At 35.6% G+C, this 112,550-nt stretch overlaps 2 protein-coding genes across 4 annotated transcripts; one reads left to right on the top strand and one right to left on the bottom strand.

Annotated features, from left to right (window-relative positions):
- Positions 1-9,414: 9,414 nt before the first annotated feature.
- Positions 9,415-77,236, top strand: Wasl (WASP like actin nucleation promoting factor). Of its 3 annotated transcripts, XM_021237542.2 has the most exons (12): positions 9,536-9,960; positions 47,591-47,656; positions 49,295-49,429; positions 51,759-51,845; positions 52,076-52,172; positions 56,043-56,066; positions 59,880-60,048; positions 60,746-60,788; positions 61,875-62,028; positions 66,879-67,399; positions 70,407-70,515; positions 74,708-77,236. In XM_021237542.2, exons 1-12 carry the CDS (start codon positions 9,847-9,849, stop codon positions 74,767-74,769), a joined length of 1,581 nt encoding a protein of 526 aa, XP_021093201.1. In that variant the 5' UTR covers positions 9,536-9,846; the 3' UTR covers positions 74,770-77,236. The 3 variants fall into 3 exon arrangements, with proteins under 3 accessions (XP_004856478.1, XP_021093201.1, XP_021093202.1); XM_004856421.4 differs by lacking the exon at positions 47,591-47,656 and having other exon boundaries at positions 9,415-9,960; XM_021237543.2 differs by lacking the exons at positions 9,536-9,960; positions 47,591-47,656 and adding an exon at positions 17,653-17,821.
- Positions 77,237-92,625: 15,389 nt separating this feature from the next.
- On the bottom strand, positions 92,626-100,410 carry Lmod2 (leiomodin 2). Its single transcript, XM_004856423.3, has 3 exons — positions 99,982-100,410; positions 93,615-94,940; positions 92,626-93,097 (listed from the first exon to the last, which is right to left on the bottom strand). Exons 1-3 carry the CDS (start codon positions 100,252-100,254, stop codon positions 93,071-93,073), a joined length of 1,626 nt encoding a protein of 541 aa, XP_004856480.1. The 5' UTR covers positions 100,255-100,410; the 3' UTR covers positions 92,626-93,070.
- Between the last annotated feature and the right edge of the window lie 12,140 nt (positions 100,411-112,550).

Consider the following 112,550-nt stretch of genomic DNA (forward strand, 5'->3'; position numbering starts at 1 on the left):
CTCTATGTATCAGGCTAAAGCAAGAATGCCCTTGAGACCATATCATTTGCATGTGAATTTTACCTTCCCTATGAGCTTCTCTCATTCCTTTGTTTCCTGAAGAATATTTACTTAATAAATTATGTGTGCCTGAATTCCTGCATCAGATTCTGCTTCTAAAGAATCTGATCTAATACAAATACTGATTATGATTCTTTTACCAATACTAGTGAAGGACAAATAAATTCTAAAGAAAGATACGAAACAGTAAGTTATACTTGTTAATCTAGTATTAAGATTTTGGGATATAATCTTATATAGTATTCAAATTTGTAATTACTGATGAGATAGAATCTTCAGAATTGAGCAAAAAGTGAGAAAGTGAATTTAAAACTTGTTTGGTCTCGATAGCATCTTTAGATTATATGTGTTTATATGTGCTGAGTATATATGAATATAGCTGAGTAGTTTAACACTCTTGAAAATCTTTTATGTGGGCGATCCTTGAGTTTTAGCTCTAGTCAGCACTAACAGCTATTATTTCCTGAGCAACCATTATGCTCAGTTGAAGTAGGTGTTGTTTCATATATTATTGCAACTTTACTTTCAATAACAATCTCAGGAGATAGTTTTTGTTTTTTTTTTTTTGGTACTGGAGATCGAACTTGGGACCTTGTGCTCACAAGGCAGGCGCCAGAACCACAGAGCTAAATCCCCAGCCCCAGGAGATAGTTATTATCTCCATGATACAGATGAGAAAATACAGGTACAGTGAAGTTACATAATTTGACCATTATGGAACTAGTCTTTAAACTAGGTCATCTGACTATAATGTCTGTATTATTTTGTTTATATTTTGCTGCCTTTTAAAGGAAGTTTTAGACACATTTACTCAACAGCTGTTGCTATGTAACAAACCAAATATATCCACATATCCTTGTACACTTTTTTTTGCCTTTTCCATTTCTAAGCACAGGTGAATGAGGAGTCTAAACTATATAATTGCTAAGATCCCTTTCAGCTCTAATGATTTGTTTCTAAATAAAGCTAGACTCTGGAAAAAAGAATAAGGAAATTATTCTAATGTGACTACTGATGCTGGCTAAATTATTTGAGTGCTCAAATGTTTTTCCATATCTATTAAAAAACAAAGCAAAGCAAAAGAAACTAATAATGTTAACTTTTGGCCATGAAGAATTGAGTCATGAAGGATTTAATAATTATCAAGTATTACACAATCTAGTTTTGGATATAAATGACACATCATGGGTAATTCCATGAAACCACAGTAATCAAACCCATTTCTTTCTGCTCTGAAGTAAAGTAGGATTTTTTTGTCGTTGTTGTTGTCAGGGATCAAACTCTGGTCCTTGCACTTGCGAGGCAGGCAGCAGAACCACTGAGCTAAATCCCTGGCCCAAAATAGGATTTTTATGTTTAGTGAATAATAATTTTACTCCCTTCTATTTGAAGAGACAGACTTATAAGGCCAACATATTATTTTCATATTGCCAAAAATCTAATAGTGTAAAAATATGATTCTTTTATGCATCACTTTTTACCCATTACTTTTTATCATGCGCGATGTTTTTTTAATCCAAATAATAGGATTTATTGGATAATTTTGAGCTGAAAACCTTAACAATCATTAATTCATTCCTTTCATTTCACAGATGGGTAAATAGAAAGCATATATAAGTTAAGTCACTTTACTAAGATTATATGGCTACTACGAGAACTCAGACTAGAATAGCTACTTTCTCCTCACCATGTCAACCCTTTTGCCTTTGTGAACAATAAAGACGTTCCACCTGAAGATTGTACCTTACATCTTAAACTTACAAGAATAAAATTATAGTGGTTCATAACCAGTTCCCTTCCCCCAAATGGAATGTGATTCAGATACAGTCAATGTAATGCTATACTTGGGGAGGGAGAGGAAGGTAAGGTTGTTAGCGGTGGTAAATTTAATCCCCTTGATGTCTTTGTGGAGGTTAGCCCATCAGAATCATTGGTATGGGATGGGGAAGAGTTATTGAAACAGATCAACAATGAGTCTCACCCCTAGAGTTTCTGATTCAGGCAAGAGTAGGGCCTGAGAGTTCACATTTCTAACATGTTCCTAGGTGATGCTAACGCCATGTAGGGCCTATCTCACCCACTGCCTGGCATGCCACTCATTTCCTACCCTGGTTCTTGTTTTCACTCGTTTCTAATACTCCTGCTAATTGAACTTGCTTCCAGGTACTTCCAGAGTTGCTTTGCAACCCCAAGTCAAGCCTCAATTTACTGTTCTGGCAATCACATCATGCTAAAAACTATTATTCCCAGAAATCCCTAACGACATGCCTGTATTTCTTTGATCAGACTGGGTCCCTAGACACCTAAACTTACTCAGAAAAAAAAAATGACTTTGTCCTCTAGATTTTGCTGGGCCATCTTCAGGCAAAGATCAGTCGTTCCTTTCTCTTTTGCTGTCAGTCACAACCCTTGCCCCTGTGCCTGGTTTGTGGGCAGATCTTGTTTATTTTCTCTTCAATGTTCTTAGACTACCACATGCTTAGTACCGTGTAGAAGAGTTTGGACAAGGGTACAGGTTTTCTTGAAGTAATTTTAGAGCCTATGTAACTAATTTTATATGTTTTTAAAATCATATACATTCATTTTAATCAGAAGTGATAATTTTATCTACACATATACATTCAATATTGTATAGGTTCACTGTAAAGAAGTTATAAAGATGAATGAAGCATGAAGAACTCTTGGAGACCCTTCAGGCTAATGAGACAAACACTTAAAAAGTAATTTTAATTTGCAAATACAAAAATCTGTATATCATTGGTTTTGACAACACGTTATGACACATTAAAAAGACTTCAATTTTCTTTAATGGATCAGCTAAACAGCTACTAATAGATAAATAATATTCAAGTGTATGAACTCATGGTAAAAGAATTACTGACCTTCCAAGGACAAGTACATAGTTAACGTGGGAGGAGAAACCATTGCTAGTTCTTCTAAAAGATTTTGTGCGAAAACGAAAGATGAAATAAGACTGCTTATTTCCTAGAGACAAAGTGCTAAAATTTTATTATATATGCAACATGCATGTAATGCAGTGCACAATATGTCATCATTTTGATAAAACTGGATAGCAAGTGTTGTTTTATATTGTATATTTTTGCTTTGTCCTTAAAAAGGCCTGCTCCTTAGTTAGCCAATGTCCTGAAGTTCCAACTGTTAGCAACTCAATTAATGAACTGCTCGGTACCTCTTGAATATCTGTCCTATGTTCAGAAAACTTCTGATTTATGAAACTACAGGTCTCTAAAGCTGAGCCTGATATCTCAGGCTCTTACAACAAGGGCATAGATCTTTAGCATTTCCTTAATCAGACATAGCTAGGGGCAACTGTGATTTGAAAGAACATAAAATGAAAATGCAGATGGCCCAGGGAATCCATTCTGGCAAAGTGGTAGCAGGAACATCTGGCTTTTGGAAGCTGAAGAGAGAGATTTGAATTTCTTGTTCCCAACTTTAGGGCTAGATTTAGTGTTTATGCCAACAAACAGCAACCGTTTAAAGTTCACAGGAGTAACTCAACAGGGAAACTTTGATATAGTTTCTAGCTGGATAGAGAATGAATAAAGAAGTCTGATATTTGATTGACAGACATTCCAGAAAGAGAACAGAAAAAAAATAGAGGGGGGGGGGAGAAAAGTAAAGAAAATAACATAAGGAAAATTTTCAGTACTAAAGGATATGAGTTTTTAGATGAAAAGCCCTATGGAATAAACTGCACAATGAATACAAAAGCAGCCCACTATAGTACATCATCAAATTTCAGAATTCCACGAACAGACAGCAGATCTTAAAATCTTTCAAAGATAATAAAAAGTCATATACAAAATATTTTAGTCAACCCTCTATTAGTATAACAAAATGCCTGAGATAATCAATAAAGTTTTATTTTGGCTCATAGTTTCAGATGTTCCAGTCCCTGGTTACATGGCTCTGTTGTTTTGGGTCTGTATGGCCCAGTATATCATGGTAGAAGCACAAAGCAGAGGAAGCCTATTCACTGTCTGATGACAGAGAAGCAAAGAGAGAGGAGGAAGAGTGGGTCTGATCCTAGCTAATAACCCCTTCAAGGGCATACCCTTCAATGACCTAACTTCCTTCCTTAGGCCTTACTTTCTACAGGCCCTACCATTTCATAATAGTGCCACAGGCTGGGGGCCACACTTTCAACACATGGGCCTTGGGGGACATTCCAGATCCAAACTATAGAACAAAGGATCTGATATCAGATGTCATCGATGATGTTTAAAATCAGAAATCAATGGAATAACACCTTAAAGTTCTGAAGGAAACTGAATATTTAACCTGAAATTCCATACCCTGTTAAACTATCAGTCGAGAGTGAGGCTAGAAGGGACTTTAAAATTGTTATCTTTTATGCACTTTTGCTTAGAAAGCTACTAAACAATGCACATTACCAAAACAGAGTACACCAAGATAGGTAACACAGGATTCAAGAAACAGAGTCTGACACAGAAAGGAAGTGAAGTGAAATCTCGGGATAGAACTAAAGAAAATTCCAATCAACAGCCATGTAGCTGCAGTCCAGATTAATATAGGATAATAGAGGGACTTTATAGTTGTCTACAGTTGTTAAAAAATGTAAGAGAAATTTAGAAAGAAAATTTGGGGAAATTATTGAAAAGAACAAAAATGAACAATTTTTTTAAGAATGTAAAATGACTATAGTGAAATGCTTGAATCATACAATAACACATTCTGTGTGATAGTTATTTAAACACAAATTGTGCTACAGCTACATTGAGGGAAGAGAAATGGGGATATGGTAGATTAAGTGACATAAACCCTTACCATTTATATTCAAAAGTTAATACATAATGGTTTAAATTGTTCAATCAATAAGCAGCAACTTGGCATAGTATTTAAAAATATAACTATAAATATCAGAAAACAACAGCTCAAAGTAGATGTCTGAGATCAAATGGGGATAGGGAAGGGAGTTCAGAGCTTCTGTTTTATTTGCTATAACTATTTTAGTACTATGCACATTTTAAAATTAGGTGCAGTTATGGCTCTATAAAAATACAAATTGGCTTTAAGAACATTGTATGACAGAAGATACCATGATCTTTACCAAGACATTATCAGCGGAATAAAAGGGACATGCAGCATTTTCAAATTACCCCAAGTATCTAAATTGTCTACTCAACTAAGGGTTAACCTTGAGCACTTTATAATAAAGAAGCCAATGTTTCTTTCTCATGAGGAATAATTAAACTAAAAGCCATTTAATATCCATTAACGTTAAAGAGTAGCAGCTAGAACACCAGTAAGCAGCATCTGGGGTTCTATGACATCCTTAGTTCTTCAAATCACTTCTTGAATAGATGTATGTATTAGGTATGTGGAGATTAGGCCATGTAGTTCTAATTATCACTGGTAATTCGCTAGCATAAATAAGAATTCATTTTTCCACTAAGAGCAATAAGAAATCCAAATGAGTTGTAATTAAGCTGTCCTTTTAAATCCCCCAAAATGCTTGTAATTTAAAATTTAAAAGAGAATGCAAGACCAAAAAAAAAGTTTGAGCTAAGTTTTCAAGATTTTACTTGATGAAAAATAAAACATTCAACATTTAACTTGAGAGAACATGTAAGGGACAAATTCTCTCAAGCACTGCTATATGAAACATTTACATAAAAATGTGCAAAAGGGGGCCGGGGATTTAGCTCAGTGGTTTCGCCACCTGCTGCGCAAGCGCAAGGACCCAAGTTCGATCCCCGGTACCAAAAAAAAATGTGCAAAAGTATTTTATAATGTGAACACTTGAAGCACATGACACTTGGAGATTGCGTAAGAGAAGTGATATTCATTGCCCCTGTAGTATTCAGATTTGCTGTTGTTTTGACACTGTAATTTAGTTCTGCTCCAGCCAAACAGTATGTCAGTATAGCAATTATGGATACAATGGCTGCTGAAGGCCATAGATCCCTGTGTGCTGCTATTTCCACATCCTCCACAGTAAAGGGTGTCACTGAATTCTAAATTATTAACATTAGTAGGGGAAAAAGAAGGCACATAATGACATCTGTGAAGAACAAAAATGGATAGGAGAGGGCCAGGACAAGAGAAATCTACAAAATATAATGATCACAGCAGGGGTCTGTATCTGAAAATGTGCCCTCTTCTCCATAAATAAAAGACCCTAATGTTTTCTACCAAAATGAGAGCTTCACCTTAAAGGACTGTAGCAAAGAAAAACAGAAAATAAAAGTACAATAACAGTTAAGGCAAGAAAAATAAAAGATGTTAAAATCCTAGAACTGCATTTTTGTTATATTTACATACATTCTAGTATAAAATATGTATTTTACATATATATATATATATATATATATATGAAAATAAAATCCCTAGTCATTTTAACCTAGTTTACTCAGTTCAAGAAACTTAACTGAAGAGAAATAGAATGCTTATTTCCTGGATCAAATCCAATCTCTCAAATTGGGAAAAAGAATTTGAGATAAGAAAGTAACTTGCCAAAGAAAACAGAGTGAAAGATGTTTTGTGTTCTGCTCAAGAGAGAATAAGGTAGAAAGCACTTGCTAAAACTCTGAAACTAATGCAGTCAGTACTTCATGATCTCAAGATTGTGGGAAAAAAAGCATTCATTATGCATGGTAAGGAGGAAACCCCAAATATTGCTTATTCATATGCTCAAAGGAGTAATGAAATATTTCTAGTGAAATGTTCATGTTCACATTTTCCACATTTTAAGAATATTAAGGAGTTGGAAAAAGTCCCGAGAAAAGCAAACAGGGTAGAAAATAATATAAATGGCAATTTTGTAGACAAGGTACTATACTTAAACATTTGCAGGAAAAAATTAAAAATTAGTTTGAGCTTGCAGAAAAATATCTATGATGGTCGTAATTTTCAATCTTTAAGTCTAAAGAAAACAGAAAAAGGTCAAATCAAAAACCGCACTTGGGTTAAGGCTTAAAATTTCTTGAAAGAAAAAAAGCAATTCAAACACTGACCTAGGCTAACAAAGATTTTGAAGTAACTGTAACATAATACTTCTCAGCATGGAATAGATTCTTCATTGCATACCTACTCTTCTTTCATCTATCATTCTATAAGCCCTCTTCCATACATCTCGTCTTTATTAAGTTTTGTGGTTTACAAGTTCTAATACCCGGCGGGCATTTCTAATCAAAACAAAACAAAACAAAAACCAAAAGCAACCCAAACCTGCTATCTTTGAGGTTGCTTTTTTGATTTTCTTGTCATCGGGGATTGAATCTAGGCCCTTCTTTATGCTAAACTATGTACCAGTTCCTTAAGTGAAGGTTCCTTAGGATATGTACTACTGAGTTTCTGCTCCAGAGCTACATCTCTATTCCCCCAGTATCTATTAAGTGCAAGTTAACAGAATTCCATCTATAGATTTATAGTCTTAAACAAGTTTTTTGGCATACTGGAATGGATATATATATATGTATATATATCTTCTTTGGCATAATATAAAGCTTACTCAGAGATTCTGCTAACATAGAGATTATGTCTTCAATTCACCAACATGTATTTGGAGAATTATGTAGTTAAAAATTTTGAAGGTTAGTTTTTAAAGAATCTGGCTTAGCTGAAGAAAAAATAATATATATTTATAATATATATTATATATAAATATACATATATATTTTTAATTCAAGAAGTTGAATTAACTTCTTTAATTCAAGTTTTGATACTTCAGCTAAGGAAAAGTAGAGGAAACCAAAGACAAAGATGGTAAAAGACATCTAAAACTTCAGTAGCCAAAACTTATCAGGTGGTTAGCATGGCTATTTTCTTTTACAATGTTAAAGTAGGTATAATTATCCCAATTTATGCTACACTTTTATGAAATAGAATTTTCATTTTACAGGTGAGGAAACTGAGATAGAGATGTAATTTGTCCAAAGTCCATTGAGGTTATGAGGCATAAGGAACCTCAACTTAGAACTTCTATGTGCAGCCTATGCTTTTGGTACTATAGTTGATAGATTTAAAGGCTCTAATTACTATTACTTCACAAGAATTTGTAATGTTTTCTATTGTAAGTGTGCTTTCAATTTATAAGAGCTGCATTTTTAATAAAAGACAAACTCATTTATCAGCTAGGTTTAACTCTGTGACATAGAGGTAACCCTACGTTTATATTTTCACTATTGCCATTAAAAACCTAATTATGTGATAGTCTGTCACTTGTTTAATTTTGAAATTTCCATGTTATGTGAGAATTCCCTAAGTTATACACCCTCATTTTCCTCTGTAGATTTATTCAGCCTCAGCCAATTTCATTAAGTGCAATTTTAAGTTTTCAAAATATTTTATAATGGCTTATCTATCTGTTTAGTAATCAGAGATTTCTCCTGGGTGTCATCAGAGATGTGAACATCAAATCATTTTAGTAAAGTTTGTCATAGACATCTTAAATTTAACATCGAAGTTTTTGTTTACTGAAACAATTATTAATAAACACGATGGCAACGTCATTTACTTAATGAGGACAAAAGTTATACATATTTCATAACTCATTGAAGTCCATGTCATTATTTCCATATTCCTTAATTTCCTTTTAGAAATAGTATTAAATATACTAAACAAAGGAGATTATTTTAGTTAACTTAAAATTCTAAAACACGTAAACTACAAAAAAAAAATTGAGATTTACTTCTAAGGATTAAAGTGGATAAGGTTTTTGTGTCACTTCCCCAAATTAGCACACTTAAGAAAACAAGGCCTAGAGGTTGAGATAAAGACGAGGTAGGGACAGGAGATATTTTCCAATTCACTAAACAATAAAAGAAGTGACTTAAAAAAAATGGGTTTAAATGTCGCAAATACATTTATCCCGCATGACACGCAGGGCAGGCGGACAGGCGTAGGCGTCTTTTCTTTCTCCTAACTGCGTTTGTTTTGTGATATCCATCACGATCTCTTTCGTAATCCAGGGAGAGGCCTGTTTTATGGGCAAAGTTTGAGAAACCGCGGGCACCTGCGGCTCTGACAGACCGCGAGACGCCGTGGGGAGCGCGCGTAGCGCCGCCGTTTTCTCTCCAGATCGCAGATCTCGATGACCGGCGGCAGGAGGGTCCCACTTCTCCCCTGAGAAATAGTACGCGGAGGGGAACGGGGTCCCCACAGACGCCCCGCGAAGCGTGCACCCGCAGGAGGCGGACGGAGCTGTACGTCCATCCTTTCCTCAGGCAGCAGGCGCCGGGCCCGCGTCTGACCGGGGAGCTGAGAGCCGGAGGACAAAGCCAGCACCTTCCACCGCAACAATACCCGCGCGGCGCCGCAACAACCCGAGCGGCCCGGCCGGCGCCCAGGCCGGAAGGGGCGGGGCCTGGGCCGGCGCGGCGAGGCCTCCGCGAGTGGAGGGGTCCCTCCCGGGCCCCAGCCGCGGTCGCGCGTTTCCGGCGCGCTCCCCCGCGTCCCAGGTCCTGTGGTCTCGTCCGCCCCCGCTGCCATGTTGGATCCTGCGGCCGCCGCCGCCGCCGCCGCCGGAGGATTGGAGGAGGAGTTGGGAGTTTAGCGCAATCGCCAGAGAGAGAGGAAAAGGACCATCCGGTCCTAGCCTCGCCGGGCGGGAGCTGGGAGCTTCCTCGTCGGAGCTCGGTCAGCTCCTTCTCCCCGTGTCCTTCTCCCCGCGTCGGAGGAGCTGCGCGATGCTGCGTGTCTGACTCCCTCCTCCCGGCCCTGTCACCGAGAGGGAACGAGCGCTAGCCCACCCGCCCGAGGAGGAGACGGCCCTGGACTCCTAGCCCCGCCGGCGAAGCCATGAGCTCCGGCCAGCAGCCGCCGCCTCCGCGGAGGGTCACCAATGTGGGGTCCCTGCTTCTCACCCCGCAGGAGAACGAGTCTCTCTTCACCTTCCTGGGCAAGAAATGTGTGGTCAGTGGCCGAGACCCCCATCGCCACCCCGCTGTTTCCTCGCGGGCCTGGGCTTGGGGCCGGGGAGTGGGAGTGAGTAAGCTGGCGGGCGCTGCGAGGCGAGGCGAGGGTCCCGCTCTGGCCAGGCCTCCCGCGAGCCCGGCTCGCCCTGACCTGGCCTGCCCGCCGCGGCGCCCTCGCCTTGCTCCTCGGGTGCGAGCCTGGCCAGCCGGCCGCCGCCTCCCCCAGCTGCTGTAGAACAAGGGAGTGTCACCTCCACAGGCCTGCCCTGGAGCCCAGCCTGGCGGGGCCCTGGTCCGCGCCCTTGCTGCTGCTCAAACTTTACTCTCAGACCACAAGGGGATTCTGTTTGCAAGAACCACCTAATCTCAAACAGGACCCTTGTACCGGCCCTCGCTTCGCCACCTACTGTCGGAGGGCACCTTCCATAACAATGCCAGAGGACTGAGTGGGTAGTTCGGGGAAGGAAGCTGTTCGGGTTTTTAATCTCCCCTTCAGGATTCCAGGAGGGAATGAAGTCCAGCCTAGGTTTGTGGGCACTCTTCCTATCTGAGCGAGTGCCGGGTATGCTAGTGCTCCCCGTTGCAGAGAAACAAGGTTCATTTCTCCAGCAATCACTCCTAGGCCTGGTTTCTGATTTGTTTTGTTTTGTTTCTTTTGGCATTGATGGGAGGAGGTTCCTCTCTCCCCGCAGCCTTGCGCAGGGAAACCGCGATCTCAAGTAGTCCATAGTGTTTAAGACCAAGAATCATTCGTAGCTTGTTTCTGTGCGCCCAGTTCCAACCCAAGTTGGACAGTTGGGAGCGAGCTGTTCTGTGGGAAGGGGAATGTGTCTTGTTGACGGAAGCATTCATTACATTGGTTGCTAGCATTTCTGGGGGTGGGGAGGTTCTGCTCCTTGGTGTAGGCCTGTCGAGCTCTTACTGAGCTGACAGGGTTGAACTGTGGTTTGTTAAAATGCTCACCGGTTCTCTCTCTCCTCACTTTGCTAGCATCTGCAGAGTGTGTGTCACTGGAACCCAGGGAAGTTTCAGCATAGCAGTGCCATTTTTTAACCTACCTTAGTACAGATGTCAAATGTGGCTACACTTGCTTGTTTAAGAAATTGAGATTAGCCAATCTCTGGAAAGTTACCAGATTAATTGTTAACTTTATAGGAGCCTACTCTTTGTATCTTGTGCCATCCATTGTGAGGCTGAATCATTCCATTCGATTTCTTTTTTTTTTTTTTTAATGTAAGAATTTAGACTTTAAGGAACACTGAGTTTACTGATTAAGAATGAAATGAGAATTTTGGGATACAACCTCAAGGTGACCAAGTCCCTCCCTGCTGTATCCCAGTATTTAAAACAAATGAGAAAACAGAACCAGTGAGCTGAAGGCTCGCAGAAATTTAGTAATGTAGCTGAACTAGAAAGCCAGAACTCCTGATGCCTAGTCCATTTGTACTTTCCTCTACATCATATTGTTTCAAAAGGGTTTTTAAAATTTATTTTTAAACGTGGTGGTAAGGGAATAACCACTTTTCTTTTCACTAAAATCTAATATAATTAAAATATAAGATACTTAAAGCGCTAATTGTTTTGCATATTTTCAATTTAATATCTCCATTCTCTTAGACTTATTACCTGAAAATGGGAAAATGTCAGTTTACTACATTTTTTACTACAGTATTTTTTTCTTTACTACATTTTAGGGTTTTTTTTAACTACAGTTTTTACTTTGCTACATTTGCTATGTAATCTGTATCAGAAAGGAAGTAGTTGTACTATATGTTTTACATACTATACACATTAACTTGAGGCAAGATGAACATTACTTTTATACACAAATACACTAATTGCTCTGTGCTTACTAATAGTGTTTCCTGATAGCTTCAAAAAATGACAGATGCTGGAGATTTGTGATAGGGTAATGTTGCTCCATGGTTATCATAAGTGGATTACTGTCAGTATTCAGTGCTCAATTTATGTTATCTACTATTAATCAACTTTACCTTTTGAATTTAAAAAAACCGCTCAGTTACTGTTGCCTGGTCTTGTGGGCTAAAATTGTTGTGAAGTTTAACCGTAAAATTTGAAGTCTCGGGGCTGAGGATTTAGCTCAGTGGTTCCACTGCCTGCCTCACAAGCGCAAGGTCCCGACTTCGATCCCGGTACCAAAAATAAATAAATAAATAAATTTGAAGTCCCCAGTATGACAGTGGGTTAGTATAAGAAGTTTTTTTGAAATAATCTTTTTCTCCCCTTTTTGACTATGCACATTATTTTGGTAGTGTTAAAAACTACCAGTATACACTGACTCATAAATCCAGCAATAAAGTTACAGGTCAGAGAAAATGTGTTAGGCAAGAAGTACAGTCAGAGCTCTCTAAGAATCCAAGAAATGAAACAAGTTACAGTACCAACTCTCAAGGAGCTACCTTCCTCTTCCGTTCAACAAACATATTGAATAACTAAAGTAGAGGTCAAAATCAGGGTTGATACCTGGCCAGGCGAGTATGGTATGTCTAAAAAGGGAAACAAACGTATAAACTGATGAATAAATCAATACTTCAGAGTGATATGTAAGAGGATATATGTCACCATAGAAAACACAATAGCTTTATAGTCAGCAGATGTGGGCTCAAACTCAGGGTCACTTTGGATAAATGTCTTAACCTTCCTGTCAAAGAATTGGTTTTCTGATATGTAAAATAATGATACCGTGTAATGGAGTGGTTTTCTCATCTGCAAAGTAATGGTACTGTGGTTAGAATGATTGTATGTAAATATATGAAAACTTTTTCATGGTTTAGAGGATTGTGAGAGGAGGTGAATAAAAGGCTTTTAGAAGGGGCAGTTTTTCTAAGATTAATGGGTACTCATTAGCTTGATGGGAGGTATGAAACAGCGTAGTAATTGTTATGGAGCAAGGAGTTTCTCGTTGGGTTCTCAGATTTAGGTATGGATTGGAATCACTGTGGAGGTTATTAGAGAATATATATGACTAGTTTCAGTTCTTAGATAATGTTCAGATTCACTGGGTTCAAGAGAGAGTTTGGCATTTCTGTTTTTAGCTAGCTTTACCAAATACTCTTATGTATATCACGGTTTGAGAACTGAAAGTCCACTGTTTTCTTACAGGCTAATCTTAGAAATGACACTTTGGAAGCATTAGATGTTATATTGGAAAACAAACATTGAAAGTAATAGGTTTTCCTTGAATCTTTGGACTGTATTTTGTGAGTTAAGGTTGAATTAAAACAAGTTAACAAGATATCAGTGCATTTTATAGCTGTAAAGGGAATATAAAATTGAGGAAGTGGGGCAGGGATTTAGCTCAGTGGTTCCAGTGCCTGCCTTGCAAGCTCAAGGCCCCGAGTTTGATCCCTGGTACCAAAAATAAATAAATAAATAAATAATAAAATTGAGGAAGTATTACAGTACTAGTGGGGAGCCACAGATCGATTTCACTTTCAGATGTCTGGGGGGAAAGGTAGAGCTAGTACAGACGGTGGATTGAAGTTTGAGAATGGAGATAGAGATGAGATAGCTATTTATAGAAATCCACATGAAATAAGAAGTCCTGAGTTAAAACACTTAATAGTAAAATTCAAGAACAATTAAAAAGATTTCCAGCAGAACTTAATCTCTCCTAGATATAAAAGGTGAGAAAAGGGATTGCAATAGAGCCAGGCATTATAAATACTAGCAGAACAAGTATGGCGAAGCATACATATCTTATTAGCTGTAAATATGCCCAGATGTTAATGATATTGTATTGGTGATTGGATTTATGGAAGAACTCAATCTTCAGTAAGTCTGTTGTTTTGCTACAGCTTTTAAAGCTTTATAGAAATTGAGGTTTCATTTAAAGTTCTGTAATATATAAACATATTATGAACTTTTACATGAATAGTTCCCATGCCATTCATTATCTGATAGTATTTACTTATATTAGGAGGACAATTTTAAAAGGCTTTTAAACAATATTCATAAGTCTTGTTTTGTAGTTAATTTTGTTGAATTTCATTTAGTGTGGTATTTACTTTCTGTAAAGAGTATATGCAGTCTTTCTTGCCAAGTGAAGTTTAACATATACAGTCCCGAATAAGTAAGAAATTAAGGACTAGGGTAAAGAAAACCTTCAGTTAGCCCTCAGCACCCATCACTGGTCTGAATAGATAGGATTTGATAATGGTGATCATTACCTTTCTCTGCCATACTCACCTGATTTGTTTTTTCAAGGTTTAGTACTCAACAAGCCATTTTTATTAATCAGCTTTAACTTTTATTTCCTTTAATTCCTGGGCACTTGTTTTAACTTGCCTATATATATATATATATAATTTTTCCTGTCACTCTGTATACCATTTATGGCAAACACGTTAGACCTTTGAACAGTACAAACAGCCCACTACGGCATGAGTGCTGTAGGTTCGCCACCACTTCAGTATATACAATTCTGGGAGAAGGACTTTATGCCTCTGTAGTTCTCGGTAACTTTTATAACATCAGCCACAGATAGTGAATACTTGTTGATTGAATAATTGTAATTGTTCACATGTTTATTTCTTAGCCTATTTGTTGCTTTTAATAGTCATCATTTTTTTTTTTTTGGTACTGGGCATCAATCTTGGGACCTTGTGCTTGCAAAGCAGGCGCTGGAACCACTGAGTTAAATCCCCAGCCCCCATCATTTTTAATAGCTTCATCAAGCTGTTAAAACCTTCAGTTTCTAATGCTATCTACAATTAGAACTTTGTTTATTAGGAAAAGAATGTGATCTAACTCTGCTCCTTGATGTTAGCAGTAACTGTTATTTTGTTTCTATTCTAAAGTCAGACCTTTTAGGTAGTAATTCTTAAATAGATATAAAGGAAAAGATGAGCCTAAAAGGATCTTTGACTTTATGGCAGCCTGAATTAAGGTACTACTGGTGTGAAGTTAGGGCTGCAAATGTATTTCACTTTGAGTAGTTTGGAAGGAGAAAAAAGATGAAAATTTACTGGATTTGGAATATAAAAAGATGAGATGGTACCCTTTCCAAGTCTTGAGTAAAAAGGTGAGCACAACAGTTGTGTAATACAAGGTGGACTATAAACCAGGGAAGAGATTCAGAAGTGTCGAACAACATCAGATTATAAATCCTGTTTCTGGTCATTCTTAGCTCTATAAAAGGCAGATTTCTTAACTATTGTGAGCCTTAGTGGCTAGACTTGTGAAATGGGCTTAGTCTAGAATTTCAAAGAATAGTGCAATAATTATGTAAAACATTTAAGAGTGCCTAGCAGGTATATAAAGTACTCTGGGAAATTGGAGAAGTGTATGAAAATTCTTATTAATTCTATTTAGTTCTCAGTTTAGAGTTTTGGGTTTTTTTTCCCCCAGGGATATTTTAGAAAAATTTTGAACCCTGAGTCATATTTGCTTCAATTTAGGTAAATTAGTCCCAATAATTTTATTTAAAGTCAGTTAAATGTAGAGTCTATAAATTAAGAGTTAACGAGCAGCTTGAAAAGTCCCTGAGTCTTCCAACTGTGTCTTTCTACCTCCACCGCCTCTGAGTTGTGCCACTCTGGCTGTTTTTCTTCTGTGGAGTATATTGTAAAGGATTTTATTAAAAATACACCTCTTAGAAGTTGTCTTTTAATGTAAAAATGTTATGTATGAATAATGTCTTATTACCAAGTCTAGAAATAAAACAGTCCCTTGTTAGAAATAAGGTTTGACTAGGACATTCAGGATTCCCTGCACTCCTTAAAACCTGAGCCTGCTTAAGTATTAGCTGAAGTATTGAAGATCTGTGTTCTGCTTATAGTTCTTGTTGAGCATCTCCTGCTATGTACATCAGTGTTTAGTGCTCTGATTCATGATTTTTAGAAGTCTGTATAAAAGCTGGTAAGAGTTAAGATTTTCAAATGAAACCTGTGCTTATATAGTCTCATTTGTTTTATTTTTGTCTTTTTTTAAAATAAATGATTTTGCTGGAAGTATGGTGGTAGCTTGTTCTAGTTTTGAATAGAAAATGGAAATTTTGAAAGAGCAAGTAGAATTGAATTTTGTTATAAATTATTTTGCCTAGGAGTAGTTGTAGTTTTGATTTCAGGGTTAGTAATACAGTTCCCTTTTATTGTAAAGATTCTGGAAACAAAATAGGCACATATGTTCTTTTTCATAGTAATAGAATATACATTGTTGAATATAAATAGAAATTTTATTGGTTGATGAACAATTAGAAGTTTGATATATTTAATTATATTTACAAATAAGTTTAACAAAAACATCCTATTTTATTTTTTACATCTCTTGTTAGTATTGTCTGAAGTTGTAGAAGTTACACAGCTGTAATAGCAATATAGTAGTTTAATTAGAAGATAGCAGTTTCACTTTACAGTTAACTGTATTGTGCTAAATTGTGATCTCTTTTAAAATAGAGGAAATAATTTGCTGTGGAGTACTGTTGAAGAGGTAAATCTAGAAAAACACCCTTTAAAAAATAGGATTAAATGAAAGCTATTTTAATTACTATGATTGTTTACTTCAGTATCCTTGATTCCTGTGTTCCTTTGCCTTAGTGTACTGAGTTTTTAAAAATTTATTTTAAAATTAACTTTAGAACAATGAAATGTTTTTCAAGTTTTATTATAATGTTAAACCTTTAAACCACATATTTTGTCTATTCTGTTCCTAATTCGAGAATGCTTTGCCTTGTCCTTTATGAGGCTTGTTTACTTTAATTTCCGTAGAAAGTGGACATAGCTTGCCTTTACCCCAATTGATTGCCAATAAAAGTCAGTACCTGGGACTGGCCAGGGCCTTTGTCAGTTGGTTGCACCATCATTGGTTGTCCTGGCTCTCCACTTTCTCTCTCTTATAAAAAAGATAAAATAAAGTTAAACCTTTAATCTTATATTGAGAAAGCTAAATCCTTTTAGAGATGAAGTTGTTTATCATACCTGTAGTTCCAAAATTTTAAAAAATTACATGTTCCTTTGAGTATGGTGAATTACTATTGTTGCCATAAAAAGTATCAGAGGTTACCTACATTCTTAAGAATTTTCCTTATTACTAAAGGAGCTAGTTAATTTGTATGTAATCTATAAAGCTAGTCAGAAATCCAAATAATTTCCTTTATCAATGAAATGCCAGGTATTGAGTATTTGCTGAGAACATAGCACCCTCCCAGTGTCATGGAGTATAAGGAATTGGTAAGGAAGATCCAGGCTTTACTCCTCAGTTGTGTACTGTACAGTTAGGAAAGGCTGTTATCACAAAAAAAATACATACTATATGCCAATGTATATTTCAGGTTCGAATAATAGAGATAGTATATCATGAGATTTGCTACATCATTGTGAGGATTAAATATGAGGTCTTTAAATTATGTCAGGAACAAGGAAGCAACTTGGTTCAGAGATAAATGAGCCAACAAAAGTTTGAAGTAGCTGATGTGCATGGAGTTTTTGGAGATGTTAAATAGACTGACGACTAGAATTGAGAATGATATTTGCATGGGGAAATAGTGGACCATAAATTTGCAAGGTTAATTGAGGCCAAGTTTTAGAAGACTCTGAACTTCAGTCTTAAGAGGTGAGCTTTATTCCATAGGTAGTAGGCAGCACTAAGATTTTTGATTCAAGAAATGGCAACATTGGTAGGGTCTATAGATTGGGGAAATTGAAAATTACTATTTATGATAGAAAAAATTGAACAATGCCTTAAAGCTTACTAAACACTTCTTTATCCATTCTCTTAGCATACCTGGTCTGGCTGACAAGCCTGAGTTGTAGCAGCATCTGGAACAAAATAATGAGCAGAAGTCCCTGGACTATGTGTTGATGGCAGATACTACTAATCACTTAGAGCAGTTCTTCCTAGTGAGTCCAGATATGTTGCCTAACTACATTGTATATACCTAAAGGTAGCCACTACCTGTTGTCCAAGTTTATAAAAAGTGAAATCTACTTGCTAGATGTCTAGTTGCTAGATCAAGGCTAGATGTTAGAAACATTGTGGAGAAAAAAATGACAACATTAAGTTAGCTTTGTATATTCTACCAGACAACAGAACCTCCTAGTAGAAATGGCCAGATACTAAGAATTATAGGAACACTTTACACAGTACTGATTATTGAGGCTTTGGAAGTCGAATGAGATCTGTGAATGTGTTGTGGTCAAGACTACAGAGTATCTAACCCAGTGGTGGCGCACTTATGGCACATGAGCTGCTGCAGCAGGCTGTTAGTATCATTGAAAGCTCTAAAAGGTTCACCATCACTGGTCCAGCCCTTTGATTTGGCCAGCATCAGAGAAGGGTGGATTTCAGTAGGGAGGTGAAAGAGTAGAGAAATGTTCCCCTTTTTTTGGTTTTTTTTGAGACGAGGTCTCACTGTGTAGTTCAGGCTGGCTTTGAACTCACTCTGTAGGCTGGCCTCGAATTTACGGTGATCCTCCTACCTCAGCCTCTCAAGTGCCAGAATTACAGGCATACAACACTGCGCCTGGTTTGTATGTATATATTTATTTATTTTTGGTTGAGAGATGTTCTTTTTTTGTTTACCAGAAAGATGATTTTATACATACTATTCTACAACCTTCTTCATTTTTATTACATATCTTCAGTAAATTTCTATTAATGTCTCTTGCATCCTTCTTACTATTACATTGCATTTTATGTTACTATAATACATGGTTTTTGTTTTGTTTTGTTTTGTTTGTTTTTGCTACCGGGAATCGAACTTGGAACCTTATGCTTGCGAGACAGGTGGTGGAACCAGTGAGCTAAATCCCTGGCCCAATATGTGAAGTTTTAATAGTGGGTGTTATAGTTTCCTAGGGCTTCTGTAACAAGCTAGTAATTTAAGACAAATTCATTCTCTGATGGTTTTGGAGGCCATACTCCTAAAACTCAAGGCTTTGGGAGGTTTGATTCCATTTGGAGGAATCGGAAGAGAATCTGTCTCATACCTGCCTCCTAATTTTCTGCGGTTGGTAATTAAGTTTCCTTGGCATGTAGATTCTTCCAGCACTGTAGTCTTTGTGTATGTTATCACATGGTGTTCTCTCTTGCTCTGTGTTCTCACTTAAAATGACACCAGTCATTGTGGATTAGGGTCAGCCTTAATGACCTCATTTAGACCTTGGCTACATCCATACAGACCCTTAGTTACATCTGCAAGTGAGGTCACATTCACAAACATAAATACAGGGTTATTACTTTAACAGATCTTTTTGGAGGACACAATTCAACTTATACTAGTGAATATTTTGACTTTCCGGGTTTACACTTTTACAGGCAGTATGATATATATTTCCTTTCCAAGTATTTTTATAGAATAAGTTCTAAGAAATAAAATCAGAGGCTACAAGCTTTAAAACTACATAATAATATATTCTCATTGACAGGATTAAAAATCTTGTTTTTGACAGCCAAAAACTATTGGTGGAATAAAACTGAACATCTTTCATGTCTGTTACCCATTTGTATTTCTTTCATAAATTGCCAATTCTTGTCCACTTTTCTCTTGGTTGTTTTTTCTTGGCAATTTGAAGGAATTCCATTGTTAAGGGATAATAATTTATATTGTTTTTTGAGGAGTTTGTCACTTATCTTTTGACAAATGTATTTTGATGTTTTGAGAGATTATACAGGTTTTAAATTTTGTATGGTTAGTAAATGTAATAATCTTTCAGTTATATCAAAGTTTTAATACTTTTCCAGTTCAGAATTGTAAAAATATTTGCCCACATTTTTCTAGCAGTTTATAGTATTATTTTGAACATGTAATTTTTACTCTTTCTAGATTGACACTGGAAAACAAGTGGAGTAGAAATTCAGCTTCATGTTTTTATAAATGGCTGTTTAGTTGTCCTGACACCATTTATTGAGCAATTTATTTTCTCCCACCTGTTTGAAATATTACTTTTAAGATAGAATAAATTACTAGATGTACTTAGATCTGTTTTTGTATCCTCTTCTGTTCTTTCATTCGTCTATTTCTTGGCCAGTACACAGAATTTTAATGCAGCATTTATAATGGTCATACAGTTTGATCATTATCCTTCAGTATTTTCTTGTTATTTTAATATGCTTATACTTAGCATTTTTAAGGCTATACCCTCCAGCCTTACCCTTAAACAGAAAAAATTCGATTTGATTTGTAGTATCATTAGTTTTATAGACTAATTTAGTAAGAATTGATATATTGAGGCTTTCTCTTGCTAAGTATTTTTTTAATTATTAAGTCTTATTTTATCATTTTCATAATTTTCTTATACATACTAATCATTAACATTTTTTAAAGTTCAAAAGTAATATCTATTTATATTCATTATTTACTGTATATACACACAATGTGCTGTACAGAGTTAAAGTAATTCATTACCCTCTTCATCCTCTAGTCTATAATTAGATTCTGTAGAGAACTCTTCTTCATGGTTTCTTTCTCATCCTTATATACATTTATCTGAAAGGAACAATACTGTAGGTAGTTTATACGAAGAACAGATCATACATCATACTTTAAAAAAAACCTTTTGTTATAGAATCTTATAAACACATACAAAGTAGAGTAACATGACAAATCGGTATACACCTGTCAACCTGTGTGCTCTGTATCTACCCACTTAACTCCTTTCCTGTGTTTTAAAAAAAAATTTAACAACATTTTAATAAATGTATACATCAGTTACTTTTTATATGTAAAGATATCACTAAGAAAAATTCTAATATTAAAACATTAAAATTTTAACATTAAAATTAAGAATTCTAACAAATTATTATGAATAATGAATGCTTTAGGTTTTAAATCACAATAAAAAAGAGAACAAAATTATTCAATAAGAAGAAAAATTCGAAAATATTCTTAAACAGAAGTGTTAGCAACAGTCAAAATATCATTTTTCATTACCAAACATTTTTGAGGTTTTAAAATGTTAATGTCCACAATGCAAAGAAATAATGAGATAGCTATTATGTATTTTTTGTAGTGTTATAAATTGTAGCAGCCTATCTTGGAAGCAGTTTCACATAGTCAAAGCTTAAAATGAGATTAATATCCTATAAATCAGTAATTCTATTTTTTTTTTTTTTTGCTTAAATTCTTTCATTGGTACATTTTAGGTATGCAATACGTTTAGATTTATCATTGGATATTTGTACCTGTACATGATGACAAGGATGAGTCAATATCTATCAATTATAACCATCAATATTAATGGCCTCAATTCACCAATCAAAAGAAATAGACTGACAGAATGGATTAAGAAGGAAAATCCAACAATATGCTGTATACAAGAAACACACACCTAACTCCAAAAGAAATTCTTAGAGTGAAAATAAAAGGATGGAAAACAGTTCTCCATGTGACAGGAACCCGGAAAAAAGCAAGGGTAGCAATCTTATTTGCAGACAAAGTAGATTTCAAATCAAAACTAATTAAGAGAGACAAAGATGGTCACTACATCCTTGTGAAGGGAACAATCCAAGAGGGAGAGATGACAGTCCTAAATATATATGCACCAAATACAAATGCCCCCAACCATACAAAACAATATTAATGGACATGAAAAACCAAATAAGCACTAATACAATTGTAGTGGGGGACCTCAGTACCCTTTCTTGTATTTTAAAGTAAATCTTTGTCATCATATGTCTCTTTTCCAAACAGTCTGTCTAAAGATTTATCAATTTTATTGGGCTTCTAAAAGAACCAGCTTTAGTTTCATTTATATTATTTTTGTTTTCTGTTTTATTGATTTCTGCTCTGCTCTTTATTTCTTCCTTTTGTTTACTATGATTTTAATTTGTTTTTCATTTCCTAGTTTTTCTTAAGGTGGTAACTTTTTTTGTTTTTTTTTGATACCGGGGATCGAACTCAAGACCTTGTTATAGCGAGGCAGGAGGCGTAACCACTGAGCTAAATCCCTGGCAAAAGTTGGTAACTCTTAAGATAATTGATTAAAAACCTTTATTCTTTCTCTAATAGGAAGTATTTAGTACTGTATATTTCCTCCTAATTTCTGCATTAGTGGCATCTCACTCATTGCATCTGTTCTTTTATGTGAAGTTGGTGAGTAGTGTTCAGTACTTTAACCTTATGGATTTTCTCTGTACATGCTCTATCAATCATTGAGAGAGGGATACTGAATTCTTTCTAATTTCAATGAGTTTCTCCTTGCAGTTCTGTCAGTTGTTTCAAATATTTTGAACTTCTTTGTAAGTTGTATAAATGTTTACAGTTCTTATGTCCTATTGATGAATTGGCCCCTTTGTCATTATTGTTATGGTTTAAATCTAAAATGCCCCACAAAATTCTCATATGTTCTGAGGTGGGGCTTTTGGAGGGTGACTAGATGTAGGGGTGCTATACTCACTAGTGAATTAATCCATTGATGAGTTATTAACTATATATTCACTTAGGAGGTGGGGCTTTGTCAGAAGAGGTGGATCACTAGAATATATTCTTGTCCCTGGCTCTGTCTTTCCCTCTGCCTCCTGGCTGTCATGAGTTAAGCAGCTTTCCTCTGCTCTGCCTTCCACCTTGGAGGCAGCTGATTATAACTGTGAGTCAAAATAAACCTTTTCTTTAATTTGCAGGTGTGGTCATTTTTTTCCCCATGAATAGGAAAATGACTAATACAGAAAATTAGTGCTAGGAGTGGGGCCACTGTTGTGACTGTACCTAACCATGGGGTTCAAGAGACTTTGTAACTTGTTAGTGGGAGGAGTTTGGAAAAGGTTTTGGGCTGTGAGCTAGAGAAGCCCTGGATTGCTGTAAGCTAGCTTGGTGGCTGATTTTGGTGGGAGCTCCGAAGACCAGAATGCTCTTAGGAATGTGAATGGGAAAGGCCAGGTTCATAAAGTTTCAGATGGGAATGTGGAGTCTCTTGGAAACTAGACTAGAGGTGATACATATTACATTCTAGCAAAGAACTTGGCTACATTTTGCTCATGCCCTAAGACTTTGTGAGAGGCTGAATTTAAAGGTGGCAGGCTAATTGAGCTGGTGGAGATTTCAAGGCATCCCATTGTTTAGGCTGTGGCATGGGTACTGCTGGCTGTTTTAGCCAGATCTACAGTGAGAATCAGGAGTTGAATGATTTAAAATATTTGTAGATCTGCCAGGAAGGAAGAGCCTGTAAAGTTGGGGCTTAGGACAAGAGTTGCTAAAAAGATAAGCATTAAAAAGCCAGCTGCTTTCCATCAAGACAATAGAAATGATGGCTTGAAGACATCTCAGGAATTGGCCAGTCCCCACCGCACATTCAAGAGTTTAAAAAGTTTTTGAAAGATTCTGCTTTGATAAGAAAGCCTGAGAGCGCTTTGTTCTTTTAGGGTCTTCTAGGAAATGTTTCCTGAGTTCAGCCCTCAGAGGCTGCTGCAGCCATAGTCCAAGAGGGCCAGGCTAGTGCTCTAGCATGTAGCAAACCTTGGCATCATCCAAGTGGTGCTAGTTGTACAGGCATGCAGAATGTAAGAGGTGTGAGTTCCTGGAGACTTCCGTTCAGATGTCAAAGGAAGATGTCTTAGTTACTTTTCTCATTCTTGAGACAAAATACCCAGCACCGAAAGTTAAAGGAGGAAAGGTTTATTTAGCTTACAGTTCATAGATGTTTTAGTTCATAGTTGGCTGGCTCCAAGGCAGGTTGGCATGGCATAAGGGCATCTCAGAGCATCAGGCAGAAGGCAGCAAATGACAGACAAGCAACCAGCAACAACCCTCTTTCTGTCCCTTATGTCTTATCTAGCATACCCACCCTTATGGGGGGTGGCACTGACACTCAGAGTGGGCATCCTTAATCTTACCCAGAACTATGCCAAACAAATCAGTGGACTGATTTAGTAATCACACACCCTTGATCCGAGCATTACACACTGCGGATCCAGCCACCTTGGAAAAGACCCACCTATGACACATGAAGCTTTGGGGAGACACTTAAGACACAAGCCTTAACAGAAAGCAAGAAGCAGAGAGGGATCAAGGAAGGAGGAAGGATATATATCTTTCCAGGCAACACCCATAGTGACCCACCTCTTCCCACTAGGCTTCACCTCCCAACATCACACCCAGCCTTAAACCTATCAGTAAACTAACCCAGTATCACACATCCATGGTCTAGCCACACCCCAAAAGCCTCACCTATGAGCACATGAGGCTTTGGGGAGACGTCTAGATATAAGTTAGAACAGTTCTCTTTTTCTTTTTTTCAGTTTTTCTTTGTTCCTTTTTCTTTCCTTGGATTATCATATTTTGCTGTAATGTTCTTTTTTATTAGTTGTAACTGTTAATTTTGTTGTTTTTTACTTGTTTTAGAGTTTATAATACATACCTGTAACTTAAAACAGGCTACTACTTTCAAGAGATGTTTTATCACTTCACATTAAGTATAAGAATTTTAACATTAGCTAGAATTTTCCCAGGCTATTGTGTTATATTTTTGCTGTACAACTTACTTCTACATATGTTATAAACTCTACAGTATGTTTTTACTGTTTTTGCTCTAAAGATGGAGTTATCTTTTAAAGAGATTTAAATACAGGGCTGGGGATATTTAGCTCAGTGGTGCCACGCCTGCCCATCAAGCACAAGGTCCTGGGTTCCATTCCTAATACCAAAATAAATAAATAAATAGTAAGAAAAAATAGCTTTATCTAATCATTTCTGGTGCCTTTAATCCCTTTGTTTATGTCAATTCAGATTTCTCTCTGGTATTGTCTCCCTTTTGGCTCCAAGTATAATTGCTTCTTCCCTTCTTTTTCTCTCCCTTCCTGTCTCCCTGCCTCTTTCTCTGCCACCCACGTAGTGCAGGTATCAAGCTGATAAATTCTTTCAGCTTTATCTGAAAAAAAAAAAATCTATATTTTGCCCTGAATCTTGAAAAATATTTTTCCTGGTATAGAAGCCTAGGTTGAGAGTATTTTCTTTTTATATTTTAAAAATGTTGCTCTGGTAGCTTCTGAGTTACATTATTTCTTAAAGGAAATCTGTTGTCTTTTTTAGTAATCTTTCCTACATAATGTGTCTTTTTTTCTAGGCTTTTCAGATTTTTCTCTTTATTACAGATTTTAGGGACCTGATCATGATATGGCTTTGTATAGTTTTTTTATTATCTCTTGTGCTAGAGGGTTTTTTTTAGTTTAGTTTTTTTAGTTTTTAGTTTAGTTAAGTCAAGTTTGGAAAATTTTTAGATTTTACTTTCTTTCAAATATCCAGCTCCTGTTCCACCCTTTTGCACTTCAGTTACGCATGAATTTGACTGCTGAAAGTTGTCCCATGCATTGTTACATCTGATTTTTGTTTTTGTTTTTGTGAGAAGGTCTTGCTATGTTGCCCAGGCTGGCCTCAAACTCATGGTCCTTCTGCCTTAGCCTCCCTAGTAAATTCTGAGGATTACTGTGCCGCCATGCCCCCACCTTACTTTGTCTTTAAATTCACAAGTATTTTGTCTACGGTGTCTGATAGGCACTGTGTTTTTCATTTTGGACATTATTTTTTTTGTCTCTAGAAGTTTAATTTGGTTGTTACATACTCTGCTACTACAATATATTCAGCCTTCCCCTTTGCCCCTTTTTCTAGGGGAAGGGATAGAAGGGAATGGGATTAATATGAGAAAATGGAAAAATAGGAACAAAATCTTTGTAAATAGGAATGGAGGGATTGAAGGGAGGGCTGGGCAAGGGTGAAAAATAAGAACCAAGAGAGATCATGTAAAGCTGAAAATTTCCAATGATGAATGTCATTATATTGTATACCTAAAATGTACCAATGATTAGAATGAATAATCGATAATGCAAAATAGGAAGAAAAGGTCCAAAGGGTTAGGGGTAGTGGGAGGGGTATTTGTAAATAGGGAAGGGTGGAGGGGGTGAAGGGAGGGCTAGGAAAGGGGAAAAAATAAGAACCAAGATGCATTATGTAAAGGTACAATTCCCAATGAGAAATGTAATTGTGTTGTACACCTAAAATGTACCAATAAAAGAATTTAACAAAAAAAAATAGAACACTTATAATAATATCCTATAATAAATTATTTTAAACTTGAAAAAAATATATTTATATTCAGTCTTTGCTGTAGCTTCTTTAACATATGGAATACAGGTATAGTTGGCTTAATGTCCTTGTCTGCTAATTTTATTGCATGCAAGTTTTTCTTGTTTTATTTTTCCCTGTGGATTCTGTTTTCCTGTTCCTTAATCTTTTATTGAATGGCACGTACTGTAAAATTTATCTTGTCTCTTAACCCATCTTGAATTTTTGGTAGTAAGGGATTTTTATGTCCTATGAAGTCCTTACTGTGATTACTATGACTGTATTTTAATAGAAGCCTGCAGCCTCCTCTCCCTCTCTCTCTCTCTCTCTCTCTCTCTCTAATAGTAATAACCGATTAACCTGAAGACACTGATTTTTTTTTAAAATCCTCACTGAAGACCTTTATACCACCCTGGAAGAATACTTGCACTTTGTCTTTATGTAGTTCCTTTGCTCTTTGCTGCTGGTGTTCCTCAGTTGTCTTAGTACACTTAGTTATTAGTTGATATTTAAGCTTAAAAGACTGCTTAGTTCATAGAGATAGCTGGCTTGGATTTTTTTTTTTTAATTAAAAGACCAAAAGAGCAGCTTTAGGCTAATAGAAAAATTATGAGAAAGTAGAGTTCCCATATATTTCCTCTCTTTGTCCTCCTCTAGTTTACCCTGTTACTAACATTTTGCATTAGTACGGTAAATTTGTTACAGTTGGTAAATTAATAAGATACATTGTTAACTAAATTGATAGTTTACATTAAATTTAAGTCTTTGTATTGTATAGATTTATGGATTTTGGTTTTTCCCATATACATAATGTCGTTTATCCACCATTATAGTGTCATGCAGAATAATTTAACTGCCTGAAAATACCCTGCACTTCATTTACTCATCTCTTCCCACTCCTACCAAACCTTCCTCTCCACTGGTTTTCTAACATTCTCTTTAGTTTTGCCTTATCTAGAATGTCATATGATTGGAATAATATAGTATGTAGCCTTCAGAGGTTATCTCCCTATTCCTGTTCTCATTCTCACCAGCTTTTGGTGTTACCAGTGTTTGGATTTTAGCCTATAAGGTTGTGTTATATCTTGAATTCACTGCAGATCTCTAATGTCATTATGTTGTTAAAATCTTTTCATATGACTATTGTTCATCTGCTTATTTTCTTCAGTGAAATATTCATATCTCTTGCCCATTTTTAAATTGTGTCATTTCTTGTTGAGCTTTAAGAGTTCTTTTTCTATTTTAGAAGTAAATACATTTTGCATAAATTTTCTCTGTAACTTGTCTTTTCATTCTTTTTATCAGTGTCTTTCACAGGTTTGTTTTTTTTTTTACACATGGTTCATGTTTTTGGTGTTGGAAGTGAGTCATCATCAACCCAAAGTAATCAAGATTTTCTTTTATAAAGTTTTATAGCTTTGTGTTTCGCATTTAGATCTTTAATCTGTTTTGAGTTAATTTCTCTGTAAGGTAATTTATTGTTTTTAGATTTTTTTGCATGAGGATATACAATTTTTCACCATTTATTAAGAAGATTATCTTTTTTCCATTATGTAATTTTTTAAAATTTACTATATTTGTATCGGACTACTTCTGGGCTTTCTGCTCTGTTCCACTGATCTTTTTGTCTATTCTCTCAACAGTACCACACTCTGTTGATAACTTGCTTTATAGTAAATCTTGCAATCAAGTAATGTCAGTCCTTTGACATTGTTCTTATTTTTAGCATTGTGTTGACAGTTCTGGGTCATTTTTCTTTCTGTGTAAACTTTAGAATCAGTTTCTTGTTATTCATAAAATAACAGGATTTTGATTGGAGTACCACTGAATCTGTAGATTCTTTTGGGAAAGACTGACACCTGAATAGTGGTGATTTTTCCCATTCATGAACATGAAGTATCCTTGTATTATTTATTTATATCTTTGATTTCTTGTATTGGAATTTTGTAGCTATATAGATCTTGTATATATTTGTTAGATTTATACCTTGATCCTCCCTTCCTCCAGTCCGTCTGTCTGTCCATCAGTTCTTCCTTCCTTCCATATATAAACGGTATGCTTTAATTTCAAGTTTCAGTTGCTCATTGCCGTTACATAGGAAAGCAGCTGACTTTGTATATTAGCTGTGTATTTTACAGCATAGCTATAATTTTACTAGTTCCTGAATATTGTTTTTTCCTTGTTTGGAATTTTCTGCATATACAGTTATGTCTTAAAAAACAAAGTTTTATTTTTTTCCCAATCTGTATACAAAAGTGTGTCTTACAGCTCAGAATGTGATCCGCCTTGCTAGTCATTGTGTGGGAGCTTGAGAAGAATGTGCCTTACACTCTTGTTAGGTGAAGTACTCTAGAGGTAGCAAGTAAATCTGGTTGATGGTGCTGGTCAGTTCAGCTGTATCCTTACTGATTTTCTGCCTGCCCAATCAATCAGATATTGACAGAGAGGTATTGAAACCTCTAACTACAATAGTAGATTTGTTTATATTTGTCCTTGAAATTTTGTGGGCCTTTGTAGGAACCAACCTATGAGCTCGGACCTGACCAAGGGGTGATGAGAATGAAAAGTAGAGACACAGATCAGGTTAAAATGTGAGGGGGCCAGGGGCCTCTCATCTCCCTTGGACAGAGAGTCCCAAGAGACTGGCGTACCTAGGCTTTGTTCACTCAGACACAGGTACAAGTAATTAGAGTTACTCAGGATTCATCTGTCTCCCACCCTCTGTGGTACATGTACAGGTAAACAACAAAATCTCAGATGTTTTTACTGTTCCCTGCAGGCATGTCAACAGGCTTGCGTGCCACCTTTCTTCTTGCTCACCAAGGGAGCCATTTAGCCCTCAGTCTTCCTGTCTGGTCTCCCAGAAGCCTTTGCCTTATGTGACTCTTGTTAGCCACACACCCATTAATGATTGTTATATCTTTTTGGAAAATTAACTGTTTTATCATCCTTTTGCTTTTAGTTTATCATTGGAGGTCTTTATACTTGTTTCTTGTAGACAACTTGTATTTGTGTCTTAAAAAAATCCATTCTAACAACCTCTTTAATTAGCAATTTAGACCGTTCACATATGAAGTGATTATTAATATAAGCTATATTTATAACCTTTGGGTGTTGTCCCTGGTCTGTTTTTTCTTTGCTTCTGTTTCTGCTTTCTGTGGTTTTAATTGAGCATTTCATGTGATTGCATTGTCTTTCTTCTCTTAGCATATCAGTTATACTTCTGTTTAAATTTTGTTTGTATTTGTCGTACATTTTGCATGCATTCGTCATACATTCAAAACAAATATTAGTTCAGTTCAGATACGACTGTATTGCTTCATTGTTAGTTAGGAGTATCTTAGAGTATTAGTTTTTCCCTCCTATCCCGTGTAACATTACTGTCATTAATTTTACTTATCCAAAAGCTGTAGTTACTGACTACATTGCTCCTGTTATTAATGAGAATGTTAACTGTTAGATCAATTAAAAGTAAGAAAACAACCATCATCCATTCTAAATAAGAGTATACTTTCTTTTCGCATTGTTTGAACTTCTAATCTACTGTATATCATTTTTCTACTCTAAAGAATTATTAACATTTCTGGAAAGGTAGATTTACAGGTACCAAACTCTTGGTTTGTCTTTGAAAAACTACTCCTTTACTTTTGAAGAATAGTTTTACTGGATATAGAATTCTAGGTTGGTGGATTTTTTTTTTAAACACTAAATATTTTACTCTACTTTGTTAATGTTTGCATGGTTCCTAATGCGAAAGTATATGCAATTTTTGCCATTTTCTCCATGAGAGAAGAATTCTAAGGTTTATTTGAGGCACACTGAATAAATTGTTAAAATTTTGAACCTGTTTGATGTTCCTAATAATTACATTTTTCCTGTTTCTGAGAAAGACTCAAGAAAGTTTGAGAAGCTTTTTAAACTATTTGATTAAAATATACACTGATTATGATCTCATATTAAAAAGACCCAAAATAGTTCTCGTAGTATGTATCTAATTAGTAACTATTGGATTCAACTGTCAGAAATTTGCTATTAAAATACATAATAATGAGGGAATTTTGGTTTTATACTCACATACATACAAGAAAACTCATTTTAGTTCTACATTTTAAATTGATTTTTGTATTGTTATATCTCTATTTCATAAGCAAGACCAACCTGTTCATTTCTAAAAACAAGAATTTTCCAAAGAATACTCAGAATACTAGGAAACAGTTTGAAGTAATCCAAAAACTTATGTAATAAGCAGCTGCGAGACTTTGGAAAGTGCCTGATAGCAGTCAAGTGACGTATTTTAAAAATAACTTTTCATTCTCATTAAAAACAAAATCCTCAGTATTAAAGATTTAGTCTTGTGCTATCCAGTACAGTACTTGATAGCCAGTAGTGACATGCAGTTATTGAATGGTTGAGATGTGATTAATTCAAATTGAGATGTTTAGTAAATGTGCAGTGCACACTGGCTTTCCAAGACTTAGTACAGAAAAGTGCATAATGGTTTGGTTTTGAGTATTTTTTTTTTTTTTGATACCAGGGATTGAACTCAGGACCTTGTGGTTGTGAGGCTGGTGCAGCACCACTGAATTAAATCCCCGGCCCTTGAGTACATATTATAAAATGGTAGTATTTTTATTCAGTTACATAAAATTTATTAAAATTAATTTCATTTGGCTAAAGAATTTAAAGTTTCAAACCTACCCCACAGACATAGACATCATTTTTTTGTGGACATTGCTTTATGTCAGTAAGTATACAATCATCAATAGACCTTGTATATGGCCTTAACCATTCCCTAGAGATGAACAGTTTTGTTGTTCCTGCCCCTGTCCCCCACAACATAGTGTTTCAGAGAGTACACACATATACACAGTCAGATTCCATTTGTCTTCACTAGATCCCCCCCCCCCCCTACAGTTCTGGTGAGCCACACCAGGGCCTTACTCTAGGCAAGTGCACTACCATCAAACTCTCCACCCCAGCCTTTGATCTGCTTTGTACAATGATAATTTCCAAGAAATTGGTTTTTTTAGTTAAAAGAGGAAACAGTCTTCAAATTTGATTTTGCCTTGCCAAATTGCACTTTTAAGTACTTTGTACCTCTTATAATGATAATCTGGTATATTTGTAGTTTTGGAAAATGCTCATACCGCATGTAATATCAAATAATAGTATTTTAAAAAATTCAATTCCATTAAAATGTTCATAATATTTATTTATTTTTTGAGACTGTGTCTTGCACTGTAGTTTGGACTGGCCTTGAACTCACAGTAATCCTCCTGCCTCAGCCTCTTAGGTGGGTGAGATTGCAGGAATGCACCATCATGCTCGGTTTGTGTTCAGAATTTTAAAATGTTTTATGAATATTGGGCATAATTTTTGAGGTATTGTTGGAGACATCTCACTTTTCAAATGGAAGTTAATGAATAAGAAGATGCATACACCAGTGTACTTTACTAAGTTTATGTGTCTTTCTTGTAAATTTAAATATTTTGTTTCTAAATGAAGCAGGAAGTTTTCGGTTAATATTTGTTAATAGAAACTTTCTCCCTAATTTATCTAGCAGCCTTGAAACAAGATTGGGTCAAACATTAAGTGTTTGGTGCTTTTTTATAACATTTCTCACTTAAGAAAACAAGGTACAATTTATGTAAAATAATATATACACAGATTGTTAATATTAAATTTGATGAATTGTGATGAGTGATACATTTTATAACCAATACCCCCAAAATAAGATTAAGAATAATCTAATTCCTTAAACAGTCCCCTGTATCACTTACTCAACCAATACTTACTCTCTCTGCCCCTCCAGACCCCTGTATCTCTGTCTCTGTGTCTGTCTGTCTGTCTCTCTCTCTCTCTCTCCCTCTCCCTCCCTCTCTCTCCCACTTTCCCTCTCTATCTCTTGCTGAGGCTGGGCCTCAGGAAGATCCCAAGCACTGTTGGTGCATGCCACCATACAAAGCTTTAGCTAATTACTTTCTAATGCCTGCTTCTCCCTACCTTCCACCCCACCCTTGGCAGTCGCTTTCTGATTTCTATTGTTAGGGCTTAGTTTTGCCTGTTTTGCCCCCTTTAATATGTTTTGCGATTTATGTTACTGCATAGATACCAGTTTTTTAATTGGTCAGTAATATTCTGCTCCTGAATATGCCACAATTTGCATCTCCATTCTTCTAATGAAAATTGAGTTGTTCACAGTTTTTGGCTGTTACAGCTCCTGCATGTGTTATATAAGTCTTTTTATGTGGCTCATTTTTTTTCTTTTGGGTTAGTCACTAGGAGAGGAATTACATTGTTATAGCTATATATTTACCTTTATCAGAAACTTTCAGCCAAGCAGCTGTGTCGTTTTTACACTTCTGCCAACAGTGTATGAAAATTCTAGCTGCTCCACATATTCTCCAACATTTTGTGTGGTCAGTATTTTTAATTTTGGTCATTCCAGTAGATGTGTAATGGTTTTAGCATGCTTTTTATTTGTCGTTTTTTAATTGCTAATGATGATGAGCACTTTTTCATGTGCTTATTGGCCATTTGTGTATGTTTGGTTTTATGTAGTATTTCTTTTAGGTCTCTTGCTTATTAGGGGATATTTTCTGTTTGTTAATGATTTGTAGGAATGTCATATATTCTGGACATGGGGCCATTATGAGGGATGTGTATTCTAACAATGCATTAGTCAGCTTTTCATTGCTGGGACTGAAATATGGCACTTACAACTTAGAAGAGGAGAGAAGAGGTTCATTAGCTCATGGTTTCAGAGGTTGCAGTCCATGGTTGGCTGGCTCCAACTTAGAAACATCATGGTCAGTCAAGGGTGTGGCAGAACAAAGCTGCTTAGTTCATATGTAGCAGCTCAGAGGCAGAGGATAGGGGAAGAGTGCCAGTGAGAGACCCCAGTGACCCACCTCCAGCTGGGTCCAACTTCCTAATAGCACATTCAGCTATGAACATCAGTGGATTAATCTATGGATGAGCATAGTGCATCCATGTTCCAGTCATCTTTTCAGTATTGTCTTAGTCCGATCAAGTTGACAGTTAAGCTTAACTGTTACTTGTGTATTTTCTTTATTTACTGATCCTATGATTTTTTTTCTTCTCTTAATCTGATGAATTGCATTGATTTTTAAAATGTTAAGCTAAGCTTGTATTCTTGAGTTAAACTAACTTGGTCATAATTTTTTTATGGATTTCTATATCTGATTTGTTAGTATTTTGTATTTTTGCATACATATTTATGAGAGCCATTTTATTTTTTTGTAATATCTTTGTTTTCTTAACAGGGTTTTACAAACAAGGTAAATGCTAACTTTGGCACACACTTGCAATCCTAGCCCTCTGGGAGGCTGAGGCAGGAAGTTTGCAAATTCAAGCCCATCCTGGCCAATTTAGCAACTTTGTCAGACCTGATCTCAAAATAACAATAATAATAATGATAATAATAATAATAATGATAATAAAGCACTGAGTATGTAGTTCCTTGTGAAGAGCCTGGCTTCAGCCCCTATACTGAGAAACATACATACATACATAATATATATATATTTTTTCAGATCTTTAGATAATATATAATTTTGAAATTATATGTTTTAAAAGACCCATTTTTCTTTCTGGTGGCCAAAATTAACCATCACTAGATTGGTCCATTGATGAGTTTATAATTCAGTGTGATGTTAGAAAGTGAAGCCTGGTTGGAGGAGGTGGGTCACTGGGGGTGTGACCTAGAAGAATGTTTCTCCCTCCCTTCTCCCTTGATCACTCTCTGCTCCCTGCCACCATGCAATGAGCTGTTTCTTCTCTGTGATGGCCCTCTGCTATGCCACCCTGCCTTGGAGCCAACTGTGGACTGAAAACTACAAACTGAGCCAAAATAAATTCTTGTCCTTTAAATTGTGGGTGTTGAGTATTGTGTCTCAACAGTGAGGAAGTAACCAAGACACAACTCTTCAGCTTTAAACAGTTGAAATTATTATTTCTATTTTTGGTTTTGTTTGGGAAAAAGACATATTTCAAGAAAATTATTAGGTTTTTTTTAGAAGCATTACACCAGTGTAAATTAGAATAGCAATATGTTTCAGAGATGTAAATTCTGTGTGAAATTTCATGTGTTTTAATTGTTATCTTTGTATATTTTTGTGATTTTCAAGTCATGCCCTTTCTTTAAAGATTAGCACTTTGAAGTTTTTGCCTTATATTTTCTAAGTACAGTAATCATAAGCAGATTTAATATTTATTGAGCAACTAACTAGAGCATTATATAATATTTTACTGATTTTTGTGTAGAGCATTATATTTATATATAGCACATATGCCATAGAGGTGCGTAAAAGATGGAATACTATCTGTTTTTAAGACTGATTAACCACAGAATTGTTCAGTTAAGTGAATGTACTGGAAAGTATTTCCTGCTTCTTTGCTCATCTGACTTACTGGCCTTGGCATGCTTTGAAAATTAGTGGGGAAGTGCATTTTTAAAAAGGTATGTTGACTTTGGTCTGCTTTTTTGTCCTCAGACTCTTATATCCCCCTTATATGGGAGAAACTGAGGTAGAAGCAGATTCTGTGGCTTGTAGCATTCAAAATATTAGGAATGGACATGCATTAATTGGGTTTAGGACTAATTGAAATCCCAAGAAGAAAACTGCTGTCATGCTACAAATAATTTTAATAATACAGATTAACAATTTCTACCCCTCTGAAAAAATATTTAAGATGTCTTTAGTGATGTAGCAATATTCAATGTGATTCTAAGAAAGACACCCCCTTTCAATTCAGCAAATGATTGAGTGCAAAATGCATATGATTTTTCTAGGGGCTAAGAGTACGTAGTTGAAAAGTTGCTCTTATTTATTGAAGGCTGGTAGTACAGTATTGGTGAAGCTGACCTCACATGAGAACCTATAACAAATGGTATGTGCCTCACTGAATGTGTAAGTAAAGTGTGGGAATACAGCAAGGTAAAAGTATTTGAGGAAATCAAGAAATCTTGAATAAGAGTGGAACATCTGAGGTATGTATCTGAAATTTGAAAATTTTTGAACATGATATTCCAGAAGACCAGGTACCAAAAGCTGAGAAGTATGACATATTTGGGGGGGCTGGTGTCTCTGATATATATTAGTTAATAGCAAGAGATGAGCATTGAAGTGTTGATTGACTCAACCTAAGAAAGATCTTTAAAGAAGACTGTAACCTTATTTTTATCAACTAGAAACCTATTGCTTTTTTAAAAAAACATGGATATATGTTAAAAGACAGTAGGCAAGAAATTCATGAAGGAGAGTAGGGCCAGTGTGTCCTATTACTTCAGGCCAAGGATGGGTATACATTTCAGATCTCATTTATACAGTTACATGTAATATAAACATAATAAAAAGTGTGTCATTTCTCAATGATATCTATTAAGATTTCAAAGGTAGAAGAATATACACAATACATACTTTAAAGATGTCCATTGTTAGTTAAGGTCTTTTTGTACAAATAACGAAAACTAATTCTGGCTGGCTTAAGCCAAAAGGAATTTATTGGCTACCAAAGGATCCCATGAAACCCAAACCAGAATGCAACAGTAAAGCTCCAGGAGCAGTAGGAGGCTGGGAAGCTATGAGAAAAACAACAAGAATAACTGGAATTTCTCTTAACTTTTGAAATCTCCACCCTTACCCATCAGTCCTAGAATTCTAAATTCTAGGGAGAGAATTTGAATTTAATTGATTTAGTATAAGTGCTTGTCCTAAGAGAGACAATGAGTCTGTTAACATTTACATTATGGGGATGGAGGAAAGGCAGTTGTTACAGGTAGGGCTGTTGTGTGTAGAAGCTAGTGAAAATTCTATTAAGATATGATGCATGTTTATTAATTTGATCTCTCACTGACCAAACCTGCTGTTAAATGCCATTTTTCAAACTGTTTACTCTCTATAGTACTGAAATGCTTTTTTAGTTATAACTCATATTTCAGATTTGCAGAAAATAGAGGTATGAGGGTTTTTTCTTTTTAGATTTTGGAGGAGGGTTCTTTTTATTTTACTTGACTGACTTGCTGAAAACACAAGAAATATTAGTCCTCTTTACTGTTTACTGTAAGCCAGGAACTAGAACCTTTCAAATGATCTGGTTAAAAATATAGCAACTGATAATTTGATATCATAATTCACATTTTAAAATGTGTACATTAATGTCAAACTATTCCAAATGCATTATATGTATTTTTTCATTTAATCCTAATAACTCAGTGGTGAAGAAACTGTTTGGAGCACTTTACATATATTAACTAAATGAAATTAATATTATCCTCCTTTGACAGATGAGGAAACAGGGTAATTGAGCGGTAGAATCTGTCCTAGAGTCAGTGCTTTCAGTTATATTCTTCCCAGACATCCCTGATTCACCACCAGCATCGAGTCCTCAGGTCAGGGTTACCTTTTCAGCACTCCTTGAAAGCTTTTATTGCTTTCGTTTTGGCACTTAGATCATACTTCATGCATCTCCTTCACTAAGTTATTAACTACTGAAAGACATGACTTATTTCTTAGCTGTTTTTCAGTTTTCTGCATATAGTAATGGTGACATTTAATACCATGTTCTAATTTAGTCTGTTACCCAGACTTTTTATGAATAAATGATTTTGCTAGTCCCTTTTCTTATGTACATTTCTTTGTATAATGATCCCAACTCTGACTTTTCCTTGATTTACTTAAAATAGGTCCTTGCATAGAATCTCTTCCCTGAGACTTTCCAGAGTGTTACTTCCAGTAGAACTTTTTTTATGATACTGTCCAGTATGGTCGTTATTGAACACTTGAAATACAGCTAGCAGGATTAAGGAAGTGAATTCTTTTATCTAAACTTAAAATAGCTACATGTAACTAGTGGCTACTTTATTAGTACAGGTTCAAGAAGCAAAAATGACTCCAGAACCTAATAGTGCCCATACCTTCTCCCTGCCCAACTTTCAGCCACATTGCCCTAGGACTTGTGAGAATAGTAACTTTGTAAAAGGTCTGACTTAAAGTGAAATCACTTCCAAATAATTGAAACATTTCAAAAAATATTGACTATTTAAATTATTAAATGTGTATGTGATATCTAAAAGTCTCCCTTTCTGTTTACATAGAAAATCTTCAGCTTTCTTTTGCTTTTATAGTATACAATATAATTTTATAAGGTAGTATTATATAAAATCCTCACATTCTTCTCCACTTCCCCTCTGTTCTTGATTTGTTAACGCTAAAAATATTTTAAAAGAAAAAAAAATGATCAGATTTTTATATATTTTGTGATCTGGCCATTCATTCCAGGGGCTTGAGCATGCTAGGCAAGCACTCCACCCCAGAGCTATATCCACAGCACTTACCTTTATTTTCCCACAGTCAGCTTCCTCCTCCTTCATGGCTATTGCGCTTAACATCTAATTATGTTTCTTCATTGAATTTAGCAATAACAACCAAAGTTAGAAATACTGATTTATGCTTTTGGATAAAAATTGCCTTATGAAACTTTCTGAGGACTTATAAAACTTAGTTTATTGAATAACTGAAAATTGAGTAGCTCATTGTTTTACCTTCCAATTTTAAATGTCTTAAATTGTAAATGAAATGTAAATCATGAAAAAAAAATCCAGAAATGTTCTTGCTTTTTTTTGGCCTACTTCTTGTGCATAATGCACACAACAGCCTCAGATGTACTTAAAGTCCTTAGGATTAATGTTGAATGTTAACTGTTATTTGTTTTTTTTTGTTTTGTTTTTGTTTTTTTGTTTTTTTGTTTTGGTACCGGAGATTGAACTCGGGTCCTTGCTCTTGCGCAGCGGGCGGCGAAACCACTGAGCTAAATCCCCGGCCCAACTGTTACTTGTTTTAAAAAAAAAAAAAAAGAATGTAGTTACCCTGCTCTTTCAGATTCTCATATTTTGTTCATTTGTTCACAGATAAACCTTCCCTTTGCATGTCTTTCCTTCACCTTGATTGTACATATAGAAGTCTAGCATTTAAATGTGCTTATGTTTATATATGTATGCACATACATCTCTGATGTATGTCTTGAAATGCCTAGATAATTAAGAGTTGCCAAATATGAAATAGCAAATATAGAAAACAAAGCCAGTTAAATTTTATATTTGCGTATCTTGATTAATCATGTTTAAGAGTTCAGAAGACTCAAAGAGAAAGTTTGTGAAAGCATTCATGAGCTTTGGCTTTTTTCATAGACATAGGCCATCTCTCTATTGTAGCCAAAGTTTTTACTTTGTATTACTTTAAGGCACAATAATATGTTATTCAGCAGTGTTCTCTTTTAATTTTTAAGGAGGAAGTCTTAAAAGCTGCTAAAAATTCTTCCTAGGTTGCAGTTTCTGGGTCAGAAAAATGATCTTTTCTTTTTCCAGACTTATACTATAATGTGACTTGAATAGATCTTTCTCTGCCGTATATTTTTCAAATCAGTATTTAATCTTTGAAAAAGTAAAGTATTTACATAGTTTAACAATAAAATTATACATATCTAAAGCGAAATCTCCCTATCCATCCTACCTTTGCCCAGTCATTTCTTACCTCTCAAAACATTCACACACGCAAAATCTAAGTAGGTAGCAACTGTTACTAGATTTGTCTCTTTTCAGACAGTACCATACTTACATAAGCAAATGCAAGTTATTCTTGTTCCTGTTTTTGTGTACAAATGTAATATTCTACTCTTCTTTTTGCAGCTTTTTTTCATATAATGCATCTTGTCCATGTTTGTTTATCATTGCTTAAGGAGCCGCTGCTTCTTTTTAAGCAGATGCATGCTATCCTATTGTATACCTAGTTTGTTTAGTGAATTGAGTGGGTGTTTTTCTTGGTAATTTAAAAATATTCCAATTGTCTGAATAAATTTTGGATAATTTTAGGGTTCTGAAGATTTGAATTAGTAAGATTTAAAATACTTCAATGACTTTGATATAAATGCTTCTAAAATGTGTTATCCCTTTACCCTTGTTTATTATTTTTTTAACCTTCATTAAATAGACAAAACATTTTATTGAAATTATTTTAACTCTTATTTGATGTTTGTGTAAACATTTGGGTACTTTATATTTTATTGTGCTGTATTTTATTGCATCAAAGTATTGTATTTATGTTTTTTTACTGTAGGATGGATATTGACTTATCCTACTGTGTTTTCTGAATTTATTCTCTTTTGACCATGGTGAGACATGACTTTTAGGCCAGGTTTTTTTTTTCTTTTTTTTGGTACCGGGGATCAAACTTGGGACCTTGGAACCACTGGGCCAAATCCCCAGCCCTAGGCCAGGTTTATATCTTTTTTTCTTAGTGCATATTATATTATTTTTGATTCTGTAGTGTTTCTCATGCTAATAACCAGAAAGTTTTACTTTACTGTTTGTAGATTTGTTGCTATTCCACATAGGCAGTATTGTTTGAGTGTTGCTTGCCTATATTTTCTGGTAGTCTGGAGAGGATTTACAGCAGCTCTGCTGTCCGGGAAGCACTTGATAGGGCTTCCTTGCCTGAGCGTTATTGGTATGTATGCCTCCTAATGTGAAAACTTTTTTACTAGCTATTATCAGAGATCATAATTTTTCCTGTTCAGTTCTTTTTTTCAAATAAATTGTTTTTCAGCATTTTTGCTTCTAACTGGCCTTTTAAATTCTGTATCTCAGTTTAATCCTTCGCATTTCCAACCTACTTAAAAGTGTTGAACCTAACCACTCATGTAGTTAAAAAGGACCTATTTACCTCATCAGTTCATTGACCGTTTTGAAGTCAGTTTTGTTGTTAGTTTTGTTTTGGTAAGGTTCAGTGAAAAGAGGAACTGCTTTCTCCTCCTGATTTCTGATTCTTAAAGCTGACCATGCTTTGTTAGATGTGCTTATGTTGCTTATCTTTATAGATTAAGAGTTAACACTTTTTTACTTTAATTTCAATAATTAAATAATTGCATACCATGTTTCTGGCATTTTGCTAGGTTAATACAGAAATAATAACCCACGGACTCCAACTTCAGTGTGGTGTCAATCTCGTGAGGATACCCAAGTGAAAAGATTACAGTACAGTGACTACTACAGTGAAGATGCCTAGGCACTGTGGACCTCTCTGGATAGACCTCTGTCCCACACTGTAGGAATGAAAGGTGTTTCACATTAGGGAGGATCAGGATATGAGATAATCTCATGTGATAGGTGAGAATGAGGCTGCATATGCATGTTTTTAATGATTGGAAACAAAGTATTTCTCTCATCATTTTGTTAATATTCTGCACTGATAAGACTACATATAAAATAGTGACCAAATTGATAGGGATCTATAAACAGGTCAGATGAGGAATGATAAAAATAAAGTTTAGCTAAAAAAAGAGATGGTATGAGATCATTTTTGAGGCTTATGTCTGTGGATGTGAAAATGTTACTACCATGTCACAGAAATGACATGTTTTAATTTGAGTCCAAGTTGTTACAGTTACACGTTGTAGCTACACTAGCTGTTTCTATGGGCTGTCACATAGAAAATACTCAACAGATACTAAGTAAAAGAAGGAAATACCTACTGCCTAGGGAGAAAACAGGTTTCAGTTCAGTAGGTATTCAGAATTTTCTAATTGAGCTACCAGACAGTAAGATATTCTTTTCCCGAGGTTGTGAGCTAACCATTACAGCAGTCATTTAAACAAATGCTCTGTAATTATTTATCTGAAGAAGTTTTACACTGAATTAAGAAGAATCCCCTTCCTCCATATACCTATCAATAGTTCATAGCTATCTCATTTAGTGGTTTTTTTGAAGTTGCTTAACTTTAGGCTTTAAGTGAGTGAGATTGTATGATAAGTGGTTATTTTCAAGTTAAATATATTGGCTTACATAGTTGTTCATTTTCTTGAGAAAGAAAATACTATTGCACAAATTGCATCACTTTCTCACCCTAAGCAAGGCTGATCCAAGTTTCATGGCCTGAAGCTTACTCAATTTGAAGGGGCTCTCCTTAAGAAAAAGTCTAAAATTAAGTATGAAAATGAATGTTTAATACAAGAAAAGAATATGACAAATAGAAAATGCCATAAACCACACAGTTCAGAAAGATGGCTTATTATTAGTTATTACTGTTACTGATTGACTGATATACCTCTTTGATATATCTTTCCTCTTTTGGTCACATATTCATGGATCACTTCTTTATACGATAGCAATTTTATATTTTCTGTAGGAAGAATCTTTCCCCTTGCACAGTGCTTGGCGAGCTATTACTTGTGAATCAGATCCAGCCTGCTCATTTTTGTTAATGAAGTTTTATTGTAATGCAGGCATTTTCATATTATCTGTGGCTGCTTTGGGGCACTGCAAAAGCTCCATTGATAGTGACTATATGGCCCTCGCAACCTAAAATATTAACTATCACTTTATAGAAAAATACTCCTAACATTTTGCTCAGAATTTCTTTATTATTGATAGTTGTGAAGGTGAAAGAATTTTTTGACAATTATTAGTAATGGAAATAATTACTTCATTTTGCTTAAAGGGTGTTTTTTGCCCAGGAACAACTCCAGATGACTATTGGCTAAACCACTTTCCCCACCCTAGAAGTGTCCATGGAGTTTGGTCATAGTGTACCACTCCTAACAGCAGCTGGGCAGCATTCATCTTCTTTAACTTGGAGTTAAAGATTGTGTCTGAGTAAATCATGGGGTCAAGGACGGAAAGGATAGGTTATTTCCAGGAGCTAAATAAATAGATAATGCATCTTTGCTGGCCATATTGCGATCACCTTAAGTGACAGCTAGAGAGGAGACCCTTAGGTCTGAGGTTGGGGTTGCCATTACCTCCATGTGTTTACACCAGAGAACAAGGCAAGCTTTGTAAATGGTTTTTCCAAGTAAGGAACCCTGAAACTTAATGAGCTTCATGGTTAAATCTGCATTTTCACTCAGCACACACAACTTAGGTCGGTATGAACTTTTTCTTTTAAAAAGATAATACTCATTCACCAACAATCCTCTGTATTCCACTGCCATCAACACCATGCTTCCTCTCATCTTGCCCCTCAAATAAAATAAGAAACCAAAGAGGCAACAGTAGGGGAATAAAATTATATTTGGGATATATCTTGGAGGATCATTTAGACGGGACAGGGCAAAAGTATGGCAGATTAGGAACTGGAATGAATTACTGAGTAGTTCGTCTTGCATATAAAATTAGCAACTGATTAGGAAATTCGTTTTAAGCTGTATAATATCTGACATGTGGCAAATAAATATCTGTAAAATTAGGACATTGGATTATATGTTTATTACAGTTACAATGAAATATTTTCAGATGGTATTTGGCTCTCAAATTTTAGAATAACTGCATCCTTTTCAGCAGCTGAAATACCTACTTTTCCACCTTCTCATTCCAGACTGTTCCCTGAAGGATGCTCGAGTACTAGCAGGTGTATATGTATTTTTTTCTCCTTTTCTTTGTTATCAGGACTGTGAGTCTTACCTGGTAATGTTGAGCTGAGTTGTGGATCCTAGGAGACTTCCTTTCTACCTTCATTTCTTTCAGGTTTACCATGATCTAATTGACTTTGAAAGAGAGGGCAGGGGAAGAGGTGATGGATGAGGAAAGAGAAGAAAAATTTCTTTAGTAAGGTCCACTTAAGCTACTGGAAAGGGAGAGGCAGAAAAGAGCAAACCACACCTGTAAGCCCTTTTAACACAGTGTCCTTAGCGATTTGAAATACGACCCAGTCTGTAATGAGCTCAGTCTCCATCTACTTTTATCTTTTAAGATTGTGCATTAAGTAGGAAATGCAGAATACATTAAACCTTGCCATTTGTAGTTTTACCATCTGTAATTTTGATTGTTTGCAGGTAGTACTAAAAGTCTGTACTGTATACAGTAATTTACAGTTTTTTTAAATGTATGAATTTAATATGCACCATATGAGACTGTTGTGCAGTTGTGAGTACATTAGTGAATGAGCCCTGGTCTATATGTCAACACACTGATAAAGTTGTTTCTTAAATGGTCTCCCCTCCTCCCTCAAAAATATGTGCTGGTAATGAAAGTGAGGTTTAAAAGTTTTATGGTTTGTAATTTTAAAATGTTGGTAACGTTACTGGCAATTTCAAGCATATGTCCATTTTAACTAGAATAAAAGAAAAAGCTGAAACTGCCTATTACAGATATTATATCTTTTTAGTATTTTAAAACAGTTCCCTACATCTGTTACCTGTAAACCACCTTATGACTTTGTGACTTAATCTCAGTTTCTAGTGATTCTTTGAATTCAGAGGGTAGTTAACTGGTATCACTGAGACTCACTCATGAAGTTACTTTCAGCTGGCAGCTGTAGTGTTTACTGGACACTGAAGAACAGGTAGATGGCCTAGGACCTTGCTCTCCATGTAATCTTTGATCACAATTTTTAGGGCAGCAGTTGACAAGAGGGCTGGCAGCAATTTGCAAGTACTTTTCAAACTTCTGCTTACATTTACTGATGGCCTTTTGGTCAAAGCAAGTTACAAGATAAATCTAGTTAGTGGGGAAGGAGTATATGTAAGAGTTTGGATATTGAGAGGTATCAGGTATCATTACAGGAATGATGTATCACTGTACCACATCTCCAGTCCAAGCTTCCCAGACTCTGTGTGTGTGTGTGTGTGTGTGTGTATATATATATATATATATATATGGCTGTTTATCCCTCCAAACCAGAGTTGAGCAATATTTTGCTGTTACGTTAACATCAAGTCTATACATTTATTCCATGTCATGCTTCTTTCTCATCCCCCAACCCACTCAGTTCCTAAAACTTCCCTAGCAATATCCCATCATAGAGCTTTGTTAATATGTCTGCTTAGAATGCTATTTCCTCTCAACTTCCTTCCAACCCTTTGTGCACCTGACTCAAAACTTTCTACACTAGATTTTTTTCTTCTCTGTTTTTTAAATTTTTAATTTTTATTAGTACATGTTTGCAGTACGTCATTATTACATTGATCATGGGGAGTTAGTACACATACATAACACATCTTAATTCTTTTTACATCCCTTCCCCCTCCATCTCTGGTTAGATCTTAAATTTTTCTATTAAAGAATTCATAGTAGTTATTAAAGCCTGTCTTATTGTACTGTATGTTTTACAAGGGTGATATCTAATTCATCCACTTTCAGGCCTATCCTCACCCCTATTTATCACCATCCTTCATACATAACTAGATACTCAATAATGAGCAAAATGTCAGAAACAGTAGAGGTTATTTTTAGATATATTTAAAAGAGACATTGTGTATGAACCTGATACAGCAGCTGTTTTATCTGGATCCATTTTTCTACACTCTTGGTATACTGTTTGTTACTTTTTCTTTTGTCCTCTGTCTCCTCCATTTCTCTAGTTTGTTTTAAAATTAAGTATTTCTTGTGGAATCTTCACTGTATTCTTTTTAACTGCTACTGTTTTGTTTTCCATTTCTTACTGTAAAAATTACCAGTTAATAAGATTCTTCCTTTTCAAGGTGAATTTTGTACTTTCTTTTCCTAACTTTTACTGATACCAGTCAGGAGTTGTTGTTCACTGCCACATGTATTGTTTTTAATTCCAGTTTCTGTTTTGGGTTTTTTACATTGATGCAAACTGAGGTGTTGTCATGCTTTTAATTGTTTAGAAAACTGATCTTTGGGTCACTGCAAAATTAATTATAGAAATTCAACCAAATCCTTTGTGTTTCTTTGCCTTTATGCTTCTTTTATACCATGTATGTCATGGGATGGGTCTGAGGGTCCTTGAGGCTGAAATAAGGAACTTAACCCACCCTTTTAAAGTAAGTATGCAAGTTCACTGATTTCCGACTTGGGAAAAGAATTTTCAGGACACATCAGGAAAAGAGGTGCAAGAAGGATTTGGTAGAGGTAGATAGAGGACAAAGCAGATGCATAGAGAAATGAGGCTCCTTACAAGCCAGGGTAGGTCACATTTAAAGGCTTCTTCAATACTGGTGATCTTGGATGTGCACTCTCAGTGTCTGCCAGCTTACAGTGCAAGCCATCTGCATGGGTTTGAAATGGAAATATGTGTGTGAAGATAAGACATGCTGTCCCCAGTGCAGCTGCTTTCTGGGCTGGAGGAAAAGGCAATTTGCAGGTGAAAAGAATTTAGTTCCCCAGGAATTTACAGGTTACTGAAGTTAAGCTATGGTTGTCCCCAGTGCAGCTGCTTTCTGGGCTGGAGGAAAGGGCAGTTTGCAGGTGGAAAGGGTTTAGTGCCCGGGAATTTATAGGCTATTGTAAAGGGCCTTTAGAAATTTAGTATGTCTCTGTAAGGATGGAGGGAGGGGAGGAGGTCACAAGCTAGGAAGGCCTCCAGAACCAGGAAAAGAACTGGTCTTGAGGCTGCAACTTTTCTTGAAAGTACAATTTTAAATTCTCAATTTCCTGGTCATCTTTCTACCTAGTTTTATTTCTTCTGTCCTACCTCATATAGACTAAAATTTTACATTCAAGGTAATAGTGAGTTACTTCATGTGAATATATCATGAATGCAGCTAGGAGCACATTTAAAATTTAGCTTTTGTGGAAGAGAAAACTTAAGAGTAAGTTACAAACATCATGTCCGTTACATTACTTTTAAGGTATACATTCTAAAATCAAGGTCATTCTTTTATCTATTATCATACTGTCCTTATTAAAATCAGCGAATGCAATTTTTAATTAAACAAATATTTGTTTACTTGTAGACAAAGTATAGTTGTAGTGAAAGTAGATTTTTAAAATTTTCAGGTGCTTAAAAGAATTAGCATCTCTTATGGATAAGAAATTAATACAGAAAAATTAATTTTAGGGTAAGATTGTGGCATAACAGTAACACAAATACACAAAAAATGTATGGTTTAGAAACATAAAAAGCAGTCATTTCAAGCTAATCAGGAAAATACTGAGTTAGTCCAAAGTCAAACCAAAATAAAGTAAAAGTGCCCTGCCAAAGGACAGTGGGAGGGAACTCACTTCCTCCCTCGTGTTTTGTCCTTGACTATGAATGTGAATATGTTATTGCAGTTACTCAGTGCTGAACTATCTGGAATGCATAAGACATGATGGGTTCTCTTTCTACAAAAGTTAGTACAGTACCCTTTTCTCCCTTTTAATTATCAAATTTTAATCAACATTATTGGGCTATTAAGAGTTTTCCCCTCCTAAGCACTTCTCCTTAGATTGTTTTTCATTAATATCTTCTTGATTATGAAAGACAAGAAGTAATAGAGTTGATTGGTTGTAATTACTTTAAAGGAATGGAAAGAATGTTTTTTAAAACTTAATTAAGATACTGTCAGTCTAGAGTTCGCAGGATAGTTATTGGTTTTTATATTATCTGACTTTTAGATATTTAATGTTAACATGTACAAGTTGCTTGTCATTTACTCTCCTTCTGAATTAATAAGAAAAGGCTTTACAAGGTATTATGATGTCATTTTCATACTTTACCACTTAAGGTAAGGAGTAAAATAGACATACTTAGAAAAAATAATATTGTAGCAAATTTTTAAAAGCTAGTAACTGAAAATTATTTATGAATAGTTGGGTTTTCTTTTATTATTAGAATGAGGTTTATAATGAATGCCAAACCATGTCTGTGTGAAAACACTATAAAATAGTTGGGAGTCTTTATTTTTTAAACAGATGTTTTAAAACTTTGTTTTAAATTTATATAAACGTTTATATGTAGATTTTTAGTTTTCATTCCTTTGCATTCACATATATATCCAGATGATGTTTTATGTTAATATTTGGCCTTTTGGCAAGGGGATTTTCGTAATAGAACTTCAGACTCTGTAAATAGCACATTTTTCTTTTCTTTTGTATACTGTTACTTCTTGATTTCTGGTTGAAAGTAAAGTAGGGAGATTTTTAGATCTTTGTCTTGGGAATCTAGTTTCTTACCATGCTTTTCTTTTTAGAAAGGAATACATTTGAAAGCTCTATACTGAAAGCACTAGCATTTATATGAATTTTCATTAGAACTTACATTTTCTCATCTGATATTTTAGTTCTTGAGCATGGTATTTGATTTCTTTAGTTAATTACGTGTAAAATCCATGTGCTAAGGGCTTAGAGGCAGGAAGCCTATGGGGCTACCCTACCATCTTGCAGTTGAGCCCTTGGCAGAAGAACACAAGTATATCTGGAGCAGGCCAAAAGTATACCCACTTTTCTTCAATCTCTGATTTTAAACTCAGCATGCATTATTCACATTTTTCATGTTTCTGAGTTTTCTTCATAATTTTTATTTTTGGTCTCTAGGATCTAACTCAAGACCTTGTACTTGCAAGGCAGACATGGCACCACTGAGCTAAATCTCCAGCCAGATTTTTTTTTGGTACTGGGAATCGAACTCAGGTACTAGTGCTTGCCAGGCAGATGCTGTGCCACTGAGCTACATTCCCAACCCTCTGTCTTCATAATTTTTAATAGCTTTTGTATGCATTTTCCTTCTGCTTTGTGTCCTCATGATTGGGTATAAAATTCAAAGATGTACATGGTTTGTAAAAATTAAAAACACAGCATTATACTTTGTTATCTGGGAAAATCTATTATGATTTTTTGATCCCTAACAGTTTGCTGATTTTACATTTCTGATTTTAGTGTGAAACAAGACTTGTATATATTCAAAGCAATTCTCTTATCAAAAGAAGGCAGTCCCCACACACAGTTAAGTAAACTCAGAATTTTATCTCCAAATTTTAATGTAGTTTACCACGATGCCCAAATTTTTTTGAACTGAGGTACCACAATTCTATCAGCTCCTGGTTTTGATTAAGTTAATCCTATTTTTTTTTAAAAAACAGTGATTAGTATATATTCATAATATTTTCTTTTTATATTTTTATTTAAAATCACTTTTTAACTTATCTAAATTGTTTCCTTAATTTTTAGTTTAGAAATATTGGCCCAGAAAAAATGATTATTGTTTGCAGAGGCTTTGTAAGAGCCCTGTCAGTAAATGTGTATACCATTTTTTACAGAAACAGATTAGTTACATTCTGAATTATCTCATAAGAGAAACAATTTAGAATAAAATGGGAGTTTCCATTGTTTCTTGATAACTTGTACTAGGTGGCAACAAGATACCCTAGAAAACCCTAATGCCAAGGATGTCTATTGCATGTAATGAGTTAGCCTCTCTCCTGTGCATTTGAAAGGGTTCTAATTGGGTACTACTTTTAGAGAAGTCAAGATAATAATCACTCAAATTATTTTTCATATCTTCAGTGTAGCTTTTAAACCATGTAGGTGTTTGTGCACATCACTTAAAATTCTCCCCCCTCAGTTTTACCATTCTTAAAAAATATATTTTAATCTGTCTTCTGAAAGATAATACATTTGAATTATTTAGCACCAATAATTAGTAACTACAAATCTTGCTTTCCAATTTGACTCATTTCCTGTACTATAGTGTTTAATTCATTGCTTAAATGTTGTATTGATCAGCTTTCTTATTGCTGAGACCAAAGTACCTAACATAACCAATTTAAAGGAGGAAATGGTTTATTTTGCTCACTGTTTCATAGGTTTCACTATATGGTTTGTAAGTCAGGAGCATCATGGAAGGAAGGAACTAGTAGAACAAGTCTGCTCATTCATGGCAGTAGGAAGTAGAGATGGGGAAGAGCTGGAGCAAGAAATACACTTTCCAAAGGCCCACCCCCCAGTGAGCCACCTTCTCCTCCCACTAGGCCCCACCTCCTAACAGCACTTTGAATAAGGAACTCATCAATAAATTAATCCATTGATGATGATAGCACCCCCTTGGTACAGGTACCTTCTGAACGTCCCATCTCGGAACACTTAAGTCTTTAGATTCTCAGAGCTAAATCCTAACAGATGTTCACTTTATTGATATAGTATAACATAAAAAGTAAGAATATAGCATCTGAAGTCATATATTGCCTAGACTGGAATTTTATCTCTTATCGTTTACTGTGATATTGGGCAAATTACTAACCCTCTTTAAGTATTGGGTTTCTCTAATGCAAGATGAGATTATAATAGCAGTAGCAGTTAAATGAGGTTATGTTTACAAATGCATAGCACATTTGCTGACACATTTGTCAATAAATGTTAGTTTTCAGTTATTTTCATATGATTATTATTTTGAAAAGCAGTGGCTTAAAATAGTAGTAAATGTATGTCATTTCCTTGTTTCTGGGAGCTAGTAATGCAGGAGTAGCTTAGCTGGACCGTCCTGGTTTGGTGTGCCTCATAAGGTTGCAGTTAGAATATCAGCAGGGGCTGTTGTCCTCTGAGTGTTACCATGAAACTAATGCCTGTAAATTTTATGCTTTGCAGACTATGTCTTCTGCAGTGGTACAGTTATATGCAGCAGATCGGAACTGTATGTGGTCAAAGAAGTGCAGTGGTGTTGCTTGTCTTGTTAAGGACAATCCACAGAGATCTTATTTTTTAAGAATATTTGACATTAAGGTGAGTTTTTGTCTTGCTTTTACTTTAAACTATAGGTGAGTTTCTGCCCCAATTATAATTTAATACAGATTTATTTATCCTGTATTTAATATTTAAAGTGCATTTAAAATAATAATCAGATAAAGATAAAGCTTGGTTTTAGATTCTGAAATACAGATATTGGGACCAAATGGGAACATATCCTAAGCCAAAAATGAGTACAGTAGTTTCTTATCTGTGGTATCGCTTTTAGTGTTTTCAGTTACTTACCATCAGCCGTAGTCCCAAGTATTGAATGAGAATTACTAAAATAATTCATAAAATTTATTACAATATGTTATAATTGTTCTTCTTTAGTATTGTTGTTAATCTCTTACTGTGCCTATTTCATAAATTAACCTTAAGTATGTATGTATAGGAAAAATAAAGTGTCTTGGATCTTAGATACTACCCAGGGTTTCAGGCACTGATGGAATATATTGGAATGTGTCCGTGGATGATGGGAAACTACTGTAGTTTCCTATTTTATCTCTTCACTGCCACCATCAATTAATTTTTAAAAAATTATTCCTTTTGATCTTGGGCTTTCCTTACATTCTTTCTTTTTTTTCCCCAGTGGTACTCTTTCATTACATCTTGTCCATTATAGATGAGTATATATATACATAGTCATTTCAAGGAACTGTAAAAGATTGTTTAAATTTTGTATATGCTGTTACTTCAGCCAAGTTTATAATGTTATATAATATCTATAAAAATGTATATTTTACCGATTTTCCTTGTTTTTTATCATCATAAGGATATTGAGATTTTTATAGCTTTATATTCCTCAGTTTCAGTTATAAATCCACATTGTCATAGATTGGATACTATTTGTCAGGTAGTAGTTATCTCTTATATGGTTAACATAAAAGTATTTTTTTCATTTTGCTAAGGTCAAATTTTCATTACATCTTTGGGCGAGCCTCCGTAGTTAATTTAACATTTACATGTGGCAGAACTAGAATGGGATTTTAATTATAGAAAATTAAAACTTACATTCAGTTGGGCACTAATAAGATCAGCTAGGTCATAGACCTTTTTATATCTCTGGTTTTTCAGCTTCTTAATTTAAATGAGGTTTAAGCTACTGCACTTTGTAAATTGGTGCTCATTAACATCTATTTCCACGTACCCTACTTCAGATGAGAGAAGCAGCATGCTCCTGTTACTAGCAATGGCTTACTGTGGCAATGATTCTGGGAAATAGGAACATAATCTATAGTTTGAAACAAACCCCAAAGTCATTGGTGGCAAAGGTGCCACAGTGGGCTGTTTGTATCATCAAAAGCTTGAAAAGATTTACCATCACTACTCTTAGGTGCTTTGATGTATTTCTCATCACTAATTAGAAGCATTGTTTAGAAATAGAATACAACTTCAGTGAGACTAAAGGAATTTTATTATAGTGATCATAATATGTCTACAATATATTTTAAAATTGTGATATAGATAGAACCTTGTATTGCAAGTAGAGAAATTATTAGTTTCTCTAATCACATATTTCCATTTGAAGATAATCACTACAGAATGTTTTACAATTAGCTGCCTTTCTTATGTATTTTTTTTTTTTTTTTGGTACTGGGGATCGAACTCAGGTCTTTGTGCTTGTGCAGCAGGCAGTGAAACCACTGAGCTAAATCCCCGGCCCAGCTGCCTTTCTTATGAAGGTTAAATATATTTCTTATACTGTGTCTTTAGATATAGGAATAAGCTATGGCTCTCTTATCTATAGTTTTAAACTTGATGTGTTTTAATCGTCAGTCTCTTTTTGCAGCTGATTGCTACTACTTATACCAGTATTTAACTAAGAGGCCATTCTATAAAAGTTAGGGATTTGAAGATTTTTAGTGAGCAGTACAGAGAAGGTGTATTTGACCCTTCCACAACTGTGAAATTGAGAAAAAGAGTATAAAATATTCCTATAATATTTAATGGTACACAGTCTAAGTATCACTGATGGAACTATGAATATCCTGTTTCCTCAATGTGACATTGATAATCTAATAATTATTCTAGTTATATATTTGACCAAGTAACTATATTCAGAAAGGCTTACCCATTATATATTAGCTTACTGAGCTAAACTCATTTGATATGTAGGTTTTATAAAAGAAAATGTTATTTGGTATTTGTTAGTTTGTCAAGAAGAAATTATTATTAAATAATGTGATATTAGCTACCTATTACAAATATATGTCACAATGTGTATAAAAGTTAATATAGACAACTATATTAATATGGCTTTGTTTCATTCTTAGGTTTTGTTTTGTTTTTGTACCTTTTATTTGAATTTTTCCTTTTTTTCTAGGATGGGAAACTTTTGTGGGAACAAGAACTATACAATAACTTTGTATATAATAGTCCTAGAGGATATTTTCATACTTTTGCTGGAGATGTAAGTCACATTTTCTTTTATTGCCATGTTGAAATTTCTTTGCCTTTTCTAATCTAAATTATTTAGAGCCCTATTGAAAGATTTAATTCAATTTACTATTTTATTTTTTTGAAAGAAGTGTTCAGTTTGTCATTTATCTGCTGTCATAGATTACTTTTGTTCATTTTTGTTAGATAAAGCTAACTTCTTGCATTTTGTTGTTTGCGCTCTCTGTCATGGAAATGTTTCAGACTTGTCAAGTTGCTCTTAATTTTGCCAATGAAGAAGAAGCAAAAAAGTTCCGAAAAGCAGTTACAGACCTGTTGAGCCGGCGACAAAGGAAATCTGGTAACACCCCCATTTTTTTCCTTTTCCTTTTTATAGTTACTTGAAATGGCCCAACTTACTAAGTTTCATGGGATAAATGTAATCCATTAGCTATTTTCGTACATGAAGTTTTTTTGAAACCCAGCTATATTCATTAATTTACATTATTGTCAATGGCTACTTTTTTGCTGCAACACCAAGACTGTATCGTCTTGAAAGCCTGAAATATTTACAGCCTAATCCCTTCCAAAAAGAGTTTGGTGATCCCTGCCTCACAATATTTTTATTGATAATTCATTTTTTCATATATACTGAAAGACTCATTCCAGTAATTTTTTTATTGATAAAATTCAATGTTTACCGAATCTAAGTTTTGCAGTATTAGTGGCACTGTGACTTAAATTTACCAGTTTTATTCTTTGTAAACAAATACTGTAGGCAAGCTTGGGAGCAAATAAGTAGAATTGCAAACAAGATTTGTAAACATGGCCTTGTTTCTCTAAGGAACTTAGTGCACAAAACAACCATGGCATACATAAAAAAATTAGAGAATGATGAAGTATAGTGTAGAACTTTAGATTAATTGGTATAGAATTATTGTTTGACAAATGTACCGGACTTTGGTCTGGTAAAATGAAAAAGGGTGGTTAGGAAAGGTGAGTCTCTCCAAAATCATATCTTAAAGCAGATCCGTTTCATGAAGGATGATATTTGGGAGTTGAGACTGGCAAACATCCCTCAGAACTAGGCATGCCCTTATACTCTCTGAAGTCTTTCTGTACTTCCTGGAGTACATAGTGCCCCAATTTGAAGATCATTGTAGTCAATCTTTACTAACTAGAGAGAATGGGCCAAGATAAGGAAGACACTGAATCTGCAAAACAGATGCAAAGCCTGTCTTTCATTTTACACATCTTTATTATTTCTAGTGAATTCTAAAAGGAAGGTGAGGTAAAAATGAAAATAGAGTAAACCAAGTTGTTGCTTCACTATTGCCATCTTACTGTCTTCTACTTACAATCAATGAATAGTAGGGATCTCCTCATTTTTCGGGTCAAAGGTATTTATCATTTGACTACATGCTAGAACAGGATTTAAGGCTCAATATTGAAACCTCCACCTTGGAATAATTATGGTTCAGTACGTATTTCGGTGTCATGCTGTGGTGCTAGGCCAAGGGCTCTCTGGGGCTCCTCGCAGTCAAAATGTGACACTTTCAATATACTTTGTTTACATGTGAAAAAGAATAAAAAATACTTTTTAAAATAAAAATAATTGGCTTTGAAATTGGTGGATAAGTTAAAGGTCTTTTACCTGGTATAGTAATTCTCTTATATAAATTTCCTAAACTTTAGACAGTGTTTCAGTGGTAGAAAGATCATAGAAGTAGTAGATCATTAGAGAAGCGGTTTAATCATCATTTGTACCCCAGCTTTTCATGCTGAATCAAACTCCATTTTCATCTTTCTACAATTTAGGTAGGTGGGTCCATCTTGTGGTGCAACAGAGTTTCATCTTTCTATAATTTAGGTAGGTGGGTCCACCTTGTGGGGCAACAGAGTATTTTATTTTTTATTTTTTCACTATAGCTGTGTAACTTTGGGAGCTGTCATTTTCTCTATATGCTTTCTCTTCTTTCACCTAACTAGATTCTATGTCTTAAACTGGTCTGTGATACAGTTTTTAGACATACCATTCTGAGTACTGTACTCTGAATGCACTGTAGGTATTATGTGTTTTTCAAAATACGGTGTTTAGATTTAAACTTTAAATGTAGTTTGAACTAGTACCATGATACTAAAACATTTCTGAATTTGATTAAACATATGTTATTTTAGTTCCCATTTTGTTTGATTCAATCAGTGCTCCTTTTCACATGAATGATTCTCAAGTCAGTATAAGTAATTTCTTAGAACTTACATTCTCAACTTTTACATTTATTTCAGTATATTTCCATACTTTATGTGTGTCATTCACCAGCTTAAGAAATATTTCCTTTCTATATTCAGAGATAACATTGCTTTAGAAACTGGGGATTAACAGTCATTGATATAGAGGGGACTTGCTCACTTTAAATGTTTCTAGAAGTTACTCCATTAAGTCCAAATAGAATAATACATCCACATTTCTCATTGCTAGGATTTTTAACTTGTCCACCAACTAAATACTGTTGATTTTGATTTGTGATTATTTATAAACTAATTATTATATCAAAGTTATAGGCATGTCTTAGAATTTCTAAAAATATTGTAATAAAGAATCTATAGAAATAGCATTTTAAAAAATATTCTTCAACCTCTTTTGAAATCTCTAAATCTGTTTAGTGTCTTGTTCTCTATAAACCTGATATGACTATGCATGTAGAGAATTGATAAAAATCATGGTTTTCAGTTGGGCGTAGTGATGTATGCCTGTAATCCCAGCAATCTGGGAGGCTGGCACAGGAAGACTGCAAGTTTGAGCCCAGCCTAGGCAATTAGCTACTTAGCAAAACCTTGTCTCAAAAAAAGGAGTGGGAATGTAACTGACTGCAAAGGCCATGCCACACCAAAAAAAAAAAAAACCAAAACAAAAACCTTGGCTTGCCTATGGCTTTTTATTTTTTGGCCTGTCCCAGTGCTCAGAGTTCCCTGGTTATTATAATATTCTTTGTGTTTTTTTCCAATAGCATGGCTTTGAAAAACATCTATGTGCTAATGACTTCTACAGTTCTATCTCAATATTATCCTCTCTCCTGACCTTCAGAATGTCTAGCAAAGGGGCTGGGATTTAGCTCAGTGGTTTCGCTGCTTTCTGTGCAAGCACAAGGACCCAAGTTTGATCCCCGGTACCAAAAAATAAAAAAGAATGTCTCCCAAATTGAGTGTCAGAATAGCTTCAGACTTAACGCTTCTGAACAGCAGAACACTTGATCCTAGTCATCTCTCAGCCCAGCCCTACCCCCAGTCCTTCTCAGACCTGTTCCTGCTCCACTGCTGCTCTTGCCTGTCTCACTAAAAGGCATTTGCCCTATGTCACCACTGAAGCTCTCTATGTTTCTTCATAATCCTATCTGTTGACTTTTTCTTCAAAAATAGTGTTGGACGTGACCATTTCTTGCTACCTTTGCCAGTGTCATCCAAATCCAGGCTTCCATTATGTCACCTGTCCTACCACCCGAGCTTCTTGGCTAAGCGCTCTGCTGCCACTCTGTCCCCCTCCTATCTCTTTTTTACGAAGTAGCCATTTAAACATAGTTGAGATCATGCCACTTGCCCTATTGACATCCCTGGGAGAGCGTTCTGTGATATTCAGAATAAAATGTGTAGTCCTTAACTATGCCGTATGCAGCCCTACATGATCCAGTCCCTGACCTCCCTGACTTGACTCCTCGCACTATTCTCCTTGCTTATTCCAGTCCAGTCTTTTTTCCCTATATTTGTATTATGACATTTCTAGTATTAGCATTTTTGTACATGTAAAAACAGTGTCATGTGTAAGAAATGATTTGATTTTTCTTTTTTATTACATGCTTGCTGTACATGAAGTTTATATTCATCTTAGGGAATAGGTACATATACATAACACATCTTGATTCTTTTTATTCCCTTTCCTCTCCCCACCCACCTCCCTCTTTCTCTAAATTCCCTGTCTTCATTTTTATTATTGTTGTTATTCTTATTTTTAGTTCATGTTTATGACATTTAATCTTCACAGGTTCCCTTATGCTATGACTTTATTAGGCCTTTGAATATATTGTTCCCTTCCACACTTTATTTAGGTGTCAGTTTTTCAGAAAAACCTTCTTTAACCTGCATATCATCTTAAGAACATAGCCGGGTTTAAGTGAATTAATTTTATTAGTGTTGGCATTATGTACATCTAATGATATTATAATTTATTTTCCAACAGAGAAAAGACGAGACCCCCCAAATGGTAAGCTCTTTGATAATTATTGACTAAAAAGATTTTAAGTTACACGTTAATTTTTGTAGAAATATATTTCATATATTAATACTTAATATTTTATGTCTTTGATCAACTATTGAAATTTAATGTTCTTGTTTTAATTCATGAATGACAGGTGAAAATCTAGAAACATACTATTTTTGGAACTTTTGTTGTTGTTTATGTTGTTGTGGTTCTAACATAAAGGAAGAATATAAAGGGTGAAGTACTTAATTCTGTGGGGAAAAAATTGCCCAAGTTTAGAAACTACGTTCTTGTCTTAAAATCTTCCATGAAGACATTAAATTTTATCTAGCATATTTATTAATTTCATACTTTAAGATGTATCTTTTATATTTCAAAATATTTTACACTTGTTATATGAAGCCTATTGAAAAATGAATGCTTAAAGTTTATGTATGTTTAGAACTAATTTTAGCTGAATAAAGCCTTCATTAATTTGTGAATGAACACTTAAAGTATGATAAATTTGTTTATTTATTTACTTATTTTAGTATTGAATATCAGAAATAAAAAAGATAAATCCCCAGATCTCTAAGGCAGATATTACCATCCTGGATTCTATAAACCCTCCCATAAATTATGCACTAAATTTTATAATTATCTACATTCTTTTTTCTGGCAAGAGGATCTATAGTTTTCATCACATTTAAATGGGTATCCCTGACCTTATAAAGGGAAAAATCATGCTCTGGTAACATTCATTATAATAAAGAACATAGCTGGTTTTTTTTTTTTGGAAGCATCTCAAATCTTCCCATCAGAATTTAGATTATTCTAAGAAATATCTACATAGTACAGAGTTCTTACTGTATGATGACTATTAGTGGTTGTTAAGGGTTTTTTCTTTGAAACAGATTATTGCTTTCTGATTTTGTCCTTAAATTTCTTTTCCTGATATAAAACCAAGTACCAAATAGTGCTGTATTAAATTAAATATAATTGTCATTGTTATTATTATGTTAATTATGTTAATTATTATCTTATTAAATTTTTATAATTTATTTTTATTGGTACATGTTTGTACATAATGATTACATTCACATGGAGAGTCAGTACATGTACATAATATTTAATTTTTTTTAGCCCCTTCCCTTTCTCTCCCTCTGCCTCTCCTAATTAAAAATTTTAATGGCTAACTACTTCAGTAGTGTTTACCATGTGGCAAGTGTTATATACTTTTGACTTTGTCTTTTACATGGATGTACTAATACAGGGCTCAATCGGGCTTAAATGATATCAAATTGCTTAGCATAGTGCTCAATAAAAATAATGAAGGTAATGACAACAATCCTTATAGTAACTTCTATTTGATGATCATTTACTACCTGCCAGGCACTGTTCAACAGCCTTCTAAAGTAGCTCCTATTATCACCGTTTTATAGATGAAGAAACAGGCACAGATAAGTAATTTGCTCAAGGTCACTGTCTTAGTTACTTTGTCTCATTGCTGAGACAAAATACCCAACACTCAAAGGAAGAAAGGTTTATTGTAGTTCAGTTTGTTCATAGTTCATAGTTGTCTGGCTCCAAGGGTGGCATGCTAGAGGAGCATCACAGAGGAAAAACAGCACATGGCAAAGCAGGGCAGACAAAAAGTAGTCAGCAGTGAAGTAGCAAGCAATAAGGGACAGACGACAAGTGACAAGCCCTCTTTCTGTCCCTTATATCTGTCCTCTATCTGTCCAGGCTACCAACCTTTAGGATGGGTAGTACTCATACCCAGGGTGGACCTTCCCATAATTCACAGTCAGAACTATGCCAAACCAATCAGAGGACTAATTTAATAATCACACACCCTTAATCCCAGCATCACACACTCTAGATCCAGCCACCTCTGGAAAAAGCCCCACTTATGACTGCATAAGCTTTGGGGGCACACCTAGACACAAGCCATAACAGTCATATAACTAGCACATTTGGGAGCAGGAGTCTGTCTTGAGTGACCTGACTCCAGAGCCGGGCCCCTTAACCATTATGCTTAGATGATGTTGAAGAAACTGAGACTAGAGAGAATAAATAATGTGTTTCAAGATAGGCAGCTGATGTGTAGCAGAAGCAAAGGCAGGAGAAGCAGTGAAGTCATGTCATTCATCTGTGAACTTTTAGTGCAGTTAAACATTTTGGTACACACAGCGTGTTGACCTCTTTTTTAATTTGTTAAATTATTTTGCATTTGTTGAGCATACATTGAGTAACAAAAGGGAAGGCTTCCTAGTGGTGGCCATCTAAAAACTCTGGAGAAACTGACCCAAAAATATCTACACCTAAAATATGTAGATACTGTAGAAATTATATAAAACATTCAAGTTTTTTTTTCTTTATGATACACTTTAAAAGTTCTTCATGTTAACAATGGTGTCTCACAATTTTATTACCTCTAGAGAGTCACTTACAATGAAACATAGTCTCTTTCGGAGTGCTCTTGGTTTTAAATCTTTAGTTTTAACTCTTTCATGTAGTGGTCCCAGACTTTTTTCATTTAGTAATTTTTTTGAAGTCTTGCTAAAGACAAAATTATATAGCAGATATGGCCAATAGTTTTACATTTTTATTTATAAGTATATGTTAGTATATTGTATACATACTAATCAAGTAATTATTAGTAAATGTTTTAACATTTTTTTCTTCCTCTTGCAGTTGAGCAACTTATCTTGCTTTCTCCACCCCATTATCGAATGTGGACACCAATACAGTATTTCAGAGCAGTTACTGCTCTGCTGCATTTGGTGCACCGCCACTAGGTGGCAGTGGGCACTTTAACCATAACCTGTATTCATGCAGAAGCTTTGTCTCAGATCCTTGTTTAGATTATCAGTCTACATACAGCAGACTATATATAGAAATCACTTAAATTTCTAAAATGCAACCTTGATATATTCCTCACTCTTAACTTCTTTATTGGTCAGTCTCACATTTTGTACACTTACACTTACACATTTTCCAGTGATTTGTTTGTACTTCCTGAGTGACACCAGAGGCCTCTGGGCCACTTGTTTCTCAGTTGTCTTACCTTGGTGAGAGTTCCCTGCTTTTTATGGAATTTAAGAGAAGCTTGGATTTGTTATCTTGGATTTAAGATTAACTGGAAATGTATGCTGTTCAGAAGAATACTTAAAACCTCTACCTGTTTCCTTAAACCTATAAGGAGGTGATTTATCATTTGTATATTTTTTTGAAGTAGAGAGAAAATAGCTCCCTCCATTATATATTATCTAGTAGTTGTTTTTAGGATGAATGTAATTTCATAAATGGAGTAGCTAAATGAAACTTTACTAAAAATGACTTGAATATACTAAATTTTCTTTAAATTGTATTTTTAAATGATTCTGTGCTTTATATAAGTTAACACTTTTTTTAGCATGTCATTTTTGAAACACAAAATTAGGCTTTAGGACCATTTTAAACTTATTTTCTAACATCAAATTCTAAAGTAAGTAACAGAAACAACCAAGTACCTAATCTTTTGAATCTTTCCTTTCTAAAGATCTTTTCTTTCTAAATTCTCAGTTTTTAATAACTTTTGAATAATGAATTGTTGGATTATACATTGAAAGAACTGATAAATTAGTAAAACCATAATGTATGGTGATACTTGTAATGCTGGCATTATCATTCACTTTGTTGTTTGACTTATGCAAAAGGCAAAATAATTAGTAATGGAAAAAGTAGTGGGCTAGGAACCAAGATACCAGAGTTAACTTTTGATTCTGACACTAATTATGTGACTTTATTTTCTTAAATTGTATCTCTTTCATATTATTTTGGCTTTATTTGTAGGTCCTAATCTGCCCATGGCTACAGTAGACATAAAAAATCCAGAAATTACAACAAATAGGTTTTATGGTCCACAAGTCAACAATATCTCTCATACCAAAGAAAAGAAAAAGGGAAAAGCTAAAAAGAAGAGATTAACCAAGGCAGATATTGGAACACCAAGCAATTTCCAGTAAGACAGTTCTTTTGTTCTTATCTTTACTTTGCTTTATTTATTGCTGCTCTTGAATTTTACTTTGGGAAACTTTGTTTGCTTTTGGCAAGGATGCTTACGTTCGTCTCTTTTTCAAAGCTATAGATTTTGTTGAAGGTTTTATTTTGACAATTTCTCCATAGATGTTACTCACTTTTTTATTCATTAGAAAAGAAAAATTCAAGTTGTTTCTTCAACTATTAGACATAAAAATGCTTTCTCATGTTGATCTGTAAATAGTACTTGGAAATTGCCTACAGACGTTGTCAAGAGACCAAAAAAAGCCTTTGGTATTTTTATATCATACTTTAAGCATTTTCATACACAGATTTCATTAGCTTATTATAAAACACCTATTCTATCATATATATCTATCATATATATAGATATATATGATAGATATATATAGTGTGTCATTCTTACGCTAGTTAGACGGTTGAAGAAATTGATACTCAGAGACTGCTAAAATATTTTTCAAATAGTAGCAGGGCCAGGGCTGGAACCCTGGTCTCTTGAGTCCTTGAGTATATTTTTTTTCCCAAAATGTTGTTATGACTAAGAGAACTGTGTATTATTTCAATTCAGAATTTTAAGGATAGATTAGATTTCATACATATTATGTTTTAAATATACTTTGTGCATTTTATTTTTCTATTTTTTAAATTTTCTACTTTAGACACATTGGACATGTTGGGTGGGATCCAAATACAGGCTTTGATGTAAGTATCTTTTGAAGACATATTTATTAGTACTCAAAATATACGGGGATTATGGGCTATCTTTAGATTTTAATTGTTATTATTCTCTTTGTCTGTCTGTTCATCCTTCTTTCTTTTCTTTTGTTCTTTCTTTCTGAATTCTACAGCTTGTTTGAGTGGGCTTGTATTTATGTGAGTATAGCACTAAGGTTTGAAACCATAAGGTTGTTCTATCATTCATCGCTAAGTTTTAGGACAAAGTTTTTGTGTTCCTTGACTTTACTCAATAAATAAAATCTTGCGCTTGGAAAGCCAAGAGAAGAAAGCTCTTACTACTAAGTGATAATTTTAGGAGAATATATCTGCCAGATTTTTGTAAAGTATTTTAAAGAGGAATTATTGTGTATGATTGGTGTCAACAGTCCTTTTGGTTCTATAACTATGATGTTAGCTCTACAAACATATTGAGTACCTCTTTGTGTGGGCACTGTAGCAAGATACTTGGGTACAAAGAGGTCCTTGCCCTCAAATTTTCAAATCGATTTACTTTTTTTGTGTTTATACCTAAATCTAGGAGAAGATAGAATAGAATAGAGAAGAAACAGTAGAGGTATCTGAATCATCAGTGGGTTAGGAGAAATCTAAATGAGATACCTTCCTTTTGAAGACAGGGTAAAGAGAAGAGACAAAATAGAAAATCCATTTTGTTCTTCTCTGTTCCGACTTTTTATTAACCACTTACCAGTCCAATTATTTAAAAGATGACCAAAAATTGCATATTTTCTCATTAATTTTTATAAAGTAATATAACAGGAAATATAAATACAACAATTTTATCAAATGTATTCAGTGCAAGAATCGACTGGCTGAAATTACACCTGCCCCAGCAACATTCAGGATAGTCAGTATAATAAACAAATGTGCTGCCCGACTGATGCTCAGGGTTAACTGTTAAGTGGTTGAGAAAATTTAGTTATTTAAATAATGTAACCATTTAAAAGTTCATAAACTTAAGATAATTTCATGAAGACTCAGATAAGTACTACATTTTATCATGCTTATTTTTTAAAGAATTGTAATAGTTAACAATTATTTTGTCTGTTGTAGCTGAATAATTTGGATCCAGAATTGAAGAATCTTTTTGATATGTGTGGCATCTCAGAGGCACAACTTAAAGACAGAGAAACATCAAAAGTTATATATGACTTTATTGAGAAAACAGGAGGTGTGGAAGCTGTTAAAAATGAACTGCGAAGGCAAGGTAACATTTTCATTTTTCTTCTGAATTTTCTGAAATCAATTTTATGACATGTGACTCTGTACATTCTGTGAGCCCTTCCTTGAGCAGAATATTTGACCATACTGTACTACCACACTGTTTCTTATATTATTTTAGTATAAATTGAAAGCTTATATTTATTGCTTTGTTATAAAAATTTTATATTAAATTCATGAAAATCCATATAAAATTTTCCAGCTATTCTAGTTTAGAATACAAAATGACAGTTACCTAAATATTTTATTTACTGAATCCTAGAAACCATCACACCATTATGGTGGTTGTACTGTAATTCAGAACTCATAATTTAAATGTGGTCACTATCTATAATCAATAAATAAGAATTTTCAGAATATAAATAATGTTAACCTATTAATTTTGAAATACAAACTATTTCTTCAAAAAGTATAAAGTTTTCTTTTGGTTCCTGAGAGCACAGTTTGTAACTTTTTATGATCTGATGTTTAAAAACACTTTGTATTTTAGTTGTATCTTAACAATTATCACAAAATGCAACCCATTTTTCAGTGTGACATTCATCTTTCTTGTTACCTTACTGATTTGGGGCAGCTTTTCTTATTACATTTTAAATAGTCATAATAGTGGAGTAAAGCAAAAGCTCTAGTTAAAATATTCTTAATTTAAAAATTCTTAATTTTAAGTTACCTTTTGACTTAGCTTTGTCTTTGTCACTGTTCATGTGTATTCAATCTTCAGTATATTAATTTGTGCTTTCATATATTCAAGAAACATTACTATTCTGATACTGCTCTCAGGATAATTAAATGTAAAGATATGTTATTTTTTCACCCTCATAAATTTTACAGTCTACAGTGGAAACACTGTATAAAGTTCTGTACACAAATTTAACATAAAATTTTTATAACAAATTCAATAAATACAGCCTTTCAGTTTACATTAAAATAACTTGCTGGAACTAACACAGTGTTATTTCCACTGAAACTAGCATGATGTGAACTTATTTTCAGATACATTATATTTTCAAAACCCTTTGAATTTGAAAAAAACACGTGCGCTCAGCATCATGGTTGTTTTCTTTAAGTAATGGGGATCAAACTCGGGACCTTGAGCTTGTGCGGCAGGCGCCGGAACCACTGAGCTGAATCCCCGGCTGTCATGGTTGTTTTTATGGGCTCTTGGTCGGTCACAGTGTACAGATGATGAGGGCACTGAGAACCCCAGTGTATTCCTCAAAGCCTTTTCTCCACTCTTACCACTCACCTACACCATACTCTACCAGTGATGCTCATGGTATCTCAGCTCTTTGAATTTATGTTATAAATTACTCTTGACATGTTCGAATTAACCCTGCTGATGCCCCTTCATCTGAATACCTGTAATGGAAGGTTCATTATATTAACTGGATTGGAGTTTTTAAAAACAACTTTATATTATTATCACTACTTTTTATTGTCCGTTCTTTAAAAACAATTAGGCAAGGTCTTTCCTTAATTGAATTACCTAAAACAAAAAAAGTCACAGTCATTAAAAAATGTGCTTGGAAACAAAGTATAAGGTGTAAAAATTGTGTATTATATTCAAGAACCTAACTTTCAGTGTGGAACCTTTAAACACCAACAAATGATTTTAATGTAAAACACTTTTTTTAAACACTTTTATTTATTTATTTTGTACTGGGGATCGAACTCGGGACTTTGTACCTGCGAGGCAGGTGGTGGAACCACTGAGCTAAATCCTTGGCCTATAAAACACTTTTTGAAGAAAGAGTAACAAGGCAAATTAACATCTTATTAAAATCTTGTGTCCACAGAGCACATAATGTATATTAATATTTAAACAAACCTGAAAGGGAGAATTTATTGAAGTTGTCTTGAAAATATGCTATGTAAAATCTACTGAATTAAATCTCATCTCTTGGCAGTTACTTTGTAAAGTCATGTAATGAAATTTATAAAAACAAATAGACTTCTAGTTTCCACCATATCTCTTTGTGTGTGTGTGTGATTATTTGAAGTCCATTAACTGATAATAATCTCTCATATAGGTCCACCACAATGGAGTGGTGTGTATGTGGGATGTGATTTGATCCAGTACTCTAAGTTGTGCATGTTGTGCTGTGCTGATTTCAGAGGAGTGAGAGTTCATACATCTTACTTTCAAATATACTTCCAGTACAGTTTTCTGCCATATACTCAAACTAATGTTTTGGACATACAGAAGCTTAAAAAAAAAAAGTTTATTTCTGTGCAAGTCAGAGCTCATATTTTGTCTGTAATTTAGATAATTTTATTGAAATTCTATGTATTTAAAAAAAAACACCTCTTGCCCCAGCCCCCTGTTATTTATATTACTCGTAGCTAATTGTTTTTTATACTTTACCTTTTTGTCAGTAGCCTGAATAAAATAAATTTGATAGTGAAAGCAGTTTTCATTTGTTGTGATAACTTTTGTTTCATGCTTTCTTTTTTGCGTGCTTACTTGCATCTCTTTCTTGTAAATCTCAACCCTATTGTCATTCTGATTCTGGTGTTTGTGGTGACTTTAAAAATTTCTATCAAATTTTCTCCTAGTGGTGTGTGGCATCCAATTTATATATATATGTAAATCTCACTAACCGTGCATTATCTGCCCTTTTCTGCCTTAATTCTTTAATATATTTACCATGGGATATAGTATATTTTTTATTTTTGCATACTTTCCTTTTTTATAGATACAGTCCAGATTGCTAAAATAGAAAGTTGGGAATAGATATTTTAAGAAAATACAGAAAAGTTTGCCATCACTTTTAAAGATAATAAAAATGCTGATTTTTACTACTGTCAAATTGGATTTAGTTGATAGTTTATTCATCATACAATAAGGTTCTCTTTTCTCTAAGTAATGATTCAGTGTCTGCTTGAATGGATATTAACTTAGACTCCAAATTATCCCAGTGTATTTTACTGCAAGTTCAAAAGAGCTTTAATCCAAACTTCTTGATGAAATCATGAGAAATACTTGATTATTTAATACTTAATAATCTGGGTAATACATAATAAAAGAATCAAATACATTTAGGTTTTTTAAATATAAAATCAATTAAAATTCAAATTTTACATTGCTGCATAGTCTATTAGAACTTATAGTAAGATATAAGAGTAAAATAATTTGAGTTTCTTTCCTCATGAATAAGAGATGAACAAACTATAAACATGCCAGTTTAGGTAGATATTATGGCAATTTGAAATATAAACCTAAAACTGATTAAAATTAAATTTTATATCTTCTTGAAGGTTCAGATACACTCTTAGAATGTACATAATAAATATATGCCATTTTCTCCCCCTTTTTCCCTTTAATTGAAAATACACTAGAAAATAACTGCTTTTAGCAAGTTTTAAGGCTCATTGTTTGAGTCCAATTAGAAAATTGGATGAACCTTAGCCATAACACTCTGACCTTTAATATACCTTGAGTGAGAAATAGAAATGTTTCACTGTGATGACCTGTCTGTAAGATAACTGTCCTGCTTACAGCTATATATTACTTGCAGTTTCAAAAGTGTTTATGCCAGAAATAATGCCCATGTGAATTTTGTCCCTTCTACATGTTTCATTCGGTGTTTTTAAAATTGTGTTTGACTGTAATTTTTTAATAGCATGATCCCCATGATTGACCCCAAATGAAATCAGAAGGTACTATTTTATTCCCTTTAAAGTGAGGATATTTTCCTCTTTGGTATCATTGTATTACTGAGCACCTAAGCCTGTTGATATTTGTAATTAAGGTAGGTATTTTAACTAAATATATTAGTTAAGAATATTCCTCAGTACTGCCTTATATTCTGTATCAGGAAGTTTAAATAGCTGTAAGGGATGCTAGTATATCTATATCCCTAAAATGTTAATTCTTCTGATCACTTTTTGAATGGGAAAGTGATAAATCATTAGATGAATCTGTGTATTGGCAAAAATCATGTCTCCAGAAATGTAATAAAAACAAAACTTAACTTTAAAGGTTTTACTCATATTCACTCATATAGTCTGATATTGCTCTACTTTTGGATTTGTTTTCCTATCATGTATTATATTTTCACATAAGTAGAATAAGAATGTAAGTATCATTACTATCAGAATAATATAACTTGTTTAACTTTGCAGTTTATACAAATTCTCAGTTAATTTGCTAGTAATCAGTCCGTATCTCCTAAATAAGTAAACATTTCCATTGAGCAGCCAACCTCCCTTAATACCAGAATTGCTGACCATTTCTAGAAATGTAGAATACCATATTATAAAAGTACATGTAAATTAAATAATAAAGGGTTACATTTTTTTAAAAAGCATCATATTTGGACTTAGGGTCAGATTAATGTGAAAAAATTCTAATAGATTATGCCCACACTGTAAAATTTGAATCTTAATTGATTTTATATATTTTTAAAAACTAAATATTTGATTCTTTAAAGAGGGCAGATATTCATTAAGTTTTATTAAAATGTAAAGTAATGCAAAATAAAATGTTTAATTTTATTATGTTCCTGTTATTATGTGAAGTTGGAAAGTGTTTGTTGCTCTTACCTTCAGAATTGTTACTGAACCCTAAACATTATAGTTTATTGTTTTAGCTAATATTTTTCAAGAAACAACAGGAAAGTATCTTTAAGCTAGTATGTATTTCCAAATAGAATTACAAGATAACAGTGCTCAATTGATGTTTGTAAATAAAATGCAAAGATATGAGGCTTTTAAAAAAAATCTCATTTTGTTTTTTGGGGGCGGTTTTTGCATGTTAAAGTAAATTACTTTATTAATAGAATGTTTATGGGAGGCAAAAAGGATGCTTTCATTTTATTTCTGTTTTTATTTCAGCACCACCACCTCCACCACCATCGCGAGGAGGGCCACCGCCACCTCCTCCTCCTCCACACAGCTCAGGCCCCCCTCCTCCCCCTGCCAGGGGAAGAGGTGCTCCTCCCCCACCACCTTCAAGAGCTCCCACAGCTGCACCTCCACCACCACCTTCCAGGCCAGGAGTGGGTGTCCCCCCACCACCGCCAAACAGGATGTACCCTCCTCCACCTCCAGCCCTTCCCTCCTCAGCACCTTCAGGGCCTCCACCGCCCCCTCCACCTCTGTCTGTGACAACAGGGTCAGTGGTACCACCCCCGCCGCCGCCACCTCCACCTCCACCTGGGCCACCGCCTCCGCCTGGCCTCCCTTCTGATGGGGACCATCAAGTTTCAACGCCTGCCGGAAGCAAAGCAGCTCTTTTAGATCAAATTAGAGAGGGTGCTCAGCTAAAAAAAGTGGAACAGAACAGTCGACCGGTGTCCTGCTCTGGGAGGGATGCACTTTTAGACCAGATACGACAGGGTATTCAACTGAAATCTGTAAGTAATCTGACCTTTTTGTTTTAGATCATCTAGCATAATGAAATTTTAAAGAAATTCATAAGACATTTTTGAAGTTTATTCTGGGGTAGGGATTTAGCTTAGTGGCACCGCGCCTGCTTCACAAGCACAAGGTCCTGAGTTCAATCCCCTTTATGGGGGGAGGAGTTTTTCTTTTATCTTTTGTTGTTTGTATTCAGTTTCTTACTCCTATGAATTTTTAAATATCTTTGCATACAATAAATTTGGATTTTTAGCTCAGATGATAAATGCCTATAGCTATGTAATCTATACTTTTATATCAAAGTGTAGAATATTCCATCACCCCAGAAAGTTATCTTCTGTGTCTTCCCAGTTAGTTCCTCCCAAAGCAATCACTGATCTGATTGCCTTAGATTCATTTTGCATATTCTAGAACTTAATATAAATGGAATTATGTAGTACATTTGCTGCTTATTGTTCTGAACTCTACTTTTAAGTAAAGGATTTTTTAAAAATTACTAAACTATGGAAAATTTAAAACAGCCCTACTTCAAACCAGTTGAGGTCAACTTGATAAATCCAAATCAGTAACTTTATGAAAATGAAATCATGTTTTACAGTGTCCATATACTGAAATTTATAGTAGTAGAGAATCAGTCTGCACAGAAAATTAGGAGTTCTAATAGAGCTTCTGACAGTGATAGACAATTTTGGATTTTCTGAATTGTCAAGATGATCACTTAATACTATAGGTTATTTAATCTTCCAGCAATTGACAAACTTTTTTCTATAAAGGACCAGATAACAAATATTTAGGCTTCCAGGTCATGTGTCTCTTGTCACAGCTAATCAGGTCTGCCATTCTACCTCTAAAGTGGCCGGCCACCAAGAGTACATAAATTAATGAATGGGCGTGAAGTGATGTTGTTGTATAAAGTTTGTTTTGGACACTAAAATTTGAATTACTTGTAATTTCCTCATTTTACAAATACTCCTTTTTTCTTTTAACCCTTTAAAAATGTAAAAATAGCTTAACTTTCAAGCTGCTTTTTAAAATGAAATAGGCTATACTTAAAATCTCCTTGGGCTATAGTTTATTGTTCTCATTTCTTTTCATTCTAGCCCTCTTTTTCTCCAAAAGAAACAACTTGTGCACTGGTTTTTAAATTTCTTTTAGAAAAATATTTCCCATTCTAAATGTAGAATATGAAACCATTATTACCCTAAATAATCACTTTCCTTTTGGGTGCATTCAGTGTATTACCATAGAGTAATACATAATAAATTATTAGTACAGTGTACATTTGATCTGAAGTTTCTCTGTATTTCTTTAAATTTTCTATATATATCATCAGTTCATTCTGTGATGAATATGACTAACGTGAAACAACAGATTTAATTAGAGAGCTAGCAGGAGTCATACAAGTATTCATTTAACATGTAGTATTTTGAATTCCATGTTTATAGTACCTCAAGTAGCACCTGTCCAAGTAAGTACTATACTAAAAAAATATGTTTGATGATAGTATTGTGCTTTGTGCTCTCTGCTTTGTATTATCAGATGCTTAAAGGTAGTCCTGTCTGCTTTTAGAGCCTCATGCAAAAATACAAAGTTCTGAAGCTTTGTTATCCTCTCCACTTGTGATACCTCTTTACTAATAGTTACATACAGTCTGTAAAACCTAATTGCTAATGAATGAGTCTGTATCTTATGAATGCAGTGGTACCTCAGTTCATGAACCTGAATTCGGTTTGTGACCAGAATCATGGAAAGAATTAAGTTCATGAACCGAGAATTAAGAATTAAGTTCATACCACTATATTTAAAGGAAAAGGTCTTTATTCCAAACAGACAAGCAGTGTTAGAGGAAGAGTTGTCTTAATAAGATAATTTTTCTTCAAGAAATGATTTAGAATTTCACATAAATAAAAACACATGTTTTAAAAACTTGTATGATTAATTAGCACAATTATATTTTTTCATCTTTAATTATACCAATATTACACCTTTACGTGGATAATGTAAGTACAGAGACAAAAACAAGTTGAATATATAAAAACACTTTCTCATTTTAGTCACTTAAAGCAGTACATTTTAAATTATATTTTTTTCTGAACATTTTTCTATATTCCTTTTTCAGTATGAATATTGAGAATAGAGATAATTTTTTAATATACTATTCTGGAAAGGTAGATTTTAATGAAAGAGGTAATTATTTTTCTGAATATACTTTGGAAGAGGTAGTTATACTTCCACTGGGAATAGCTATTTGTCTTATTAGATGGATGTATTTTGAAAGTTCTCAGTCTCCTGAAAGAGAAGTTAGTTATATGCCATGAGAAGGGAGGTTCATTTTTAAATATTCTAAACACATATTAATTATAATTGTATATTTAATTATGTAACATAGGTACAACATACACATGAACAACTGAATTTTTCTTGGAAGACATGAATTTCTGCTCTTGCTCTTAGATGTCTTAATGTGGTCCCCGCCTAATAAGTATAGGAATCTAAATATTATCCTCAGTTCATAAACTTGTGTCCCTTAATAGTAGTTTTAAGTTTTATCATCTAACAGTTTGTGTGCTCAATTGAACAGAAGTAACCCAGCTTCAAGGGGCAAGTATTATTCAGGAAAGGGTTTAATTATGATATAACTACAGTCACTGTTTTGGAAATGTATTATGTATTGTGTATGTATTAATGCCATTATGAAGGAAAGGAAATTTTTCTTAGATCTTTAAAGGTAGAATTTTGGTTCTTAATTTAGTTAATCATATCCTGGGCTTTCAGATTTCCCTGCTTTTTTCTTTTTTTTTTTGGTAGTTTTCTTTTGACATAAGTTATTCTAAGAAGTTAAGACATTCTAGAGAGAGAAACTTTGGTAAAGATTTGTATGTAAGTTTGTGTGTGTGTGTATGTGTGTGTAGTACTGGGAATTGAACCAATGGTGGTGCACATGGCCAGGCAAGAGCTACATCTCTAGCCCATAACTGAGTTTTCATAATTTTCTTTTCCAAGGTGTCTGATGGCCAAGAATCTACACCACCAACACCTGCACCCACCTCAGGAATTGTGGGTGCATTGATGGAAGTGATGCAGAAAAGGAGCAAAGCCATTCATTCTTCAGGTATTTCTTCGCATATGTGTGAGAGTGTCTGTGTAAAATAAATTTGGATGCTTGAAGTTCTGCTATTTTTATTTTCACAACTGTTTCATAAGCTTTTTTGGTACTAATTAAGTTTCTGAGACAAGTTCTAGGCAATTATTGTCTGTATGACTCATCTGTCTGAAACTTACCAGATGCCAGGGCACCACAGCCATAACAAAAAACTGGAAGAACAACTTTGGGAGAATGGTAGTTTTGTTTCCTATGCTGACAAATACTAGTAGAATTCCTGGAAAGCAACCTCTAGACAAGGCTTGAAATTTCTGGATCTCACTTTTATGATATTTTGATGACATAAGAAATTCCAAAAGTTTCTCTGATCTGTTGAGGGTGTATGCTGAAAAATTAGGTAAATTCCACTGATTCTTGGATTCGCTAAAGAAATCTTGAGCCCCTCACCTTTTGTCTTGCTTAAAAGGTTTATTTAAATGAACCAGTACATACTAAGACTTTTTAAACATATACACCATATAAATGAACATTACTCTTTTAAGAGTATAGATTTGGCTGATTGAAGTGGTTAGGATATAATAAAGAGTTCCAGCATGATGTGCTAGAATCATATCTTTGTTTTTATTACATCTATAATTTAATTTCAGCAAACTGCAATTTTTTTGTTACATGGAGAGGATTCACATATCATGACTATGTGAGATATTAAAATAGTATTTAATAGCAGATTCCCTAACACATGGTAGGCATTTAATAAATATTATTTTGCTTTTCTTTGTGGGGACCTCTGTGTCTTTTGAGGGAGAGGGGGGTTGCTCAGGGTTGTGCATACTAAGAAAATATTGTACCATTGAACTATACCCCCAACCTTTTTTTAAATTTTATGTTGAGACACGCTTGCTAGGTTTCCCAGATTGACCTCAAACTTGTTATCCTCCTGCCTCAGCCTCCCAGGTATCTGGGATTACAGGCACGTAATCCCACACTGCACGCAGCTAGAATATGGATATGTTAAGGTATTTTGGCAACATTTGTTTTTCTTATATGGACATATCTATTCCAAATTACATTGTAGAGAGAGACTAGATTAATTCATTCCATAAATATTTGTTGTGGATACTAAGATTTTAATCAAACAACAAAAGTCCTTGCCCTTATGGAATAAGTTGGGGAAGGGGGATATGTATAGTATATTAAATGGTGATAGGTACTAAGGACAGAAGTTTATCAGAAAAAGGAGATAGGGAATTAATTACAAGCTGAGGAAGGGAGGTTCCATTTGGAATGGAATAATAAGCCTGACTGAAGTGATGTTTGAGAAAAAAACAGAAAGAATTCAAGGAGTGAGACATGTAGAAAACCAGGGGAAGTGTGTCAGATGAAAGAAGACCAAATGCAAAGTCTTGAAGTTGAAAAATTATGAGGATGCCAGTAGGGCTGGGGCAGGAGAAAGAGTAGAAAGGAATGAAATAGGCTGCCATTAATAAGGCTCTGAAGACCACTGACTTAATTTAAATGTGATGGAAAACTACAGGAGGGTTCTAAGTAAAGTGGTGGCCATGACACAAGCAAGAGACCATGGAGGCTTGAGTTAGACTTACAGTGCCAATGAAAAGTGCTTAGTTGTATTTTGAACATGATCACTGGGATCGCTGATAGATTGGAAGTGAGGCTTGAAAGAATGAGGAGTGAAGGATGACTCTAGGGTTTTTTTTGGTACTGGGGATCCAACTTGGGTCCTTGTGCTTGCGCAGCAGGAGGCGAAACCACTGAGCTAAATCTCCGGCCGACTCCAGGGTTTTTGACCTGAGCAGTTTGAAGGGTAAAATTTCCTTTAACAGACAGGAGCAAGTTTGAAAAACTAGTGGAGTTTGGCTTTTGTACATATTAAATTTGATATACCTATTAAAATTTACACATTGGTCATGGGTCTAGAATTCATGGGAGATGTCTTATGTTATAAATTTGCATGTCAGTAGGCTCTGCATCCTACATAGTGCTTAAGGTTTTAGAATGGGATGAAATAAAGAAGTCAGTTTAAGGAAGAGAAGGTCTAATGAAATCTGAGGACTGGAGAATATTGTATCTAGAATACGGGTGAACCAGATGTTTTAAAGAGGACAGAGTGATCATCTGGGTCAAATATTTGATAGATCAAAGATGAGGAGAGGAAAGTGAGCTTTAGATTTACCAGTAAGTACAGTATCTAGATTAAAGAGAGAATAATTCTCTCTGATTCAGACAGAGCTGGAATTGAAGGCCAAAAAATTAATCTGTTTTATTTTGTTTCCTTTTCTTTAAAGATAGTCAGTAAGGGACATTTTGTTTTCCTAGTTGTTATTACTTCTCTGAAAGCTTATGTAGGAAAATATTCATCTGCTGCCATATATTATTGTCATCAGCGGGTGTCCAAATTTTTCTCTTGAATAACATGTTTTTCTGATTTGTTCTACAGTAAAAAGTTGAATTGTCCTTTCAGAACTATAAAGTACTGCAAAATAGTACTATCAGTGATTATGTAAATTGATAATTGTTCAGACCACCACATACTCTGCAATAATTTGCTATCAGTAGGAGGTCTCAGTTTTCTGTTGTCATTCATTCACGATATTTGAAGGCAGGAAAAATGGCTCGTTCATCAATATATCAGAAAATGAATACAGCTGCTGGTACATAGGAGAACATTATTGATCCAGTCATGAAGAACTTTGAGCCTTCTAGCAAAAGCTTGAAATAGCAAGAGTTAAAAATTCTAGTTAAGACTATTGAGAGTAAACTCAGTTGGCTGCCATTATGAAGTTCAGGAAAAGAAAATTAAAAGGGTAACTTCAGATACAGAAATTACTTAAGAAATTTGAAAGATGCCAGTATCAAATAGATTTGATCTTCGTTCTGTGGCAGTGAAAAAGAAAGTGGCAAGTTACAAAACGTGGTCATGAGAAAGCATTTATTTTGTTCTAATGTCAATGGGTTCATGATTTTTACTTATTTTTAAATTCATTTCTTTTAACTGTACTTCATATGGTGTATATGATGATAGAATTATTAGCTGCTTTCTCCTTTTCACCAGATAGGAGTGGGTAGCTTATAAAACCCTTTTAGTCAGTCTATAAATGCATAGTTGGGTGTACTTGATACTTTCGTCCAGGTGAATTTTTGAAGCATGTTTAGCAGATGGTGTGGCTAGCAGACATGGTTTTTGAGTAGGAATAAATGGTGAGAAGGCTAAGTCAGACAGAAGAAACAGCTACTTCGAAAGCTCTAAAGCATGGGTAAGGTTGGCATCTTTCTGGGACAGAAAAGAAGACAAACTAGTAGAAACTGAATCCAAAGAGGGCATTATAAGAAAAAATTGGGCAAGGAGTTGACACAGTGATTTGGCAAATCATGTAAGGTCTTTGAGAATGAGGTCACTTCAGATTTCACAGGAGGACTTTAGAAGAGTGGCCACATATTATAAAAATTCAGAATATAAACAATATCACTTTGTTTACTGTGACAGAAGGACTGTAGAGTTCCCATAATTTAAGCAAAATACTATGATGGTCTGGACATTTGCACCGGAAATGGTAGGAAGGAATAGAATTGATTGGATTGTCAAAAGGGAGTCATTAATAATTTCTGGGGTTTTGGTGTAATCTCTTGACAGGATAGTGGTAATAGTAATTGGGATAGAGCCAAGTAGAGTGGAAGCAGAGAAAGAAGGTTAAGAAGAAAATACTTGATAAATTTTGAATTTGAGAATCTGTGTAAAGAGTAAAAGAAGGCAGTCGAATTAATAACATGCAAGTCTGAAATTCAGAAAGACCAAGCCAAATGTACTTTTGCACATTAAGAAACACATAGGATGGGGTTGGGATGTACCGCTGTAGTAGAGAGTTTATCTAGCATGCATGAGGCCCGGGAATCTCCAGTACTTCAAAAAATAAATGAATTAAAAATTTAAAAGAACACACAGGTTAAAAATTTGTTACATACAACTAAGGAACAGAGCCAAATCTTGGAACTCCTGTTCTAATCTTCAGTTTGCCAGAACATATTTTAGATGTTTTTTTTTTTTTTTAGATTTTAATCTATATTAGTAACTACATTTCTCTGGAAATGAAATGGTTTCTGCTTCACAAGCTAAAAAAAAAAATCACCCAAGATTTCTAAAATGTCATTTTAATATGTTTACTTGTTCATCTTGATATTCTTCTAGATGAAGATGAAGATGAAGATGATGAAGAAGATTTTGAGGATGATGATGAATGGGAAGACTGATCTATATATTATATATATATTTTTAAGGTGAAATACTAAACACTACTTTCTGTCTATGGATTCTGTAAAATTATCATGTAAATGTTCTACCAATTTGCTGTATATTTTTGTTGCCTTTTTTGCTTTTTTTTATTAATCTGTGCAATACCTCATTTAATCTGTAAAGGTTTGTCATAATACTCTACAAAGCTATTCCCTGTGACTGTGTGCAAGTTTACACCAGGATGCTCACTTGATTTGTGGATATATTTCATTCCATCAACAAGGGAGTTTAAATATTACGTGTGAGACTGACAAAAACCTTAATGTAATTTAGTTATAATGCCAGAAGGAAAACACTATTTTCATACCCTACTTTTTCTGTATCTAAATTTTCTTATTGAAATCTAGTATAGCACTACATTCTTTTTTAAGTGATATAAACCTTAGTTTCTTTAGCCCCTTCATTTTGAATACAGTGCTACATATGAATGTTGAAGCTGATACATTTGCACAGTTCTGTAGACATTACTACATTGATACAGTTTTTCAAATTTTAGCAATATGCTCTTCATAAAATCACTACAGAGATACTAATGAAGAAAATGAGTAACACACCTCTTCTAGCAATATTACCTGTTACTGGTATAGCAGTAGTATTTGCAGGCTGGAGTCACAAGGAACCCTTACATACTTGGGCTCAACTGAGGTTATTTTTATGTTGCAGCAAATGTAGCAGGCTCTTTTAGGCAAAAATTTTTAAAAAGATATTTTGGCATTATTCTGAAAAATTATTTAAGTTGGAGGTTTGGGGATTTTATTTTTTGTGAACCACTCCAATAGTTGCTTTAAATGCTATATAAATCTGAGCATTATTTAAATGGTATGGGGTTACTTTTATTTTTTAGTTTGTATGAACCATAAAAAATAAATTACTGGCAAAATTATGCATTGAAATGCTGAATCTGTTATTCTGTACATTTTTATTTTGGCAATTTCTCAAGATTTTTGTCAGGTGAAGGGTTACATTTTTTTTTAAAGATTCATGATCAGATTTCTTGGAACATTTAACTGATTTGATAGTTATTGTTTGTTTGTTTAATAAAACTTTGCAAGCTGCACATTTGTTATGCATACTAAATGATGTGTTAAATTAGGGTTTCCTTGCCTCTGTACAATACACTAATCTGCCTAAAGGTGATTGTTTCACGTTTTTAGTGCTAATTATCATGCCTACCTACTTTAAAATTTAGGTTAAAAAATCATCTGATTTAAATACATATTTTCTCACATTGAGTCGTATGCAGAATGTAGTTCCAAATGTATTTCATTACTATAGTCACAATATCCAACTAAAAATTATGCTATCTAGAATTGTTCCAACCAAAATCTAGTATTGGCTTGATCTTGACAGGCTGGACCTGCAAGATGTGGCTTGAATTGTAACCAGTTTATCACATATTCTGTAGTGATCATGCATCTAGGTATCATAAAAATAATTTCAAAGGTTTAGTTGCTAAAAGCAGTAAGTGGTGCAGTAAAATAGTTTAAGTTATTCAGAGAATGTTACCTTCCTTGCAAGAGTAATTTAAGCACGTGGGGAAGATTCTAGACTTTTGTTTGTTGTAAAAACAGTGCCCTTTGCTGCTAGAAACCTTTTCCTGCTTTCTCTCATTTTAATTGTGGCTTAAAAGTGAGTGTGGTGTGGATGAGACTGGACAGATACTAACCAATAAATTTAAGAATTTGTGAAAATGGTAAATAGGACAGTATGATTATTTTAAGTAATAAAGCATTTTTTATCTTGACATTATAAAAACATTTTAAATTTTCTAGAAATATCTTTGAGATAATTCCGGTTTAAGATGTCTCTTAACTTTTGTCCAAGGAATTGAGGGTTTTCAGCTAACTTTGGTAAGATAAATGCATTTTAGTTGCTTCTGTGAGCAGAGGATATTAATTCTTTGAGATAGAAACACAACATTAAGATAGATATATAATTTAGCAAGGTAATTGAGTTTATTATTTTTTCTTAAAGAAAAGACTTTTTTTGTTATTGCACTGTCTAAATTACTATTGGTTGAAACACAACTGTGGAATTCAGTCCGGGTATGAAGACTAAATCTGTTATACCCAGTAAGATGTAAGGTTGCATGTTTCAGTCCTCCACTGTCGTGCACTGTGGGCAGCACTCTACTTGTTCATTGTCTGAGAGCCTCTCATGTATACTCCAGCTAAATGATTGTCTGGTAGCCTTTGCATTTAACAAACTAGCATGAGGCTTTTTATATCTAAATGCTATGTGATAGACAATTTCAGTTAGCCACATATTGTATGTATGAGATTCATAAAAATTTTCAATCATTCATTTCCATTTATCAACTGAAATTTTGTTTAGTATGTGAATTTTTTTTGAAATGTATAGTGAATAGGATGTTGCACTGGTGGCAATTCATCATGGAGCATAATAAAATTAATTTGACCCAAATAGTATAAAATAATGTGTTTTTATTTATTAAGAGAATAAAGTAGGTTTTAAAGAAAACCTGTAGTAAAGGATACACAGCAAGGAATGATAATGGTGGATGTGTTCAGTGGATTGCATGCCTGAGAGTTAGTTAGAGTGTACCATGAAGTAAACACAGTGAGCAAAAGAATGTTACACCCTGTTGTGTTGGGAAACATGACAGCTGCTCAGCAGTCAAAGATGGTGTTCACTTTAAATAGTAAACTCAGTTTTTGATAGATTTTCTGTTGCACTGGCCCTGGCACAGGTGGGTGTTTGAAGATTAAACTGAGTTATGGAATTCAGAATGTAGGATGCTACAGAATTCCTTTTAAGAGTTTCAGCCAGATTTAATAAACATTTCAAGAGTAGCATGTTTTATGAAAAAGTTTTCTGTTGTACAAATGTGATCACTTAAGAACGTATTTAACTTTTGGGAGAAATCTGTAAAGAGGAAAGAGTCTCACAATTGTCCAGTCACATACTTAATCAGGAAGAGATTCCTGAAATGACTCAGCATTAGGAATGGAGCTTCTAAAGGACAAGTATAAAGATGAAGCCTGTTTGTAGTACAATAGCAAATACTTTGTGGAAAAGTTGAGAAATTTCACCTTGCACATTTTATTTTATTGACAGTTTTGCATCTTGCCCCTAAAGCTCTGTGTTCTCTCATTCATTTGTTCAATTTTACAAACACACATATATATAATTTTTTTTTTTTTGCTTGTTAGGGAAACCACTGACAGAAGAAGATGTGGTAAATGGCTATTTGAACATGTTAGGGAACATATGTTGCAGCTAATGCTAAGACCTTATATGATATATATACGACCTGTATATGATACGTAACATCCTCCATTGCCATGAGCAACGTATTGAAAAGTGTGTTTTTATAACAAACATCTGCCATAAATGGATGGATCGATAGATGATTGTGCTTACTATGGATGCACTATTTTTTGCTAAATTCATGATCTTGTACCATTATTTTAAGTAAAGTATAACAATTTATAGGTGATTCTCAATTTAGCCAGATATTTGTGCATTTGGGAACTTCTAGTAAATTTGAAGTGGTTCCTGAGTAACAACAAAAATCTAACCCTAGTAAAATTTTAAGAAAGACTTGATTTTTAACAATACTACATTGCATTATAGAACCTGCCAAAGCACTGTTTTTTTCCTTGAATTGGTTGGCATATCATGACCTAAATTAAACTTTTATCTTGATTATTGCTATATGTGTAAGGATTTTCTCAAAGCCTAAATTCTAAGGATTTTCAAAGCATAAATATCCAGATATCTAAACAAAATTGTTAAGTATACAAACATTAAAGTATAACAATGGGTTAAGATAGGCCCCACTCACACTTAGTATTGTTTAAATTTAGAATTCTTATTTCACAATTGGAAAACATTTGAAGACCATCAAATTAGACCAAACAGGCCTGTGGATACCATCAAGCCTATGCTCTGATTTTATAGATGAAGGTTCTATATATACTTGACTGGTTCTGGGGTTTGCCAAATACTAAATGCCAAGGATCTTAAAGAAGCAGGTCTGACAGTTCAATTGCTCTTTTCCATGCATTATAATATTGTAAACTTGTTTTCTCTTTTTTTCTTAAGAGTAAGCCAGAGATTTTGTTTGTTCTTGAATAGTTTACGGCTATGGATTTCACCTGTTCTCACATACCATTTGGGGATTGATAAAAGCCAACAAGCATCCTGTGCCCATCTCTGTCCAGAAAAGCTAGCTTGCTTTGAGAAGTTAGCCTCTCATCCATGTGATGGTATTTGGAACAGTGATGGCAGTCACCCGACATTGCTCAAGCATTTGGTCATTACAGGGTACTTTGGCCATTCAATACTGGGCTGAAATGAGGTTGAGCTTTTGATTGTGTATCCAGGTTTTTATTTGTTTCTGAAAAATGTAAATAGTCACTGTCTTTACTTACATGTGAATATTTTGTAAATTCAGCCAACTTGTCTAATAGAAAAGTAGTTTTAGAATATACTAATCTTTATGAATAATTTGTAGTCAACAGCTCCACTGTCAATTTAGAGACTGGAAGTTCTTCCAAGGAACATAAGGACAAACACAACACTTTACTTGTTAGTTGTTTTATTGGTGAGAGAACCGAGATTTCTAATTTGGCTGCATATACTTCAAACTGACTAGAAAAGATTCAAGAAAATAAAATTTATTGTAGAATTTGTGGTGCACAAAGCAAATAAGTGAAAGGAAAATATAGTCAGGTTGACTACAGGGAAGCAAAACTGACCATGTCCCAAATGTATGGTTGTAAAGCAAGTATGATTTGGTCCTTAAAAGCTTCTGGAGTCTTAAAAAGAACCTTATCTTGGGCGGGGGATTTAGCTCAGTGATTTCGCCACCTACTGAGCAAGCACAAGGATCCGAGTTCAATCTCCAGTACAAAAACAAAAACAAAAACAAAAAAACAACCTTTTCTTTTTTCTTTAGCTGGGGTAAAAGTTAAAGAAACAGAACAGAACAGAGGATTTGTATTTGTAAGCATATATATTTGAAGATTGGTGAGGATGGGGGAAAAAATTGCCAGCTATTTCTTGGACAGAGCTAATATCTAGAATATATATATAAAATTAGACTCCCTTAACCCAAAAGATTCAGTCAAAAGATGGGCCACTAAAATGAATAGTCACCTCTCAGAAGAAGTAAAAATGGCCAATTAGATTAAAAATGTTAAACATCTCTGGCCATTAGAGAAATGCAAATTTTTAAAAAACATACCATCTTACTCCAGAATAGCTATCATCAAATCAAATACAAATGCTGGTGGGGCTGTCGGGGATGGGGAAGGGGGGTATTAACCCTGCTACAGTGTTGGTGAGAATGTAAACAAGTACAACCATTATAGAAAATAGATGAAGATTCCTCAAAAAAACTAAAACTAGAAATTCCATTTGATCTATTTATTTTCTACGTATCTTCCTGAAAGAGTTAAAAGACATCATATTACAATGACACATGCATACTCATGTTTATAGCAGTAAAATTCATAATAGCTAAATCTTGGAATTAGCCTCTATGTCCATCAATAGCTGAATGGTTAAAAAATATGTGGTATTTGTACACAAAGGAGTACTGTATTACTCTGCCATGAGGAAGGATAAACTTGAGGCACTTGTAGGAAAATAGAGTCCATAATGTTAAGTAAAACAAATCAGACACAAGCTTAAATATCTTATAATTTCTCTTGTATGAGAAATCCAAAATGTAAAGAGCAAAATAAAACATAAATAGGAAATAGGGAGATAACTCTTGCAAATGGGAAAGGGTCTAAGAGATGGATAGGGAAAGGGAGATGAAAAAACAGATATGTATGTACATGTACCAACTCTTCACAAAGATTGTAGTCATTTAATGCAAACACGTACTACCATAATAAAAAATAAAAATTGAAAAACTGCATTTGAATCTTTTAAAGGTTGAAAAACAAGTTGATATTGCTTTTGTTTGTCTGCTGAGCAAGGATATAGTTTGTATTATCAGCTAAAGTTTATACCAGACCATTGAAATGTAAGATTTTTTTTCTATTCTGTTGTTAGCTTATTTTGTTTTTTAAGACTTTTCTGAACTTTGCTATGGATATTTGCCACAGGCTGTGATGGTGTTAACAGTAGTTACATAGTAGGAGTGAGTCTAGTAAGCATAGTCTTAAGAATTTCAACCACCTTGAAGCTACCTCTAAGTGGAGCACCATTTGATTCTATTTAAGTGGCTCACTTTGTCTACGGTTAAACACTTGGATGCTGCAAAGCATACTTTTAATGGATTGGCCACCTGGAGATGTTAAACAGCTCAAGCCTGTTCTGAACCAGATGATTATTTTTGGATCTGCATCAGTGACCATTAGTTCTCCAGGCAACATGACTGGGTCCAGCTGACAGGGTTTAGCCAGTAAGGCCATGTGATAAGAAAGTGTACTTCGGAGTCCTTGAAGCCTCCCTCCTACTTGGTGTATTCCAGATCCCAAAACAGAAAAACTGGTTTTGATGGGAATCAGTTTCTTTTTCATAGTGTTTATTCCTAAACTATTCAACCCAACATTACCAGCTTAGGAAAAACAAAAATTGTGCATCTGAGTTATTTTGGCTCTCAACTGTTGGTTCATGCACCCACTGCAAGACTGGGTGTTGACTGTCCCCCAAAAGTCCATGTGCTTAAAATTGTTTGCAAAGCCTACTTCACTAATCATTATGTAATCATTAAAAATAACTTGAACTGCTTAACATTACAATTAACATTTTTTCTTTCTGCTAACTCTAGCAGTTTTTTATAGTTTATCAAATTATTTTAACACAGTCAAGTTTGTAATAGATATCTTTCAACTTGTGAAAACTATTATTGTATTGTCATGTTGATAAGATTTTCCACAAACCTGAGGATAGCGATGGGCATTGTAAAACCTGAAAGATTTTTTTAAATTTTTCCCAGAAAGCTTTCAAACATACATGTTGGGCAAATATTAATTAATTAAACTAGGGCCGGGGATTTAGCTCAGTGGTCCTACCATCTGCCTCAAAAGCACAAGGTCCTGAGTACAATCCCCAGTACAAAAAAAAAAAAAATTAATGCAAACTGGTGAATAATGAAAGAAATGAAACAAGGACATGTTCTTCCAAGTTCAGAAATTCCCAAATAGCCGATTTTCAAAGCCAGTAGATACATTTGATGCAAATATTATCTTAGTGTTGTAGTTATTAAATTACCCTGACACACTCAGGTTTGGAATAAAAGGTATACTCACAATCAGTTGTGAAAGAATGACAAGGCATGCATTGGGGAAGAAGTAAAGGATGGCTGACAAAATTTAGACACAAAATGTTGGCGACACTAGTCAGCTTCTTGTTGCTATAACAAAATACCTAAGATAAAAAGAAAAAATTTACTTTGGCTCATGGTTTTGGAGGTTGTAGTCCATGATTACATGGACATGTTGCTTTGGGCCTCTGGTGGGTGCTGGATAGCACTGATGGGAGATGTGTGGCAAAGCAAATTGCTCACATGGCTAGGAAGCAGAGAGGATGAGGAAGAATCTAGGGTGTCACGATCCCCTTCAGGACTCATCCTGAACATCCTAAGCACCCCTTACAAAGCCCTTCTAAAGGTCCACTGCATCTCCCAATAGTGCCATGCTGGGGACCAATCCTTTAATACATGGGCTTTTGGGGAACATTTGACATCCAGTCTTTGGTATATGAAGTGGTTCAGGCCACTTTCAAACCTATGTAAAATCACATTATCTGTTCTACCAGGTTATTAGAAATGCCAATCAAACTATTCAGTGATATTTAAGAAGTGATCTTGGGGCCGGGGATTTAGCTCAGTGGTTTCACTGCCTGCTGCGCAAGCGCAAGGACCCAAGTTGGATCCCTGGTACCAAAAAAAAAGCGATCTTTGTGTTAGTATACCTGAGCAAGAACATTTGTGTGTGTGTGTGTGTGTGTGTGTGTGTGTGTGTGTATAATACTTACAGAACCATCCTAACCTGTGGAAACTAAATTTTAAACAACTTGCCAAGTACAAGGAGGAGGAACTAGCATACATACCAGTGTACACCTTCTGTTCTGACTCCACTGAGATTGCAAAATAGCTTTTTAGCAGTCACGCTCCTTAGGTAGTTTACACGACTACACTCGGCATCTCAAATCTTTGTTTTAAAAACTAGGATAAGGAAAAGATTTACATTTATAATCATTACCTGAAAGACTGGCAGTGGGTTCAGTGATGAAAAGGTAGGCTAATGGGAAGATCTGGGCACTGTAGGCTGTTTTAAATACAGCAAGGTTTAAATCACTGAAGTAATAGGAAATACAGCTGTCCCTCTGTGTCCCTTGGGGATTGGTTTCAGAACCCCTTGTGAATATCAAGATCTGTGGGTGTTTAAGCCCTTACGTGAAACATTGCCATATTTACATATACCCTTGCACATCCTCCCATATACTTTACATTATCTCTAGATGGCTGTCTTAGTTACTTTTCTCCTTGCTGGGACAAAATACCCAACACCCAAAGTTAAAGGAGGAAAGGCTTATTTCACCTCAGTTTCTAGACGTTTCATTCTATAATTGGCTGGCTCTAAGGCAGGACAGCATGATAAAGGAGAAACAGTCCATGGCAAAGCAGGGCAGGCAGAAGGCAGTGAAGTAGCAAAGCAGCTTCTTTCTGTCCCTTACGTTCTATCCAGGCTACCCACACTTGGGGCAGGTAGCACTCACCCAGGGTGGGGCATCCTTAATTCCAGTACTGCAGTCTCAATCCCACCATGTCATCCTTAATCCCAACATCACACATCCTAGATTCAGCCACTTCCAAAAAGCCCTAGCTATGACCACATGAATCTATGGGGTACATCAAGATACCAGCCATAACAATTATTTATACTTGATAAAAACTATTGTTTAAGGAAAATGTCAGGGCAAAAGTCTGTACATATTCAGTAAAGAAGCAATTTTTTCCAAGTACTTTTAATACAGTTGATTGAGTCCGCAGAGGCAGATAGGGAGGCCATATCCATTTGTTTCATCAAAGCTACATTAACATTTCTTGATGGCTGATTGTTCTCTTAGAGAAAAAAATCATGAGGCATGGAATTTTGGACAAATACAAATCTTAATTTTCCACATGCTATTCAGAGAAATAGAGGTGCATGTTGCATTTTACACTGTTAACTATTTCTTCTGGAACAAATTTAGTGGCCTAAATAAATGTGCACATTCACAGTGGTATTGACTTATCAGAACTGTTTTGGTTGTCTTCTGGAGAAACACAAAAAAATGCTATGTAAAGGTCAAAATGTAGAAAACTATTTTTCCCATGTTAGGTTTCAAGATCTAAATTCCCAATGGCATTTTTTTCACATCAGCTTCTCAAGAGATAGAAACCTCTGAGCAATATTGAACAGGAAACTGGAAGAAACAGCAGGCTTCAGAGAATTATGGGACGTGCATTGCAACCTTCAGTTATTGCTTCTCTTGAAACCTTTGCATCTTTAACTCACCCTCCACCTTTAATTTTTCTCCCAAAATGGTGGCAGTGACTATTCTGCTTACTACTCACGAAAATTATCCAGTGCAATTGTCATGTTTTATTGTTCTCCTTACTCTTTGCCCTCATCACAGAAATTAACAATTTTCAGGTCATTAAGAGGGCTGGAGTGTATGAAATAGAAAATTTACCTTTGCAGGCTTTAGGAGCTGGAGAGCACAGTAGGAATTCCATGCACTTCTGGTAAGTAATAACAAAAACACCTTCAGATATCGGTCCTGCTTTGTAGGAACGATATGTTTACAAGTCCATGAAAGTAGTTTTCTAAAGAACCCACTTGATTTTCACTTTCAGTGTAGACTGCTCTCTGGCTTTCAGAGTGGCATCTGCTGACACTCTCTTTTCAGCAGATGGGCTATAATGTGGGGTTTTATAGGAACTATTTATTCAGCAAATATTTATTGAATGTATGTAACCCTGGGGTAAGATCAGATATGGCTGAAGTTCTTAATAAGCTCATGTGGCAAGTGTTATGTTAGAACCTGTCATTAATGCATTAATGTTAAATCTACGGAAATCAAAGACACCTAATCTGTCCAGAGGGAAAGAAGGAGGGTGCAGGTAGGGAAGATTGTGCAGTAAGTCAAGACTCTAGAGTGCAACAGGAGCAACTTTCAGAAGAGGAGATGAGTCCTGCTTTGAATATATTGTGCCTGAGGTGCTTGTTGGTTTGAAGGAGCAGGCTGGAATTGCAGAGATGGGATTTATATTCGAGTTAAGACTGGTGAGTCATGTGGGATTTGAATGGGCTACGTAGGAAGGGTATAGAAAAGAACATATTTCCAAAGATGTCTTTACTCCTTCTCCTTGGATCAGTAAGTTATCATCTATTCAAAGTCTTTTTTGAAAAATGAGTCAGCACTAAGCACATATAAAGGGTGGAAGGGAACCTCAAACAGGTAGGAAGGTATGTTAGAAGGTGTCAAAATGGATGCATCATTGACTCAGAGGGCGTAATTCCAGTTCCCTGTACATGCCTAGAAGCAGCAAAGCTATGTTGTGGTGGTTTTCAGAATTTTCTCCTTTAAACACAGAATGCCTGAAAAATGACTTTTGCTTGTTCTCTGTGTGGTAAAACAGGTGGAAGCGGAGGAGGCAGGTCACAGTGGGGCTCCTCATACTGTCGCACCACCTCCTCAGCAACACTGGAGTCACCTGGGAGCTGCTGGTCATAAGTGTCCATTGTGATCTTTGGACAAATACAAGTCACCATGGTCAATTTGATTTGATCTTCGTAATTTTATATTTTGATTTCACCAGAATTGTTCCCTTTGAAAAATGTTTCTTCTTTATTCATTCTTGATCAGGTTCACCAGTACATGTGTTATTGCTAAATACTATGAATCCAGCAAATTAAGGTATTGGTGCCTTCCTGCAGTTTGAAAGAAAAACATTTATAATTTCAAAATTACCATTTGATGAAACTCTTAGTTTTAACATTTGCCCTCATCACATGCTGCTTTAATACTGCTTTACTAAAGTCATCCACTTTCCTATTGTGCCACCATTCATTTCAGTGCCCTTCAATCTTGAAATGCATTTAAAGAACAAATAACCAAATTGATTTTCACACGTCATATAATCAGATATATTACAAATGTATATTACGGTGATGGTGCCCTGGGTTTCTCACACATATACATACTGAGAAAATTAGTATACCCACTAGCCTTGTTACTTCACCTTGTGGTTAGAGTTGAAATTGTAAAACCATTAGAAATTTAGAGTCTGATCAGGGATTTACAACTGTTCACTTTGGGTAGTTCCTTAGCAGTCTTTCCGTAGTAAATTCAGGGCCCCCTTGCTGCTTATGCTACATTTTGACACCCTTTACCTTTTTCATTTTGTATTTTCTAGAAAGCCATCTTCATTTAGTTGCTTCTAGTATCTTTGTTTTTTATGGAAGTGACATACATAAGGTAAGCCAGAAGTTTGGTGGAAATTGTGAGAGATTATATTGTGTTTTTATGTATGTCACAATGATAGTACATGTAAAACTTACTCATATATGAATTGATGTTATATATATCTTCCATGTGAATTCCCTTGGATAAAGTTATTTCTTGGTGTGAAAAAAAAAGATGGATGCATCAGTTGTTCTGTGAACTGAAAGTTTCTTGGTATGGTTTATGCAACAGGGAGATGGAGACAAGTAATGGAAAATAAGGCAGAAAAACAAGCATGTTTCTTTTTGCTGTGCAAAGGCATTAGGAGTTTTTTCTGTAGAATTCAGACCACTGATGAATTTTAAGCAAGTGAATTGGTGTGATCAGAATTGCATTTTGGAAAAATATTACTCTGTAATTTTGAAGACAAATTATAGAGTTGAATAGAATGAAGTCAGAGAAACCAGCTTGGAAGTAGCAATACAAAGGTCCAGGTAATGAACTGTGAATGACTCACCAGGCTTTTCTGGTAGTTAAGGGAGCACCATTTTGCAGAGGAGAGCAAAACCTTTTCACAACCAAGACTTTAGAGTGGCTCCTCTTACAAAGGTCCCTTTGCTTTTTTGACCATATTGACTAATTTGGAGATGAAAAAGTAGAGCTTGGGTTGCTTTTGGGAAGAAGGTAGAGAGAGCCGAATTTGCTGTGCATAGCAGGGTAAAAACAACAACAGCAACAACAACAGCAGATGGAATTCCCAATGGTAATCTAGGAAGGTGGTAATGAGGAAGAATCATGAGAAGAGAAGAAGCAGCCAAAAAATACAGGCTATAATATGGGATAAAATAACCCCCAGGGGGATCTGAGGGAGTGTCCTCAGAGGATTTTCAGTTACAGACAGTTCATGTCAATTTCATATTATTTATGTTGCTGTAATTTCAACACCACTTTCATTTCCCAAATTTTCATGCAATGTTGAATCTGTAGAAATGAAGAAAAAGGGCTAGTGTGGTCACTGTGGTCAGTACGGTCAGTGGGGTTTGAAATAGGGACCTTAATCATAGGCTTACAATATGCATGCTTACAGTATGGAGCCAAACACAACCATAAACTGCTAAACCTCCATTCCCTACCCCTCCACCCAGGAATTTTCAGTGTCCTAGCAGAAGACTATGGGCTTTCACAGGTGAAGTGAGGTTTCCAAATGACTTTATCTGGATCTTGGATACAGGATTCTATCTATCCATAGAGAACTGGATAAATGGATGAAAAAAATGAAGGGAAGGAGGGAGGAGGAAAAGGAGGAAGAAGAAAGAAGACAGTCATGCAAAGCTCATGGCAAGGACACATTCTAAGAAATTAGTAACTAGGAAATTTTGTTCTTGTATGAACATCAGAGTGTACTTACAAAAATGAAGGTAGCTATGACATCATAGGAGATACAATCTTATAGGATCAGTCATGTGTAGCCTGTCATTATCCAAAACATCAGTCAATTGTTCATGACTCTGTGTGTTTGTGTGAAATTATTTTTCTCCTATCAAATAAAAAGGACACACCAGGGCTGGAGATTTAGCTTAGTGGTTCTGCCACTTGCCTTGCAAGTGCAAGGTCCAGAGTTCAATCCCCGGTACCAAAAACAAAAAAGGACACACCTGAAAGATGGCCTTTTTCATTGAGACATTGTGAACCAGTGTCTCTTCACTGGAGCAACATACTCATTTTCTAATGGATTACACTACAGTCTTCATTATGGTGAGTCATGACACTTTATACCTACAATTTCACTTCCATCTCCACTCTCCTATGACCTTACTCTCACTAAGGTCAACAGTTCAGAGAACATTTACAAGCTCTAGGACTTGCTAAGTCATTCTATGCTATTGACTATTCCTTCCTTAGATCAGTTTCTTTCCTCTGATTCTTCCCACCCTCTCTACTCACATTCAGTCTCTGCTCTTCACCTTCTTCCTGGGTGACTCTATCATCCAAACCCTTGTCTCTAAATGCCACTCACTATGAGCTTCAAATTCTTACTTTCAGGACAATCCCACCTTCGTGACTCTAGACCTACACATTCTAGCAGACACGCATCTCAGACACAAGGTACTTTTAAGCAAGCCCATCTTCCTCACCCACTACTGGCCCCTCATGCATTGCCTATTTCATTTTGTGGCATTTTTGAGGTACTTAAATGGCACAACCATAAATGTGGATGTCGATATAGAGTCCCCTCTTTTGTTGTCCCCCGCGACTTCCATCTAACCAGTGACTAAACTCTGTAGCGTCCATTTTTTTTTGGTCTCGTTCTATTGGTTCCAACCTGTGCCCACCTGCACAGCATCTCAGTTAAACTCTACATCGCTTCATTCTTAGATCTACAAGGGTGGCCTAGCTGGTCTTTGTGCCAAAGCCAGGGCCTCACCACCTCCATCCTTTTCTGGATTACACAAGGCATATTTTTAAAACCTATTTAAACACCAAGCTGTTCCCCGTTACAATCCATTGATGCTTCTCATGGCATTCATAGTTGAGTACACATTCCTTAGCTTACACCAACTTGTTCAGGACAGGTTCCCTGATTTTAAGCCCATCAGCCTTTTTTTTTCCAGCTATAGAAAAGTTTAACCACTTTTTGAAATGCACTTACTGATTCTTGTTCAGATAGGTATATAATTGGCTGAGAGAAACTTGGTAAACGTGGCAATTTGGTTGAAACTTAATTTCCAGTTTTAGTTTACCACGATGATGTCTCACAACTCTATCAGGGAGACAGATTTTTGGCTGTGATTTTTTTCATCCAGTCATTTCTAAGGGCTTTTGGAAAAGTTAAAGTTCAAAGGAACCTTATTATTTGGTTGAGCTGGAACATCCAAAATACCCAACACTATAGGACTAATCATAGTAATCTAAATATTCAACAATTGTTGAAATTGCTTAAATAAAATATGGGTTAATGATGATTGTAGGCTATCATCCCCTTTTATAGAAAAGATAGTTATGTATGTTCAGATATGCATTAATAAGGATTTTAAAAGATACGTACTATAAGGTTATCAGTAGTTCTTCCACGTGGATGGAAATACAGTACTTTTATATTCTTTTACTTATATGTATGTTCTGATCTTTTTAATAATTATGTTCTATTTTTGTAGAAAGAAAAACTCATATAGAAATTATAGAAGTCCTATTCTTAACCCACTAAAGTTATTAATACTGGGAAAAAACCCCCACTAAAATACTAACTTAAATTAATTGTTATTTTTACAGAATTACTATATATTAAATCCTATTTTTCTAGTCATTTTATATAATGCTCCATTTTCTCAATCTTAAATGTCCTTCCCTGTCATTAGACCTTTTTTATTATTCTTATGACTTAAAAGTCCACATTAAATGTCACCTTCTGTGATAAGTTGCCTTGTACTCCATATCTGCTCTAGGTCAAGGGTCTATGATAAAGACTGGTTCACAGGCAAAATGCATTCAACACATATTTTTCTATAGCTCATCAACTGAGAAGAGTTTTTACTCCTTTGGAAGGGTTGGTTTCTTTAGGATTCCCAATGCTTTGAGGTAAAGAACACTTTCTAATTCAATTTGGTCTCACCAGCATGGAGCAGAGTGCCTCATATATTAAGAGCCACTGGAGAAATAAACCCCCAAGTGTGTGAAGGAGCGTGCAAGCTCCCTTCTTGCCCTAGAGCTGCATGAGGATGGTGTTTTATCTCCTCAGTTCACTGTTTATCTCCTGTGTCCAGAAGAGTACCTGGAACATGGTAGATATTTTCCACAGAAAACATCTGTGGAAGTTCAGCACATCATTGGCAATAGGTTATTTCTGAATTTTGTAAGTTGGATCATTTCTTCGCTTTTTGTATCATGCTATTTGGTGATTAATGAAAATAAAGCCCACTTTAAAAGCTTCACCAAAACAAAGAGATGGCTTTAGCTTTGTCATGAAGGAAGTAATTATGAGATCTTTTCAAGAACATATTGAGTCTTTAGAGCATCTCATTTTACACATTGCAGCCTGTTATTCTCTTCCTTTCACTCACTAGTAGTGATGACCTCAGGGCAGGTGTTAAATCAAGATCCTGCTGACACTGAGTTATTAAATACCTGTGACTGCCGGAGCCATGAAGCACAGTGAGACTCCACATTCTGGCCCCATTTCACATCAGGATGAGGTGTATTTTCAGAGATCAACATGAACATATAAATCACAGTCTAAATGCTTCATCTGGTCTTGGCCAGGCTTTCCATGAGTGAGTTGAAAGCTCTTTATAGAAGATGAACTAGTTAGTTTTCCTGCCAATTCTCTGAGTTTACAGGAGGGATGAACTGGGATCCCTGTCCTGTTGACTACTGGTTGTTCCAATACCTTTTGACCTTGTGCATTCACAGTACTGAATTCTGCTTAATATATTCTAGAAATCTTTTTACTTAATGGTTAATGTACTCAGTGTCTGAGCATATTATACATGTCTTATTATGGATATTATAATATTTTGCTTTGTGGATTGAATATGAGGGTCTGTATCTTTCTTTAAATTTTATGAGTGCCTGGTAAGCGCAATCTGCACTCTCCTAAAGTATAAAGGCAGCCTTTTATAAAGCAAAGGAGAAAATAGATCTCTTGCTGCTCACTTCCAAGGAAAAAGCCTGGCTCATCTCTCCAGCCCAGCTAGCTCCTAGAACACCAGGGCTGGCCATTTCTTCTTTACTCAGGAGGTCTTACCAGTGACCAGTGTCAGCAAACATTTGCTCCTCAGCCTCAACAGGGTGGAGTTGGAAGCCATTTGCCTCTCATTCCTTCCCTTCTGTGTAGAAGAGCCCTGTCCTCATACACACAAGGGTCAGGAGGAAGGAAAGCCTTGCCTTTCTGTTCTAAACACACACACACACACACACACACACACACACACACACTCCATATGCTTTAAAAATCTAAACTTTCACTTTTTTTTTCTCTGAATAAGAATGAACATGGTTGTGAACACTAATGGACAAAGGTAAAACAAGTAAAGTCACATTCAAGGGAAATAGCAACCTCTACAGTGGTTCTAAGAATGGGTGGCCTTGGGGACATTTAATTAAGTTTGAGTGGAAGGTGTGAAGGGCAATGAAACAGAAGAGCCTGGGCTTTGCCATCAGAAATTGCCAATCTCACATATAACTCTAACCTTTCTGTTCCTTAGTTTCTTTGTCTATTGTATAGGGGTTTCATCTTTCGAGTTTATGAAACATACATGAGGAAACTCAGTACAGAAAATGTCACTCACCCAATTTTCCCTTCACACAGAGCTAGGGCACTGACTTAGCTCACAGGCTGTTGAAATCCTCTTTAATGATTTAAGTGATTACATCATTTCTTCTTATTCAGTAAGAGGATGGGTAAACAATAGAGGCAGACCAGAAGAAACAGACTCAAGAACCACTGACGAAATTTCCTAGTGAAATACAATCCTCTTGATTGGAGATAATCCAAAACTCTATCTATGAAGCAAATAATTCTTGAATGAGTGGCCCATAAAACTTACCAAGGCTAGTGTTCTAAACTGTAGGATACAAAGGATAAATTGCTAATCACAGTTAATACAAAGGATTTTAGAAAGGATTTATAACTTTCATAAATTAGCAAGGAGCCCCAGAATGGAATAAAGGCAATCTCTGTTACTTCTTTCTCTTATTTGAATTCAGACATTCCTTCAGTGACAAATGGTGGAGCAAAATAATAGTTGGGATTGCAAATTCATGAGCCTGTGCCCTCAGGTGTATTTCTATTGGCATGAGCACAATTTGCATACGGCAAAAATTAATTAATTTTTAAAAAGACAAAACCACTGGACTAAGGTTTGTTCAGGGAGCGTTCTGAAGGAGATGGAGTGGTGCATCTTTAAAATCAACCCCAAGGTTGCTCTGAATTTGGAGGGCTTCCTTTTCAGGCACTCCCATAGGCTTATTTCTTCCCTGCTAAGAAACTTCCTAACTTTCCACTTTTTCCCTCCCAGAAATAGTTTACTTTAGTAATAAATAAATGAACTAATTTCTGGCTACCTATCAGACTTGTGGAAATACAGGAGTATCTGAAGCTATCTCCCTCTAACATCAATAAATTCAGGATCATGAGCACCACGTTGGAGTTTTTCCCTTTTTTTTTTTTTTTTACTACTAAAAGAGACTTTTATTTTGTTTGTTTGTTTGTTTGTTTGTTTTGGTACCAGAGATCAAACTCAGGACCTTGAGCTTGCAAGGCAGGTGGTGGAACCACTGAGCTAAATCCCCGGCCTAATAGAGACTTTTGAGGAAATTATTGATTCCAGGTCTTAAGAAAGAGATCTAGTCAGATTTTCATGGCCATGAGAAAACAAGGAAAAGGCAAGTGCTAACAATTTAAACCACTTTTGGGTGAAAACATAATATTTTTAATATTCAGAAATGTTACATACATACTTGACAGATGTATCAACTCAGAAAAACATTAGTTTGGCGTTTAAAAAAGGAAAATAAGCCTTCAATCCAAATTTATTTGGATTACAAAAATAACAGCACATTTCTATAAGTCATTACAAGTCAGAGCCGCCAACACATCCAGATATAAGGATCTTTAACCACTTCCTGCCCATATAAATCTCATGTTATAAAAAAGAAGTTTATTGTCATATTTACAGAAGAAACATGCTGATTGTTTCTTAAAATTCTCTTTAGAATTCTTAGGTGAGGCTAGCTTTAAAGGCAGGGAACATTTCATTTGAAGAAGGTATTTTAGAAACATCTCACAATGCATGTCATTTTAACACCACTTGACAGTTCCGTCCTCTTCTAGAGTCTGTTTTTTTATCGCAGAGCTTCCGGAACCTCCACCTACAAAAATAGGGGATTTTCTTTCAATGAGGCAACGCAAACAGTGAAATAAAAAAAAAAAAAATCTATAGAGTCTGTCTCTAGGATTTTCTGAGAAAAACCTCAAATAAAGATAGATTATTACTGCATGGCATTCCCATTTTATATTATAAATTGGGTTGTAAACTACTTGTGAAATTTTCAACAAATTGTTAAGTGTAGATTATACTCCCTGATTTTCTCATTTAAAAAACTGTTTGTTGTTGTTGTTGTTGTTTTTTAATATTTGAAATGTCCTAAAGGGTCCTGACCCTTACAGAACTGAGATGCAAAGACATGGCCTGAGCATATACCTCTCATATGGAAATGTGCTCATTCATGTACCTGCTCCTAATGTTTCACACTTGCTCTCACATATTAAAGCATCTGGAATATTAATGAGTATTTGGAGAATCAGGAGACTTTGGTACCATCATGCAATGAAGGCTGGACTCATCCTTTAAACCTGCTCCTGAATGTCTGTTCTGGGGTTACTTACCCTCCTTAGCTGTCTTATGCTGCTTCCCCGAATCGCTTCCATGAGGTTGTCATGAGCTGACCTCTGTGGAGTAGAAGGTCGGGAATTGTCTTCCATTTTCTTCTCTTGCACTGACCTCAGAGAATTTTTTATTTCCTTTAAGATATTGTTTGGCTGTTTCTTAGCCTTTTTGCCTTTTTTCTTTTTCTGTCCATTTTGTAGAGCCCGCTGGGCACTCTCCTGTTGTTTGATAACTTCTGCAATATTTCGGGTGATGAGCTTTTTCTCTGGCAGTGGAGGAGGAGGAGGTGGTGGAGGAGGAGGCACCATTTGGGGAGGAAGAGGGGGAGGGGGAGGAGGAGGAGGGGGGGGTGGGACCACAGTCTGGACTTTCTTGGGGACTTTGGGGGATGACCAGGGAGAGTGCCTGGGAGATGCATAAGGTGAAGAGCCAGGTGTTCCTCTTTGCCAGACTTTGGTCCTAAGACTGGATCCTCCATCATATCCCTCTTGCTGTTTTTGCTCCTGCATCCGCTTTTGCCTCTGCTTATCCATATTTCTTGTTAAGATGCTCGTCATGCTCATTCTTGGTCCTGGGAGCTCAAAATGGTACCCCAGCCTCAATAATGTTGTGTTCTCCTTCAGCAGCTTGACGATCTCCATCTCAACCTGGCTGCCCATGATGTGCCTCTGGTTGTGGAAGCGCAGCTCTGTGAGCACTGTGTTGTGCTGCAGAGCTCTCATGATGGCCAGGATCCCCTTGCCGGTGATAAAGTTGGATTCCACATTCACATTGGTGATGTGCTCATTGACCTTGAGCATTTCCGCAATGACTTTGGCCACACTGTCATCAGCATGTGTGTTGGCCAGGCTGAACGTCTTCACTACCGTGTTGTCCTTGAGAGCTTCTGCAAAGCGGGTGAGAGTTTGTGTTGTGATGTTCTCTATATTGTTCAAATTGACTTCTGTGGTGTCAGGGTCATTGTTTTTAATTTTTTCCAAAGCATCCTCAATCACAGTAGGATTTCCACAAGGGTGAATGGGAGCTGGGGACTCTGTGTTCCTGCTACTGTTGCCATTAGTCAAATTTATATTTTCTACTTGACTCCTAAATATCTTTGGCTTAGAGTCTTCAGAATTGACAGTATCATAATTTACAGTTCCATTCATACCTTTTGGTGTTTCAATACTTTCCTCTTCTTCACTGTCTTCTTCCTCTTCGTCCTCGTCTTCCTCCTGGGATTCCTCCTGCTCCTCTTCCTCTGTGTACACATCCTCAGATACCTCACTGTTACTTTCAGTGAAGATCAATTCTTCCTCACTCTCTTCTTTGTCTTCTTCTGAAACCTGAGGAGTTTAGGGTCATCATTAAATTTTTTATTTTTAAGCACGTTTTATTTATTTACAGAACTAACACATAGCAAGTGCCGTAGAAACCTATAATGACAAAATTAACAATTCCGTGCTTCTGTTATAATTCAGGTGACCAAGGCTAACATTTTGCTGCATAACAATCAATGGCTTTTTCTACAAACATTGGTTTGGTATAGAGTATCCAAAATCCAAGCTATGGAATAAAAATATATTATCATTTTAAATAAGTAAGTCAGTTTAGTAAGGGTTTAAAAAATTCTTAATAAATACTGAAAACAACCTAAATAAATAAATACTGTATATTTTTTCTTGACCACAGACTCTATATGGCTTAACTCCTTCGTTTGCTTGCATTTTAGCCAATCCAAACTTTTCTTCTGAAATCAGCCCTCTGTCCTTTCTTATTATTCTGTCCTAAACAAATGACAACAAAAATATATGACACGGGAATTAGTTCCCTTTATTTAATGTTCAAAATTCTTTCCCGGACTTTCTGTGAAAAGCAGATGTGATGGGAGCCAAGTGCTCTCTGCCCCATTTGTCCAAGTGTAGACAGAACACAGGATATCATTTGAGCCTCCACATTTATTGATTTCTGTGGTAGGGCCTGATGCAGGGACTTAACAACTCCCATCACCCATGAGGTGCTGCTCAGGCCAGCAGGAAGTCAAACCCGAATCTATGCTGAAAAACATTCAAGTTGCCCTTCTCAGTAATCAGCTTGAAACCCTAATAAGCTCAGAATTAAATGAGACGGACTGCGGATCACCGGGTAGGAGAAATGGTCACTCTTGACACTAGCTATATTCAGACCATCAACATTGTCCAACATAGAATGGTAGAAAATCTTGAAGCAAGTTATTGCCCAGTCTGGTGGTTTTAAATTTATTTAGCATGTATCAGTTAAGAGAGCCTTTCAGGTAAATACAACTTTGTTCTACCTTCATCTTTACTTGCTGTACAGAGAAGTCTTAATGACCGCTTATTTCTCTTTTAGAAATAATTTTTTTAAAAGTCTGGAAGGTGTAGATAGAGTCCAATTTCCCCTCCTGCTATATTTTTAGTCCTTTCTCTTTACATTCTCTGAAGTCTAGGGCCTTCCCTCTTCCCCAAAGCCTTGATTGTATTCTACATTGGAAAGGGGTTCTTCTGGGGTTTTTTTCATCCAAGGGGTGCTGCTGCCTGAGGCATGTGGATCAGGCTTTGGAAAACTCTGCACTTGTTTCCAGGTTTGTTTGTCCAGTTGCTATCACAAAATAGCCTTCAGTTATCCACTTGTTTGGAGTGGCAGGCACCAAGTGATGGCCTGGGGAAGGGGTCAGCCACTCCTGTGATGTGATGACGTGTGGTCTTAATTTACTCACTTCTTCATGAGCCTGGAGGGAGAGGACTCTGTGTGTGTGTGTGTGTGTGTGTGTGTGTGTGTGTGTGTGTGTGTGTGAGAGAGAGAGAGAGAGAGAGAGAGAGAGAGCGCTCTTGGCATATATGAGGAGAAAGAGGGAGTCCAGCAGTGGAGGAAATGTATTAGCTGGAGGGAGAATTGGAGACAAAGTTCTCACTCCCATCCTAAATTCCTTTGTGTGTGTTCTTATAGCTCCAGTCCATCTAGGCTATGTATATGCACATAATAAGTGTGTGTTTTCGTGAGGAAAGGGGGCTGTCTCAAAATCCAAGGTCTATTGCTCTTTATGCTACATTTGAATATTATCCCCTTTGGTATTTTGTAAACCTTTGGGCTCTATCTACAAGAGCTGTATCTCCCTCTAAATGTACTGGAAATAAAATATCTAAACCTGGCATTTAGCAAAATGGATCACCATGGAACATGTATCTCTTCCAGAAAGCCTTCTTTGACACTCCCTCAAATTGTCCCTGCTATACATTTCCAAACATTGCACCTCCCCAATAAACTGCCTGTCACACTTATTTTAATTACTTGTTATTTTCCCAAATAGATGATTAATTGGGAGAGAGCAGGACCCTTGTCTGTTTTGCTCACCTCACCCAGGGTTAGCATGTAGGAGAGACTCAACAAATATTTTTTTACTGAATGGATCTAAGTTGACATGGGTTAACAGGTGCTCACATTGTGGACTAGCCCCAGGACAAAGTTCTGATAAGGTCAGGTGGGGGTAAGGTGACAACTTTTCTGGTTTGTTTGTCTGAGCCTGAGGGTTTGCCAGAATGCAGTAATTTTAGTTGTAAAATCTAGATAGTCCAAGGTAATGTAAGATGGTTAGTCACCTCTAGGTGTGGAGCATCTAGAAGAATATCTGAAGGATGAAGGGGTTCTAGAGAGAGGAGGCAGGAGGTTGCAAAATACAAACTTTGTCTCCTTTAGAAATTATTTAGGGGAAGAGGGTGGGAATAGATCTCCTATATTTGCTCTTTGGAGTTAATCCTGGTGCTTTGGGAAACAGAGGTCGGAAGGTGGGTGGGCATAGATTCTATGACGAGGTGGGAGTGAGGTGGTGAGGGAAGTAACTTGGAGAAGGTGACCAGCGGTGCATTTGAAGAATAAATAAGGCAGTGGGAAGGAGGTGGCAGCCATTTCTTCTGATCACCTCCCCAGAAACATCACATGAATTAGGAGGTGAGAGGCTTGGTTCTCAGTTCTTCCCTGTTTCTACCCATAAAGAACTGGTTGGCTTTAGAGAAGTCACTGGGTTTCAGAGAAACTACAAGAGTAGAGTCATTTTTAATGCCATAATTTTTCCATGTGCTGTAATTCACTGGAGAGCTCCCTAGACCACAGACTGGTGGGCCCCATCCCCAGAGTTCTCATTCAGCAGATATTGGGAGCCCTAGAATTCAAGTTCTCAGAGGTCCCCAGGTGCTGCTGGAGCTGCTGGTTGGGCACCCACAACTTTGAGAAGGACAGTCTTGGTGCCAACAGAGCCTAGTTTGAATTTCAGTTCACCTATCAGCTGTAAACTTTGAATACATTTCTTAACATCTCCTAGTCTCAGTTCTCATGTGCAGAAAGGTAAAAGGGAAATGAGATAATGAGAGGAAACTTATTGGCACCTGTGCCTGTGATCATTGCAGATCCAGGGACCCTGGAGCTCAAAGGCATCACATATTTGTGTGAACCCAGATGGGCAGAAGGCTGTCAATCAAATAGGTGTTTGACAGGATTTTGATAAACCTTTACAGAGCCAGATGTCTGACCACCAAGACCCCCAGCTCCTCCACAGTTTCTACTGCGCTGCTTTTCACTTGTGTGGCTGCCAAGCTCCCTCCCCTTTCAGCTGCTTTGAGTTTTTTCTCTTGTGGTGGAAGTGGATTTACACTCTCCATCAGCAGTCTTCTGCCCAGCACTCCTTGTGACTACAGAGACAGCTGGGCAGCAGAGAAAGTGGAGTGGGAGAAAAGCTAACTGCTCGAGAAAGGAATCAAAGTTCACCAACAAGACAGCCTCTCTAATTGGGCCGATAAGCCACTGGCAGGGATCAGCAAAACCTTTGGCAGGATCAGTTGGGTCTCATCAACAGCTGACAACAGGCTTTGTCCTTCAGTCCCTGCCATCGTCCTGACAGTATGACATTAAAATGCCTTTGTGGGGTTATTGCTTTACTGGCTGCATGTCTTGGATAGGCAGAAACAATTTTATTCTCTTTATGAAGGAAAATTTTAATAACCCTAATGAAAATATCATTCTATTTTATCAAATGTTTGACATTCACTCCCACATTAAAGAAAAAAATCTCTTAAAATTATGGCCATGGAGGGATTGATTAGCTTAACTACTGGCTGGTCATGTGTGTCCCTTCTCACTTCCCTTCTAGCTCTTCAGCACAGGCAGTGACTGTGGTCTGGGCACATACTGGCCTGGTTCCAGTGGGCCCTTCCTGCAATGATTGACATGGACAAAGTTCATGCATATCTTTCTGCAAATGTGCCCCACACACCTATCATGAAGATCATCTAACGGCATCTAGATTAGGGTGGTAGAAGTCTTCCCACTGGCCTGAAGCCATTTTGATTTTAGGTGATTTCAGTAGAATGCAGGGTTTTAAATTATTGCTCTTGAACTGTGTTCTTCCACAAAATCAGAACTTTTTTTTATATATTAACATCTTACTGTCTTAATGACTTTCCCAGAGGATATTCTTTGAATTTCCTTCCAGTAGTGACTCATGTGGAAAATTCAAAATAACTGTTTATTGGGAAGTACATAAGAGTTTGGTAGACCTGAGCTGTAATATGAACACATTTTCTGGCCTCAGAATCACCATCATATAGACAGATGGGTCCCTAGAGACCATCTGCATAGGCATACTTAACCTGGGTCCTCAGATAGCTTTCATCATTTTGAAATTCTGTGCAAAAGTATGGGTATATTTGCGCATGTGCAATTTTCTTGAGAAAGTCCAGATTTTTTCTTGATACACACACACACACACACACACACACACACGCAAAGTGCCCTTTGAACTTCCTTAAAAAACAAATGAAAAACTAATCCTGAAGAATTGAAAAGCTGTTCAAAGTTTAACAACTTGGGGACAGACCAAGACTAAAAATAAGGCCCTTTGACTCTCAGCTCCGTATACTTCCTACTACCCCACACTTCTTGATTCTGGAAGCAGAACTATTTTTATTGTAGCCACTATTGTAATGAAAGCAGCAGTAAATAAATGTACTTAGCTGAAAAAAAAATTGTATCAGAAACAGATACTGTACCACATCACCAACTTATAGCTCAAATAAGACTTATTTTTTGGCAAAATATTTAAACTCATATGTACTGGTTGTGAATTATTGCCTTCTTGAGGTTCCCATTTTTAGTCAACCATAAAGGCCCAGCTAAGAATTTTTACTTATGATTCATTGGGTGATCACAAGAGTTACACATCTGTCTCAGGGTAAGAAATGTTTCAATAATGGGTACAAATAAGTCACAAGGGAATTAAAGTGATGGGGAACGAGAGTTAGAGAAAACAGAGGGGCCTGGGTTTAGGGTGAGGGGATGGGTGGTGGGATTAGCCAAAGAAATGTCCCAAGAGCCTACCTTTCCACACTCCCCCAGCCTCTCCTTCTCCAAGAGTTTTTGGGACTCCTTTTCCCAATAGGCCATCAGTGCCTCTCTGCTGAATGTCCCTGTGGGCGTTTTCTCAGTCAGACTCTTTTGCCTTAGACCCACAGGAAGGTTACGATCAGGTTCAATGTCTTCCAGCTCCCTCTCCAGCTCCTTCAGCTCCTCAGCTGACAGGGAGGCCAGGAGTTCATCCTCATCAATGGATTCATATTTACTAAGTCCTCTTCGGTAGCCAAAGGTAGACATGGTCCCTGCTTCGTCAGACCCACAGGTTGCTAGAAGAAGCAGGCATTCAAGGCAGCCAGAGGCAGGCCAGAAAGCAAGTGGGAAGGCTGGGCAGCAACTGGTACTAGGAGTGGCTGCAGTAGCCTTTTAAGTGTGGTGATGTAGGGCTGTGACAATGCAGGGAGGGTGAAAACATGGGCTGTTTTAAGCATCAAACGTCAGCTAGACATTTGAACACAAAGAATGTCACATCGGTGGTGGATGGAGGTCTCAGAAGCAGCGGGGATTATTAACATAGTGGCCAGGGCCATATTTAGCTGAGCCTGATAGCTCATGAGGACAGGCAGAGAGTGTTTCAGATAGAGAGTGACATAGTTCTTCCCATTCTGTGTTCAAACTACAAGGGAATAGAACTTATTTTGAAAATGACTTGCCACTACCCCATGGCCATGAAAAGATTCTTTCATTATAACCTTAGAGTTTGAGAAATGACTCCACAATGCCCTATGGATGTTTATTTTGGTTCTCCTATAAATATACCATGGGTGATGTGGATAGAAATAGAGGCTGCAATAATACAGTACTTTATAATTTTATTGTATTTTGCAGCTTACAAATCATTTTCATATCATTTTTCCCAGCCATAATCTTGTGATAGGAATAACATGATCCTTACTACAGATTTTGGCAATTGATACAAGAGATTAAGTGAAATATGCCATACCAGACAGTGGGAAGGGCAGAAGTATCCAAAGATACTCTGCATTAAATGGCTTTCCTTTTCTCCTTTTGCTCACTAGTAAAACACTAAATTCTCAACTAAAACATTAATAATAGTACTGGGTAAGATTTATTAAAAAGTGATATTATGCTGTCCTGGTGCTAAGAATGTTACATGTTTTACCTCTCTTAATCCCACAGTCCTTTAAAGTGTATACTGCTGCCTGTATTTTACTAATATAGGCCTAGGGACGTTAAGTAACTTGCTCAGGAACACAGAGCTAAGAAGTGGTAATGTTGGAATTGAAACTCAGATTTGTATCTAAGCTGAAAATTAAAGAGATGCTAATTTTTAATTATGCATATATTCCTGTGAATATGTTAAAATATATACATACTTTATAGGACTTCATAATAATAAAGAAATTTTAGCATTTAGATATATAAACATCTATTACAATGTATATGCCTATAAATATAAATGTATCAATTAATTTATAATACATGACATTTAATTCATATACTCAGCAACTGGTGAATATTTGTGTTATTTCCAAAATTTCATTATAAATAATTCTGCTAAGAACATTTACATGCAAGTCTTTCACCATATACTTTCACATGTCTTGGGTAGACATTCAGGAATGGAATTACTGGTTTATACAACAAAGTCACTTTTAAAGAAACTACAAATATTTTTCCAAAACGGCTGGACCATTTACACTTTCACCAGCAATAGATAAACTTTCTGATTTTTCTACATCCTCATCTGCTATTGTTTGTGTTTCTAATAATAGTCATTTTAGTGAGTGTAAAATGATGTTAACATAACTTCTTGTGTTTATTGGTTATCATATATCTTCTTTTGTAAAATTATTCAAGTTTTATGCTTATTTCTAAGTTGAGTTGCCTTTTTATTGATTCTGAGTTAGTCATATATTCTACACACAAGTACTTTATCAGAAATATAATTTATATATATTTTTCCTATTCTGTAGCTTGTCTTTCAGTGTCTCTTGAATAGCAAATGTTTTTAATTTTGATGGAGTCTTAGTCACCATTTTTCTTCTATTACTAGCATTTTGGTGTTACATTTAAATCATTTCTTAACCCAAGGCCACAGAGACTTACTCTTTTTTTTTCTTCTAATAGCTTTATAATCTTAGATTTTTATGTTTAGACTTCTTACCCATTTGACTTAATTGGTGTCAATTAATATAGTGTTAATTGGTGACTTAATGTGTGTGTGTATGTAAAGTAAGGGTTTAATTTTATCTTTTGCATATCAATATCCAATATCTTCACACCATATATTAAAAAGACTATTTTCCTCTATTGAATTGCCTTGGCGTCTTTATGGAAAAATTAATTGACCATAAATATAAGGGTGTATTTCTGAATAGTCACTTCTGTTCCCGTAACCTGTCTTTCTATCCTTATGCCAATACCAAATGGTTTTAATTACGGTAGCTTTGTAGCATGTTTTGACATTAGGAAGTGTAAGCCCTCTAATGGCTTTTTTTGTAAGAATGATTTGGGTAAATATTTTGATTTTAACTCATTCTGGTATTCTACTTCCAATAATAACTATGACATTTTTCATTGATCCTATGAGAGAAATAATGATGAGATTAAAATGATGAGTTCATTTTAAAAAATTTATTCTTTGAAGACATATTCATATTCATAAGGTATACTATGATACTTTAATCCATATATACATTGGGTAATGATCAGATCAGGGTAGTTAGCTTCATTCGTTTTGTTTACAGCCTATAGCATAACTTTTGTGTCACCTCAGTGGAGGCATATCTTTTTATTTGAAAATGAGTATGACTTTTTGGCAATAATGGTAAGACATGAAAGCCAAGCATAGTAAATGAAATGAGTTATTCAGTTTTATAATAATATTTTAGATAAAAAAGAATAACTACAGTTATGTTAAAAACTTTTAAAAAAGATATATAAATTATAGCACAAATTCTTTCTGTTAATTATGTATCAGGCAAATAAGATATGGTGACTGGTATGCAAGTTTTAGGGTGCATAATTATGTAAAAAATAATGGCATTGCATTTTTTTATCTTTCATGTTTGTAATTATATATGTGTATTTTTTCATTTGAAAATTTATTTTTTTAGGACATGTTTACAGTACATAATGTTTAAATTTTAAATTTCTTTAAATTAACTAAACCCACAACACATGCCAGATTCTAATTTAATTTCTGGTTTAGAGCAATGATCAACACTTACAAAGTATCTTCTTTCATGAAGCTTGCATTCTAGTTGGGAGAGACAGACAATATATAAATAACATGAAGATACAGAACATATCAGATAGAAGCTCTATGGAGAAAAACAGAACAGGGTATGGGAGAAATAAGAAGGTTGTGGGAATGATATTTCATATAGAAAGATTTCTGTAATAAAGTGACCTTTGAAGTAAGGAGACCCTACAGACCTGTAGATTTAAGGGTTTGATACATGCAGATTATAATATACTTACTATGTCCACAGAATAATTGCTCAGATAATTACTGAATCACATGCTCTCAGATTTGAAAGAACCTTTCAAATACATTAATTCTCAGTTGTCTAAAAGTGACTATTGTTTTCTTGAATATTTTCAGTGAAAACGAGTACATTCAAAAACTTCATTCCTTGTTGGATGGCTCAGATCTGTAGAAAATCCTTCTTTGTATTCAGTTGAAACTGGTTGGAAAATCAGCCTGTATGCTTTCAGTTTTCTTACTGGAATGACTCAGAGTACATTAAGTCTCATTTGAGTTTCTTCTGAGAAATCTAGGTGACCCGTGAATGGCTGTGAAAAAGACTCCAGAAGAAGAGGCATTAGCATGTTTTGTTTTGAGGCAGCATCACTGAAAAAAATATTGCCTCTTAAGGACACTGCATTAAGAACAATGGTTATTTAGATATGGTATGTTTGTTACAAATCACCTCTGCTTATAATAATAATCATAACTTATGCATGATCCTAGTTCATGGACTCTTCCTGTAAATATTCTCCACAAACTAAATCTATTGGATAAAAATTTGTTGAGTGACCAAACTGCCATTTAAACATGGCTAGACTTAGGTATGATGAATAAATTTCCATGGAAACTTTTCTATATCAAGGGAAAAAAATCCAAACATATGTATGTTCCAAGCAACAGTATTTTGGGATTTTTACTTGGTCACCTTGTGTTTTGTATAGAATTGTTTTTAAAGTCAACAATACTGCCTTTTGAATATTAGCATTTTTTACTTTTAAAAAATCACTATCTTGGGAACAAATTTTGTACTTTTTTAATATAGGCATCTGGTTTTCCCAACACCACTTTTTGAAGAGACTATCTTCTGTCTCTGTTCAACTTCTTGATTTGATTCTCAAATAGGTACCCTCAAATATCTCTCAGTATACCGGCAATTCCTTTTTTAAGGAAAATTGAGGTTTTTTCTTTCACTCTGTGTTTCCCTTTTAGCTTCCTCTAGAAAATATTACTTGTTTGTTCAATACACCAAGTACTTGTTGTGGCTTAGCTCTGTGGTGGGAGCTAGGATTACAAACAGAAAAGCAGAAATCAATCCAGTCTCTCCCCTCTAATGGTTCATCATTCTAAGAGCAGACAGCTGACAGTAACGCAGCACAGAGCCACCTCCAGCCCAGAGCCAGGCGCCAGGGAGAGGAGAGCAGAGGAGTTGCAGATGAAGACATGGCTGGAATTAGAGAGGTTGCAAAAGTTGAAGAAGCTTTCCAGGCAGGCAGAAGGTCTTTGAGCAAATGCAAAGGTGTGTGAAGACAAACACCCAAACTGGACTTTGGCATAGAAGTCGGGGAGAAGGTGTAAATGAGGTAGAAACTGTCCCCAATTCACATACTATTGTGGAATTAATGCTTTGGTGTCTTCCTCTCATTCTGCCTTTTAAGAGCCACTAGCAATCTGCCTTGCATATCCTTAACTTCTAAATGTTAAGTATTTGATGTAAAGGGCTGGCTAAGCCACATCAGAGAGTTTTGGACTTTATCATTATCCACCATTAAGTGGTTAACTCTAGCATCACCCCCCATGGCCACTATCCATAGCCATAATTCACAATAGTTGCCTATTGCTTTTCCTTCTAGCAAGTACCATATCCTGTACTAACAGAGACTCAAGGAGAGAGAGTGAACAGAACTCATCTGTATCTCCAAAAATCAGCAACACCAGCTCTCTCACCAGGCAGGTATTTCAGTAAGTAATAAATATTTAAAAGCAGTAATCAGAGGCTCCTAACTACTCATGTATATCGTGCCTACCTTAGTATAATCCTTTATATAGAATTATAAAAATGAATTACTTTCCTATGGATTGTATACGTTGCTCAGTTGGTATTTACTAGTGTTAATATGTCCTACAAATTTTTTTCTAACTTTAATAACCTCCAAATCTCAGGAAGAATTTGGTAATTTCAGGAATTGTTCATATTTCAAAATTTTTGTGTAGGCTCTTCTGTTTATAATGACAAAGAATGAATGCATGAATTATATGAGTTTATTTAATTTAAATTATTTAATATTTACATATTATACATTAATATTTAATTTAAAACTTCATTTCTATGTGCCCTCTGACTTATCTTACAATAGGTTCTTATCACTTGCAGATTTAATATACTATATTTACTTTTGTTGATTTTAAAACTGTCGTTTTACTTAGATAAATTTATATCTTCAAGCTCAAGAGTATTTCATGAAACCATTCAGAAAATCTCCAAGTGTCTCACTAGTACCTAAAGTCAGCCTACTTCAAACCAGTATCTTGATAGCCCTCTTTCAGCTTCTCACCCCACCCTCAGGCTTCCACAGTTCTGAAGAAGTTACCTTCATCCACCAGTTGCTGGAGAATGTTTCCTTTTGCTCCTCCTCTCCCATGATAAAACCTAGACATTAACAGGTCTTGAGTTCCTGTGTTATTTCTGGCTATTCCTCTTCGTCTCTGCTGTCCACAACAATGGACTGATAGTCTCCCTGGTGCCTTGTTGCTTGGTTCTTTCCCTTCTCAGCAATACAGCTAGAATAACCTTTAAAAACAAAAATCTGATCATGTCAGTCCCTGCTTAAAATCCTTGGTTGCCCTTGCCCTTCAGACAGAATGGATGGCCAGTGGATCTGGCTCCTCCAGAATGGAACTCTGCTCACCTCTCCAGCTTCAACTTGAATCTTTCTCCTTGACTTTCATACTTGAGGCACACTGGGCTGAACTTTTCACACTTGCTTCACCTCTCAGCCATTGTACTTACTCTTCCCTTTGCCTGGAAAGCCTTTGCCTCTTCTGCTTTGCTCAGGCTTACCCTTCCTGAGGCTGCAGGCCAGTTTACTTCTCTTGGCTCCCATAAAACCTGATTCCATGGTAGCATCCCACTTGGGAGTGCTTGTTTCAAACAAGCCTCTGCAGGAAACATGCTTTTTCAACAGAAGGAGCCAGTCATCCCTGTTCACTGTCCTCAGGTGGTAGAATAATTATTAGGTGTTCAAGAAGTAGTTTAAAAACAAAACAGAAAAGTTAGAGTTTGGTTCAAAATAGAACCAGATCCTATGACTGTCAAGATTATATAGTGTTAGAGACTTCCTTGAAGGAAATAATACAAAATAAATACAAAGTCAGTTAGGAAATAAAAACATATTTGAAACCGTAAGAGAAATCATGACAAACTACTGTTTTAGGTAACTTAGGCTTCTTTTGATTTTTTGTTTCAATGGGGATTAATTCCAAGCCTCAAGCATGCTAGCCAAGTGCTCTACCACTGAGCTACACCTCAAGCCGAGATCCTCCTAAACAGTTTACCGTAAATGCTTTCAGAGAAAACCTACCTAATTGTAACCTGGCTTCTCTTGCCCTTCCCCCAACTCTCTGGAAACCTTAACACTTACAGGGGCCTAGAAACTTAATCTTTATAGTCAATCTACATCTAAGTATATGCCCAAACTAATGAACCAGCATGTTTGGCCAGTAAGTGTTCCTATCCCATGATGACATTTTTGTTTATTTCAGTGATGACCTTCTTATTTAAATTGTCCCCAGTTTGTTGATGAGGAAACATGCACACCTTACTATACCGTCATTGGCAAATTGGGGCAATGAAATTCTTTTATTTTCACAAATGTCAAGGATCTCTCTATTATTAACAAGCCATTCCCAACTTTTCCCTCCCTCCCCCCAAGTTTTATTTAATCTCCCTTATTGTCCAGGTGCAAGTTTGCTTCCTGGGATAGAACTAAGAAGTTTCCAACTCATACAGAAGATGTGGGTTTTCAACATTTCTTATAGAGGGTTTGTAACAAGGCTGTAGAAGGAGTGTAGTCTTTCCTAAGGAAGTCAAGCTTCCGACTTTCCTCAGTCTGTTTGCTGGGAGCTTCTCAGATGACTGAAGAGAGGCTCCCAGGGGAGAATGTCAAGCAAAGGTCAGGCTCTGGACAGACAACAACCAAACAGGCCACAAGGATCAGATGGGAACTGGCAATTCCCTTATCAAGTCTTCACTTTCAGGCTTGGCAGCTAAGCAAATCTCCCAGCTAGAGTGTAGAGAGCATGAGTCAAATTTAAAATTAGAGCTATTTATAACAGCTCACAGTTCTATAATATTTATAGTTTACAAAATGCTTTTATATACAGCCAGTGTATCAGTAAATATAACATAATAATATGATCTCTTTTTAATAATCGTGCATGCTAATTCTTAATGTATGGGGCACACGATGAAATAAATACTCCATTTTACAAAGGTTGGGACTCTTTGAATATACCCATAACTCTAAGCCGCTTCTCACACTTGAGGTTTACTAGTTTTTAATTTCAAAATGTATCGAAATGAAACACAGATGGGATGAAAGACAGATGTGTAATACTGTCCAATACTAACCAGGAGCAACCCTGATTAGCTTTCAAATTGACAATGTCAGGTGCGTTCAGGGTGGTATGGCAGTAGATATGACAGATGCATAATAAAGTATTTAATGTTTGATCACAGGTATAATAGGTCCAATAATCAGTTGTTGATCTGACTCATACAGAATCAATATACTAATGTATGGAAGCAAATGAAAATATAAACTGATAGTATTAAAATTGTAAAGGCAAAAATATGACTTCCAGAAAAAATTCCAAAGTGAGAAAGAAATAACTGAGTTTTATCAATCAAGTCTTTTATCATATGCAACAGACCATGAGTATAGAAGTCCACTTATGAGTCAGGAAACAGATTTGGTCTACATCATATGAAGTTTGAATAAGGGAATTTTATTAGAGTGAACAAAAAGATCTTACACTTATTTTAGCATTTATTTACTTCAGTTGCAACCCTTAATGTTGGTTTCACGATTTTGGACAGATACACTCATAGTGGTGTTAGAAAGAATGGTGTGGAGTGTGGACACCCAAGACATGGAGCTTTCCCTGGGGATAGACTGTCTTCCTGCTCCCTTAGAAAGCTCCAACTGCTGCAGGCAATGGTACCTTAAAGAGAAGAAAGACAGATCCTGCTGGGAAGACAGAGCAGAAACAGGTAAAGTCAGTGTCCAGGTCCAGGAATATGGGGACTCGGTATGTCCATATTGGGGCAGTTGGTGCTTGAAAGCTGCTATCTCCTTACTGAGCTTTTTCATTTGCAATTTTATCATGAAAATCAAAGGTGCTGTATTTTCCATATAGACACACCTCCTAGCTGACCTTCACTTCCACTTTCCTTGTGTTCTTGAGCTCCGCAGCCTTTTGAGTGTTTGCCTTCTGTCACTTTCCCCTGGCATTCACTTCTGCAGTCCAGCTTTCTCCTTGTTTCCTTTCTGGAGCTGGTTTTCAAGCATGTTACAAAAGACCCATCCTGCTAGTAACATAATCCTTTGCCAATTCATGACCTTCAAGAACAGGAAAACTTTAGCTCTTCAACTTATATGTTTATGTGCGTTTGTTTTATAAATTTAAAAGAGGTGGAAAAGTCATCTTCCAAGCAGCATGAAGATGGCTGAGGCTGGCCAGGCAGGCTGCATTAGACTGGTTGAGGACTAGTGAGAATGATGAAGGCAGCAAGCATTGCATTGCCCTTGAAGGGTGTCATTTTCTGCTTTTTGGCTCTTGCCAGAAGGTAGAGCAGAACCAACAAGTTACATGCTGCCAGCATAAGAACCACGTGTTTGCCTCTGAGCCAGATGATTCCAAGTCGGGTCCCCTCAGCCAGGTTGTAAACATGGCATCACCTGTCAGAGAATATTCTTCCTATCCTGTCTTTTAAAGTGATTTTCTAGAGGTATGATTTGTGTGCTATAAAATTTACAAATTGTACAAATTCATGACTTCTACGCTGTAAAATTTTATGATTTTTCTAGGAAACTTACTAAGTTGTGCTACTATTACCAAAAAAAATTTTAGAATATTTCTGTTGCCCCTAAAAGATCCTTTGTGCCCACTTGCAGTAGACCCTTGTTCCCAACCCCCAGTACCAGGCAACCACTAATCTATTTCAAGTCTCTATTAGCCTTCTTTTGCTATTTTAAGTAACTGTAATCATACAGCTTGTGGTATTCATGCCTGGGTTTTTTCACTTAATCTAATGTTTCTGAAGTTCATCCAAGTTGTAGCATGTTCACTAATTATATTATATTCCATTTTATGAACATGCTATACTGTTTATTGCACTGATGGATATTTTAATCATTTCCATTTTTTGGCTATATGAATGACACTTCTTGATTCCTAATGAATTATAAATGATAGAAAGGCTTCAAATTTGGAGTCATGTATCTCAGGTTCCCAGTTTAGGTATTTACTACCTCAATCAACTGTAAGATTTGTTTCCTCATATAGGAAGTGGAGCTACTTAACCCCTTCCTGGTTCTGTCCCTAGAGCAGTTAAATGAATCAAGTGAGATGACGTATGTGAAGTGCTTTGTGAATAATAAAACACAGGACAAATAAAAGGCATTGCTACTAAAGTAGCTTTCTAGCTGGATTAAAATGTACTAGATATTTCCCAAGATTCTTTCTATATTCTTGGAACAAACTATGAAGCCTTTGGGCTGCAGGAAATATCTACACATTTTTTTCTGCAAACTTGGATTTCTCACTATTTCCTTTATCAAAGCCTATTCTTTAGAAAAATTTTAATACCATTCTCTCTTAAATTCACTTATTTTAAAACGATTTGTTGTTGATTGTCAAATAAAAGGCTTTGTTTCCTGTTGAACAGGGGGTTTTCAGAGTCCTGAGAATCACTGTCAGAAGTATACAACTCGGAATAATTGATGTTCAAATTTAATCAGTGTACCCTCCAACCCACAAGTTAGCCTCAGGTAACTTTAAAACAAAGAATTACGTAGAGACTGAGGGATTCTAATTAATCAAAATCAAGTCTAAGTAAATGTTAGCATCTTTCAGTCAAAGGTGATTAAAATTATTGCTTCATTGAAACAATATCAAACCAACTGGATATCTATGTCTTAGGGGTATTCAGACATAGAACATAGATAATTGACCCTTGTGTGTCATGCATAGAATTTAACTCCCACAAAGCATCAAAGTAGCTTCCTTGAAAAGGCAAAGTACACTTTACATCAAACAAAAATAACCGCATATTGATGTCTTATACTCACTTAACCCAAATGTATGGTAACAACTCATCTAACATTATAGGCTCCGTGAAGTTTTACCTTAAATCTTTGTGGGAGATCCCAGTGTGGAAGATTTAGGACCTAAGAGCAATGACTGTTCCATTTACTGGAATGTGAAGCACAGAATGTGAGTTCCTGTCCAATGCCTTTGGTGGAATCACTGGCCTGTCTAGTGCTGGAACTTAGGCACTCCCAGTGCCCAGATTCAAATTACTAGACCGTCTCCTCCTGAAAACAGAAAATCCCCAGACATCTCCAACACTCGCCGATATTATATAATATGGGCCACTGAGGTCAAATGAGTCTACTGTTTCCACACATCTTTCCCTCTTTCTCCCTCTGTCAGTAACTGTATGATTGGAACTTTAAAAATCAAGAGGGTGGGAGGCTGAAGCAGAAGGACCACACGTTTGAGCCTAGCCTAGGCACCCTGACTCAAAAACAAGAGGGGGTTGCTGAGGATCAATCCCTAGCGCCACAGAAAGAAAGGAAAGGAAAGGGAAGGGGGCGGGGGAGGAGAGAGAGAGAGGTTTCTCTGCAGTACTGCACCAGGAGACCAAGTTTCTTGACCTGAAGCTCTGGCGCTGGCAATACCACTCTGTGATGATAATAGGAAGAGCACGGATTTCACATGCACTTGCTCTGTGTTGGGTATAGTGCACTTATATCTTGTTCAAAATCAAGAAGGTGATGATTTAAGGCCTTGGTTCAAACTAGTTCAAAATCTGTATTTTAATGAGATTTATTTGCATATTTCTTCCAGAACACTATAAAGGTAATTAGTATCTTTCTGTAAATTCTTATGTTTTTAAATTGACAAATGAAATTGTATACATTTATGGCATAAAATATGTTTACATTGTGGAATAAACAGCTATTAAACATATGAATTACCTCATATACTTAATCATTTTTTATAGTGAGAACACTTAAAGCTGTTTTCTTAACAACTTTCAAATGTACAATGCTTTGTTATTAACTATACTCTCCATGTTTTGGACTCGGTCTCTGTAACTCATTCTTCCTGTCTGATACTTTGTTTCCTTTGGCAGCATTTCCCTAGTTTCCCCTCCCACCTCCGGTCCCTCATAAACACCATTCTACTTTCTACTTCTGAGTTTGTGGTATTAGATTCCATCTGTAAGTGACATCATATTGTAGTTGTCTTTCTGTGTCTAGCTTACTTAACTTAATACAATGTCTGTTTGAAAACAAAGTACATCTCCTTGCCTACTGCATTACATATGGTACTGCAATAGCATGACAGTACAATGCGTTATGTATGTGTGCATTATATTAAATATACATGTGTATCTATGTATATATAGTCCATTTTGCTTAATGCATAATTTGAAGTAGCTTGGAATTTTTGTCTTAAATAATTTCTGATTTTGAGGGTGGCTATATACACAAGAATAGCATGACTTGAAACCAAAAATTGGGTAGGAATTTCCGGTTAAAGGTTAGTGACAATAAAAAGGCTTCAGTGTGTTTCTTTGTGTCATGAAAGACTCCATCTTGTAGTTCCCATGCCTTCTTCCCCATTTGTAACTGATTTTTCAAAACCCATGCAACAAAGAGGTGTTACCTATGAATACACGCTATATATTTATGCAATTGTTTTCACATTTCTGCACTTCATGTTATGGCCTGAAAATGTGTCCTATGACTGATTAAAATGATTAAACCATATTCTTCAAGCGACATTTAGTTTCAGTATGCTTGAAAATTTTTTGGCCAGAAACAATAGTACTATTTGATGATAACCAACAGGAAACAAAACAAAACAAAATACACTGAAGTGATAGTTCAGATCTGGTCTTTTCCACTGGACTCTGTATGATACAAAACAAAATATACAGGGACTACAACAGCTACAGACAGCTTGGCAACAGAAGATGGGATCCGGACTCCAGCGTGAGAGTCCACAGTGCTTATACTGGCACCACTGT

Source organism: Heterocephalus glaber, unplaced genomic scaffold (genome assembly GCF_053883595.1).
Source record: "Heterocephalus glaber isolate CG9 unplaced genomic scaffold, H.glaber_assembly_v1.0 deba00000546, whole genome shotgun sequence".
Lineage (NCBI taxonomy): Eukaryota > Metazoa > Chordata > Mammalia > Rodentia > Bathyergidae > Heterocephalus > Heterocephalus glaber.

Excerpts from the sequence above, each read along its gene's own strand:
- Wasl (XM_021237542.2), top strand. The coding sequence starts at position 9,847 with ATGAGCTCCGGCCAGCAGCCGCCGCCTCCGCGGAGGGTCACCAATGTG. Across the intron at positions 62,029-66,878 it reads AAATGAACTGCGAAGGCAAG|CACCACCACCTCCACCACCA; the intron begins GTAACATTTTCA and ends TTTTTATTTCAG. Across the intron at positions 67,400-70,406 it reads AGGGTATTCAACTGAAATCT|GTGTCTGATGGCCAAGAATC; the intron begins GTAAGTAATCTG and ends TTCTTTTCCAAG.
- Lmod2 (XM_004856423.3), bottom strand. The coding sequence starts at position 100,254 with ATGTCTACCTTTGGCTACCGAAGAGGACTTAGTAAATATGAATCCATT. Across the intron at positions 94,941-99,981 it reads GGCTGGGGGAGTGTGGAAAG|GTTTCAGAAGAAGACAAAGA; the intron begins GTAGGCTCTTGG and ends TAAACTCCTCAG. Across the intron at positions 93,098-93,614 it reads GCATAAGACAGCTAAGGAGG|GTGGAGGTTCCGGAAGCTCT; the intron begins GTAAGTAACCCC and ends CTATTTTTGTAG.